At 38.1% G+C, this 144179-nt stretch overlaps 8 protein-coding genes and 1 long non-coding RNA gene across 9 annotated transcripts; 4 read left to right on the top strand and 5 right to left on the bottom strand.

Annotated features, from left to right (window-relative positions):
• The first annotated feature begins 6051 nt into the window (after nt 1-6051).
• LOC145099162 (glycerophosphodiester phosphodiesterase GDPD6-like) lies at nt 6052-8427 on the top strand. The gene is made up of 11 exons (XM_079036752.1): nt 6052-6120; nt 6174-6281; nt 6370-6507; nt 6590-6787; nt 6884-7067; nt 7204-7278; nt 7364-7473; nt 7585-7803; nt 7899-8054; nt 8153-8245; nt 8410-8427. Exons 1-11 carry the CDS (start codon nt 6052-6054, stop codon nt 8425-8427), a joined length of 1368 nt encoding a protein of 455 aa, XP_078892878.1.
• Nucleotides 8428-9955: 1528 nt separating this feature from the next.
• On the top strand, nt 9956-13699 carry LOC145103231 (raucaffricine-O-beta-D-glucosidase-like). The gene is made up of 12 exons (XM_079040790.1): nt 9956-10094; nt 10710-10779; nt 10899-10957; nt 11050-11125; nt 11288-11453; nt 11562-11880; nt 12092-12210; nt 12307-12521; nt 12762-12793; nt 12865-12967; nt 13068-13176; nt 13274-13699. Exons 1-12 carry the CDS (start codon nt 9987-9989, stop codon nt 13482-13484), a joined length of 1587 nt encoding a protein of 528 aa, XP_078896916.1. The 5' UTR covers nt 9956-9986; the 3' UTR covers nt 13485-13699.
• A 32315-nt stretch (nt 13700-46014) lies between these two features.
• Nucleotides 46015-46955, bottom strand: LOC145099163 (uncharacterized). Its single transcript, XM_079036753.1, has 2 exons — nt 46682-46955; nt 46015-46568 (listed from the first exon to the last, which is right to left on the bottom strand). The coding sequence occupies exons 1-2, from the start codon at nt 46953-46955 to the stop codon at nt 46015-46017; spliced, it is 828 nt and encodes a 275-aa protein (XP_078892879.1).
• A 5574-nt stretch (nt 46956-52529) lies between these two features.
• Nucleotides 52530-53950, top strand: LOC145100528 (uncharacterized). Its single transcript, XR_013705108.1, has 4 exons — nt 52530-52599; nt 52930-53014; nt 53394-53470; nt 53688-53950. It is a non-coding gene; the product is annotated as an uncharacterized LOC145100528 (long non-coding RNA).
• An 18635-nt stretch (nt 53951-72585) lies between these two features.
• Nucleotides 72586-74142, bottom strand: LOC145103232 (strictosidine synthase-like). The gene is made up of 3 exons (XM_079040791.1): nt 73833-74142; nt 73461-73715; nt 72586-73260 (listed from the first exon to the last, which is right to left on the bottom strand). Exons 1-3 carry the CDS (start codon nt 74087-74089, stop codon nt 72777-72779), a joined length of 996 nt encoding a protein of 331 aa, XP_078896917.1. The 5' UTR covers nt 74090-74142; the 3' UTR covers nt 72586-72776.
• A 955-nt stretch (nt 74143-75097) lies between these two features.
• On the bottom strand, nt 75098-76974 carry LOC145099164 (protein MIS12 homolog). The gene is made up of 6 exons (XM_079036754.1): nt 76772-76974; nt 76646-76703; nt 76374-76493; nt 75940-76041; nt 75668-75794; nt 75098-75549 (listed from the first exon to the last, which is right to left on the bottom strand). Exons 1-6 carry the CDS (start codon nt 76891-76893, stop codon nt 75491-75493), a joined length of 588 nt encoding a protein of 195 aa, XP_078892880.1. The 5' UTR covers nt 76894-76974; the 3' UTR covers nt 75098-75490.
• Nucleotides 76975-88327: 11353 nt separating this feature from the next.
• Nucleotides 88328-91352, bottom strand: ENO1 (enolase 1). Its single transcript, XM_079040792.1, has 7 exons — nt 90706-91352; nt 90182-90489; nt 89920-90074; nt 89526-89843; nt 89287-89433; nt 89148-89198; nt 88328-88628 (listed from the first exon to the last, which is right to left on the bottom strand). The coding sequence occupies exons 1-7, from the start codon at nt 91131-91133 to the stop codon at nt 88563-88565; spliced, it is 1473 nt and encodes a 490-aa protein (XP_078896918.1). The 5' UTR covers nt 91134-91352; the 3' UTR covers nt 88328-88562.
• Nucleotides 91353-99364: 8012 nt separating this feature from the next.
• LOC145100529 (tetraspanin-8-like) lies at nt 99365-100519 on the top strand. The gene is made up of 2 exons (XM_079037769.1): nt 99365-99928; nt 100037-100519. Exons 1-2 carry the CDS (start codon nt 99425-99427, stop codon nt 100337-100339), a joined length of 807 nt encoding a protein of 268 aa, XP_078893895.1. The 5' UTR covers nt 99365-99424; the 3' UTR covers nt 100340-100519.
• Nucleotides 100520-111614: 11095 nt separating this feature from the next.
• Nucleotides 111615-113751, bottom strand: CAS (calcium sensing receptor). The gene is made up of 6 exons (XM_079040794.1): nt 113399-113751; nt 113069-113314; nt 112783-112975; nt 112560-112701; nt 112357-112488; nt 111615-111909 (listed from the first exon to the last, which is right to left on the bottom strand). Exons 1-6 carry the CDS (start codon nt 113636-113638, stop codon nt 111684-111686), a joined length of 1179 nt encoding a protein of 392 aa, XP_078896920.1. The 5' UTR covers nt 113639-113751; the 3' UTR covers nt 111615-111683.
• Nucleotides 113752-144179: the final 30428 nt, after the last annotated feature.

A 144179-nucleotide genomic window follows, 5' to 3' on the forward strand; every position in this document is an offset into this window, starting at 1 on the left:
AAATTTGAGCATACTTTTTATATATTTAGTAATAGTATTCTGCCTGAATTTATGCCCCACAAATATTGATGCCCTGGGCCATAGCCCAAGCCGCCCAGGTATAGTACTTGGGCCGGCCTTACTGGTTTTAAAATCGGGTTCTATTTCTTTTTTTAAATAGGACTCATTGACTTTAAGTCCTAGTTCAAAACCGGGTTATTTAATTGATTTAACCGGGTCCTTTTTGCTTTTTTGTAGTAGTGACACTGGCGGCCACAACGTCTCTTTCCACGTCTTGCACTACAAGAAAATTTTGATTTAACTACAGAAAAATTCCATAGCAAAATGATGTACTTCCGTAGCTAAACTTAAATAACTATGGAAGTTGCTACGGAATTTGCCAATGAGATTCCATAATAAAATTTCTTGTAGCAAAATGTTTAACTGCGAAATTATAGTTCCGTAGCAATTTTGCTATGGTCATTGCTATGACATCTATCCGTAGCATTTCAACTACAACACACTTCCATCACAATTCCGTAATAATGAATTATGTAGCAAATTCCGTATCTATTTTGTTCCGTAGCAAATTCCGTAGCCATTTGGTCCATAGCAAATTCCGTAGCTAATTGTTTTGTAGCAAATTCCGTAGCCATTTGGTCCGTAGTAAATTCCATAGCCATTTGGTCCATAGCAAATTCCGTAGCTAATTGTTCCGTAACAAATTCCGTAGCCATTTGGTCCGTAGTAAATTCCGTAGCCATTTGGTCCGTAGCAAATTCCGTAGCTAATTGTTCCGTAGCAAATTTCGTAGCTATTCGTTCCGTAACAAATTCCGTAGCCATTCGTTCCGTAGCAAATTTTGTAACAACTTTTTTGTAGTCAATTCCATAACAATCGTTCCATACCATTTTTTCTATAAAATTCGGTTATTTAATTTGACTTATTATATCAATTTACAAATATACAATTAATATAAAATCAAAAATAACAAAGTATTTCTATAGAAATTAAAAGAAATATCCAATACATCAAAAGATACATATTTCAAAATCAAAAGTCGCTACAAATTTAACGTAAAACATTATTCAATACATAATATTCTATCATTGATTAATAAAATTTTTGACCTGTTCACTCAATGTGTTAATGACATTCATTGCTTGTGCGAGTTGTTGTTCAAACTTTGCTTGAACATCCACATTTTTCTGCTGAAACTCCACGTTCTTTTTCTGAGCATCCTCATATTTTTGTTGAACATCCTCATATTTTTGTTGAATATCCTCATATTGTTCGCGTTGCGTCTCAACTAACTTCTTCAAATTCTCAATCTCGACTTTTGTCTCAGCATTATTATCCTCGTATTGTTCGCGATGCATTTCAGAAGATCCTTTACTAGAACGAATGCGCTTTCCATATGAGCCAAATCCATATAATCTCTTTTTTTGATCATGTCCCCCAACAACATCATAAAATAGTTTGTCCTCATCAATTTCATCTCCTATTGCTTCCAACCGATCACATTGTTCCATAAAATCATCCTATAATTTTATAATTGTGTTGAGATAAAACTTATACAAAAAATCAAAATAAAACTTATATGAAATTATTAAAAATAAAACTTACATGAATTTTTTTAGCTTTGTCAACTAAAAAAGTCACTCCATTGTGATTGTTAGTGAAAAAATAGCAACTTACTTTTGGGCTAAACCCATTTAAAAATCAAAATGGAACTAGATTGTTATGATACAAAAGTAAATGAAAGTAGATTGCTATCATTTGCATTTAGACTCCACTCTTTAAAAATGAAAAATAAAATAACATACTTTTTAGGATTAGTCCTCTTAAAAATCAAAATGGAACTAGAAAAACTATAACATACAACTAAATGAAAGTACATTACTATTTTATGTATTTATGCTTAGTCCTTTTAAAAATAAAAATGGAACTAGAATGCTATAATATAAAACTAAAAGAAAGTAGATTGCTATTTTATGCATTTAGGCTTAGTCCTTCTAAAAATCAAAATAGAACTAAATAAAATTAAATGAAAGTAGATTGATATAATATAAAATTAAATGAGTACTTACTAAATCAGAAGCAATCTTGGAATGAGAAGCCGATCCACCGGTATGGGTAGAAAGGGCTTGTCCATCAGCTACACCTCTACGCCTATTTTTTTTGTTTTGTTCTGATTTCTTCTTGAAGTCTTCAGTATTCCATCTTGCAGTCCAGGATGTCCACACTTCTGATGTTATATTAACTGGTTTTTTTAGAGTCGACATTTTTCATTTTGAGCTTATATTGTAGATACATTGTCTATATCTTTCCTTTGCCTTATTTTCCCAACAAGCTTGGACTAACGGAGTTTTTGCATCATCCCAATGGCACTTTTTCTACAATACAAAATATATAGATGACTTTTTTAGTTAATGAGTACCTAATAATTGCATAAACGAGATACATACATGAAACTGGTCCCAATAAAGGAGTTTTGTCTCGTCACTTAAAGTTACCCAGCTATACCCGTTTAAATCAGCTCTTTCACCAAAGGATTCATAGATAATGGAAGAACATGGGCCCGAAGGAAATAACCTACAAACGAAAAATTAACAACATTGTAAAAATCATGAAGTTCAATGTTGATAAAAATGTAAGGTTTTAACTTACTCCTTATCTCGCACTCCTATATATAGACGCCCATCCAGTCCAGCAGATCCAAGTAAATACCCTTGATGTTGGATGCCAATATTTTCCTCAACCGATTCACTACCATTTGTTGTGGATCTAGGTATAGATGATGTAGTAGATGCAGGTGTAGATGATTGGACATATGTAGATACAGATGATTGGTTAGATGATGTAGGCAAGGATGATTGGGTGGATGATTCATGTGTTCATGATGTGGCACCTATAGTACCAACATGTGAAACAAATGTTGGGGCAGATACAATACCAACAGATGATAATGTGGTATGGGATGATGATGATATATTACCAACAAATTTTGCATCATCGGTACGTTTGTTTATGAAACGTACATTTGTATGTTGCTTACGTTTCAATGTTTCTCTTAATAAGAATTGTGACATCTTTCCTGAAATTTTAAAAACTTAGGAAGTTATAAATCTTTAGGTTCACAAATATTATTGAAATATCTTACTGAAAATTTAAGCATACTATTTTTTTATTATAAAATAACAATGTACTTTTGCATGCATTCATGTTCTGAATAATTCCCACAAGCCTGTTATTTTATCACTCTATATGTTGACTTGATTTTAACGGATTCCTATATACATTGATCATCTCTCCTATTTCTCCAACAAGCAAACTTTCTTCTTTCACAAAAAGCTCTACTCTCCCATTCTCACACAAAGATACACACAAGCTTAAGAAAATAGCTCGGATCACACACCAAATGCATATGAAAAAACTCTGGTAAACATAAAAAAGGACACATGTCAAAAGAAACTCTTTAAAAATTTTACCCCAAGGATTCATAGCATCCAACAAACTACTATGATAAACAACTTCGCAAAAGAAGATTACAAAATTAAAAACAAGTTTCACAATATCAGGCTGCATTTAACAAATTCTTACTAACAAAGATTGCAAGTAAGCCTCTCCACTGGACTTTGAGCCTTTTTGTTGTCTGCTTTGTGAAAAAAAAGGCAGGTTCAACAGGAAAGTCTATCACAAAAACATAAGACAACAATAAAAACTCAAAAGCTGACATAACTGAAAGTCTTGAGGTTTAATTTGATAATTTACCCATTTACTTACAACTATAGAGTAATCATTGATTTATTATCATCGTTCCAAAACATTGTGTAGTGTGTAACATGGCAAAAAGCAAGGATGGATATGCAAAGATTACTGAAAATATGAAATTTTTGAATGCGGTAACAAAATATATTATTGTATATTGTTATCCTATATTATATGTTATATTTAATATATAATATATGATTTAAGAATATGAATATGCACTGCAGATAGAAAACAAGTTTATTATAAGCACAAAGTTAACAGTTGAAGGGCCACTTAGAATAAAAGAAGAATATATAGAAGGAGTCCTTGAAACTCCAACAGTTGATGAAGGGACAATTCCAGAACAACTAAAAGGGGCTTTAACTCAAGCACTTAACACCATGCAACAACTTCCATCTCCAATTAAAGATGCTGTTTCTGGTGGATTAAGACTTCCCCTAAGTCAGTTTTCTTTCTTTTTCTTTTTATAAGTCTGAATGTGTTGTTGTCTTATTGAATGAATAAATGAATGAATGATTCAGATGGGGCTTTTCAGAGGATGTTTATGATTTCTTATCTTGATGAAGTGATTCTAGTAAGTTGTTTGCACGTATATACTTGCAATGTAATTATTATTACATTTGAAAGATTTTTATAATGGAGTTTGTGTTTGTTCAGATATTAAGAGACACAAGTGGGATACCGGAAGTTCTTATGAGATTGGATGTGGATCAATCTCCTATTGATCCTATTCAAGAGTACGAGAGTTGACCGAGTCAACATAAATAATGCAAGGATGAAGGATAATGATGCTTTACATATGTGGTATTGTAAACCAAATATTACTATTAGGTCATAAACTTTTTATGTTTAACAAAATGTATGTACAAGTCGTTGAGATGGAAATTTGTGCAAAATAGATATAAATTTGGTTGAAATTTACTTTTTTTTTCTTGTAAAAATAGCTTAAATTGCAACAAGTAATCACTAAATAAAAAGTTAAAAGCTATGATGTTTGACACAGCTATAGCCTATACTAGTAGGTCGTTGACATATTTCATTAGAATTGACTTATGTTGGAACATTTATGCAACTGAGCCATCAAAGATTTCTTCCATTTATGTAACTAAAAAGCCTAAAACTGAAGTGCTCTCATGGATTGGCAAATACAACAAGTACTTCCCAACAACTCCAAGCCTTGAGAGCAATTATAAGGATCATATCATTCACCAAAGCTAAGGTTATGCATTACAGTATTAGCAGAATATGTTCTACAACAACAACTTCAAAGGTTTTATTAAGAGACTAGAGTACATTACATTAGGAACCATTATGTTCATTGAGTTCTCTATTAAATTGTTCATTTTGCACAAGTCAAAAATACTTGAGCAAAACTGGGTGATAATTCACCTTAACTAAGGGTAATGATTATGAATTGTGCCTTTGTTTATGCATATCCATATTTTAAGCTCTTAATTCTTGCAATTTACATTTGTTTTTGGCATGCAGTTATGGGATATGAGGAACAAAACTTATTGGTAAGAACGGAAACGCATGATTTGTAGCTCTCTGTTCTTGTATCTTTTATCCTGTAGCACTTTCATTCTTTTGGCTGATTATTAAGAATTCAAAATGTAAACCCTAATTTAACTCTCAATCAAGCTTATATGTATATAGATATCATAGAATCAAGCAAAATAAAAGGATAATCAAAGCGAAACAAATTCATAAAAAAAGTGAAATTATCAGCTAATAAATACAGAAGAACAGAGAAGAATGTTACCTGGTAGGACAAAGACGATCGAGAAAAATCTACTTATAGAGCGATCGATAACAGCATAAGTGGAGATTGGGGGAAACTGAGGAATGAGGAATGCAGAATTAGGTCAAAATAATGAGTAAAGAGAAAAAGTCCAGCTAATTGAATACTGCACAATAGTACCTTCCAATTTTCCGAGATCGACAATTTTCCAATTTTCCGAGAGCAACGGCGACAGGTCACGATCGACTAAAAAAGCAGCAGGTCACGATCGACATTAACAGCAATAAAACGAACCTTCATTATTCAAATATGAACTTAGGAATGAGGAATGCAGAATTAGGTTAAAATTCGCCCATCATCATCATCATCACTTAGCTTAGTCACAGGCACAAGTATATCTTCATCACCCATCCAAATATGAACGGATCCTTCATTATTCGGAATCAAACCGGGTTTGTTCTACACACGGAGTGGTTTTCAACCAAGGAAACCGGGCTCATCAACCGCATATCACCAGCAGCTTGATGGATGACTTGTTGGACCGCTGAGTCATAAAAATGCCAAAGCTGGTTGTGGTCCCGTTTGGGCCTTTGGGCGGGGCAGATGCAACATGGGTCAGCATTGAGGTATGCTTTCTTTTTTGAATAGTCAAAGTTCATTTCTTTTTATGGAATGAAAGGATTATAACGCAATTTATGTAATTGGGTATGCTTTCTTTCTAGACTTTTACGTATATCTTGAAAAATATAAAAGGTGTTCAAACTTGTCTCAAGATTCAACCCATGCTGTTTGTCGATTTTTATGATTTTATACAACATTTGTAGATACTCTTTGTTCTAGCAATTAAGTGACATGGGTAGTTTGGTAATTTGTAGATACTCTTTGGATGTGCTTCTCAGTACACAATTATGCCAGCTTTTGGATTCATAATAAGCAGATTGTTGGGGCTCTCACCATCTCTTTTAGTTGGTCTAATATTGCTTTCTTGTTGTCCCGGAGGCACTGCCTCTAATGTACATTTTGTATAGATTCTTAAATTAAAGTTATTTATTAGATTTTGTAATTTCCTTTTTGTCTAAAAATATAGTTTAATAGAATAATTTGATCTGTACATGTACAGATCTCATCATTACTTTTCTGCTACTCTTTATCGGATGTTCTTCAAGGCCACTCTACCCGCTTCCAAGTCACGATGAAAAGACGAAAATGCCCCTACAAACTTTTCGTCCATTTAACGTTGCACATCGGGGTTCAAATGGAGAACTCCCAGAAGAAACTGCTCCTTCTTACTTGGTACATGTTTTATACCATACATCTTAAAAATATAGTTATAAGTTTTTAACTACAATTTTTATATTATAAGTTTTGGGTAATTTTTTTTTCCTACAGAGGGCAATTGAAGAAGGAACATACTTCATAGAAACGGATATTTTAGTTAGCAAAGATGGTGTTCTTATGTGTCACCATGATGTTATTCTTGATGACACAACCGATGTTTTAGAACATATACAGTTTGCAGATAGAAAAAGAACCTATGAAGTTGAAGGAGCTAACATGAATGGATTGTTCATGTATGTTTCCTTAAAACATCAATTTTTATCTTAAAATTAGCAACCTACTTTCATTGATTTTTTTAGTATAATAAAAAGAAATGAAAGTAGGATGCTATAACACATAAAGTAGGATGCTAATTATTTGAGTGTTTGCAGTTGATTTTACATTAGAAGAACTAAAAACATTGAGGGCAAAACAGAGGTTTTCATTTCGTGATCAGCAATATAATGGTTCGCTACCTTTATTTTTTTAATCAAAATTCTTTAAAAAGATAGTTTTTATTCTAACATATCATTGTGTTATGCCCATAAATAGGTAAGTTTCCCATTATAACCTTCGAAGAGTACATTCAAATTGCAATAAATGCACAGAGGGTTGTTGGAATATATCCTGAAATTAAAAACCCTGTATTGATGAACCAACATGTGAGTATATATATAAATTCTTAATTATTTTTTTAATTTTTATTTTCGTATTCTTAAAACAATACATTGGGTTCATGAAATTAAAGTTAATACTTTGATTTTTGTTAACAGGTGAAATGGCCAAAAGGGAAAAGATTTGAAGATGTTTTTGTGGAAATTCTTAAGAAGTATGGATATAAAGGTTCTTATATGTCAAAAGAATGGCTTAAACAACCTTGTTTTATTCAGTTGTTTGCCCCATCATCAATTGTTCATATCCACAACAAAACCGATCTACCAAAGATTTTTCTCATTGATGACGTGGACGTAAGAACCCAGGACACAAATCAAGTAAACTGATCCATGTTTGACCATTGACCCGACTCGGTCCTAGTGCATCTCTAGAATGAATAATGAACCCGGTTTTCTATCGTCTTCATTTTCAGACGTATCAGCAAATCACTTCCGATCGTTATTTCAACTATATCAGGGAATTTGTCGTCGGAATTGTCCCATGGAAGGATACAATTGTTCCCGTGAAAGATAACTACATCGAAACGCCGACTGATCTCGTGGATAGAGCACACGCATATAATCTACAGGTGCGTTGTTTTTAGGGTTTATGTTTGCAGAAAAAACGGACATTTTTGTTCGTTTGATTTCGAAAAAGTCAAAATTAACCTCTTCAATGTACTCACAGGTGCACCCATACACATTTCGCAACGAAAACAAGTACATGTCCGACAATTCCCCTAATTTGGACTCAGCAAAAATACCTCTAATTTGGGAGGAAGTAAATTAGGGTTACTGGATTTACTAATTTGCCCCTAATGAAAAGTTATTCAAACAAGCTAAAACATTATTGAAACAAATTTTATGCGGTAGTTCCCTTTGATAATTCTTTTTTAACTAAAAAATCAAAATAAACATTTTAATTCTTTTTTTTTAATAATGTAGAAATTGTGTTATAACTAAAATTTCAAAACAATTAAAAATAATATTTTATTTTTGTTGTTGAGTTTTCAAAGATAATTGTGAATTTTTAATATATATTTTTAAATAATCTTCTATATTTTGCTACGGAAACATATTTCGTAACTATTTGACTACGGAATTTTCCGTAGCCAAATACCTATGGATTTTGATTTCGTAGCTATTTTGTAAATTCATATTTTTGTAACAAATTCCATAATAGATTAGCTACAAAATTTTATTTTGTAGCAAATTTTCCTAGCAAAATAACTATGGATCCTAATTCCATAGCTAACTAGCTACGGATTTTTATTTGTAGCCAATTATGTAGCCAACTAGCTACATACATGGATTTTGTAACAGGTTTCATAGAGAACTAGCTACAACAAAAAAACTTGTAGCATTATTTGTAGTAAACTAGCTACGGATTTTAATTCCGTAGCAACTATCAAGATTTAGCTACGGAATGCAATTCCGTAGCCATTTTCGTAGCAAATTAGTTACAACAAACCATTTTGTAACATATTCCGTAGTAAAATGACTATGAATTTAGATTCCGTAACAACTTTACGTAGTTATTTAAGATTTAGCTACACAATGCAATTCCGTAACCATTTCTGTAGCAAAATAGCTACGACAAGTCATTCCGTAGTATATTCCATAGTAAAATAGCAACGGATTTTGATTGCATAGTAATTTTCCGTAGCTATTTAGGATTTTTCTTGTAGTGTTGGTGCGCATGAACAATGCACATTTCCTCTAGCTATGGCCACCACAAACTCAAGGAAATTGTTTACCTAGAACTCATGTTACACATAAATTTACCCTTTCAATTACTTTTTGTTTATAAGGCTACGGAGAACAATTGGTTACACAAAAGCAAAGGCTTTTAAAATCAATGAGGAACCTTATTATTAATGGTAAATTCCATTCCATTGCATGTTTCAAGCAAAATTACTAAGGGATCAAATCTTTAACCAATGGGTAAAATTAAAATCAAGTATGACTATGATATCAGATGTCTTATTGTGGGTCTATCCGCTATATGTATGCGGTAGAGGTATTTTAAAGATCAATATTCGTGAGCTTGTGTTCAAACCGCCCTATCACCTTTGTTTCATATTCAATCCGAGTTTATTGTATAAAGATGGTATCCCAAAGGTAATTATAAGCCGTGGAATCTGTATGTGGCTGTTTATACTTTTAATTGTGGTAGAGAGATCTTAAGTATGTTATCTGAATTAAAAAATTATTTTAGATATCTAATGAATTATTAATTTTTTCATTAAACTCCGTCACGTTGAGAAAAAATATAAAATTTCCCGTTATTCAAGAGCTAGGAATCTGGGTTATTTATAATGAAATCGTGGAACACGATTTGAAGAAAATATTATTAATAAACACTGTATTTAAATTTTGAATTAATTAAATCATTTTTTATAAAATCAATTGTTGGAGTTTGATAAAGATGCAGCGTTTTTTTTGTCTATAAATAAGATGGCAAATCCACAATCCACTTCACAGCTGAAAACATAAAAAACGTTCATCCAAAGACGAAAGATATGGCAGCAAGTCTACAGAAAGGAAGGAAGTACACTTTCCCCGATGACATAAGTAGTGCCGATTTCGAACCTGGTTTTGTTTGGGGCACTGCCACTTCTGCATACCAGGTATCATATATATATTGCTATATTTTTAAAAATATTATGTGGTGTTATTGTGATAATTGTGATAATTTCCTATGAATGAATCCTCCTAATTAATTTTAATATATAGGTGTGTGTAAGGGGTAAAAGGGTTAATATATAAATAGAAATCACGAATCAAGAGTGCATGGGGATCGAGAGGGAGAGATAGTCGAGAAAAAAGAGATCCGAAAAGTGATCACTCTTATACCATTTGATTGTGATAATTTTCTATGAAATAATGCAAACAGGTTTACAAAAATTAGTAGTACTGTTTGCCAACAGTTTCTACACTAGTAAATGACTCGTTGTAACAGACTTGAAATCAAGGGAGAATTCTTAGGCAAGTGTTGGTGTCCATGGACACCCTTGTTTATGGAATTATTATTTAAGATAATATACTACTATATGACAAGTTTTAATTAGTTGGACACCCTTTATATATATGAGATGAGCGTGGATAGTTTGAAGTGGCTTGTAACGTAAACTAAAATGTACTTATTGAATATGCCATGCATTTGCCATTTCATTTTCAGAGATATATATGGCCATGTCAAATTAAAACTTAACATTTGAGTATAATTTTCCTGTTTCGCATAGATTGAAGGTGCTGCACTTGAAGGTGGTAGACAACCAAGCGTCTGGGATACTTTCTGCCTCAAAAAAGCAGGTTTTACTCTTCTTATTAGTCTTCGTTTTTTTTTTTTTTTGAACATCAGGACAATGATCATTTTTGCATACACGACCTCTCATTTGAATTCATGAAATATTCTTAATATTATATTATAGGTGCCATCGAGAACGAAGATAATGGAAACAATGCTATTAATGCTTATTATAAAACAAAGGTATTGTTAACCTTTGTTTTGCTCAAATATTGGAGCTTCATAAATCTAATTAAGACTCTTTTCGTCTAACTATATTTCATGATCCTACACAGGAAGATGTGCAACTAATGAAGAAAATGGGTCTAACCGCCTATAGATTCTCACTTTCATGGAGTAGAATACTACCAGGTGAATTTACTTGGAAAATAAACAAAAATAATATATATATATATATATATATATATATATATATATATATATATATATATATATATATATATATATATATATATATATATATATATATATATATATATTCTTGTTTCACTTAGTTGCTGAAATTTTAATTAGGTGGAAAACTGAGACTGGGCATCAACCAGGAAGGTGTCGACTACTACAATAACCTAATCGATGAGCTTAAACGCAATGAAATTGAGCCATTTGTGACGTTGTGGCATTGGGATACACCCAATGCCCTGGAAGAAGACTACTTGGGTTTCTTGAATGAACAAATCATGTAAGCATAAAAGATAGATATGAATCGAGTTTTTAAGAGTTTAATTATATAATAACAAATATAATAATTTGAATAAAAAATATTGGGTTATGTATATTTGATTATCAGAGATGATTTCGCGGATTATGCGGAATTTTGTTTCTGGGAATTTGGTGATCGGGTTAAGCATTGGATCACACTGAATGAGCCCCATAGTTACGCTTCATCTGGTTACGGTTATGGTATTCACGCACCTGGTCGAGGAGGTCCGCGAATTGACCCAAAACTCTTGGGTGGAAATAACCTTGGCACTCGTAGCATTAATGTCGCTGAAAGAACTTTCGACAATAAAGATATTGGGAATGCTGCCACTGAGCCCTATATTGTAGCACACCACTTACTCCTGGCTCATGCAACTGCTGCCGATATATACAAGAAAGGATTTAAGGTAGTTAATTAATATCCCGATCGTATTAATTGTCATCTTCAATTTCATGGTTTGTGTGTCAGTTATTATATTATAGTTATTATACAGTGATGCAAGAATCAACAAACAAACACCCACAAATTAATAAAAACATATGAACAAGTAGAGGTATAATAATCAAGATTATAAAAGTTGTTAATAATTAATTATGAACTCGTCATCAAACCTTCAGGATAGCCAAGGTGGTGTGATAGGAATTACGTTGAACGCCCACTTTCTCGAGCCATTTAATCCAGATATTGTGGAAGACCAGAGGGCAGCCGACAGAGGCATGGACTTTATTTTCGGATGGTGAGTCCATATGCAATTCATGAAAAAGCAAACACACACAATGATAATCAACAAGTAGTGTATATACTGATTAAATTAACCTCAAACTTTTTTCAGGTACATGGAGCCATTGTTTAGTGGCCAGTACCCCGAGACAATGAGAAATCTAGTCAAGGACCGTTTGCCTGAATTCATAAATGATGAACCCGAACTACTGAGGAACTCTTACGATTTTATTGGCTTAAATTACTATACTGCCCGATATGCAACCGATGCGGAACCAAGTCCTGTGTCATCGTACTTGACAGATAGCAATGTGCACCAAAGTGAAGGTATATATATATATATATATATATATATATATATATATATATATATATATATATATATATTAAATGATTAATCCAAGTCTCGGTTGGTTATATGATGTGAATTTATAAGAATAATAAATGTACATACTTGCACATTGAACGTATGTTAAAAATAAATTAGAACGATTGTGAACACATGCATGTTGTGGTTAGATGTTGGAAATACGTCTTGATATGTTTAATTTCATTTGTTTTTATCAGTTGGCCTTGATGGGGAACTGATCGGTCCTGAGGTACGTATCATTGGTTTTGATATGAGTGTCGTGTTCTGAGTTTCTTAATTTACGTTAACTGATCAATGTAGGGAGGCGTTAATTGGCTGTTTTCCTATCCACCTGGAATTTACAAATCCCTGATGCAACTAAAGGTTAAGTACGGAAACCCATTGGTCTATATAACTGAAAATGGTAATTACTTTTGTTATTTTCACCTTCTATAATTAATTAGTGGTTTCTTTCGTCACATTTTAAATTGAAATAATACGGTGTTATTGTACCATTTCGGTAGGCTATGCTGATGCAATGGATAACAGACTGAAAATTGAAGAAGCTCGTATTGATAATGAACGTATTGTTTATTACAATACACATCTTCAAAATGTCCTAAAAGCAATTGGGTAAGGTTATACCATTTATAATGCATTTTATACAAGTCCCATGACTCTTTTCTTTACTTTGTCTGCATTCTAATCAAACCTTGTTACACTGTTCCAGGGAAGGCTGTAACGTGAAGGGGTACTTCGCATGGTCAATGATGGATAATTTTGAGTGGCACTTGGGATATTCTATTCGTTTTGGTCTATTTTATATTGATTATAATCATGGAAAATACACAAGGTACCCAAAGCACTCTGCCATATGGTTTAAGAAGTTTATTAATCCACCTGCACAAGAAGTGAAGCAAGGTGAAGGTGATGCAAATTAAGAAGTGTATTGCTTGGACACAAAGAAGTGAGTCGCAATCGGCACAGAAGAAAATAAATGCCCAACGTGGTTTCTAATTTCATGAATAATAAGTGCAGGCCGTGTATTATTTCTGTTTTTTTCTTCTTCGATTCCTTTCAAGAAATTATGTTTCCTGGGTTGGAAATGTCTATTGATCCTTTTTTATTTTAGGAAGTGAAATGAATGTTGTGCTAAGTAAGCTCTTACGTTAACAAATTATATATATATATATATATATATATATATATATATATATATATATATATATATATATATATATATATATATATATATATATATATATATATATATATATATATATATATATATATATATATATATATATATATATAATCAAGTTCAACAACGAACTCCAAGCGAACCAACAAACTTCAATTGACTTGTTCGATTGCATCCAAAATCTTACCGCAAAACCAACCTCCTATTTCTAAATAAACCAACAACATGCATACAACGATTAAAGTCCATATTCAAATACATGTAATAAAATTTAGTCAGTTTCCACTGAATGTTAAAAAATAGGAAAAAAAAACTATATATCTATAAAATGCATACTGTTTTTTAAAAATTTTACTTGAATATTATTATTCACTCCATGATATCCACCATCAGCATTGTAGATAAATCTCGTTATTGCAGTTGTTGCCGGTGGTTGAAAACCATAAATTAATTACATTGTTTTATCCCCTCAACATCACCGAAGCTTGTTCGTGTTGGTAAATTAAAAGTGTTGAAAAATTGGCTGCTAATGATGCAGAGGATGAAGGAAGCATAAGCCTATGGTGTTTATGATTCTACTGTTGATTTCCACTTTTTTTTATTAATTTGTCGCATCTTATTTTTTATGAGTTTTCTAATTATATTTAGTAGCATATCCTATACAATAACCTATTTACATACACAGATGAAATATCAAACCAAAATATACATCACTCCCTTGGAACTGATTAAAACCGGAAGAAAAAAGAAGTTAAAATGAGATGTGGGATTAAATGAAGGGTATGAAAATGTGATGCAACTAAATGCATAAGAAAGATGGTTTATGTGAAAAAAAAAAAAAAGTAGAAACAGATTTTCCCAACATTATCATCTATTATATCAATTTAGGACAAATAAACAGATGGTTTTCAGATAGTTACAAAAGAAACCTCACTACATAAACTCTAATCTACTTTCACAACGATCACACACAACCTAATCTACAAAGATTAAGAAGAACTGAAGAGCTAACAAGAGTATACGAACCCTAATTGTAACAGCCCGGATTCCCAGGTATTATTCATTTATTTATTTTTGTTAATTTTGAAGAGACTCGGCGAGTTGGAGCCTAGACTCGCTGAGTATGACCGCGAATTTGGATGCGGGTTCGCGCCTGGACTCGGCAAGTCCAAGGAATGGACTCGGCGAGTCCGCGCTGTTTAATGAAACCCTAATTTCTCGGGTTAGGGGCCTATTTAAAGGGCCTTATGGCCATCATTTGTGCTCACCAGTCCCCAGAGTGAAACCCTAGTGAGCTTGAGCGTTTGGAGTAAGTTAAGGAACCATTATTGACCTTGGACGTGTTATCTAGCAAGGGAAAGGAAGCAATAGCCAAGGGGGGAAACAAGAGGATCAACTTCCTGAAGAATTGAGGGCCAGAACATCACGTTTGAGGTACTATTTTCGAACCATTCTCTGTTATGTTGATGTTCATGTTGGTTTAGGGCTTATTGAGCCCTTTTATGGATAGATCTAGTGCTTCCTTAGTCCCTTAAGCGAGTTAGGTTCTGGATCTGGACCCTTGGAGGTCCAGAGTGTCCCTTTGTCCAAGCTTTTTTATGAATCCATGGAGGTTTTGGATTGGGGTCTTTGTGCTTGAGGTCAAAACACCATTTATGAGTCATTGGGTGTGTTATGAGCGCCAAGACATGAACTTTACGTGATGAATAAGCTTGGAAGGACTGGATCTATGAGTGAGTGAAGCAGATCTGACCTCAGAAGGTCGTTTGGGGTTGTGCATGAAATGCACTCTTCGAGTCCATTTCCAGACTCGACGAGTTGGTTCGGGTTGTTCTGCGATTTCGACTAGGGTTTGAGTAACCGAGTCGGGGGAGTGACTCGGTGAGTCGGAAGGGACTCAAAGGAATCGGGTCCCCGTAGAGACTCGGCGAGTCCATGCCAGACTCGGCGAGTTGAGTTGACCGTTGACCGTTGACCGTTGACCAGCATTGACTTGATAGGGGTAGTCAACCTTAGTGGTAAAAGTGTTAATTAGAGATATATGATGTTATAGGAGGATTATAGCTCGGGGGATCAGGCACGAGTGATTTCCAGGATTCACGAGTTATCGAGATATACGAGGTGAGTCTTCTCACTATACTATACCCGGAAGGGTTCGACTGTGTGACCGGAAGGTCGGATGTGATATGAGATATATGTATTATGTGTGATAAGTTAATCGTTATATGTGCCATGTATGATATGCTTGATATGGGCCGGAAGGCATTAGGTTATGGGTTGGAAGGCGAATATGTTATGGACCGGAAGGCGTCGTGATGTGGCCGTAAGGTTGACGTGGGTAGGACCGGAAGGTTTACCTAGTCGGGACGGAAGTCCCCTGAGACACATGGACCAGAAGGTCAGGGCCTGGAAAGGCGTATGTGCGTAGGTTGTATTTTGGGGAACTCACTAAGCATTTGTGCGTACCGTTGTTGTGTTATGTGTTTCAGGTACTAGCGAGGACCGTGGGAAGGCGCCGGCGTGATCGTACACATTATCGGGGAAAAACTATTTTTATGATCTTTGTGATGTATTCGGTTGTGACAATATTGTTTACGTTGAATTTAAAATATTAATCGAGGTTTTGATGTTTGCAAAAATGAAAAATTGGTTTTAAAATTTACGTCGTTACAAGTTGGTATCAGAGCCTTGGTTTGAGGGATTCTGGTACACCTTTGGGCGTAATTGAACTCAAACCGGGGATTTGAGAAAATTTTAATTAGTAAATCAATAAAATTTGATAAGTGGATTTTTGAAACAACCAAAGAAGAAGAAGTGTGTACGGTCAGCTAGCGCCCGAACGGTAAAATCCCCAAAATACTCTTACAATATGAGTTATGAGATATGATATGATATGATACGCATGCTAGTAGACTAGGTATTCATATTAGGACTAGAGTGGCCTGATTTGTGATGCCTTAGTCTAGGACAACCTGCTTCTATGAGGTGCTTTGAGAGCGAGTGGGTAGCTAGTGCATGGCAAGAATAGAGTACTCAAGATCCGGGGTTTCGGGAGGAGGACTTGTGGTGAATGCTGATGCGGTGTAGTCGGTAGTATTGGGCCCGTACTACTGAAGACACCGGGTCAGTGGGCAACCCAAGTAAGAATCCCTGGGTATCGGAGACTGAGTAGGGCTGCGCTGTCGAGTGCGATTATGCTCGGTAGAGTCTTTGATATTTCTATGTTGTATTTCAGAGGCATCATGGTTGGATCACGCCACAGACCTGGTACGAGCAGTGTGAGTGACAAGGAGCTTCGTCAGATGATTCATGAGGAGGTGGCTGCAGCAATCCGGGCTGAGATTCTGGAGATGTTTGGGTCTATTAAGACCACACTGATGGAGACATTTGAGGAGCGGTACGCCGCGTTGATTGAGGCCGCAGCCGCTGCAGCTACCGCAGCTGTGGCAGCTGCAGACCACAGGGAGGTGACTCGTTGCTGTTCTGGGAATTCAGCAACACGAAGCCACCTGAGTTTGACGGGACGCAGGATCCGATCGCTGCGATGAGATGGATTGCTGATATCAAGGGATGCTTCTACACTTGTTCATGTCTGGAGCATCTGAGGGTACAGTTCGCCTTGAACCAGCTCCGCCTGGGAGCAAAGGATTGGTGGAAGTTCGTGACGGCGAACTTCACTCTAGCAGAGGTTTCAGCTATGACTTGGGAGAGGTTTACTACTATGTTCAGAGACGAGTACGTTCCCCCGGTAGAGAGGGAACGGTTGGTTCAGGAGTTCTTGACCCTCAAGCAGGGTAATGATTCTGTCACAGTGATCACGCGGAAGTTTCATGAGAGGGCGATGTTCTGCCCCGAGCAGGTGTCCACGGAGCAGGCTCGGATGAGTCGGTATTTGGGTGTGCTAAGGAGGGATATTCGGGAGTTCGTATCGAACTCGTCATATCAGACTTTTGCTAAGCTTCAAGCGAATGCCAGGAAGCGTTAGATCGAGTTGGAGACCCAGGCCAGGGAGGAGGCCGAGTCTCAACGGGTGGATCGGCGGTCGGCTCAGTCTCAGCCGGCAGCCAAGCGGACTAAGTCCGCCGATTCGAGATCGGGAGGTCAGAAGGGCCGCACTTGCAGAAAGTGCGGCAAGGGTCACGAGGGGACATGTCGATCGGGTGCTTGCTACAAGTGTGGCAAGGAGGGGCACATTGCTAGGGATTGCCCCAAGGGATTCATGGTTTGCTTTCATTGCAACCAGACCGGCCATCGGAAGGCCGAGTGCCCCCAGCTTCGCCAGGGATCTACGCCTGCTGCCAGGGATACCAAGACTCGGCCAGTGAAGGCCGAGGCTCCGAAGGCTCGTGGAAGAGCTTTCCAGTTGACTGTGGAGGAGGTCCGCGCGGCACCTGATGTCGTAGCCGGTATGTATTCTTTCATGTATTTACTTTTATGCTATGATATTGTGCTTATATTATGATATACGTAGGTACTTTTCTTGTGAATTCTGTACCTGCTTTGGTATTATTTGACTCGGGTGCGAGTCGGTCTTTTGTATCGTTGGCTTTTAGCCAGCACATTGGTATTGATCGGGAGGTGATGAGTCGACCCCTGCGAGTTTCTATAGCAGATGAGAAAGCGGTATACGCCACTGATGTGATTCGAGGATGTGTGCTCGAGATTTTTGTGGTCGAGTTCCCTATAGACTTGGTTCCTATAGCTATGGGGGATGTCTGCGTCATCGTGGGCATGGACTGGTTGAGTAAGTTTGGGGCGGTCATTGACTGCGAGAGACAGCTGGTGACGATTCGAGACCCTAGTGGGGGAGTGCTTACGGTTTATGGCGAGGGGACCCGGTGTGGGTCGGCGTTTTGTTCGGCTGCCAGGGCGAGGTAGAGTTTGCAGCAGGGCTGCAATGGATTCATAGCCTACGTGATGGATACTCAAGTGGCCGCGGGGAGTCCCAATTCGGTTGATGATGTTCCTGTAGTATGCGAGTTTTCGGATGTGTTTCCCGAAGAGTTACCAAGTGTGCCTCCGGAAAGGCAAGTGGAGTTCCGTATCGATTTGGTTCCGGGAGCGGCGCCCATTGCCAAGGCGCCTTATCGTCTCGCTCCACCAGAAATGCAGGAGTTATCCTCGCAGCTTCAAGAGCTGTTGGGGAAGGGGTTTAATCGACCGAGTAGCTCACCTTGGGGAGCGCCGATTCTGTTCGTCAAGAAAAAGGATGGTTCACACCGGATGTGTATCGATTACTGGGAGTTGAACAAGTTGATGGTTAAGAACCGGTATCCGTTACCTAGGATCGATGATCTGTTCGATCAGTTGCAGGGGGCATCTTGGTTCTCCAAGATAGACTTGAGGTCGGGTTATCATCAGATGAGGGTTCGGGATGAAGATATCCAGAAGACTGCTTTCAGAACTCGTTATGGACATTATGAGTTTGTGGTGATGCCTTTTGGGCTCACCAATGCCTCGGTTGCGTTCATGGATCTTATGAACCGGGTGTGCGGGCCAATGTTGGATCGGTCGGTGATCGTATTCATTGATGATATTTTGGTATATTCGAGGTCTAGGGAGCAGCACGAGGAACATTTGAGGGAGATCCTTGGGGTATTGAGATCGGAGAGGCTGTATGCCAAATTCTCCAAGTGTGATTTCTGGTTACGAGAGGTCCAGTTCCTCGGGCATCTTGTTAACCTGAAAGGGATATTGATCGACCCAGCTAAGATTGAGGCGGTGTTGAGATGGGAGGTGCCGAGATCGCCCACTGAGATCAGGAGTTTTCTGGGTTTGGCTGGATATTATCGCAGGTTTATCAAGGATTTCTCCAAGATCGTCGTGCCACTTACCAGGATGACCCGGAAGGTTGTTGCATTTTCGTGGGGACCGGAGCAGCAGTCCTCATTCGAGACCCTTCGTCAGAAATTGTGCAAAGCCCCGGTGTTAGCCCTCCCGGATGGGATGGAGGACTTTGTCGTATACTGTGATGCATCTATATCGGGTTTGGGGGCGGTGCTTATGCAGAGGGGTCATGTGATAGCGTATGCTTCGAGGCAGTTGAAGCCTCATGAGTCGAGATATCCCACCCACGACCTGGAATTGGGGGCTGTGGTGTTTGCCCTCAAGATCTGGCGGCATTATCTTTATGGGGTTTTGTGTACCATCTACACGGACCACAAGAGTCTGAAGTACTTGATGGATTAGCCAAATCTGAATATGCGACAGAGGAGATGGTTGGATGTGGTGAAGGATTACAATTGTGAGATCTTGTACCACCCAGGAAAGGCTAATGTGGTAGCCGATGCATTGAGCCGCAGGGCGGAGAGCACCCTGCTGCAGGAGGTGTGTTTGAGATTGACCGTGATAGCTCCAGTGTTGGACGCCATTCGTGGGGCACATGCCGAGGCTGTGCAACCTGAGATGCAGAAGAGGGAACGGATTGTTGGTTTGGTTTCAGAGTTCGTTACCGATGGTCGGGGGCTTATGACGTTTCAGGGGCGTATCTGGGTGCCGTTTGTGGGAGGAACGCGTACCATTTTGATGGAGGAGGCTCATCGGTCGAAATTTTCGATCCATCCGGCGGCCACTAAGATGTTTTTGGACCTGAGAAAGGAGTATTGGTGGCCCTGTATGAAGAGGGATGTCGCATGGTTTGTTGAGAGGTGCTTAACCTGTCGTAGGGTTAAGGCCGAGCACCAGAGGCCGCATGGTAAGTTGCAGCCATTGAAGGTTCCCGAATGGAAGTGGGAACAGATCACTATGGATTTCATCACCAAATTGTCGAGGACTGCCAAAGGAGTTGATGCAATTTGGGTGATTGTGGACAGGTTGACGAAGAGCGCTCATTTCCTTGCTATCAGCGAGAGTTCTTCAGCAGAGAAATTAGCGGAGGTATCTGTGAGGGAAGTGGTATCTCGGTATGGGGTGCCGATCTCGATTGTTTCAGACTGTGATGTGCGCTTCACTTCCAGATTCTGGAAGAAGTTTGATGAGGAGTTGGGTACTAGACTGCATTTTAGTACCGCATATCATCCCCAGACAGACGGTCAAAGTGAGCGGACGATTCAGACGCTCGAGGACATGCTTTGGGCATGTGTGTTGGATTTCGGGGGTAGCTGGGATGCATATTTGCCCTTGGCAGAGTTTTGCTACAACAACAGCCATCATTCGAGCATTGGTATACCACCCTTTGAGCTGTTGTATGGGAGGAGATGTCGGACCCCCATTTGTTGGGGAGAGGTCGGTCAGCGGGTGATAGGCAGTATAGAGATCGTGCTTCAGACGACAGAGCAGATTCAGCAGGTCGGACAGAGGTTGTTGACCGCTTAGAGCCGACAAAAGAGTTATGCAGACAGACGCCGGTCCGAGCTTGAGTTTCAGGTCGGCGACCTTGTGCTCCTTAAGGTCTCTCCTTGGAAAGGAGTGATTCGATTCAGGAAGAGGGGCAAGTTGGGGCCCCGATATATTGGTCATTTTCGAGTGATCGCGAGGGTAGGCCGGGTAGCCTATCGTTTGGATTTGCCAGCAGAGTTGGGGCAGATTCACGACACTTTTCATGTGTCGCAGCTGAGGAAGTGTATAGCTGATGAGTCGGCAGTGGTTCCATTGGAGGATATTCAGGTGGATGCGAGCCTGAATTATGCTGAGAGACCCGTGGCCATCAGAGATCGGAAAATCAAGGTTCTGAGGAACAAGGAGGTACCCCTGGTTTTGGTTCAGTGGCAGCATCGGAAGGGGTCCGAGATGACTTGGGAACCGGAGCGTGAGATGCGTGAGCAGCATCCAGAGTTATTTGCAGAGCGAGACTTCGAGGGCGAAGTCTAGTTCTAGTGGGGGAGAATTGTAACAGCCCGGATTCCCAGGTATTATTCATTTATTTATTTTTGTTAATTTTGAAGAGACTCGGCGAGTTGGAGCCTAGACTCGCCGAGTATGACCGCGCATTTGGACGCGGGTTCGCGCCTGGACTCGGCGAGTCCAAGGAATGGACTCAGCGAGTCCGCGCTGTTTAATGAAACCCTAATTTCTCGGGTTTGGGGACTATTTAAAGGGCCTTATGGTCGTCATTTGTGCTCAACAGTCCCCAGAGTGAAACCCTAGTGAGCTTGAGAGTTTGAAGTAAGTTAAGGAACCATTATTGACCTTGGACGTGTTATCTAGCAAGGGAAAGGAAGCAATAGCCAAGGGGGGGAACAAGAGGATCAACTTCCTGAAGAATTAAGGTCCAGAACATCACGTTTGAGGTACTATTTTCAAACCATTCTCTGTTATGTTGATGTTCATGTTGGTTTAGGGCTTATTGAGCCCTTTTGTGGATAGATCTAGTGCTTCCTTAGTCCCTTAAGCGAGTTAGGTTCTGGATCTGGACCCTTGGAGGTCCAGAGTGTCCCTTTGTCCAGGCTTTTTATGAATCCATGGAGGTTTTGGATTGGGGTCTTTGTGCTTGAGGTCAAAACACCATTTATGAGTCATTGGGTGTGTTATGAGCGCCAAGACATGAACTTTACGTGATGAATAAGCTTGGAAGGACTGGATCTATGAGTGAGTGAAGCAGATCTGACCTCAGAAGGTCGTTTGGGGTTGTGCATGGAATGCACTCGCCGAGTCCATTTCTAGACTCGACGAGTTGGTTCGGGTTGTTCTGCGATTTTGACCAGGGTTTGAGTAACCGAGTCGGGGGAGTGACTCGGTGAGTCGGAAGGGACTCAGAGGAATCGGGTCCCCGTAGAGACTCGGCGAGTCCACGCCAGACTCGGCGAGTTGAGTTGACCGTTGACCGTTGACCAGCGTTGACTTGATAGGGGTAGTCAACCTTAGTGGTAAAAGTGTTAATTAGAGATATATGATGTTATAGGGGGATTATAGCTCAGGGGATCGGGCACGAGTGATTTCCATGATTCACGAGTTATCGAGATATACGAGGTGAGTCTTCTCACTATACTGTACCCGGAAGGGTTCAACTGTGTGACCGGAAGGTCGGATGTGATATGAGATATATGTATTATGTGTGATAAGTTAATCGTTATATGTACCATGTATGATATGCTTGATATGGGTCGGAAGGCAGTAGGTTATGGGCCGGAAGGCGAATATGTTATGGGCCGGAAGGCGTCGTGATGTGGACCGTAAGGTTGACGTGGGTAGGACCGGAAGGTTTACCTAGTCGGGACGGAAGTCCCCTGAGACACATGGACCGGAAGGTCAGGGCCTGGAAAGGCGTATGTGCGTAGGTTGTATTTTGGGGAACTCACTAAGCATTTGTGCTTACCGTTGTTGTGTTATGTGTTTCAGGTACTAGCGAGGACCGTGGGAAGGCGCCAGCGTGATCATACACATTATCGGGGAAAAACTATTTTTATGATCTTTGTGATGTATTCGGTTGTGACAATATTGTTTACATTGAATTTAAAATATTAATCGAGGTTTTGATGTTTGCAAAAATGAAAAATTGGTTTTAAAATTTACGTCGTTACACTAATCCTTCACTACAACAAGAAAGAGAAAACAGATTATTTGAAAAATATATAATGATGTAATGAAGGGATAACATAGCAGGTCCACAATATATACTCCAGTTAAACGGATTCTTTAACCCGCATGTTGACCCGACTACATTACACCCAATTAGGCACCGCAGTGCACAACTTCAAAACAATGTCACAACCAACCCAATTTACACAAATAAATATCATAATAAATCTAATACTTTCAACATAACCCCCTGCAATATTCCTGAAATGACAAGTTTGTAATATCCACAATATTTATAACCCTTCCTCAAACTTGACATTTAAGGAAGAACATCAACTTTTATTAAATGGATTGATTAAACCAATTTCATTTAACAAAAAATTATGTTGTGAAATACTTAAAAACTTTGTTAAAATATCAGCTATTTGTTTAGAAGAATTTATTTTTTCAACTTTTAAAACACCACATATTATCTTTTCTCTAACAAAGTGTAAATCAATTTCAAAATGCTTTTTTTCTCAAGAAAAAAAGGATTTAATGCAAGCTTAATAACAGACTCATTGTCACAAAAGACTTCTACATGTACCAAATTTTTATACCCAGATCAAACAATAGTTTTAAAATCCAAATAGTTTCACAAGTAACAGAACCCAAAGCCCTGTATTCAGACTCAGTTAAAGATCTGGATACAGTTGCTTGTTTTTTACGTTTCCAAGAAATTAATGAATTTCCAAAATAAACTAAATATCCAGTAACTGACTTTCTAGAATTAAGACACTTTGCCCGGTCAGCATCTACATAACCCATTAAGTCAAAATTTTCTGGCTTAACTACAGAAATACCTTTTCCAAGACTTCCCTTCAAATATCTGAGCAATCTCAATGTTCTATTTAAATGTGACGTATGAGGTTTATGCATAAACTAAATGAGAAGTTGAGCACAATAAGATATATTTGGTCTTGTAATAGTTAGATATATAAGTTTTCCAATTAATTTCTGAAATTCAATAACATTCTCAAGTAAAGGATCGTTATTAACACAACTTCTTTTCAGAACAAAATTTTCTTCTAAAGGAGTTGAAATAGGCTTACAACTTAACATTCCAAAATCATGTAAAACATCAAGACAGTATTTTCTTTGATTCAAACACACACCTTCACTTGTACTTAAAACTTCAATTCCAAGAAAGTAGCTTAATTTTCCCAGATCTTTTATTAAAAACTTCAAAATTTAGAAAAGATTTTACTTTCTGAAGTTCAATTTCATGTTTTCCTGTTAGAATAACATCATCAACATAAACTAACAAAACAATAATTGAATTATTATCCTTTTTAACAAATAAAGAGTAATCATTTATGCAATGTACTCCCACGATAGAGTTTAGTCGATCGTATGAGAGCCGATGACTTTGACCTTGTTGATGGAAGGTAAAGATTCCGGATTCATCATTAGTGGCAAAAGTGGACAAGAATTCTAGTGTAGGCTCTTCGTAGGTCCAGTCGCAGAGGTTAAGAAAATCACCCGAAGACATACCACGGAAGATACATTCCACACTGATGTGTACCCCAAGCTTATTCAGTGGCTCCTCATTGTTAAAACTTTGTGGGCCGGATTGGGCGTTCACGGAGGTTTAACCTATATGTCTTCATTTCCGCTTTTGTGAGGGAAGGACCGCTTCCCTCTTCTCCTCCCTTTTTTTCGTTTATCGATTGCTTTGCGTGGTGTACCACGGCATCCTTTTGCGGATTAGGATCAACGGATGATCCATGGGAGGGTGCCCGACTTGTAGTTTTGCCTATTGTCAAGACCTAAAATATCAAAAACAATCAACCAAAGTAATCCCTCCCTTAACACTCTCAAAATAATACAACTATATTTAAACCGAACACAAAAATTGTAATAAACAATTACGCCCAACTTTTGACAATTCAAAACAGTTTTAAACAACACCACCCGGTTCCATTTGACAAATCCAAAAAAATTCGGTAGCATTTCCAGTCAAAATAAACAAATCTCAACCAAACTTTAAACACTTTTTAATCATATTCCCAAGCAAATTAACTAATTTCAACCATTCTCAAACAAATTTTTCTAATTAAATCGGGCAATAACTAACAATCCTAGGCAATTTTCAAACCATAATTGGTAGCAATTATCGTATTAGAACAATGCAATGTAATGAAAGCAATGGAAAAAAGATACCCGATTCACTCGTTTTTGTCCCAAAAATTGAACTTGATCCCGAAACCCGCTACTGTGCAGCCCAAGCGTTGTCATTGTTCATGGGTGCCAAAATGCATGACTTGTTGTAACGACCCAATTTTCACGCCCAAAAATTTCATTTAAAATAAGTGGTTTGTAAAACATTTGTAGTAAAACATAATCCGATCATATCATTTCATAAAACATATCTCGTGTCTGAAACCTAAAACATTAAAATAATAATAATGTCAGAGTACAATCCCAGAACATCTCATAATGCGGAAAACCAATGTGTGTGTATGATGTGTCGCTACCGCGCCAGCTCCTTCCCCTTCGCTGAAGAGGTACCTGAAACCAAAACTGAAAACTGTAAGCACGAAGCTTAGTGAGTTCCCCCATCGTACCACATACCATACAATCATAACACATACATACTGCCAGGCATTTCTGGGGTGCCCGACCTACCCGGTACGGCCATTCTGAGGTGCCAACCTACCCGTACGGCCATTCTGGGGTGCCGACCTACCCATGCGGCCATTCTGGGGTGCCGTCCTTCTCATGTCAAGCCATTCTGGGGCACTAACCTACCCATGTCGAGCCATTCTGGGGTGCTGACTACCCTTCGGTCCTAACAACCGAACCTCGGGGACTATTTCACCCCTACTACTACTACCACATATAACATAATATAAACATATTATCAGACATATCTGGGGTGCCTGAACTACCATACGGTCCTAACAACCGAACTCGGGGATTGGTCCCCTCCTACTACCTCTATCACATATAACATAACAAGCCAACATGCAAACATATCATCACATACAGTCAGACGTATCTGGGGTGTCTGACTACCCTTCGGTCCTAACAACCGAACTCTACTACTATTACATACAACATATCATGCTAGCATATAACATATCATCTAGTAGCAAACCTAGATGATATCACAAAGACAATCATCTATCATACGTCTCCTACTGGTGGGTCGGCATTGTGGCCTTAGACCCACCGCTACTGGAAGGTAACTCACCTCGTAGTAGCTGCTGAATTGTGCGGGAATCCTCCGACTGCTGCTGCTGCTGCTCCGGAAATCCTCCGGCTAAAATTCCCACAAAACACTTAGTCAGAAACTGACATCTACTCTTAGGGCAAAATGACCATTTTACCCCTTGACCAAGTCAAAGTCAAAGTCAACATCTAGTTGACCTGACTCGCCGAGTTGGCTCGACAACTCGCCGAGTCCCTATCCTTCCATTAGACCTCATACCCGTCTCTACTCGTCGAGTTAGGCGATGATTCGACGAGTTTTCCTTCTAAATGAACACCGACTGAATCCTCATTTGACTCGCCGAGTTGTATGAACAACTCATCGAGTTCATCATCAACTGATACTCATGTCCTGCCTCTGACTCGCCGAGTTATATGAACAACTCGTCGAGTTACTCTTCATCCTATGAACACGTTCTATCCTCAACTCTCCGAGTTGATGAACAACTCGTCGAGTTCTATGAAGATCGCCTTGGACTCGTTGGGTCCGTTCATGCACTCGCCGAGTACCATGAATTTCCAGAATAATTTGCTTAGTTCAGAACATTGGCTCACTCCCCGGGACTCCCTAAAACCTTTCCACACTTATCTAGTCCTTTTGACCCTCACTGATATGGGACATAATCCTTGGACTCACCGAGTCCAGGAATGGACTCGTCGAGTCGGTCACATCCCTTCCTTAAAACTTCGATTTCTGATGTACAACACTTGACCAAAAGATAGATCCAGGCCCCTAAACTCAATCTAGCATGTAAAGTTACAAACTTTACGTGCATGCATGGGACTTTTGAGCTTAAAAGGCTTTAAAATGGTTCTTTTGTTGCATGGGGCCTTCCTTGAGTGCAAAAGCAACCCAAATATTTCTTATGACTCCAATAATGACATGATCCAGAAGCTCAAACCCCCAACCATGTTTGCAAACATGGTTGGCCACCAAAAATGGCTTATAAAATCCCTAAATCACCCCAAAGAGGGATCTAACAAATGAATGAGCAAGGTTCAGACTTTATACCTTCTGTAGACTGCAAATGGTGAACCAAACTCGAATCCTTCAGTCTCCTCTTGATCCTTCTATGCTCTTCCTTCTTCCTTGAGGTCAAAACTCACAAGAATCAGCCAAAAGCCTTGGATTTTCTCAAAAACGGATAGAGTTTGCTATGAGAAGTGTTTGGGAGCATAAAGGGGGAAAGGAAGTTGCATAAGGTCGTTTAAATAGGGTGCAAACCCCTGGATTAGGGTTTTTGTCCAGACAGCGGCTACTCGCCGAGTCCGCAACTTAAACTTTGTGCCTCATCCCGCTTCTACTCAGCGAGTCAGTCCTTCGACTCGCCGAGTCCAAGGCTAAAAATGCAAAAATAAATGAAGATTTAATAACAGAATACGTACCAAGAACCAGGTGCTACACTTGTTCTATAAAATAATATTTTCAACTTGATTTTTGTGAAAAATCCGGCGGCGGCTCGTGGTGGCTCAAAACTTCTGACGGAATTTTTGCTGAGATTTTGAGGTTTTGTTCGATGGGATGTATAGAGCTTGGAAAAAGAAACAATTTGGTGGTGTCGGAATTGCGACAGGTAGCCGGAGTTGGTCGGAAAATAGAGAGATGGTGGTGGTGGCACCCATAACTCTAGCAGCGGATCGGAGGAAATTTTGGGTGGGGTTTGTAGAGGATGAAAAATGGTGATGAATGGTGGTAGTCTCGCCGGATTCCGACCAGTAGAACTCTAGGAAATCGAAATTTTGTGAGAAGTGGGTGTTTGTGTTTGAGAGTTTGAGAGAGAAAGGTGGGAGTTTGATAGGGTTAATTGAAGAAGATGAATTGTTGGAAGTTTTAATCTATGGCCAAGTATGGCCAATACCAGGTCAATGTTAGTCAACTCATTAAACTGCTTGGTTAACGAAAGTCAAAGCTGGTCAACAAAATAAGGCTTAGTCGGCGGCATCTGTGTGGGTCGCGCATGGAGGGCACGTAGCCACATGTATGTTGCAATCTACATTTTTTTCATGAAATTGTTCCAAACGATCAGGTCTACCCGCGTTGAGGTCCGCGGCCATGCAGGGTGGTCGCGCAGTTGGGGTGCGTAGTGCTACGCGGGCGCGTGCTGGTTGTAGTCTCCGGTTTCGTTTCGGTTTGACTTGTTGGGGTTCTTGGCTCGTATTTGAAGGCTTAAACACTTGGAAAACTTATTTTCTTTATATATAACTTCAAAATAAACATCAAAACATCTTCAACACTTATTTATTCGAATTCAATGACATGAAAGACAATGCTTTCCAAAAATGTCCTTCTTTAACGTCTCGGATGAGACGTCCTTCTAGCTTGATTCAACACATCGGGACATCCAAATGGATGATTTCAAGATCATTAGCATTGAAACCTTCATAGAATGGCTTCAAACGGTTCCCATTGACTTTAAAATTTTGTCCCGTTTCTTCACTTTGAATTTCGACCGCTCCATGATCAAAAGTTTTTATGACAACAAAAGTCCCTATCCACCTTGATCATAACTTGCCCGGAAATAACTTCAATTGGAAATGGTAAAGTAAGACCCTATGTCCAGGTTCACTTTCGGGCGATGGGCTTTTCATGAATAAGCTTCGTTTTCTCCTTGTAAAATCTCGAGTTTTGATAGGAGTCATTTCTTAATTCTTCTAACTCTTGAAGTTAAGGCTTCCTATGTCTTCCCGTGTCATCAATATTTAAATTGCATTGCTTAATCGCCCAAAATGCGTGGTGCTCTAATTCCACGGGAAGATGACATGGCTTTCTAAAAACCAGCCTAAACGGAGACATGCCTAACGGGGTCTTGTAAGCAGTCCAGTAGGCCCGTAAGGCATCATCAAGCCTTAAGCACCGATCTTTTCTTGTAGAATTCATTATTTTCTCGAGGATATACTTCACTTCACGATTTGAAACCTCCGCTTGACCATTTGTTTGAGGGTGGTAAGAGGTAGAGACGTGATGGGTTACATTGTACTTCTTTAATGAAGCCTCCATCTTCTTATTGCAAAAATGTGTCCCTCTATCACTAATCAAAGCCCTAGGTACACCAAATCTCACAAAAACATTAGACTTTAAAAACTCAATAACCATTTTGGCATCATCCGATCTTGTGGATTTGGCCTCAACCCATTTAGAGACATAGTCAACCGCGAGTAAGATGTAAACGTTGCCAAATGAGATGGGAATGGGCCCATAAAATCAATCCCCCATACGTCAAAAACTTCACAAACAAGGATTGGATTTTGTGGCATTTGGTTCTTTTGTGAAATGTTCCCTGTCCTTTGGCACCATTCACAAGTTTTACAAAACAAATAACAATCGTGTGACATGGTTGGCCAAAATAGTCCACACTCAAGAACCTTTCTCAAAGTTCGGTTAGGTCCGAAGTTTCCCCCACAAGCAACTTCATGACAAAATTGCAAATTGGATTGATGCTCTTGTTGGGGTACACATCGCCTAATAATTTGATTGGGACAATGTTTCCACGAATAAGGTTCATCCCACACGTAATATTTTGCATCACTTTTCAATTTATCTTTTTGAGCACGTGTAAATATGTCGGGATACCTTTTTATTGGAATAATATTCCTTAATGATCGATAGATTCAAGCAGAAAAGCAATAAATGAAACAAATAAAGAACACAAGAATGGTTTAAACGATGTCGAATGATTAAACTTTAACACCCCAGAAGAGCTCGATGAAGAACTTAGAATGTAGAGGTGTTTAGGGTTACAATTCAAAAGATAATCAAATTTCTACCATATTTAAGGCATACATGCATGCACTATTTATAATACTACATATCCCTAATCACGGTTGGACAGGCCCAAACCGGATATATAAAATACTAGCCCATGACGTAACACATAATACCCAACAATCTCCCCCTTTGCATCAATGGAGCTGAGAGCTCAGTTCGGTTGAGCTATCACTGACTTCTTCACAGTCTTGAACACACCCGGTATAATGGCCAAAAGAGTTTGTCTGAAAGTAATACACCACCGGAGTATGTCTGTGAAGTTCTTCTTATCTAACTCGGAATTCACCTTGCACTGATAAATGATATTTATGATGTGCTCTAGGCAGTCAGTAGAGAACAAATGTTTGTCCACCAGAGCAAATAAGAACTTTTCCCCTCTGGCCCTTGTAAACATGACTGTCAGGTGAGCATAATCTATTTGACCGAGATTCATTTTGTTGACATGTCCTGGATTTGCAGTTGGCTTCACCGTCGGTTTCTTTCTCAAGACATTAGCCAATTCCTGATCCATTTTCACAACTTCGTGGATATAACAAGCTATCATTCGTTTTAGATGTTCCAAAATTGGTCCATATTCCTTTGCATTAGTAAGCAAAATGTTGAAGAGCAGGATCCAATCATGAGGATTCAGGTTGGGAAGGTCTTCTAGGGAAATGACAAAAACCAAGTTATCCGAACCTCGATTTATCTTGAAAGAGACATTGATAAACTTCCCTGCAGGCGACGGCTTCAGCACCTTGACAATAGTAATCTTCTGAGGACTCCAGGTTAGATACTGAGGTTGACCGAACTTGAGGTAAAAATCAATCAGTTCACGGTCTACCTGAGGATGAGGAGAAGGAACTTCAATAGTTGAATCAAAGCAGTGAAAAACGAATGCCTTTCGTGTTATAGGCATATCGAACTGTGAATCCCTTGTATTATCACAGTTAAACGAAGTCACAGGTTCTAACCAGAGTGAGCTTGGAGACTCTATGGCTTCTTTAAAAAGTGTCTCCTTAGTCCAAGGAGGGAACAACATTTTCTTGCAACTTAATGCATCATCCTCTTCTTTCTTCTTCTTTTCTCTTTCCTCAGCTTCCTTAGAAACCCGAAGATTTTCATCTATCTCCTCATCCCTCTTCTTTCGTTTTCAGGATCTCAGAGATAGTTTCTTGATCCTCGTCACTATCATCATCTTCTCCAATAACATGCTTTTTCTTTTCTTTGATACCAGAACCCGAAGCTAAATTATCCTTCGGTTCGGTTTTGACCTTCGGTTTAATTGGAATAGCTTGTGGCTTCTCTTCTTCTCCCCCTTGTTGCGAAGGAACAATTCTCTCCGAAACACCCTTCATTTCTCGTAAGAGTTCAAGTTTGGAGGTCAAATGATGGCGAATTGTAAGCGTTAGATTGGGATCATGAGCCTGAAGCACGTTATGTAGCTAAGAAAGAACATCCCCAGCACAGCTGCGAAAAACAGCTCGTTCTGTTTTTAACAAGGAAATCTCATGTTCTGCTTTGGCCAGTTCGGCTTTCTGTACCGCATTGATAGCTGTCTGTTGAGCAAGATCGTCTCTGAGTTTCCTTTCCATGAGAAGATCAGCAGTGAGCTTTTCGAACCGAGTGTCAATAGAAGACAGGAAGGTCTTGTTGTCAGTAGAGATGTCGGAACGGACAGTCTCAAACTTGGTCTGCTCGGCTTGAAGGGATTGAGAAAGCGAAGCAATGGACTCTGTGACCTTGGCAGCATTTGAATCAGCATGACCCTTGAAAGAATCAAGAAAAATCTGGGAGTCACGGATAAGACCTTTAACATCAGAGGTGGCTCGTTTGCACATAGACGTATATATTGGTGCAGGGCTGTATCCATGAATGCTTTGAGAACAACATCATTATACTTCTTTGTTGAATCGAGCAGTTTATCAAGCTTTTCGTGAACACTGTCGATTTGTTGCTTGGTTGTAGGAGCAGATTCATCTTCCTCACTGGAGATTCGGTAGGGACTGTATTAAGTAGAATCGAACTCAAAATTAGCTCCTCCAAGAACTGGATTAGAATCATCAGAAAGAGCTGGGGAAATTGGTTTGATTGTGATTTTAGAGGGTTCATCAGTCTTCACCCCCACATCAGATGTGTTGACGTTGACAGAAGAATTTGTGGTAGAGGTGATGATAGGTGTAGTGGTGAAGGTTGCTTTGGAGAAAATAGGAGTTGGTATTGAAGCAGTGATGACAGGAGGAGAACTTACAGGCGGTGGTGGAGCAATTATAGAAGCAGGGGTGATGAGGATGTGGGTGGAGGAGCAACGGTAACTTGAACTGTTGTCTTGGGTGGAGATGAAGGGGGTGTAGGAACAGAATCATCGACAACTTCCACCGAAGTTGGAGGTTGAGGAGGTGTATTACCCCTGGGTGAACCTTCATGTTGCTCTTCCTCTTCTTCACCTGCAGACTACTCATGTTTCTGTTCTGAATAGGAAGGTGAAGGAGTTTGTTTCCTATGAGCCATTTTCTTGACTTTCTTTGGTGCAGAGGAATCACCCCTTTCAGCTTTCCATTTCTTTGCCTTAGTTGGTTTGGAAGAGGGCTCTTCGGTTGCTTCTTTCTTGACAACAGCTTTCTTCCCTCATTTAGCAGGTTTCTCCACCTCGTCTAATGCAGCTTGCATCTCTCGAGTTAATTGGCAAGGACTCTTGGGAGGAAGTTGTGTGTAATCAGAGATGAGTTTACTGTCCTGAGAGACAGACCGGTGCATGGTTTCCGGAATAGAGTCGTTGTGCAAAAACTTGGTTGGATCAGCCACAATGATCTTTTTGGTATGAAAGGAGGAAATAGAGGAGAGCGTAGAATCCTTCATAACCGGTACATTGAGGGAGGTTATAGCCCTTTGAGCGACGATGGTCCAAAAGCGACCACAAGAAATTTCAGAATGCTTGGTCGAGGAGGACAGACTCTGTACCATTTGGGACCAGATCAGTGACCTGTAGTCCAAGTTGATTCCATTGTAGATACCGTACAGGATCGTCATGAAGCATTTGTTTGACCCATCAGATCCACCAACACTGTAACGCCCGTAGATCCGGGCTAGTCAATTTAGAGATAATAGGGGTTGAAAATGACTTTTCGACAAAAGATTATGTAGAATAAATAATCTTAACCAAGTTTTAGAATATGTCTCAAGGGTTCCGTTCATATAAAGAACGCCGAAATCCGAGTTATAACGAACAAGTTATGGTCCGTCGAAGTTTTTCGGCAAAACCGGCACGGCACCGGGAGATGTAAATAGTGAATTTACAATGGAGGACTTTTTAGCCTTAGTGATCTGAACCAAAGTTTTAGTATACGTTAAACCGAGAACATCCATAAAAAAAACGCCCAAATCCAACTTCGTATGAGGAAGTTATGATTTTTCTAAGATTCGGCTTAGTAGTGCACGAACCGAATATCGAATTGTAGTTCGAGCGGTTTTTGGATTACGTGACCTAAATGAGAGTTGAATATCTCATTAATAGGAACTCAACGGTAAAAATACAGACGAAAACGGAGTCCGTATGAAGGAATTACGAATTCTTCGCGGTCATTTAACAGTCTAAACTCCTCCTACTGTTAAATTTAAGATTGGTCGAGAATTAGCCGACGGAGTCTAAATGAAAGTTGTAGATCTTTTTTTTACCTACGCGTGGATATAAAGAACGTCAAAAACGGAGCTCGTATGCAAAAGTTACGGGGTTTAGAAGTCGGCAGGGTGCTGCTGTAAAAGGAGTGATGTGGCTGGATATGGGCCAAGGCTTTCTCCCCAAGAAAAGCCATCAGGTGATGACACGTGGCACAGACTCGGCGAGTCCGTGAACCGACTCGGTGAGTCCATCAGGATTTCACCCTATAAATAGAGGTGCCGGTTTTCCTCATTTCCGCACCCCTCAACCCTCTTCTTTCTCTCTCTAAACTCTCTCTCTCTCTCTCTAAGCCTCCCTAACCCCCCAAAGCCTAGGGTAACTCCCTAGCACGAGGCGAAAGCCCCGGAGCACCCGATGGCTCCGTGAAAAGAGCCTTTCAGATCGGGAACGCTGCTCCAGCGAAGCCCAGTTTTGCGAAAAACCTGTTGTAATTGAGCTACGCCTACGCTAGTTTTAATATAGCTTCTAATTAATTATAGTAACATTATTAGGACCTTAAAATAATTATTTGGGCTATTATTATGAGTTATATTGAGTGTTATTTAACGCTTATATAATATTAATAATATAATAGCTAGACTATTAATTAGTCACGGTTAACGTCAGACTAAACCCTAGTCATATTGATACTAGGTTTTGTCAAGGAAATTGTTTTAAGAGTAACGAAGTGTTGTCTGAGTGCCGAGTCACGACCTAATCAGGTGAGTGCATGGTCCCTTTCATCTTACACATAGATATGAAGTATTTTATATAAACTACGTGCTATGTGTGCATATTATCTGTATGCTTGCTATCTATGCTGGATGAACGATTTTATACAAATTTTAAATGATTTAAACTGTATACGTATTTTATATCTACAAATATGTTGGGTATAACATGGGTAGATGAATGATGAGAGATAAAAGATGATATGAATGATCATTAGCAGCTATGGACTTAGTGCCTATTGAATAAATGTTGGTAGCTATGGACTTAGTACCTGATAGATAAACGTTGGTAGCTATGGACTTAGTACCTAGACACTGGTAGCTATGGATTTAGTACCCAATGAATGAACTTTAGCAGATATGGAATTAGTGCTTTACGAATGAGCATTGGTAGCTATGGACTTAGTGTCAGTCCTATAACCCTGGAAGTGAAGGACTTCATAATGAACGAATGCAGGATAGATGACTCTTAGGGTAGACTCTTAAGAGTAAGGAAGATAATGGGGATGGGTAATTGGGTTGATTGTTTGATTGTTTAAACATAATAATTATGTTATTGTGGGTTGAAAACCCTATGTACTCACCAGGTTTCCCAACCTGACCCACTCAGTTTATTTATATCACAAGTGTTGATATGAAGTCACATTACACTGAGAGATTAAGGAGATATAAATCACTAGTGATAATGAATGTAAGTTCTGTTTATGCTTTTGTTTATGTATTGACGATGACATCCCAAATGTTTTAAAATGAATAAAAATACTTTTCCTCGGAAATTCTTTGATAACGTATTTATCATGTTTTACTGGGAACAAATTCCGCAACGTTTTTATTAAAAGAAATACTTTGATTTTTATAAAGCATAAACAAAATCGGTCTTTTCTGGCCGTGAAAATGGGGATGTCACAAACACGTTCAGCCAATCCTTTGTGAAGAAGGGTGAGCAACCCATTCCATTGAGGAGGTAGGCAAGACTTCTTGAACTTGGTGAAGGTGGTAAGGACCTCTGTTTATCCCATCTTGTAGAACATCGAGAACAATTGAGTTGTGGTGATGAAGTCTAGTGAGATGACGGAGGCGTCGACTGCAAGCCCTAGAAGAGAGCAAAATTGTCCTTTTGAAATCGAAGCTTTGTGAGAATGAATCTGAAAGTAGATGCGCTCTTTGATTTTGTCGTAAGTTGCTGTGGAGTATACTTAAGACAGGAGTGACATGGGAACAGATTCTACTTGAGTTAGAGCGATTACGAGAGGGGAATACTTGAGACATTCTACTACTTGAAGGATGTAATGATCATACAAGAATGGAGTCATCTAATTGATCATATTCTGTTTGGGCTTGATCGAAAGCAGGGATGACGATGCAGTTTGATCCTGAAGAGCTGAAGAATTCGCCATTGTTGAGCGTTGTGAAGAAGATGAACAGTTGTTATAAAGCGTCGGTGTGTTTGAGAGAAGTGGAGTGTGGTAAAAGTTACAGTAGAGCGAGAACTCCTTTATATACGATTGCCATGAGAGAGAAAGAATCAGCCATAATGATGAAACGATCTATGAAAAGGTGCCTGTAAAAGCGGGATTTGACAGCTTGGTTTTCCCCAGATACACATCATACGGCGAAGGTTTAGGAGCCGTTTCAACTTCACTCGCCCAATTTTGAACTTATCCACAGACACGTTGGAACGTCATATCCATTCAATTTCTTCAATCCAATACTAATTCAGGATACAGAATCCCTTATCACTTCCATAAGACTGTTTAATTTTTAGAGCCGAAAGTAAAAACCACTCTTAAGTGTCATGAACCAGAGTTTTGGAAAATCAGAAAGATTTTTGTGCATTAGTGTGCCAACAGATAAGAAATAAAGCAAACAAGTGTATGGGATGTGAGTGATGTCAAATATGACATAAAGCTGAGGATCCCGGGCACAAATCTCTTCCTTCAAAGTCAAGAGAGACTTGAAGTGCTTGTGTGGTTTCCCGTGAGAATACGATTAAATGTTTGTTAAGAAACATTGAAAAGATTCTTTTTAATCATAGGCTTTAGAGTGTGGCTAAACTTCAACCGAACCTCGATGCTTAACATAAGACCGAACGTTGGAAGAAGTACTTATGAGACCGATGTGGTCTGTTGAACAAGTAGGTTGGATAGGTTGGAAGTAACAGAATTTAGAATAGAAATCTCAAAAAAAAATTAAAAAAAAAAAAACAAAAACTAAACTAGATCTTTTGGGAAGAAATGTCTTGGTGTAAGACAATTTCATAAAGATCACGCAAGAAAAATAAAATGAGACTTCTTTAGGTAATAAGTTAAAGCTTGAATATTAAAATTCACCGTCAATTCGATATAGGTGTTGGATTTTGGGTTTCACTTAGCACGTGGTCTACGCATCCAAGATCATAAACACAGATTTTGTGTAACCATAAACCTCAGTGGTAATTCCTGAGAGTGTCAAGGGTTACATTGATGAACCGAAAGTAGATGGAGAATATATATGAGGTGGTTAAAGAGCTGAATGTACCCCTGCTTTTAAAAGAGTGACATAGCAGAAAACTCTTGACTCATTTGAGAAGAGTGGGGTAGCTCAGGACTTGAGTGAATGGTACAACCTAATTGGAAAGAAACGATAGGTACAAATCGAATCATTAAGGCCTCACTCAAAGTTTTAAGAGGCTTTAGTCTACATATAGTAGCATGCTTCTAGGGACACCTAGCTAGTTCATAGTTAAAGTTGACATACCTGCCCCTCCACGAGTTCATAAGATGTATTGGCACTTGATACCTATAAAGGAAGAAGAGAGAAATAAACCACACACACACAAAAATAATAATAAAACAAAATCTTTTTGAAATTTTGTATTTTATGAAAAATAACGAAAATAATAAAAATAGAAAAAAAAAACTTTAAAACATCTTAGAAATAAAATAATAATAAAAATAATAAAAAATGACGGACGAAAAGGAAAAAGATAGAGTATAAAAAGATACAGTCGAACCTACACCTTAAATAATTTAAGCTAAATAAACCGAGTGATCAATTCATTTCAGTTCCCAAAAATTAAGGAATCGAAATAAGCAGAGCGTTCGGTTCATTTCGGTTCCTTAAAATTCCAGATCCGAAATAGACCGAGCAATCGGTTCATTTTGGTTCCCAAAAATTAAGGAGTCAAAATAAGCAGAGCGTTCGGTTCATTTAGGTTCCCTAAAATTAAGGACCCGAAACAGACCGAGTGATCAGTTAATTTCGCTTGCCTATTTTTTCAGAAAGAGGTTTGAGGATTTGGTACCGACTCTGTTCTATAATTCCCAAACCTTGAAAAATTCTATTGAAGCTTGCTTCTGGTAGCGCTTTAGTGAAAATGTCTGCAAGTTGATCTGAGGACCTTACGAAATGGACTTCCACATTGCCATCTTCAACATGGTCCTTGATGAAGTGGTACATGAGTGCAATATGCTTAGTTTTTGAGTGTTGCACCGGATTGTGACGAATTCTTATCGCGCTTTCAGAGTCACAGTAAAGGGGAATCTCCTTCATACTCAGTCCATAGTCTCTAAGTTGACTTTGTATCCAGACTACTTGTGAAGTACACGAAGCAGCAGCTATATATTCTATTTCGGCTATTGAGAGAGACACACAGGTTTGCTTCTTGGACTGCCAGCTACCTAGTTTGCCATCAAGGAACTGGCATCCTCCAATTGTGCTCTTTCTATCTAGACCACATCCACCCAGATCAGCATCAGAACAGGCTTGAACAAAGAATTCAGATTTTGCTGGATACCAGAGACCGATCGACGAGGTTCGCTTCAAATATCGAAAATTATTTTTCATTGCGACCATGTGAGGTTCTCTAGGATTAGCTTGAAACTTGGCACAATAACAGACAGAAAACATAATGTCCGGTCTACTTGCAGTTAGATACATGAGAGATCCTATCATTTGACGATAGATAGTCATGTCTACAGCAGGCTTTTCCAGAGATGGTTTTAACTTGGTGCCAAACGCCATAGGAACCTTCACCTTCGAGTCACCCTTCTTTCCAAATTTTTCTAATAGATTCTTCGTGTAAGCCTCCTGGTTAATAAAAATGTCTTCCGGTCCCTGTCTTATATCCAACCCAAGAAAAAAGTTAATTGGACCCATTGCGCTCATTTCAAATTTAGTCTCCATCAGCTTCCTGAATTCAGCTGTTAAGCTGGGATTCGTGGAGCTGAAGATGATATCATCGACATAAATTTGAACTATCATTAGATGTTCGCCATCTTTCTTGTTAAAGAATGTTAGGTCAACCGAACCTTGCTTAAATTTAGATAATTTTAGAAAGCGAGTTAGTGTTTCATACCAGGCCCTTGGTGCTTGTTTCAGTCCATACACAGCTTTATCTAACACATAGCAATGATCATGGAATTTCTCATTCACGAACCCAAGTGGTTGCTCAACATACACCATTTCTTCTAGTTCTCCATTCAGGAAGGCACATTTCACATCCATTTGAAAAACTTCGAAGTTTTTATGAGCAGCATATGCTAGAAAGATTCGAACCGATTCCAATCTGGCTACAGGAGCGAAGGTCTCCTCATAGTCTATTCCTTCTTCTTGGCAATATCCCTTTACCACCAGCCGGGCCTTATTCCTAATGACATTGCCTTATTTATCCATCTTGTTCCTGAAGACCACTTCAATCCAACCACATAAGCATCCTTTGGAGTGGGTATTAGTCTCCAAACTCGATTGCGTTCAAAACTCATGAAGTTCATCTTGCTTTCAACTGAGACCGTGTGAGAACCTGTTCGGATGATTCACCAATTATTTGTGTTTGAGAATGATCCTTAATCCATTTTGTGAGAGGAGGGTATTTCGGGTCATAAACAGGATCCAACTCTGCATTAATCTCTTCTTCAAATTCTGATTGATCGTCTTCGTCATTTGTATTTGCATTCTCCCCCTCAAATGGCAAAGTGTGTTCCTTGTCAGGTTCAGGATCCTCCCCCTCGGCTGGAGTTGGATTCTCTTGCTCGGTTGGAGTTGGATACTCTCCTTCAGTTGTACGAGACACAGATGATCCCTCCCCCTCGAATATTGTGTTGTTATTTGGAGGTTCATTTGAGGGTTGATCATCAGCTTGGTTTGAAGGATCCTTTGCCATGTCTTTCGCAACATCTTCGATGATCCTTTCAGATGGTCGATTTTGTTGTTTGTTGCATTCGCCTCTGAGTGTATAGCTTTTTCTGGTTCATCAAATCAGCTCATATATTCTTCAAACAAATTTGAAATAGGAACCGATACTTGTCCTGATTCAGGAAATATTTCACCCATGGCGCTTTCTTTTGCTTGAGCTTTCTTTATGTAGCAATCATCAAAGGTTACATAATAGGTTTCTTCAATATGTTTGGAGTGTTTATTTAAAACCTTATAAGCCTTTGAAGTGAGTGAATATCCTAGAAAGATTCCCTCATCCGCTTTAACATCGAACTTGTTTCGATTCTCTTTAGAGTTGAAAATGAAGCACCTGGAACCGAACATGTGAAAGAACTTGACATTGGGTTTTTAGTTGTTCAGAATCTCATACGGAGTGATTGAGAATCTCTTGTTAAGTAAGGATCTGTTTTGAGTATAACAGGCTATAGCAACAGCATCAGCCTAGAAGTATAATGGGAGAGAAGCGAAGCTCAGCATGGTTCTAGCAGCTTCACACTAGGAATGGTTCCGTCTTTCAACGATTCCATTATGTTGTGGAGTATAGGGAGCATAGAAGTTATGAGATACTCCCTTGTCGGCCAGAAAGTCTTCAAACTCTTTATTTTTGAATTCAATCCTATTGTCGCTTCTGATGTTCCTTACCACTTTTCGTAGCTGCAGTTCTACTTGCTTGATGAACATCTTTAACTTGGGAGTAGATTTTGATTTCTGTTTAAGAAAGAATACCTAGGTGAAACGTGAAAAATCATCTACTATAACAAGAATGAACTTACTGCCACCGATGCTTTCAATAGCTGAAGGTCCACATAAGTCAATATGTAGAAGTTCAAGTGCTTCACTGATCTTGGTATTGATACGTGATGGATGGCTCTTTCTGCCATGTTTACCCATCTCACATGCTTCACACAGGTGTTCCTTATCAAACTTGAGAACCGGAAGACCTCGAACATGATCACCAAGCACCAACTTATTGATATCTTTAAAGTTTAGGTGCGAGAGACGTCGGTGCCATAGCCAGCTTTCATCATAATTTTCCTTAGATAGTAGGCAAATAGCTGGTTTTCCTTAGATAGTCGGCAAATAGTGTACACTTTTATTTTATTTTTATCTTGTTTAAATTGCAATGTATTACATGGTGTTATGACAGTTGGAGTCCTCCTTGGATCCCTAGGGTTACCTTCCTTTTTATTATTATTGACATCTGCTTTAGAATCAATTTTTCCTTTCCATATAACATCCTTTATTGAGTTAGTGTTGGGACCGAACCATGAAGTTCGGTTATGAACTCTGTTATTGAGACCGAAACCGGATGTTCAGTTATGTCCTTTGGAGTCAGAACAGAGACTGGACTTTTGGTTTTGAGATTTGGAATAGTAAGAGCTGGGACTAAATTTTTTCTTTCTTTTGATCTCTGATTTGTCATTTTCTACAACATTTGCTTCTTTCTTCGAAGGAACATAGTTGGGGTTTTGAGATTGCCAAAACCTTTTTCGCTCATTCAGATTCTTCATGTACCTCTGATTTCTTTGGCATTTCTATTCAGCCAACTCCTTTTGTGATTTATGAATGTTGAAGCTTGATTTCTGCTTCTCCTTTTGAGCTTCTGTTGAATTGGAAGATATATTCGAAGTCTTCATTGATTTTTCTGGTTTCTTTCCTGGCTCTTCCGGTATCTCTTTGGTTCCACTTGAGCTTGGTTTGTTAAAGCTTGAGGGTTTGTTGATTGGTTCGGCAACATATCTGCCCTTTACCCTCCATGAGGTTTGCTCTAACAGACCCACTATCTCGTCTGCATTATCGATAGGAGCAGACCAAAAATAGTTATCACACCCTTCAGCATTGTCTTTGTCAACCATGATTTTTAGTTCAGCTGTTTGTTTTCCAGTGACCCCTGTGACAGCGTAAACCTGATTTGGCACAGTTTGAACCTTCTGGTAAACCACTACTTTCTCTTTGAGTTTCTTTGACTTATCCTCTGACAAACGTGCATATTCAACTGAATTTTCAGATATAAAGGGTTTCTCGTTTTCACTTTTCAAGAACTCAGAGCAATCAACTTCATCTTCTACTGAAATTTCACTCATCTCACTCTCCTCATCAATTTCAGAAGTATTTTCTACATTCATTTTATGTTTGGGCATTAATTTTGAGTTTGAAGAGTCAAATGATTGTAAGGTCTCTGTCTTAATTTTCAGCTTATCATTTTCGTCTAAGAGCCTTTTAAGCATGCATTTGTGTTCTTTTGTGTCAATGAAAGACTCAATTTTGTCCAGACCGATGTTATAAGTGACAGAATTCTCTTCTGAGGACATTATGGATTCACATTCAACAATGACCTCATCCTTCTTAAACTCAAGTAAGGGCAAGATCATCTTATGAATCTTTTTCCCTATTTCACAATCTAAATGCAATTGAGTAATATTTGTATATAAGCGTTTAGTAACTAAACAAAAAATGTTTCTTTGTTTTAAAAACTTCAAATTGTCTCTCTGCAAATAGATAATCTCATCCCTAGCCCTAGTTAACTTCGTCTCCTTCATCTCAATCCACATGTGTCTCTCCTCACTCTTCGATGACTCCCTGCTAAGTTGGTCAGTTAGGTTAGAGTTCGTTAAGCGAGTTTGCATGAGACTACTACTGAGATTAGCGAATTTAAATTTAAGTTCGTTTAATTCTTCTTCGTAATTTGTGACGGGAACTTTAAGAGATTCGAGGATGGATTGTACCTTTTTGATCAACCGATCGCAGTCGTTAATCTTTTCACTCATGGGCTTTGCTGCGAAACACTTGTCCTCCTTCAAGTTTGGCTCCTTACGCTCATCTTCTGTTGATACACCTGCAGTCACCATCAAGCACTTCTCAGCCGAACCGTTAACTTTCTCTCTTGCCACATATGCTCTGCTATGTGTAGGCTTCCTCACTTCTTCATCCTCAGATTCTGTTGACCAGACTTCAACGCCTCCAAAATCATCATCGACCATATTCTCCTGCACAATCAAGACATTCATAGAATTGTTAGTTGAATTCCTTTTCTTTAGCTCTTCCAGCTTTCGCTCATGATAAGCCTCATCATCTTCACCATCCCTTTTCTCTGCCATCTTTCGTAACATGCAATCTTTGGCAAAGTGATTCTTGTCGTGACAATAATTGCAGTCGTATCCAGAATCTCCCACTAACTTGATTTCCTTCTTATCATCATCCTTTTATGAGATGTTCTTTGATTCTTCTCTCACCTTCTCGGATCTGTAACTTCCTTGCCAGTTTCGGTTTTTATTGGTAGGAAATTTCCTTCTTGCAAACTTCTTAGGATTGGAGACCATCATTGCATATTCTTCACCTGTCAGGTCACAATCAGACAGATTTGAGTCATCTTCTTCTTCCGTCGCATTCTTCCCTTTTGAGATAAGGGCTAAAGAGACCATGCCAGACACCACCTTTGCTTCTTTTGTAACTGTGCTTTCATGGGATTTTAAAATTCCCATCAGTTTTGCCAGCGAGTAAGACTTGAATTGTTCATGAGCCTTTACAGTTGAGACCACTGCCATCCACTAAGGTCTCAGGCCATTCATAAACGTGACCTTCTGCTCAATTTCCTTTCTTTCAATACCATGCTTCATCATCTTGTTGAGCAGATGATTGTAGCGATCAAATGTCTGAAGAAGAGTCTCATCAGGTTTTTGGGCAAAAGCACTGAACTCAGAGAGTAGCAAGGTTTTTATTGAGTGCTCCAGATCTTCATCAGTCGAATACAATTCTTTCAGCCTGTCCCATATTTCCTTTGCGGTAGCGCATCAACTCACCAGACGAAAGGTATTAGCTTGTAGGGCAAATCTGATCATCCTCAAGGCTTTAAGATTGCACTGCTGCTTTTCTTTTTCATCTTGTGTAATCTTCTCTACGTCCACTAAAAGCTTATTGTACTCCTTTTGAGTCTTCACTGTCCTACTTGTTCCAGCATGAAAAAACGGACCGATTGTAATTGCTTCCCAGATAAGATACCCATTGTCTTCAGATCCGACCACGTAATCTTCAAAGTGATGCGCCCACACTTCATAGTCTTGAGTGTAAATAATGGGAACTCTTGTGGATGATCCAATGCTATTCGAGATGTTGATGGGATTGCTCTGAGAGTCTCCGTGCGACATGATGATCTTGTGTTCTGGATCTGCTAGAATCAGACTTGTAAACTTGAGATTAGGGTTTTTATCAAACACTAAAGTTACCGTCGACAGGTAGAAGATGGCCTTTATATATTAGATAAAATCGAAAACCCTAATGAATTCTTCACACAGAAGGAATACGTATGAGTAACACAGTCTCCTGCTCTGATACTAATTGTTGGAATAATATTCCTTAATGATCGATAGATTCAAGCAGAAAAGCAATAAATGAAACAAATAAAGAACACAAGAATGGTTTAAACGATGTCGAATGATTAAACTTTAACACCCCAGAAGAGCTCGATAAAGAACTTCAACTGTAGAGGTGTTTAGGGTTACAATTCAAAAGATAATCAAATTTCTACCGAATTTAAGGCATACATGCATGCACTATTTATAATACTACATAACCCTAATCACGGTTGGACAGGCCCAAACCGTATATACAAAATACTAGCCCATGACGCAACACATAATACCCAACACTTTTCATGACCAAAAAGTTAACAATATCGGCATACCAAGGAGTAGATTGAGTAAGGGAAAAGATATGCTCTTCCGGAAACTCGTCCCGCAATGGGAGAGGAATCTCATTTGAAGTGATTGGGCTTAGATGATTGGCAACAAGATTCTTGCATCCACTCTTGTCCCGAATCTTCAAATCAAATTCTTGTAATAGTAAGATCCACCAGATGAGTCTTAGCTTTACATCTTTGTTTGTCATTAAGTACTTGAGAGTCGCATGATCCGAATACTCTATAACTTTGGTGCTAAGTAGATATTGGCTAAACTTCTCCAAAGCAAACACTATGGCCAATAGCTCCTTCTCTGTGGTAGAGTAGTTGCTTTGAGCATTGTCTAGCGTCCTTGATGCATAGTAGATCACATGGGAGGCTCTTCCATTCTTTTGAACCAAAATGGCACCTATAGCATAGTTGCTTGCATCACACATGATCTCAAACGGGAGATCCTAATTTGGAGCTTGTATGATAGGAGCGGATGTAAGCAACTCTTTGAGCTTGTCGAAAGCTTCTTTGCATGCCTCATTGAACTCGAAATCAACCTCCTTTTGCAAGAGTTGGCACATTGGTCTTTTATCTTTGAAAATCCTTGATGAACCTTCGGTAGAATCCGGCATGACCTAAAAAAGAACGAACTTCCCAAACACAAGTCGGGTAAGGTAAGCTTTGGATAACATCAAGTTTGGCCTTATCTACCTAGATTCCTTTCTTGGACACAATGTAGCCCAAAATAAGACCTTGACTCACCATAAAATGACATTTTTCAAAATTTAAAACCAAATTCGTTTCAATTCATCCTTTCAAAATTTTAGTGAGATTGGTCAAACATTCTTGAAATAAGTTTCCATATACCATAAAGTCATCCAAAAAAATTTTAATTATGTTTTCAACATATTCTAAGAAAATGCTAACCATACAACGTTGGAAAGTATTAGGGGAGTTACACAATCCAAATGGCATTGTACGGTATGCAAAAGTTCCGAATGGACATGTGAAGGTTGTCTTTTCTTGGTCTTCCAGTGCCACTGGGATTCGGTGAAAACCGTAATACCCGTCTAGATAACAATAGTGAGATTTCTCGGCCAACTATTCTAACATTTGGTCAATGAAAGGAAATGGAAAATGATCTTTTCTTGTGATTGCATTGATTTTACGGTAATCAATACATACTCTCCACCCATTTTGCACACGGGTGGGCACCATCATACATTTGTTGTTCTCGACCACCGTGATTCCCGTCTTCTTTGGCACAACTTGCACTGGGCTCACCCACTTGCTATCCGAGATTGGATAAATCATCCCTGCATCAAGAAGCTTCAATATCTCTTTCTTCACAACTTCCATCATAGTCGGATATAATCTTCTTTGCGCATCTCGGCTTGGATTGCATTCATCCTCCATCAAGATCTTGTGCATACAAGTGGAGGGGCCCAATCCTTCAATATTCGCAATCGTCCAACCCATGGCTTCTTGGTGTTCCTTCCACACTTTGAGGAGTTTCTCTTCTTCAAATTCGGTCAAATGAGTTGCAATCATAACCGGAAGAGTCTCGTTCTATCCCAAGTAGGCATACTTCAAGTGTTGAGGTAGGACTTTCAATTCTAATTTTGGTGGTTGAACAAGGGATGGAGGCAATTTTGTATGAGTTGTGGGAAACTCAATTTGCTTAACATCAATTCTTGAGGGTTTCTTTACCTCTGAATTATTTACCAACTTCTTAACTTCCGAGTCTAAAGAATAAAGCTTCAATTGCTTAGCTAGTTTCCCACAAACAATCCCCTTCCTTAGGATCATCTCCAACATATCACTATTGGACAACTCGAACAATTCTTGGGTTAGTGACTCAACAATATCAACAAAATACAAGGATGAAACATTACTAGGATATCTCATGGCATCATAAATATTAAAACTTATTGTTTCACCATCAAACTCTATTGTCAAAATTCTCGCATACACATCGATTTTTGTCCTAGCCATCTTCAAAAATGGTCTCCCAAGTAAAATTAGAGCCAACTTGGAGGACACTTGTTCTTCTAGATCAATCACATAGAAATGCATCAGGAATATCAATTGGTTCACTTGCACCAAAAAATCTTCTAAAACACCTTTAGGAAAGACACTTGATTTGTCAGAAAGAGAAATTATGACACCGGTTTCACTTAAAGGTCCACATTCAATGATTCATATACCTAATAGGGCATGACATTGATAGAAGCACCAAGATCGAGCATAGCACTGCTAAAAGTGACATCCACAATCTTGCAAGGAACCATAAACATTCCCGGATCTTTACACCTGGGTGGAAGTTTCCTTTGTAAAACTGCGGATACATTTTCATTCATTGAAATTTTCTCATTTCCCTTCATATTTATCTTGTTGGTGCAAAGTTCTTTCAAGAATTTTGCATATCTAGGGATTTGTTTGATTGCATCAAGTAGTGGGATATTTACTTCCACCTTTTGAAAGGTGTCCAAGATCGCTTTCTCCTTCATATTCTTCTTTGAAGTTGCAAGTCAGGAGGGGAATGGCGGTTGAGTAGCTATTGGTGTTACTAGAGGAATAGTCTTCTTTGGAACTCTTGCTTGTGCATCCTTCTCGACAATAGGATCCTCAATGGGGGTGATCTCTATTTCTTCCTTGACTTCTTATTTGAGTTACTTTCTCTGGTTGGTTTACCACTTCTCAATGTCACCACATTGACATTTGGGTTCTTTTCGGTTTGAGAATGTAGTTTTCCATGGGACTCCAACTTGCTTATAGATGTAACTATATCTCCCATTTATGCTTCAAGGTTGGAGATACTAGTCCTTGTCTCTTTTTGGAATTGTTGGGTGCTACTAGCTAAGGATTTGACAATGTCTTCAAGAGACATTCCGGAGCTACTCGGATGGGATTGAGGACGTTGTTGGTGATATGGAGGGTATGGTTTGGGTTGATAATGTGGTTGTGGGTGTTGGTAGTGAGGTTGTTGCGCTGGGTAGGAGGGCCTAACTAAAGCATTTTGAGGCAATGGTCTTGGGTTGTAGCTCATATTGGGATTTGTCTATCAACTTGAATTATATGCATTTTGGTAACCGGATGGTTTGTTGTGGTATCTTTGGAATTCTCCCGTGGCATTCACGTGTTCCGCATCTTCTTGGATAATGGTGATGGGTTTTGGTCATAACAACATCCTATGTGCTCATGCAAACCCTAAAGCTTGGATCTAGGTTTCTCTATTGTACATGCAAGTTATCCAAGACTATAAACCCTAATTCTAGCATTTAAATAATCATATTAACATGAGAATAAGTTTATAATGTTACCTTGATTGTTATGTAGCAATAACAATCCCAATTCCTCCTTGAATTGACTTTGGAAAGCTGAGAGTCACAAGTGTCACTCCTCTAATGGTTCACAAACACCATAAGCAAGAGGATGGAGAGGAGAGAGGAAAGAGGCTGCCCAAAACCGTCTACAAACCTTAGAGAAGTCTTAGCCACGTTTTTGGGTCATAAGGGATCTCTATATATAGGAGTTATCATGGTTATCTAACTAGGAAACCCTAAACTTGTTGCTTAAGCCCTAAGCAACCCATGGACTCCTTTAATCAAGCCCTTGGACGATTTCCTTATGGGTTTCCCATTAGAATTCGTCCACCCCTTGATTTAAGACAATCCATGGCCCAAATTGCAATTATCTTATAATTACAATTCCAGTCCCTTAAATTTAATTAATCTCTTTTAGTCACAAAACTAATTACCAATTAATTATTGACTAATATTAATTAAACAATATGATTTCTCCTTTAATATATTATTTCCATAATATATTAATAAATCACATTTAATCCTTTCTCTCCATAATTCATCCTATCAAGTTGCATTGGTGAAGGCAACCCAAAAGGACCATGCACCATCGGGTCAAGTACATACCAAAATAGTTATGGACTTAGACACTAATCCAACAGTCTTCCACTTGGATAAGTCTAATAACTATTATGCGTATGACTTCAGATCCTGATCTGCAATCGTAGCTTTCCAAAGCCGCTGTCAGCTCTGATCCTATCAGATACGTGTGTCCTTTAGATAAGGGATCATATATTCCTCCATTCTAGATATCATATGAGATATGATTTCAAATCATTCTCTTTGTACTATATCTCGATTCCCGATTTATGACGACTGACGAACTGAACAAATCAAATTAGCCCTAGCCCGGCCGAGCATTTACGTTTGTCATCACTAAATCATCGAGGGGCCCAAAGATATCGCTTTTATCCTACTTTGGATAAAAGGAACGGATAAACTTTGATACAATGCTTGCTTGCACTCACTCACCGAATCACACACAACAATATGTTTTATAACACCAAGTTACTAGTGCGTTTACATATTATCAATGTGCAACCGAATTGCAAGATACAACTCACATATCTCGGTTTCAAGAATATAAGATGTTATCGTCTCACCAATCACTCGTGATACAATCCATGGAGTGATCCAAGTGAGCGTAGGTTTAATCCAATGCTCAAATCATATTCATAAGCACTCATGAACGTTGCAGCAAACATTTGCTTATGTCTAATGCTCTTTAGACAATCCACACACCAATTCATGATAGTCTTCATTCATACCTACTTCCAACATATGAACGATTGTGGCCCTGTTCGAATAATTTGACTGTTCTCAACCAATTAAATTATTCAGGAAGTCAAAACATGCAAATGTGAAACACAAGAATAATACTAATCCCATATGGCCTCAACCCTTTGAGCATAAATAAAACACCTTTTATTTATCACCATGTCGATTACTCATTATTTGTCATTTCGGGTAATCAACTTCTTACTTGAATTATTACACTTGTCCCATGCTCCTAGCATGCACACAATGTTTACCTATGGTTCTTACTTTGTGAAATAGACCAAATTGAGCACATTCCCAATCATTCTCATTTCACAACTCCAAATCCTTTTTCATAACTGTAAGAATATCAAATTCTTGCCACTTATAGAATATGTTAGATTCTACCATTTTATGCAATGATCCTTTCGTAATATCACTGCACCAAAGTCACAAAGACTATTGTCAATGCTATTACAAAGTCCTCTATCAAATATTGTTACAAGACAATTCCTTAGATATGATGTCTTTCACTCAAAGTACATTCCTTTGAACATCCTTTTGCATAAAAGTTTCTAATCTAGACATAGATTTTTCAATATTCAATTCCCAATATGGATACATTTCCATATTTTCCATATGACAACTTATTTTTAATAGAATCTTATCTATTCATAATAATGTCAATATGGTCCATTCAATACCATGCTTCCAACTACACACAAGCAACCAATCCTCGTCGAACTTTGAATTGTCCTTTGATAGTTGTTTAATTATCTTAGTCAAAACCGATTCTAGTCCTTTTTCCCTCTAAATGCGCTAGACATTTGGAAAATTTTAGAATGTTCAAACATTAAAGCATTTGCAATCGATCCTATACCCGAAGCATACGGGACACGACGCATAATGTTTTATTTGCTATGTTCTCAAAATTCGAGTTGTGAAGAGGAATGTCGTAATCATAATCAAAATTTTAAGAACACACTATGTACCTTTGACTAAATTTATTAACATTTCTCAACCTAAGCTTTTAGATTTGAAATGAAGCATAATATTCTCTCCCTTAATTATAGCAAAACAACCTTTCAACTCTTACAACTTTGCAAAGTATGAATCTTGTTTTCTATAATTAATATTGCTAATTTTGCAATACTTGCCTTAATCATCATACAATCATAACATTTATGCTCCCACTATCATGATGATTATTATAAAACATAACACTTATGCTCCCACTAGCTTCGACATGTATTCATAAACATCTTAACTTTCAGAAAAATAATACTTATTGAATTTCTTAAGTTCATGTTTCTAATACTTAGTGCTTTGATAAACCTTTATCAAGGCTTCTTGAACTTATACACCTTTGCCTTCATATGTGTGTCTAAACAATTAAGACTACTTGCCAAACCTCACAATTCAAATTATGGAAAGGGATACCGTAACCATGATTGAATTCGAGAATGCAATTTTACTATCTTCTTAAAATCTTTCTTAGTGAAAGCATTTCCTCACAGTCATTTTCATGAAGTAGGAAATCTTATGACACTTAGATTTAAACGGTGTATTTGTTCCTATCCATGTGAATTTGTTAAAACCAAGGTTTACGACAAATTCAAACTCATATGGACCGAACTTTCATAATCTAGATTTCTTGCCCTATGGTAGCACAGCTGCCCACCATGTCTTCCAAGTAGTTAAGCATCTCACCTTTTCCTATCAATGTACCTTTCATTGATTAAGGTGCTTTGCCTTTTATGCATTCAAAATGAGAACTCATAGAACTCACTTGCATAATTAACTCCATTAGAACAGCACATAAACAAAATAATGTCAACACGATAGGTTGTAAACCCCAACTCGTGTGCTAGTGATGATCAATAAGGTTTGTTTGATTTGTTCTTGAAACCTTTCAAGACCATTAAGGCTCCCACTGACTCCTTGACATATAAGATTCTCTTGTCAATAACACTACAAGAAAAAGACCCTTTTACGACGCGCAAACCACGACACTCGTTGATTTATGTTACGCAAAAGAGAGTGACATTAAAAAAGTGTCATCTCTTCAAAAAATTTAACAATAGAGGACACGCATTATTGCGTGCCCTTAAGTTAGTGTCTAAACAAAAAAACAAAAAAAACACGGAGGGCACCTATAATAAAACGCGCGTCGTCTAAGGATGTCGCTTTATAATTTTTAATGGAACGCGCGTTCCATCCTTTAACAGTGGGGGGAAATGAAATTCTGAAAAAATTAAAAACCCCGCCTTCCTTTTTTTCTCCTTTCCCTCTTGCCCAAATTATGGATGCTCCTTCCTTCCCCCTCCCGACATTGACTGCTGCCTAGTGTTTCCCTCACTCACTTCTACCTACTGGAACCACCATATCTCCCACTCGATGTTGAAATTGTTAGAAAAAGCCCTAATTATACTCTCAAGTCTAAATATTAGGAATGCAAATCTTGATTCTCGTTTGTTTCAGATTCCCCAAAGATTAATTGAAAAACACACAGACGAAGAACTGTAACTTTGCTCCATTAACTTCCCTATTACATCTTGTCATCACCTTTGAAACTTCTGCGTTAGAGACCTAGGTAATGCTTTTATTTTTTTGTTTCTTCACATATCTTTTTCTAGTTTTGAATGATTTGGTGGCTCCTATGTAAAAATTTGGACCGTATCCAGCAAAAAAATTGGACATTTTGAATAGAAAGCGAATCTGAATCTAGCACTCTCGATATGATTATCAGGCTCAAAGGAGTGGGCGTCGTTAGGAAGGTCGTCATGGATAGCTAAGGGCGCTAAACACCTCCCGCTATCTTCCGCCAAAGGGGTCGCCAACCAAGTCTCGCTAGCAGCTTAACGAGAAGAGAGAGAGAGAGAGAGAGAGAGAGAGAGAGAGAGAGAAAGGAGTAAACATGTTCAGGCCTTCATAGTGGTAACTTCCATCCCTAAATCGATTTATGTTCATCTGTTTTTTTTACTTCTCGATTTATTATGTTAATCCATTGTGCATCTCTATTGTTTCTGTTTTTGTTCATATTTCAACGAATTATCAACTCCTATACTCCATTTTTTTTTATTTATGTGTTTGATTTCTGCAATTTACCTTTGTCTTTCCATGGTTTTTAGACGAACACCAAGTGTTCGATGAAATTCCCCAGATATTATTAAGTCTTTAGCACCTCTTACATATGTTTTATGAAGTGAGAAATGCTTCATTTGATTATATTCACATGTATCTTTATGTTTTCAATATTTATCCCTTTAATTTCTCCTTTTTCTTTATATCGTGACTTCTAATTTGATAAGGGTTACCAAATATTGATGCATGTGAGGATCAATTCGATAATTTACAATTTATCTTCTAGGCCTTTGAGTTTCAGTAATACAAGCCCTAGAGTGCAACTAGCTCCTGTAAGAATATAACCTGGAAATTACCAAGGTACAGAAGATGAAAAAAATACAGATTAACAGGGGAGAACGGAAGTAGAACAGGGGACAAATGACTTTCTGGGAAAATTTCTTTGTTGGTACGCCTTATTAATAAAAACGAGAACGTGATGCCTTTCCTTTTGTTCCATGTTTGATGAGTTAGAAGAAATAAACTTGTAGGTATGGTCTGATTAGGATCCCAGACCCATGTTTGCTGAAATCTTCTAATATTATTTGTTGGTCTGGTTTTTTTAGCCCCTGTAATACAGTTTCTTTTTTACTACATGACATGGATTTCACGATTGTTGGTCTGATTTTTTTAGTGTTGTATTACTATTTGCTGTTAGTGTTGTATTACTATTTGTTGAGGATATTTTTGTCATTTTCTTTTATTTCATGATTGTTTTTAACTATTACTATTGTTGCAGGTGGTCACTAGGTGCAATAATGTATGAGATGCTTGTTGGATAACCTCCATTTTATTCAGATGATCCGATAACTGCATGTAAAAAGGTATACCAAGCTGCAACTGATTATTATTTTTATTTGCTGTATATTTATTATTTTGTTGGGTTCACAAAAAAGATCTAGGAAATGCGAAAACAACTATCTATTGGGTGACTGGTTATCTTCCAAAGGATATGCTTCAAGTGGTCATCATTTATGTTCAGGTAAATCTATATAAAGACGATGCATTACATCATTTACAAGATCTTTGTCTATCTTCCATGGTTTTGACTAAAGTGATTTCTTTTAATAAGCACAATGTTAGACATGCTGGCTAGCATTTTTTTCAGTCTCTGCTTTGTGATTTTGCCTCACACTCTCACCGTATGAAAGTATAAATGAAGTTTTTTTTGTTTTTTTTGCCACTAACTTGAATGCAAAACAGGTGTTGGTTTAGATAAGCCAAACGAATGGGGATTTGATACTACACAGGTTGATAATATTCTCAAAAAGTTGAAAGTGGTAAGTTCTTCAATATTCTTCACCTGAGCCTATTCTCTCTCTTTTTTTTTTAAGTTTATTAACATAAATTATCTTATTAATCAAAATTTCATGTATATTTTGACAGCAAGCAACACAAACAAAACATGATGAACGTATATATGCTTAAGTAACTAATTTGTAATCGTGATGAAGCTTTAGTATTTGGTAACTCATGATCCTTGTTTTCTTATCTCAGAGGATGATGATGAAGAAACAGGCTTACCAAAGGACAATAGTGAAAAAACTACACGTCCCCAAGGAAGGTCATTTTCTTGCTCAAAATCGAATTTAATTCTAAATTGTTCATTATATCCAAATTATTAATACATAGGTATATATTAATATATTATTAGATACAAGAAATGAAAAAGAAACATCCATTTACATACTATATATATTATTAGATTAAGGGGTTGTTTTTTTTACTTAATGGGCTTAATGGGTTAAGAACTTAATCTTGATTTATTCTACACAAAATGATTTGATGGGTTAAGCCAAAAAAAGTTCATGTTCGGTTCAGCCACCCCGGCACCACCACAAGCGGCGGCTCCTTTCCAGTTTGGTGGCCAGCCAAACCAAGTGCTACCTCAGAATCCTTTCCAGTCATCTAGTGTAGAGTTCAATGCTGGTGGAGGAAGCTTTTCGTTAGGGTCTGGTGGTGGTGATAAATCTGGAAGAAGGATGGTGAGAGCTACTAAAACCAAGAACAAGAGGAAATGAGGCCATTTTTTTTTATAAAGGTATCATTGTTTTGATGTAATACATATGCACCACCTTCTTTTTTGGTTTCTTTGTGTCTTGTTATTGTGAAGTATTGTTGTAGTTAGAATGTTGTTAGATCACAATTTTGGAGCAAAGTGTTGGTAGTGTGAAGTTTTAGATTCATATAATATTGTTGTAGATTTCACTGTCGTACTCTTTTATGTAGAAAATACATAAGCCAAGGGTGTTGAATTTTTACCACAGGTATCATGTTGTCGTTTCTTGTTTCTAATAATAAGCTTAAGCCACCAGCAACTTAAGAATGTTGTTTTTGTTCCTTGTTAAAGGATTTCTAGTTTGGGCTTTGCCTTAGAATTGCAATATTGCATCTGTTATACAATCAACTCCAAGTTACTCACTCTTTGCCTTGATGTTTGTTTGTATATGCATACTTTCTGTCTTGAGGAATTTGAGTATGGATTGTTTTTCTAAGTAAAAATTAGATGTAGTTAAAAATATTGTGGAAGTGATTCCAATAATATCTTAAGGCAATCTTTTGGATACATCTACTTATGACCCCTTACAAATCCATCTCACAAAGGAACCCTTGGTGGAGGAATACAGGTCTGGAAGTTGAGTTCATGTGATCTTTGTGAGATAGCACGCTATTCCATTTACCAATCAGGTTTCTCCCACGTTCTCAAGGTAAAAAATTGTTTCAAGTTTATAAATATGGGCAATGAAATTTATTTAAGTTTTTGCATTTCTTTACCCGTTATAGCAATGTACTCAGTACTCACATTTATTTACAGATAATTAGCAACTTATAAGTAGGTTGGTTGGTGTTATGTGAAAGTGAAAGGGGTAAGTGACATTTGAGAGTGATTTGTGTTTTTTTAGTCACATTGCATCGGACTCAATTCCAGCTTGGAAATGGTGGTTTGTTTGGTGCTAGTTATATTCAGGTAAAAGATTTCCCATCTCTTATATTAATGTTTGGTTTTAATGTTTGGCTTATTACATTACTTTTGTCTCCTTTGTTGTATTGATGAGGCTTGAGCATGCTGGGCTGTTAATGTTCCTGTTTGTTTTCATTTATGCAGGTAACAATCTTGTTGAAAGGACTTATGAATCAGATATTAATGGTAACAAGTTTAACACTCGAGTCCATACAATTAGATGTTAATGGTAACAAGTTTAACACATGTGTCTTTGTTATACATACAAATTAAATGCAATGGATTGTATTTTTTGTATATGGTATTTTATTTTATATTATGCAATGGATTGTATTTTTTGTATATGGTATTTTATTTTTATTATGAGAGATTAAATGCAAATTTAATTTATAAATTAATAAATATATAAATATATATTTTATTTAAAAAAAATTAAAATTACGATACGCAAAAATGTGTGTCGTCTTCATTTATGACATGGCCTTTCTTGACTGGTGCTTCCTTGATACGCATTGCGTGTCATAAACACGCGCGTCGTAAGGTTACGACACGCAAATGTGTGTCGTCTTCCTTTATGACAGGGCCTTCCTTGATACGCAATGCGTGTCATAACCGCGCGTCGTAAATGCGCGTCATAAATGCGCGTCGTAAATGCGCGTCGTCTATAGACGACGCGCAAAAGCGCGTCATCTCTCTTTATGACATGGCCTTCCTTGACGCGCATTTGCGCGTCGTCTGAGCGTTTTACGACGCGCAATGAGCGTCGTAAAAGGCCTTTTTTCTAGTAGTGTAACCATGTCTTAACAAACAAATATTCAAGAGTTAGTGTAGCTTTTATCAAAACACTTCATAAATTGGTCCTCATTGGTCTTTGTCTTATCCAAGACATCACAACTTTCCACATTTGATGAATGTTATAAACCTTCTTAATACTTATCACTCAATGTTACAATCTTAACTCTAAGACTTGTTTTGGAACGAAGTATGATTGACTTCTTGATTTAACCATTTCTTCAATTCTTGATTCCTCTTCTTAGACATACAATTGTACTAAGACTCACTTAGAGGATCAATTGAGATATGGTTCTTAATCATTAAGACCTATCATAAAGCATAAAAGCTACTCTCCCTTCTTCTTAGAACGGAGAAACTTCTATCTTTCTGCCTACTTGATTCTTCTTATTCGTTCTGCTATTGATTTAAACATTTTCAATCAATTCAGAATTACACTTAATCTTGTAAGTATAATCATATTTACTAGACTTTTAGTAAATCATGACGAATATCTTTGTTACTCTTATGGTGGACTTTGATCAACACACAACTTTGTGTACTCGATCTCCTAGTTCTTCACTTGACACTTTGTCAATGAATTAGTCTAGTTTCCAAATATGAAATTTCTCATTCATCGTGCAACCAAGTTGCATGATTCCAAGTTTCGGTCCAATTGAAACTTGGGCGATGAGAAACTTTCCTTATTCGGTAAATTCTTTGACTTTCCATAAGAACCAAATCCATTATTGCTAATAATAGAAACATTCAAACATCAATTTTTCATATATGCCATTGCAAGGATAAATAAATAATATAAAATCAAAATTTATTTTATTGCGGAAAAATTTGTCCTTACAATGCAATTCATTGAAAAACTATGCTAATACATCTATCTAATTCTAACTCTAAGTAGTATCTCAAGAATCTAATCTTCGAGAAATGCGATCGAAATTCATTCCTTCACGGTTAGATTTTGCTCACTTCTTCCCTTAAGCTTCCTTTCTTTTCTTCGATCCTACAAAACATCAATTGTAATCTTATCACATTATGTATTAAGAATCTAGAATAGAAGCTTAAAAGAGTTAGTTAATGGATTTTACCTATATTAGAGCCATACGTTTCGACTCTCCCATCTCTTAGATCTCTTAGGTAAATGGGGAAGCTTCGTCTCCAATGCCCTTTCTCTTGGCAATAAAAGCAAATTGACTCTTTTGGAACATGACATGGAACTACTTCAGACATTGCCTTTCTCTTATGATCAACATTTTCGATCAAAGCATGTCTTTCGTTGCCATTGTCTATATCCATAGAGGTCTTGAAGAACCCAATCAACAATCAACTTTGCGCCAAACCATTGCTGATTCAGCAGCAATAAGCATATAGGTGAGATCTATAAGGGTCACGTCCCGGTTCATCATATAGTACTCTCTTACGAACTCACTATATGAGTTAGGAAGTGACTGAAGAACCCAATCAACAACCATTTCCTCACAGACAGCGGATCCCAACATTCTTAACCTATCAATGTGTGACTTCATCCCTAGGACGTGTGCACACACCGACTTTCCTTCTTTATGTTTACTTGCCAAAAGGGCTTGAGTGATCTTGAACTTTTCAAGACTTTGAACTTGTGGGTTAGGGAGAATAATTGGAGGAGGAGGAGGAAGTGAAGCATGATTTCTTGTTCCTCGATCGAATCGTGGAATACCATCTTCATGTGGAATGCTTGTTCCACGGGATTTGGGAAGACCATAGTTGTTGAACTTTGACATCTACAAAACGGGAGAAACCAAATTCAAGTTAGTTGATAGATTAAGTCCTTAGTAAATCACCCAAATGAAATACTAAGGCTAGGACCCAACACAATATTCTACAACTCGGGAGAGGGATGCTGTAACCCTAATTGTAGAACATTTGAAGGTAAGTGAATGACGATTCACTAATTTCCACCATCAAAAAAAAAAGAAATTTAAGTTTTAAATCTATGAAAACTCCTAGATCCTTTGAGATTCATTGAACTTTCAACGGCATGTTTAAATCTCGATATTCCCCTCTAGTTTGTGACTGGGATGCCGAGGATCACAAAGCGGGTGTGAATAACCATGAAAACTTACATGGTGCCCTCACATGTTACAGTCACCTATTCGATGTGCCGATAAACTACACACGCTCCACCGAACTATGACAAATATTGAGTCACCCTTTGCTACCTTTGCTTAGAACCATTTAGTGTGCCGGTAAACCACACACGCTCCACTAACGTCTTCGCAAGGGCACAAAGTGTAATTTCATGGAATTGCATCAATTCACTTTTGCCTAAGTAACTAAGATTGGGAATTTTATGAAAACATTTAGTTACTTTTATATTTCATTATACTTATAATGGAAGGTTTTTGTCCTATCCTACCCGTTCGGCTAACGACCCTCCACTAGTCAAGAGTGCGGTGGGTAAGAGTGGATACCCATTCAATCGCCATTTTATAGGCAATTTCCTTAAACACCCCTTATAGACCAGCTTCGTGAATGAGGCCTACTAATGGTAAGATTGACTTTACTCATATATAATGTTAGACTTTTAATGTTATATATAGTATAGGGTGTATTTCACACTTTAAAAATACTAGGTGGTCTAATTTAACAATTATACTTTTAATTCAATTAAATTATAAACCAAAACTATTATGGATTTATTAAACCTCTTTTAATTATACTCCTTAATTAATTAATAAAACCATAAGGGTGTGATTTGAACTTTTTCAAAACAATACTAGGGTTTTAGAATTTAACATTCCTAATTAAACTTTTAATCAACTTTTAAATTCCAAAACTTGAGGGCAAGTTTTGAAACATTTCAAAACATTAGGGTTTAGAATTTAAATATACATCAAAATTAAACTATTAATCAAAATTTAAATTCCAAAACTTGAGGGCAAGCTTTGAAACCTTTTTCAAAACATTAGGGTTTCAACTATTTAAATTTCAAAACAACAAAACTTTTGGGTTCAAATTTAAACTATAAAACCTAAAGGGGAAAATATGAAACTTTTCATAACAATAAGGATCAAACAACAAATAATCTAAAATTAACAATTAATCACATAATTATCTATATTTGATTTATTTAATGATTTCTTGCAAAACAATTTACCAATTTAATCAAAATAATAAAACAATTATCATGTAAGGAAATAAATATTTTATTAATTGATAAATATCTTTAATTAGATCAATAATATAGTCAAATATATCATAAAATGGGATTTATATTGATCTAATATGATAAGGTAACTATCCTTAAGCAAAAACAGCAAGAAATCCTGGTTTTCCCTCCTTCTGACGAGCCGACTCGCCGAGTCAGGAATGGACTCGTCGAGTCACCATGGACTCGGCGAGTTCATCTATGGACTCGGCGAGTTCATTTATGGACTCGGTGAATCCAGCCTCCAGAAACACAAAAATCGAATTTTTTTAATCATTCAATGCATCAATACAATAGAAACCAGTCGTCTCTGATACCATTGATGGGTTTTGGTCATAACAATATCCTATGTGCTCATGCAAACCCTAAAGCTTGGATCTAGGTTTCTCTATTGTACATGCAAGTTATCCAAGACTATAAACCCTAATTCTAGCATTTAAATAATCATATTAACATGAGAATAATTTTATAATGTTACCTTGATTGTTATGTAGCAATAACAATCCCAATTCCTCCTTGAATTGACTTTGGAAAGCTGAGAGTCACAAGTGTCACTCCTTTAATGGTTCACAAACACCATAAGCAAGAGGATGAAGAGGAGAGAGGATAGAGGCTGCCCAAAACCGTCTACAAACCTTAGAGAAGTCTTAGCCACGTTTTTGGGTCATAAGGGATCTCTATATATAGGAGTTATCAGGGTTATCTAACTAGGAAACCCTAAACTTGTTGCCTAAGCCCTAAGCAACCCATGGACTCCTTTAATCAAGCCCTTGGACGATTTCCTTATGGGTTTCCCATTAGAATTCGTCCACCCCTTGATTTAAGACAATCCATGGCCCAAATTGCAATTATCTTATAATTACAATTCCAGTCCCTTAAGTTTAATTAATCTCTTTTAGTCACAAAACTAATTACCAATTAATTATTGACTAATATTAATTAAACAATATGATTTCTCCTTTAATATATTATTTCCATAATATATTAATGAATCACATTTAATCCTTTCTCTCCATAATTCATCAGATCAAGTTGCTTTGGTGAAGGCAACCCAAAAGGACCATGCACCATCGGGTCAAGTACATACCAAAATAGTTATGGACTTAGACACTAATCCAACAAATGGGACACATGTTCGTACGATGTCCTATTGTTGCATATATTCCACAAACCATCACTTATTGAGTTTGTCCCATGGCTAACTTTTGAACAATGGATGTTAAATCTTTGATTTAAGACTCTCGATTCGATGTCCCCACTTCATTGACTTTGTGTTGTATGTCTCTCTTCATGTCTTGGCGTTGGCCAAAGTGTTGGGCATTAGCGGCTATTATGTTGAAAAGTTGTCTTGTTTGTTGTGGACTTTTGCTAAAGACATCTCTACCACTTGAGGCATCAACTAGTCTTCTCCCCATTGGCAACAATCCCTCACAGAAGTGTTGAATGAGGAGTTGTTTTGGAATTTGATGTTGTAGACAAATATAGAATATGTTGTTGAACCCCTCCCAATAATCATGGAATGTCTCATTTTGACCTTGGCAGATTCCACAAATCTCATTTCTATGACTTGATACTCTTGAAGCGGGATAAAACTTTACGTGTATTATGGACCCTAGGAGGTCAGATCTATGTTTTAAATGCATCAAGACCTACTGAAATTGAGTGTATAGTTTTGGACATAGAGGGAATCGGCGAGTCACTCATGTGACTTGGCGAGTCAGGTCGAATTTCCCACCAAATCCCTTCTGATAAAGGACCATGAGGTGAGTTAGAAGAACACGCAGTTTGTTGGACTCATTGAGGACCTGTAAATCATGGGACTCGGCAGGTGTATGAACTAACTCGGTGAGTTTAAGGCTAGGTACCAAGAATATGAAGACGAACTCGGCGAGTCGAGGAAGAACTCGACGAGTCCAGCACTAAGAGCATTACCTTGCATGAAGATGAACTCGACGAGTTCATGAGGAACTCGACGAGTCAAGGAATAAACGTCCCAGCTAGCATGAAGATGGGCTCGGCGATTCAAAGGATGAACTCGCCGAGTCACATGCAAAGGGTCCCAACTTTGTATCATGGAACTCAGAGAGTTGGTGGACCAACTCGACAAGTTGACCAAAAGTTGACTTTGACCATGGTGTTGACTTTGACTTTGACATTGACCTAAGTTGACCATGAAATGATAATTAAGGAAAATGATTATGTGTAGGGTTGAGAGGAGTTTATCCCAGCGGCGAGGACAGTTCCGACACATAGCTTTACGAGGTGAGTTACCTTCCAGTAGAAGTGGGTCAAAGGCACCAAGGCCGGCCCACTAGTAAGTGTTATAGTAAAGGTGATTGTCTTTGTGATAATTGTATGGTACCAAGCCCCCCCCCCCCCCCCCGGTTGTCATCTCTTATTTTAGTGATTAAGTTTCTAATTTATTAATATTGATTATACACAATGTAACACAAAAAAATTATTTATATGAAATTTACCAAACGGTTTTTAAGTTATATAAAATATACTCAAATTGTTTATAATATTTTTTTTATAATACTATTAAAATAAACATGTTGAAAAGAATTAAAACAAATTTATGTTGAATTATATTGTAACGACCGAAAAATACAACCAATTTTAAACTTTTCAAAAACAGCTCGATTCCATTAAATCTTTACAAAAAGGTTTTCAATACAAAACGTTTAACGTATTCCCAGAATCACATTACTACAAATCATGAGGAGCGGTACGATCACGCCTTCGCCTTGCCACGATCTCCTGAAGAACCTGAAAAACATAAAACCACAACTGTAAGCCCGAAAGCTTAGTGAGATATCCCCAAAATACCAACCACATATACCATACACGCATAACATGCCATAACATATCCGATCACAGAACAGCCATGCACTTCGGGTCTACTGTGTGACTGGTCCGCCGCACCGGCCTACAGTCCACCTGGTCCACCCTCTGAGTCTAGCCATAAACCTCGAGTCTACAGTGTGATTGGTCCGACCGCACCGGGCCTTCAATCCACCTGGTCCACTCTCTGAGTCTACAGTATGACTGGTCCGCCCACACCGGGCCTTCAGTCTGTCTGGTCCAATCTCCGAGCCTTCGGCACGTCTGGTCCGCCCTCTTGGGGCCTACAGCCTATCCGGACCGCTCGTTGGGCCTTCGGAACAACCGGTCCGCCCTGGGTATCTTGGCCTACAGCACAAAGCAGGACACGCCTTAACCCAACTCCAGTCCAAACAACCATGTGCACATATACATACAATCATATAGCAATTCACAGTCAACAAGCAGATCAAACAGATCACATAACATATCATCATCCTAACCAGGATACCGACCTAACAGGTCACTAGCATAGCATCTCCCTATCTCTCAGGATACCGATCTTAATCAGGTCTCTAACATATACCATCCTAGCTCTCAGGATGCAAGCATATCACAGCAACAAAATAACAACAACTACCCGGATCTCAATCCGATAAGGGTCGGCCTTGGTGCCTTAGACCCTGTTGATATAGTGAGGATAACTCACCTCGAAACTGCCGGCTGAAAGGATAAGATCCCACTGCTCCAAGCTCCGACACGAACTCCTCCATTGAACATCAACACACTCAACTCAATAAATACCCTTAATTACCAAAATACCCCTGAAAGACAACTGGTAAATCCTTGGACAAGGTCAAAGTCAACCCCTGACTGACTCTACTCGCCGAGTCAACCCGATGACTCACCGAGTCCCCATACTCAGAACTTCCCTCAATCCGCAACCTAACTCGCCGAGTCACCCCGAGACTCGTCGAGTCCAACAACTCTGAGTCCACTCGCCCACAACTCACCGAGTCATCCCTTGACTCGCCGATTCCCGACTCAACCAGAAAATATTGGGACTCTTCGACAAGACTCGCCGAGTCCAAGAACAGACTCGCCGAGTCTAAGGTTATCTTCAACCTACTCGCCGAGTTGTTCATACAACTCGCCGAGTTCCAGGCCATCTTCATCCAACTCGCCGAGTTATTCTTCCAACTCGTCGAGTCCCAGCTCATCTTCAAGCAACTCGTCGAGTCCACCCATGTGACTCGCCGAGTACCACCGGTCTGAATCCATACAGAAGCATTCTAGGCCATGCAATTGATCCAAAACATAGATCTAGCCTCCTACAACTCATCCATCATGTAAAGTGGCAAACTTTACGTGAATCCAAAGAGATCTATGCATTTTGCACGTTAGGGATAAGGTTTGGGACATGGTAGCTTCACTACACACTCAAACACAGGGACTTTCAGGCATTCCAACCCTTCTCCATTCCATATCTGAGGTAGCAACCTCAGATCTAACCTCTAAACTCCAAAACACCAAAAGATATGATCTCTAACACCCCCAAAATGAAGAATCTAGACAAAAGCAGCTCAAATAATGGAATGATACCTCAAAAGGAAGCTCCAAGAGAAGATTATCCCGAATCCTTGCAAAGCCCTTTGATCCAATCCTCTTCTTCTCTAAGATCTCTTCAACAACCACCTCTCCAAGCTCCAATTTGCTCAACAATGGGGTTTCTCCACGAAATTAGGGTTTCTGGAACTCAAGGGATGATAAGGTGGCTGGGGAGGAAACATAATGTTCTTTATATAGGGTCAACCCCGAGAATTAGGGTTTTCTCCACTCAGCGCCTACTCGCCGAGTCCATCTTACTGACTCGCCGAGTCGGCTACTTAACACGCGACCAAGTCGCGACTCTACTCGCCGAGTCCACCCATGGACTCGCCGAGTCGTTCTTACCCAATTTACTCTTTTAGCCCTTCAACTCTACTCTTGATATTTCAGGATGTTACAATTCTCCCCCACTTAAATTAGGCTTCGTCCTCGAAGCCTACGGCAAGTCAACTCCAAAAATACTCCCACAACACGCCACCTGGCCTTAACCAGACCAGGTCCCCCAAGGCATACCCATCGAAACTCAAACTCGCTTTCTCTTTCCTTGCGGTGTCCTGACCACCGTCTCGAGCCGGGCACCGGTTGTACCCTCTGATAATCACACTCAACAACCGAGAATTACCCATGATGCATCACTGCTCCAAATCTCAACAATCACTCGACCCATATGGGCTAGAAAACCATGAACCATCGGATCCCCGATCCGAATCCCACTCTATCCATTCCATGATGACGAAAAGACCCATTCTTCAACCTCAGAGCAACTCCCACGAGTTCTCCTCTTGCAATCACATACACATGCTGAACTAGCTCTAGCACCCTCAAATTAGGAAAACCCGATACACTGATGATATCCTCAAACATCCCCCCAGGATGAACCACTAATACATATCCAATACCCTGATCAGAATCACACTGAGAGCCCAAGACTCTCTCCCTGCATCACTTCCGAGCCTCTTGGCTCTACACCTGCGGAATTCCCTCCGCGACCTCAGCAGACATCCCAAACCGGATGAGCTTCTATCCCACTGCCACAAACACGCTGCTCAATAACCATACTCGAATTACTCTAATCATAACTCTGCTCTGCTGCTTTCACTTCCGTGAACTTGCACTCCCTCTCGGAGTTACACACCTCTCTCTCTTCCTTTACCAAGGAATCTACTTGGCCACATTGTCACTCCGACAAGTGTCACGGTGCTCGCCCAACGCTACACCACCCTTTTATAGCGTATCGGCTATCCATCCAACACACATACTCTGACTCTCATCGCAGGGACTCTCAAGCCCATGCACTATCTCAACTAATCAAGATCACTATCCGGGGCTAGACCTTCTAATGCAATCACACTGCAACATACACAATCCATATCCTCGGACCGATCCAACAATACCTGCAGAGTCTTCAGCATGACTGAACCGCCTCACTAGGCCTTCAGCCCATCTGGACCACTCTCAGAACCTTCAGCCAATCTGGACCGCTCTCATTGCCTTCAGTTTGGCTGGACCGTTCTCCGAGCCTTCGGCCTGACTGGTACGCCTACCGGCCTTTAGTCTATCCGGACCGCTCAACTAGCATTCATCATTCGGAGCTATCACTCCCGGAAATCCTCCTATGCGTATTGTTCTAGCCCTTTAAGGGTTCCGAACTCTATCTCAATCGCACATGCTCGATCCCGGCCTGCTCCCAGGCCTTCCATAATCAAATGCCCTAGGTCTTTATCCCGCCCCGCATGCCTGACACTTGCTCCTATCAGCCTATACTCTGGGCTGACAGAACACTGCTGAATCCCAACAGCTAAGCACCCTCAAATACTCATCGATCTCCCGGAGAATTCTCCAATTCTCCCCCACTTGTAGCACTGATTAACAACCACCAGTCGCCATCACCGACCTCCCAGAACAACTCTGCACAAAGAAAACACTTACACGCGGACTGCTTCCCACAAGCATAAACAACCTTAACGAGATCTCACATCAACACCGATTAACCCGCTCGAAAGAAACTCAATCTGCATCTAACCACTCCTCAGAAAGTAGATGCTACCCGACCTTCAAACCAATGCTAGGTTCCCACTAATAACTCTCATGGATGATAACCAACGGAATTCCCAAAACAATAACCCATAACCAAACCACAACCTGCAAAACGACGAATACCGCATCGAAAACCACACAAAGATACCAGCACCAAAAACAATACACCACAATAATCACAAGATAACAAGATATCAAGAAAGAAACATACCCGCAGCTGCATCTGGCACTGCCCTGACCTCCTCTGCTACAAGCTGAAAAGCACGACCCTGAGCCCTTAGGGGCTCCGCTCCACCCTGACCTCCACCTGTAATCCTCAAAGTGGCCGGTGCTGGAGCCTGCACTGGTCCTGCAGCAAGCTGTGGACATTTGACCCTCAAATGTCCAATCTGATGACAATGATAACAAATCCTCAAATCCCGAACCGGCGCTGACTGCCGACAATCCCTCGCATAGTGCCCCTCCTTTCCGCACTTGCGGCATGCACCACCGGACCTACAAACTCCGGTGTGACCCCTCCCACACTTCCCACAAGTGTGGCTGCTCAGATCTCCCACTCTAGAATCAACGGTCTTGGACCGTTTCGGCGCCGGCTGCGACTGCACCGGAGCCAGCCTCAGCTCACGCAACTGCAACTCAATCTCTAACTCGCGCCGCCTGGCGGCCTCCTGCAACTCCAACAATGTCCCGCACCTCTGCGTAGACACAAACTGTCTGATGTCCCTCTTGAGCATACTCAAATATCAGGACATCTGAGCCTGCTCCGAAGCGAACTCAGGGAAAAACATCGCCCTCTCGGTGAACATCCTGGTGATCTCAGTCACCGACTCCGAACCCTGCTTCAGCTCAAGGAACTCCTGAGCCAATCTCTCCCTCTCAACTTGTGGAACATAACGAGTGTTGAACATTTCTCTGAACTGATCCCATGAAACCGCAGCCCTCTGCGCATCCGAATATGACCCCATGGTCAATCTCCACCAATCCTTCGCCCCGAGCCTCAACAGGTTCAGAGCACACCTCACCCTCTAATCAGCAGGGCATGAACACGTGAAGAAACACCCCTCCACGTCTGATAACCATCTCATAGCGACGATCGGGTCCTGAACTCCATCGAAGGTGGGAGGCTTCGTATTATCGAAGTCCCGATACTGAAAGCCCCGACCAGCTCCTCCCCCTGCCGCCGCTGTAGCCGCCGCAGCAGCCGTCTCTGCGAGAGCCGCATAGCGCTCATCAAAATACTCAACCATGGCGGTCTTGATCGACCCAAACATCTCTGGCAACTCAGCCCGGAACAACTCAGCAATCTCATCACGCATGATCTCATGAATCCTCGCATCCAACTCGCATGTGCTCATCTGACCGATAACCTCGGGCGGTACCGATCCGCCCGAAACTCTCTCTCCTGCTCTCGATCCTGATCCGGATCCACTCTCATCATGCCTCGTAATCTCCATACTGAAAAAAAACACCACACAAAATCTCAGACTCTTCCCACTATCCTGGGATCCAAATCTCTCAACCCAACCCTAGAGATCATGGTTTCCCTGATACGCGTATGGGTCCTGTGCTTTCAGTAGTACAGGCCCATACTACCTTCCACACCTACCCATATTTGTATGAAGTACTACCACAACACCCTAGAGAAACATGCATAACAACGCTCAACCCTCACCACTAGAGGAACACTGAAAATCTCCCATAAGGAACCCTAGGCTACAGGCATCACAAATCAGCCAACATTATCATGAAATCCTGAAGATCCCTAGCCTATCACTAGCATGTTGTTCTAACAAAGCTCAAAAAAAACAAATCTCATGTATGGTATTTTGGGGTTACTTACTGGCTCCGGCTGATCGTACCTCCGCGTCCTCCCTTACTCATTTTGAAAACCATTTTAAATACTCTTTTGAAAACTTTCCTCGATTTGTGACTGGAGTCACACGAATGTTCCTCCAATTCACTCAAACCAAGGCTCTGATACCAACTCATAACAACCGAAAAATACAACCAATTTTAAATTTTTCAAAAACAGCTCGATTCCATTAAATCTTTACAAAAAGGTTTTCAATACAAAACATTTAACGTATTCCCAGAATCACATTACTACAAATCATGAGGAGCGGTACGATCACACCTTCGCCTTGCCACGATCTCCTGAAGAACCTGAAAAACATAAAACCACAACTGTAAGCCCGAAATCTTAGTGAGATATCCCCAAAATACCAACCACATATACCATACATGCATAACATGCCATAACATATCCGATCACAGAACAGCCATGCACTTCAGTTCTACTGTGTGACTGGTCCGCCGCACCGGCCTACAGTCCACCTGGTCCACCATCTGAGTCTAGCCATAAACCTTGAGTCTACAGTGTGATTGGTCCGCCCGCACCGGGCCTTCAATCCACCTGGTCCACTCTCTGAGTCTACAGTATGACTGGTCCGCCCACACCGGGCCTTCAGTTTGTCTGGTCCACTCTCCGAGCCTTCGGCACGTCTGGTCCGCCCTCATGGGGCCTACAGCCTATCCGGACCGCTCGCTGGGCCTTCGGAACAACCGGTCCGCCCTGGGTATCTTGGCCTACAGCACAAAGCAGGACCCGCCTCAACCCAACTCCAGTCCAAACAACCATGTGCACATATACATACAATCATATAGCAATTCACAGTTAACAAGCAGATCAAACAGATCACATAACATATCATCATCCTAACCAGGATACCGACCTAACAGGTCACTAGCATAGCATCTCCCTATCTCTTAGGATACCGATCTTAATCAGGTCTCTAACATATACCATCCTAGCTCTCAGGATGCAAGCATATCGCAGCAACAAAATAACAACAACTACCCGGATCTCAATCCGATAAGGGTCAGCCTTGGTGCCTTAGACCCTGTTGATATAGTGAGGATAACTCACCTCGAAACTGCCGGCTGAAAGGATAAGATCCCGCTGCTCCAAGCTCCAACACGAACTCCTCCACTGAACATCAACACACTCAACTCAATAAATACCCTTAATTACCAAAATACCCATGAAAGACAACTGGTAAATCCTTGGACAAGGTCAAAGTCAACCCCTGACTGACTCTACTCGCCGAGTAAACCCGATGACTCACCGAGTCCCCATACTCAGAACTTCCCTCAATCCGCAACCTAACTCGCCGAGTCACCCCGAGACTCGTCAAGTCCAACAACTCTGAGTCCACTCGCCCACAACTCACCGAGTCATCCCTTGACTCGCCGATTTCCGACTCAACCAGAAAATATTGGGACTCTTCGACAAGACTCGCCGAGTCCAAGAACAGACTCGCCGAGTCTAAGGTTATCTTCAACCTACTCGCCGAGTTGTTCATACAACTCGCCGAGTTCCAGGCCATCTTCATCCAACTCGCCGAGTTGTTCTTCCAACTCGTCGAGTCCCAGCTCAACTTCAAGCAACTCGTCGAGTCCACCCATGTGACTCGCCGAGTACCACCGGTCTGAATCCATACAGAAGCATTCCAGGCCATGCAATTGATCCAAAACATAGATCTAGCCTCCTACAACTCATCCATCACGTAAAGTGGCAAACTTTACGTGACTCCAAAGAGATCTATGCATTTTGCACGTTAGGGCTAAGGTTTGGGACATGGTAGCTTCACTACACACTCAAACACAGGGACTTTCAGGCATTCCAACCCTTCTCCATTCCAGATCTGAGGTAGCAACCTCAGATCTAACCTCTAAACTCCAAAACACCAAAAGATATGATCTCTAACACCCCCAAAATGAAGAATCTAGACAAAAGCAGCTCAAACAATGGAATGATACCTCAAAAGGAAGCTCCAAGAGAAGATTATCCCGAATCCTTGCAAAGCCCTTTGATCCAAGCCTCTTCTTCTCTAAGATCTCTTCAACAACCACCTCTCCAAGCTCCAATTTGCTCAACAATGGGGTTTCTCCACGAAATTAGGGTTTCTGGAACTCAAGGGATGATAAGGAGGCTGGGGAGGAAACATAATGTTCTTTATATAGGGCTCAACCCCGAGAATTAGGGTTTTCTCCACTCAGCGCCTACTCGCCGAGTCCATCTTACTGACTCGCCGAGTCGGCTACTTAACACGCGACCAAGTCGCGACTCTACTCGCCGAGTCCACCCATGGACTCGCCGAGTCGTTCTTACCCAATTTACTCTTTTAGCCCTTCAACTCTACTCTTGATATTTCAGGATGTTACATATATAACTTAAATTAATGTTAGAAGTAGTTTGAAGAGAAGAGTGCAGTGCTCCGACACGCAACACACGCACAACAGTTTTTAAGTCTAAAGTCTTAATAACAAACAGTTGCAAAAGCCCAAGTGCGGTACAGCCAGAGAAGTGGTTTTCCGTAAAAAAAAACAAAAAACAAACAAAAAACAAAAACAAACAGCCCTTAGAGCTTGCTCTAAATATGGTCAAAGGCCGGGAAGTCACAAGTTCTAATCCAAGGAGGAACAAAAACCCTTTTTGGCCACGGAGTTCACTCACGATAACTTCGGGCTACTCGCAAAGCGGGTAATTGTCAGATATTAGTCGGCTCGCAAAACGTATTGAAAACCTCGGCTCCTAGGAGGCCCAAAAAAAGTCACATCAGGAAAAATCAATGTTTTTTTTAATGAATTGTAAAATGAAATTAACAGTATCTCTAATACTCTTATTCTTCTTGTTAGGATCAGATGTAACGTTTCTGCCATAAACAATGACTGTAAATTCATTTGTAGTCTTTAACATTTTCAATGAAATGTTTGACAAAAGCAAAGGTTGATTCAAGAATTTTATTGCCAACAATGATTTTGTCAATTCTTCTTGCATTAACATGAGGTTACTGAGTTGTAAAGAAATTAAATGAAGATTACCTTCTAATGAATCAAATCTGGATTCGAATTTTTCTTGTATGGATGTCAATCTTCTTTGCAACTTTCGTAAGCATTGGAGTTCAGATCTTGTCCCCATTGTTCGAACTTACTCTGATACCAATTGATAAAGACAAAATTGCAAGAATGGTCCCTGTGGTATGTTAAAACTAGCAAGTTTGGTTCAAAAGCGTTTGGGCTTGCAATGGTCCAATAGTTTGGTTTTATTGCAAGTTTGGTCCAATTTGATTTGAACTTTTTTGTATTGACGATATTACCCTTTATTATTTTATTTTTCATTTTTGTTTTATTACAACAATTAAAAAACTAATAAAAATAAAATAACTCTCTTTCTCTCTGTCTCTCTCTCTCTCTCCTCTTCCACTGGACCACCAGCAGCCGTTGGAGCACCACCGCTAGAGGAGGCAGCAACAACAAACTTACCGAATCCGCAACAAGGGTATTGATCCACACTACCTTTGTTAATCCTGGTGGGAATGTTGAGAATCTGGAATAAAGTGGTATGAGATGGATCGAGACCAGTGTTGTCTGGTGGAACAACCACAATCCATCGGAGCCACAAGTCCATCACGCGTAGGAGCTCCAAACTTGTACTTGACAACTTCTTCATTGGATTCCTTCAAGTCTCCCTTTATGAAAATCAGGATGGCATTCCCAGCAATATACAATTTTCAAGACATTATGTACAACTCATTTAAGCATCATTTAGGAAAACACGAGAGCCACAATGCTCTTACAGCTAGAAATCTCTGCCTCACGAACATCATCATCTTCTTCTTATTCATATTCCAGCCAACACCACCACCACCTCGATGTTTTCCTTTTCCTCTTTCTATCCTACCAAATGTAGATCCCCACGAAACAAGACATTACTACAACAACAACAAGTGCTCCAACCGATCCATATATCAGAGAAGAACGAATATTTTTATGGGATTTGGGTAAGAAGTTAATCCAGAACGAATATTTTTATGGGATTTGGGTAAGAAGTTAATCCTTAAATTACAAGGTACAACACTATGGGGTCAAAAGAAAAGGAAGCGAGGTCATTGGATAGGGAAAGAGAGTTGAGCTTCATTTGAAAATCGGAGAGAAAAGATGAGGATGTTGCAAGATCTGGGAGGTTAAAGATGTAGGATCTGATACCGCTGGTTGTGGTGGTGGCGGATAGATGATTTAAAGATGGGGCTTTTAGGGCAGATGTCTTTGGATGAAAATGGAGATGCAGATGGGTTAGCGTCGGATCTGAAAAGCATGGATGATGTTAGATGAAAAATTTTGTTCTGCCACATATTTCGATTTAATTTTAGATTTTTGAGATCTATTAGTGAAGGTGATGAGAGAGAGAGAGAGAGAGAGAGAGAGAGAGAGGTATTTTATTTTTGTTTTATTTTTAATAGTTTTTTAATTTTTGTAATAAAACAAAATTGAAAAATAAAATAATAAAGGGTAAAATCGTCAATACCAAAAACTTCTAATCAAATTGGATCAAACTTACAACAAAACCAAATTATTGGACCATCTTTGCAAGTCCAAACGCTTTTGGACCAAGTTTGTTAGTTTTGACATTCCACAGGGACCATTCTTGCAATTTTGTCATTGATAAACAATTTGGATACATTTTGCTTGTTTTAATGATGTTACTAGCTTTGAGTAGTATCTCTCCCAAAATAATAATAATAATAATAATAATAATAATAATAATAATAATAATAAAATAACTAAAATTGTTTACAACTCCAAAATGCCCTTCTCTACTATACCTAACCTCTATTTATACTAGACTTAACCTTCACTCTAGCTAACATCAGTAACATGCACCTAAAAACCTTCCAGTCTCTCCAGCCCATGTATATAGAACTTCCCTCAAATCGTCCACCTGACCTTCAACTGGTTATCTTAATTAGTTTACTTAATCTTTTTTGACCCTTTGCCTATTTTAGTTTGATATAGGAAGCTTATCATATTCTAAGCAATAACAAGATCATATTAGACGATCTAAAAGAATATTTTGAATACTTCCAACATAACAAACTCCAAAAGTTGCATCGTTTATATTTATCATTATAAATCTACAAACGTAGATAGAATTCTAAAAATTTTAAAATTTCATTGTAAGCAAAAAAAAAAGTCCATTCGTGCACCTCTAATTCTAGGAGTTGCATAATGGATAATTTAACATGAGTAAACATTGGGATAAGATTAAATCAACCTTTATATTACGTTGCATTTTTATTTTAATATCATTTCACCTTTATTTCATAATACAAGACACACGTGTCTAGTTAGAGTAGACACCAATGAAATTGGTGAAACGAGACCCCACATACAGTTTCCCATCCCGTTCTTGAACCAAACTAACCGGCACATTAACATATTCTTTAGCAAACGACACCGTTTGCAACACCACCCCATTTGAATTGAACCGCATCCCTTCAGGTAGAATGACAGCCATTCTTGGAATATATCCAACCGAAATTCCAACCCAAAACTCTCCTAATCTTTCTGCTCGCTTTATTTTATTAGGATTCCCGGTGGTATGTATCAAAACTTCCACCGTATTTGCTTTGGGCCCCACCAACCAATATTTAGAAATCCGATTAGCATTAATCTCAGGTACTAGAACAAATGTACCATCCGCACTCACGGCAGGACCACCACTGCCAGAGAGACCACTCAACAAAACTGACATCTGTCTGGTAAGTAGATTGTAACGCAATAACCTTCCGGTTGAATCTGGCTGAAATCCTGGTTTGGTAATATCTCTGCACCATGTAACATTTGCTCATATTCCATTACAATATCATATTTTCATTTAATCTACAACATTTTAATGTTAAAATTTTACTTAATTATAGCATTTTTGTGTTTGGATTAAAAAAAAAGGGACTAGAATGCTATAATAAACAAATAAATGAGTATACATTGTTAATTTTTACAACAAGATTAAAGTTAAATTGGTTACCTAATATCATAAGTCAAACTACCATCACTGAAATAAACATTTCCTGTTAATAAGTCAATGTCTATGCCATTAGCATACTTAAATCCCCCCTCAAGTTGAGTTGCGAGCCCGCCGGTGGGGCCCACAACTAGAAGTCCCTTAAATGCATCAGCTATGTAAAGAAGGCCGGTTATAGGGTGATAGCTAAGTGCAATTGGTCGTCCACATACTGGCCCTTTCTCTGGATCTGTTGTACCATCACAAAATTGTTTTGTCCTGAAAAAAAAAATCCATAAAATATTAACAAAAAAATCATCACATACAGAATGACCTTGTGTTATGCCTCAAGTGTCATAAATTTAATAAATTGTAAAATAATAATTTGAAAAATACCTTGTTGGTGAAGTGTATGCGAAGTCTACAAAACCGGTGGTAGGGCCTGCCCATCTCAAAATCCTACCATCAGTGACGGTTGTGAAGGGCCCGTTGGCTAGAAGTCCACCAAATGTGACTGAGCCAGGGCCGGTGACACCCGGAGGTAACACTAACTTATTAAAGTTAGTAAATTGACTAGAAACATAGGTTTTAAAAACACAAAGAAATATGACCAAAATGGAAAGCATGTGGGATTGCATTCGTGGAGAAGCCATATTTGGATATATGAAGGGAGCAATGAAAGAGTATTGGACAAAGCTTCTATTTATATACGAAAGGTATGCATAAATAGCCGTCGTGTTCATTGGGAATGGGTGTCATAACGGCCATCATGTGATGTATTCGCTAGTCGCCACCATATTGAGAATAAAATACTTTCTAATTTAAGGAAAATACCAAAAAAATTATCTTATAAAATTTACTTATGGGTTCATATTTAAAATAAGTTTTTTATATAAAGATTAGAAGTCGTGAAACAAACGGATGTGTTCCATAAAACCTTAAGGTTGACTTTGACATTTATAAGCTAGCTTATTACAATTTAATGTTTGGTGAGACCATAAAAAGAGTTAAAAATAACTTATAAACTAACATATAGACTAGTTTTTTCATAAATTAATTGATATAACTCGTTAACATATAAACTAAATGTTAGTTTTTCAGCTTATAAATCAAACTCAGACTTAAGTCTCACTAAGCCCAAGCTTCAACTTGTAGTGTTTTTAAAGTTTTTTCTCTTTCAAATTATGTATAATGTACAACGTAAATTATGAAAATCTTAAAGTTACTTAAATAATGCACTAAAAGATATAACATGAATTCTAAAGTTAATTATATATAATAAAAAGAAATTTTTACAAAAAATCACTACATTTACACAAAAATACGATTTTGACACTGTGTTACTATATTAACTAGGAGTGTTCGTGTCGCGGTTTGGACTCAAAACCACTAACCGCACCGCATCTGTTGTTTGAGCTTTTCGGAAACCGCAAACCATACCGTGAAGGTTTTAAACCGCATTATACAGTTTGATTAACACTAATATCGTGTGACTTGCATATAAACTTCTACGTGATTAAATTAATTAATTAGCACCATTAGAATTAGTTTGACCATTAAATATGTAAAACTACATAGCAATTATTGGATTGTTGTTACTCTTATCAAATGACCGGTGTATCTTGCTTATCTTTGCTATAGCATGTAAAATATAATTCTACTAAAGAAAAAATCATTGTTATCTTTAGATATAAACTCATATTAAAACTGTTAAACAGGAAGCATTACTATTGACCATTTTACTAGAGATGATATAATGACATCAAACCAAGCCTTACAACTCATAAACAATAAACAATGGAACTTGAATTGGAGTGATGAATGGTTAGTTTCAGTTTGTTTCCATTAAGAACTTTAAGATCAGAATTCACATCTTCTACTTCAGCCTCTAAAGCAATATTCGCATTTTACCTATTTTCGAATCAAATTGGATCCATAACCGATTATATATAGTTTCAACTTTTTAGGTCTAAAATCGGTTTTAATGGGTAATTTTACATAAAAAGTTGAATTTCTTGTTTAAAGAGAAGATAGCTTACCATATTATACTCGCATCAAGTGTTGAAACCTTGAAGAAAACCTTCAATTTCTTCTGAGTTTGTATTCGAGACGCCTACAATTATTATTATGATTATTATTATTAATATTATTATATAATAGAAGTCAGAAGACCATTTCCATTTCCATTTCCATTTCACTACCTAAAAAGCATATAATAGAATTTACATTACCATTTCCACCAATTATCCTTAACAAATCCTCATTCCATAAACGCACTTTCTGATGTTCACTTTCATCTTCCTTTTCTGTCTTTAGCTTCTCCACTTTCGTGCGTAATTCTATTGCAAGTTTTTGTAGCTCTGCAACAACCAATAAATATATTTAATGATTTGTAATGTTGTTGCATTTTATTTTAAATCTTCCTTATTATTTATCAAAAATATAAGGAACAATATAGATTAACATAAGTAATTGCATACTACCATGGTTTTAATTGTATTACCAAATTAAGTTTTGTTCTCAAGGAATCCAAGTGTGCATCAAGATCAGGGTTACTAACAGCATCCACATCCATTACATTTACATCACTACCAGATTCCTCATCCTGAAGACATAAAACAGATCAGATATTATACTGAACTTTAAAAAAATGTGTAAAATGGATCGGATTTTTGGAATATATTGCTCCAATTACATAATATAACGTAAATCCTATCCATATAAATGTTCCCAAGATACCCATACCTATACAAATTGTAAATAGTTTTTCTCCTAAGTGGAAGCAGGAAATGTTTTCAAAATAAGTTTCCTCACCATGCTGATAATAATATTCACAAAGACAGGGGGTATAGAAATTCATGTAATTGTTTAGACAAACCACATGAGTTATTAAATGCAACGTAGCAATGATTTAGAAGAACGAGTCAAGAGACGTACATCTTTTGGCAGTGAAAATCCTTCTGGAACCACAAACAAACGAAGGAAACAGTACTTCTCCCACATAGTCAAGCGCTTGTCAATGGAAGATTGAATTGTGTTTCGGATATAATCCAAACCCTAATTGACAATCAGAATGGAAAAACAAAACCGTTTAGCCAAATAATCAACAGTCTGTGATCTTAAATTCATATGCACCAACAGTTTGCGGAGGCGATTTGAAACAAAACCGAAGACAAAAGGGAGTTGGAAAACAGAAACAAATGGTAGACCTTGGTTAAATCTTCCGCCATATCTGAACCATCGACCTTGAGTTGAATTGACGCCTCCCTGTAAGAACACCGTTAGCCTTTTGCATAGTGAATAGTTACTATCAGGAAATGATGATAGAAACTGACTGGTGAAGATGATCGAAGGCGCTATCAATCAATTCGTCGACGATGTTTAGAGCGGCGTTGATGAAAAGCTGCGGTTTGAGGTTCAACGAATCAAAAATCGCCTCGCTCTCACTACGCTCCATCTCCGGTCTCTCTTCTCTTTCTCTGGATCTGCAAGAAAACCAGGTTTCGAATTTCCCGCCTGATAAAATCAAATTTTTTGAGGTTTTCTCTGCTATGTTAATCTAGAACAAAACCAATTTTGAAGGGACCGAAATGGAAATTTGATTTTGATGAATAAATAAATCATTGTATTAAGATTTACTAGTATTTTTAGTTATATCATTTCTATTTATATAAAAAATCTTGTTACATTCGTTGTTTCATTATAATTTTTTATTTGTAATTGAATTATTTTATCTATTTTAAATTAATAAAAAAAAATATCTCTAAATATTATTAAAAGAGAACCTTTAATTCTAAACTTAAAAAATCAGGATCATTGATTGCATTTCAATCATATATTTTCCACATTTGGATTATTTGATGACATCATCTTTGTCAACCCATTTATTTTTGTCAATAGATTTTATAAAAAGTATATTACATTTTAAATTAGAATTTCATTAATGACACTTAAATCTCACCAAAAATAAAATAAATTAAATTAGGAATTCTATTAATAACAATTAAATATCACCAAAAATAAAATGAATTAAATTTGAAATTCTATTAATGACAATTAAATCTTACAAAAAATAAAATACAAAAATACCCCGTCTCCCTCAATTCTTTACGTAATATATTTAACCTAAGTTTTGTAGTGGAGAAGAAAATGGGGAAAAACATGTTGTTTTGATTTTTACTTAACGATTTAGATTTGTAGTCGAACGACTGGAATTATAAATACATCAGATAAAGGTAAGAAAACAAGTAAATCAAATTCCACTTGACAACTTTTTAGTCATCTCATATATGCTTGTTTATTTATAACTAATATTTGTACTATTTATCGATATTTGTGCTAAAGTTGTGACAATATGAAAATGATTGTTACTCAAGTTGCTTGATTTGTTTAGATTTCTTGTAGGTCGAAACTGGAGTTGATGAACAATAGAAATGGTTGAATTCATTTGGGTTCTTGTGAACGTAAGTAAAATATATTTTGATTTTTATGTTATGAGGGTGTCAAATTTTGTGGTTTGAAAATTAATTGTCACAGTTGTGTTATTTAGAAATTTGAATCGGATCTTTTATGGGATTCCCTATTTTTTCATACTTTTGACGAATTGTTCAATAAGTTGAGCAATCAAATTATAAACGATAGACTCATACACAATGTATGTCATATCCTTTGCTTTTGGTTGTTAAATCACAAATTTGTTTTTTTTTTCGGTTTTTTTTATGTGTTAGGATTTGAGACCTTGATTTGGATACTTGAAAATTTTGTTTGGTCTATCTGTCTACTACCTGTTCGATGAAATGCTTAAGGGAACAATATTGGGATAAACCTATGGACCGGTTTAAATTACTTTAAAAATATATTGGTTTAAATTACTTAAAAAAATATACTTATCGATTTTTGTTATCTTTTACGATTTAAATTTGTATGTTTCTCCTTAAAGTTTCATGTTTCAACCCTAATAGCTCTTTGTTTTTGTTTTAGTTATAATGCCTTCTTTGACCCTTGATCATATTGGTTAGTTTCTCATATTAAGTTTTATTTGAAAATTATATTTAGTTGCAAGTTATTACACTATCTAACACCCCAATAATCTCTAATATCTGTATAAGATGGTGACAATTATTATTTTTTATTGTAGCTTCTCTTCATATTGATTATCGGATGTGGGGCGTTGGAATTCATTACAGAAGGAGACATAATTTATATACCTTATTGGGTATTGATGGAAACGTTTAATTCTTGCTCGTGTAGATCGATAAATATTTTACAGTATGTTCTTTTAACCTTATATTATGACCTTTTTTGGAAAAAAAAAAGTTGCTTTTAATATTAGACTTTGAAAAAAAAAGTTCATATATAGCATCATACTCTTAAAAAATGACTTTTTTGGATTATTTTTAGTTGATATGGAAAGTTCTATTTTTTGTATATTGAAGCGCATTTAAACGATTGTTTTCTGGAAAAAAAATCATTAATAACATTAAACTTTGCAAAAAAGTTTATTAATAGCATTGTAGTTTCAAAAAATGACTTTTCCGTATTCTTTTTGGCTAATCTAGAAAAAAAACTTAATTTTTTTCTACATTTTTGAAAACATTTTATTAATGGAAAGTACATTTTCATTTTCTTTCGCGTAATAAACCATTTATGTAAGAAAAACATTTCATATATGGACCATTTGTGTACTTTTGTTCACAAGTGAACCATTTATGTAGTATATAAATTTAATTGTTAATTAGTAGGTCATTAATATGACAGTTTTCTAGGGAAAATTTGTTTTTAGTATTGAAATTTGCAAAAAAAAAAAAAAAAAAAAAAAAGTAGAATGATAACAATATATTAATTTATTTTGTATTTATCATATATATATATATATATATATATATATATATATATATATATATATATATATAAAAGTTATATTATAATATAAATTTTTAAATAAGACATAACGAGATTATCACCTTATAAAAATAAAAATAAGATAGCAACCAATTAATTGATTCTTTATTTCAATGTTTCATTATTATCTTTAAATGATTGATTATATTCTAAAGTTTTGTTATATGAAAATTTTGTCAGATATATAAACGTATTCATGTTTTAATTTTTCAAATTATAAAAGTAATCATGGTTTATGTTTTTCATATATGAAAATCATATTACGAAAAAGAGTGTTAGCATCTACCCATTTTAAAATAAACTTCACATATTATTTTAGTTTTTTGAACAGATATTTTGACAAAATAACTATTTTTTTAGGATTAATGTATACTTATATATGAATAAGAGATGATACAAGAACAATATATTACGTGTTCTTCAAAGTATAGCATGTTCCTGCTAAGAACATATTAAAATTTGCATTCATAAATATGTCTCATTTTTAACCAATTTGCTAATATTTATTGCAACACACCCTCCTTCTAAACCTTAAGCCCCTAAATAGTCGTCTGAAACTTATCATCAAAAGAAACTATTTGGTACCGTTGCATCGCTAATAGTCAAAATAAACTATCTAGAGATTTGGTCCAAGGTTTCCTCTATGTTTGCATGAAGATGACATGTTACCATTCAAGCTGATAAGAAAACAATTTCTAATCAAATTTTATCCCTCTAGAGGCATTGTCTAGAGGGATATCACGTGCCAATACAAAAGTATTAGTGAACTCTGACGAACATTTCAACGATAATGAAGTTTATACATCAAATATGGTCAACAAAGAGGATATCATCGCTTTGTAGGTATTTATCTTTAAGAATCGTTTGGAGGCAAGACCATTTTATATGGAGATGACTTTAGACAAATTCTTGTAGCAATACAAAGAGGCAATTGTTCGGATACTGTGCATGCATCATATTCGTCCAAATTACAATGTGATGTACAGTTTTACGTTTAACCGTAAACATGAGATTTATTTTGGTTGTCTAACTAAGATTTGGATGAGACAAAAGCATTTGACGAGTGGATTGTTAAAATTCGTGATGGTAATATTGGCGGCCCTAATGATGGTGAAGCTGAAATTGAATTTCCAGAAGACGTTGTTGTTCGCTCTATAGGTGACCATATTCATTCAATTGTATCTATCATTTATCTATCCTTTGAAAATCATCTTAATGATCAATCAGATTTTCAAGATAAAACTATTTTGGTCCCTACAAATCAAGAATTTGATGCTACCAATAACTACATTTTAGGATTGATGAAAGATGAAGGGAAAACATATGAGTTCAAATTCTTTACGTGATACAAAGTTACCAGTTTTTTTGAGGAATCAATTTACTCTTCAGTTGTGTTGAATGATTTTAAGGCATCTAGAATTTCCAACCATAAACTTACACTAAAAATAGGTGTTCCAGTCATATTACTTTGTAATATCGACCAAACCAAAGGACTATGCAATTGTACTAGATTATAGATTGTTAGGCTTGGAAGAAACGTCATTGAAGCCTGAATCATATATGATAGATTCTTTATGGAGACTACTTATATACCTTGCATGAATTTAACTCCGTCTAATGAAAAAATCTCATTATGTTTTCAGCGGAGGCAATTCCCTATAGTAGTTTATTTTGTTATGGCCATTAACAAAAGTCAATGACACTAATTATCAAATGTTGGATTATACGTGCATAAGCTTGTCTTCGAAAAGGGATTTAAGGTACTCATATATTACGATGAAGATTGTCCAACTAATAAAACAAAAATGTTATGTTTACAAAGAGGCCCTTCAACTATTATAGATATTCAAGTGTTTCTTTGTTTTTTTTTTCAAACATTTAAATGTTAGAAATAATGCTAAATCTGTTTATGTTACTTTATTTTTTTATAGTGCAACTTTGTTATACATTTACATATACATTTTTATATGTTCCCCGCGTTTTACGCGGGGTCATAATCTAGTTATGTATTAAATTACAACATTAAAAGATAAGCACACAATGCTCATAAAAATTGAATCGGGGCAAGATTGAACCAAACTGAAACTAATTGTATTCGGATCAGTTCTTCGTTTCTGTAGTTTATAAATAAATAAATAAACTATTTTCGTTATGGTTCTTGTTTTAAGACAATCTTTTTTTATATTCGATTAAACTAGTATTAATATTTGGTTACTATTCAGTTTGGGACTCTATGCAAGTTTGTATCACTTAATGTCGGAAACTAAGATTTATCACGTTTTGAAATTTAAATCTTTAATGAAATCATTGTATAATTAGGGGCTGTTTCATAGTGTTTATTTAAAACAATTTTTTTTTAAGTATTTACTAATTACATATGTTTAAATTATCGGTACCCTAATAGTGTTTGATAAAATCATGTTTAATTAAAAAGGAAATTATCAAAAACTCTTTATTCAAATCAATAATATAAGTAACTAACTTACCAAAAATAACTTTAAGTAACTAACTTACTAAAAATAATTTCTTACATAAGCAATAAATATGTTTAATGTTATTTTTATTCAAACACTTAAAATAGTTTTCTGTAAGCAATAGCAATAAATATGTTTAATGTTATTTTTATTCAAACACTTAAAAAACCAATGAAGCTCAACCCAGTTGGGAAAGAGGTGTTGGGTTTGTAACTATTGAGGGGAGGGGGCAGTTTGACTCCCATTGGTGGCCACTCATGGGAATTTTCCTTTGGAATCCCATTAAAAATGGTGAGGGTTTGTCCTGTAAATAAGCTTGAACCCGGGTTTCAGCTATAAGAGGTGCGTTCCAAAAAAAAATCAAACCAAAATAAGTCAATAAACATTTTTAACAAAAAATCACAAATCACAATAATTCAATAAACACTTTAAATAAAAAATCAAAAAACACCCTTTAGCACAACTACAAAAGAAACAAGATGCTCACATTAATTAGAAGATGCTCACATTAATTAGAATATTTCAAAATGAAACCCGATCCAGATAATTGATAGCACAAACTAGAAAACGATAAAGAAATCACACAATTATAGAGGTGGGTGCTCTCCCAAGTTCCAAAGAACTATTTCATTAATTTTTCACATAAAGAAGAAACAAGACTCACCCTCCTTATAAGAAGGAGAGCAGGGGACAAAAAAGGGCAGGCGACCAATACAGCCTAACAACCCAGACACTCCTACCCCACTACTAACAATTGTGGGTGGAACAAAAAGAAAATAACAGACTCTCAAAACGTAAAGACGGGATAAAAAACGTCAACCAATAAGAAAATATATTAAAGGATCCAAAATGATCAAGTTGGGCTAGATGGAGTGGGCTTGTTTTTCTTCCTGCTATAGATCAATAAGTCCTTGGGCCTATCAATACCCGCCTCCCAAACTTTAACCTTGCCCTTAAGGTTAAATTCTGGAAACTAGGTGTTCACTCGAACATAGTCTTCCCAGGTAGCTTCCTCTTGTGAAAATCCCTTCCATTGGATCAAGACCTCCTGGCCTTATTCTGGCCCTTTTTTGCACGTATTCCTTTCAGCAGCATGGGTTGCATGATCAGCTCTAAGTCTTCAGTGAGTTGGGGTGGTAACTCATTGGTGGTGAAGGGACTTCCGTGAGCTGCACGAAGCTGCGACACGTGGAAGACGGGATGGATGCTGGCAGTCGAGGGAAGGTCGAGTTTATATGCCACCTTGCCAATCTTGTTCAAGATACGGTAGGGCCCATAGTAGCGAGGCGAGAGTTTTTCATATTTTCGTTTTGCGAGACTTTGCTGCCTGTATGGTCTTAATTTTAGGAAGACCATGTCCCCTTCCTCAAACGCTATGTCGCGTCTGTGCTTGTTGGATTGTAGTGCCATTTTTTGTTGGGCCCTGATGAGGTTCATGCGCAAATCATCCAAACTGGCATCTCTATTTGTCAACAGTTGATCAATAGCATCCAGGTTTGTTTGCTACCCCTCGTATCTGGCGATGGGGGGTAGGTCTCGACCATAGAGGGCCTTGAAAGGGGTACAGTTAGTGGACGAATGGTGAGTGGTGTTGTACCACAATTCAGCCCAAGCGAGCCAAGAGGACCAATTCTTGGGTTTTTCCGAACAGAAACACCTTAGATATGTTTCTAAACAACGGTTTACCACCTCCGACTGCCCGTCCGTTTGGGGGGTAGGCCGTACTTCGCTTCAGCTGCACCCCATGGAGTTGGAGAAGTTCCTTCCATAGTTGACTGAGGAAGATTTTGTCCCTGTCACTAATGATGGACGAAGGGAAGCCGTGTAGTCTTACAATTTGCTTGATAAACTCCCCTGCAACCTTGGATGCTGTAAACGGGTGTTTGAGAGGGATGAAGTGGGCGTATTTCGTTAAGCGGTCCACGACCACCCATATGGTATCCCACCCTCTGGATTTTGGGAGCCCTTCGATGAAGTCCATGGTGATTTCATCCCAAGTCTGCGAGGGAATGGGTATGGGCTGTAAGAGTCCAACTAGGGATGTGTTGAGTGCCTTATGTGTTTGGCACACTTGACAAATTCTGACATATTTCCCTATAGATGTTCTCATCCCCTGCCAATACAGCTCAACTTCCATTCTTAAGTATGTTTTCTTTTCTCCCCCATGTCCGCCAATGGGTGAGTCATGAAAAGCAGCCATAATTTCTGGGAGTAAGGGAGACGTGGTAGGGATGACTAACCTACCCTTATACAGGAGGTTCCCTTGGTAGATTGTGAAACCTTTGTGTGAGTCCGCTTCTTTTTCCACCTCTGACTTGATTCTTTGGATAAATTTGTCCCTGGAGATTTCATCCTTCAGCTTGTCCCAGAATTGCCAAACCCCCATTTGAAGGCTGTTGCACTGTACAGGAGATTCCTTTCTAGACAGGGCATCTGCGACTCAATTGCTGGCCCCGGGTCGATATTGAATCTCGAAGTCAAACCCCATAAGCTTAGAGACCACCTTTGGTAATCACTCCCGATCACCCTTTGCTCAAGGATGTATTTGAGACTCAGTTGATCCGTGCGAACAACAAACCTTCTCCCCACAAGGTAAGGTCGCCATTTGATGACCGCCATTACAATGGCCATCTTTTCGTAGATTGATTTCAATTGCGCTTGGGGTCCCAAAGTGGTGCTATAGTATGCGACCGGTCGTTGTTCCTGCATCAAAACGGACCCTAGCCCATGCCTTGATGCATCCGCTTCTATAATGAAGGTCTTTTTGAAATCCGGCATGGCTAAGACTGGGACCTTAGTCATGGGTTGTTTGAGGAACACAAATGCCCTTTCCGCTTCTTCGTTCCACCCGAACCTGTCCTTCTTAAGTTGTTCAGTGAGAGGCTTCGCTATGTTTGCATAACCCTTTACGAATTTCCTGTAGTATCCGGTAAGCCCCAAAAACCCCCTGAGTCCCTTAATGTTTTTTGGGGTGGGCTGGTCTTGCATGGCCTGTATTTTGTTCTTCTCTGCTGATACACCCTCATACGACACTTCATGCCCTAGGTACGTGAGGCGTTTCTTCCCAAACTCGCACTTCTTGTAATTCACAAATAGTTGATGCTCCTTTAGGGTGTTAAAGGCAGTTAACACGTGCTCACGATGTAGCTCCTCGCTTGGGCTGTATATAAGGATGTCATAAAAAAAACAAGGATGAACTTCCGAAGGTAGGGGCGGAATACATCATTCATCAGGGCTTGGAAGGTGGCTGGCGCGTTGGTGAGACCGAAGGGCATTACCTTGAACTCGTAATGCCTGTCGTGTGTCCAGAACGCGGTCTTAGGGACATCTTCTACTCGAACGCGTATTTGGTGGTAGCCGGATTTCAAATCCAACTTGGTGAAGACGACCGAACCATGCAACTCATCCAGTAATTCATCGATCACCGGAATTGGGAACTTGTCCGGTACCGTCGCCCTGTTCAAAGCCCTATAGTCCACGCAAAACCGCCATGATCCATCCTTTTTCTTGACAAGGATTACTGGGCTAGAGTAGGGACTGTTGCTTGGTTGAATTATATCCGCCTTCAGCATCTCTGTAACCATTTTTTCTATTTCATTCTTTTGGTAGTGAGGATACCTGTAGGGTCTGACGCTGATTGGGGCTGCTCCTTCCTTGATGACAATCTGATGCTCCAATTTCCTTGGAGGAGGTAACCTTGTTGGGTCTTGGAAGATACACCCAAAAGCTTGAATCACATCTTGCAAAAAAGCTGGGACAGGTGTAAGGTTTTCAGCTCCCACTTCTGTATTGCTGAGTTCGATTAACAGCCCACTGCCTTCTTTCCCTACAGTACGAGTCATTGCCCTCAAGGAGATTAGAGATTTTCCCAGGGATTTGTCTCCTTCGATTCTTGCCCTCCTTCCCCCCACATCAAATTCCATAGTTTGTTCCTCGTCTTCGTTTCTCCAAGAGTCTCCAACCATTGCATACCTAGAATGACATCGGAACTTCCTAACCTCAAGGGAAGGAAGTCCTCAGTGATGTCGATCCCTTTAAGATGGAGCACGATCCCCTTGCATATCCCTGTTCCTCTCTCATTGTCTCCAGTACCCATCCTCACCCCATATGGCTCGGTTTCTTCTACGGGAATTTCTAGTGTGGTTATTAAATGGGAAGAGATGAAGTTATGGGTGGCCCCTGGATCAATTAGGGTCACCACCGGCTGGTTCCCAATAGCACCTCTCACTTTCATCGTTTTTGGGGAGGATAGGCCGGCGACGGAGTTAAGGGACACCTCCACTTCTGGGTTGACTTCAGTGCATACCAAAATAGCAGGATTCACGTCATCTACTCCCTCTTCCGTGTTATGGTCTTCGTCAATTAGTATCACGTTAATTTGAGATTTACAGACATGCCCCTTGAACCACCGCTCGTCACAGCGGAAACACACGCCTCGACTCTTTTTTTCTTGGATTTGAGCCTCCGTCAGTGTTCGATGGGGACTGTTGAACTCACTTGCTTTATCCGATTGCGTGATGGCGATTCCATGTGTGGGTTTTCCCCCAATTTGCCTTTTACCCGGTTGGGTGCTCCGGTTTCCCGACGCCCCGAATCCACTAGCGAACAGGGACCGATTCCTCTCCTCTATTTGTTGGGCTAAATCGATTGCACGACCCAAATCCATGGGAGCCCACAATCTCAGTTCGGTTTTGATTTGCTCCGATAACCCATCCATGAAGTTTCCCAAATCAACCCGTTCTATCACTCCCTCTAAAGGAGCCGATAACTCAATGAATCGGCGTACATACTCCTCCGTCGTACCAGTCTGAGTTAGGGCGGACCACTGTTCGTACAAATCGCCTCCGTGAATCGGTCGGAATTTGTTTAAGAACACCTCCTTCAGTTGATCCCACGTGGTTATCATCGATCGTTGGCTCATCCATCGATACCACGCCAAAGCATCGCCACTTAAACTGAGAACTGCCGTCGTTATTTTCTCTTCATCCAACAACTGATAGATAGCGAAGTATCGCTCCGCTTGTAGAATCCATCCATCCGGCTCTACCCCATCAAACGACGGCATATCGATCTTCCGATGTCTAAACTTATATCTTCCTCCACCGGTGTTGTTTGGACTCTGGTAGAGGGTTCCAAACACGATTCCATTGCCGCCGGACCCTCCTTGTCCCGAGCCTCCCGATATTGAGTTAACCGGTCCAGACCCGACGGTCACAGAGCTGGTCGGCCCTTTGCTTCTATTCAACGGCAGATTAGAGGGAGTAGTGTTACCTGAAGGTAGGATGGGTGGATTGTTGCGACCATTCTGTGCTCCCGCTATCATATCCAGCCTCTCCAGAACCTTATCCAGGCTCATCTGCAGTTCATCTTGACGTTGGTTCGTTTGGTCCTGGCCCTGGAGAAGACTGTCCATTCTTAACTTCATCTCTTGGATATCGATTCCATGAGATTGAAGATGAACCTGCATGACTCCTACTTGCTCTTCGACCTTCTTCACAGCCGCCGCCTCTTTGGAAGCTCCTCCCATTGAATCTTGAGTGCTCTAATACCAGTTGATAGCTCAAACTGGAAAACGATAAAGAAATCCCACAATTATAGAGGTGGGTGCTGTCCCAAGTTCCAAAGAACTGTTTCATTAATTTTTCACATAAAGAAGAAACAAGACTCACCCTCCCTGTAAGAAGGAAAACAGGGGACAAAAAAGGGCAGGCGACCAATACAGCCTAACAACCCAGACACTCATACCCCACTACTAACAATCGTGGGTGGAACAAAAAGAAAATAACAGACTCTCAAAACATAAAGACAGCCTAACAACCCAGACACTCCTACCCCACTACTAACAATCATGGGTGAAACAAAAAGAAAATAACAGACTCTCAAAACATAAAGACAGGATAAAAAACATCAACCAATAAAAAAATATAATGATCAAGCTGGGCTAGATGGAGTGGGCCTGTTTTTCTTCCTGCTATAGATCAATAAGTCCTTGGGCCTATCAATACGATCTCATCTCAATGTTTGACAACTTTGACTATTTTATAAATACATATATCTCAAGCTTCTTATGTTGTTTAAGATTTGTTCTTATGAAATACTACCTCCGTCCCAAATTAATAGTCCACTTTTGAATTTTGAAGTCTTTTTTCTTCAATTTTGACCTTAAATATTTTTGTTTTTTTATAGATAATACTTAATGCAAAATATATGAATGAATTTTATTTTAAATGTTTTTTCATTCTTATAAGTTTTATTAAGTAATATATAACACAAATAAAATTATTTTAGGTCAAAGTTAAAAAAAAAAAAAAAAATTTAAAAGTCAAAAGTGGACTATCAATTTAGGACGGAGGGAGTAGTATTTTGTCTTTAATTATCAATTTATCTTCATACACGCGTCTAACTAATTTCTATATATCACAAACAACATACTTGAATTACTTGAAACCAAAACGTATCAAAACAAAAATTACACTGGTGTAAGTTTCCATATTCATATTTTTCAGATCCAATTCATTTCAAACAATAACCAAATGTGCATTTTTTTTCCACCTCAAAAGGGACCATTTATTGTTTTACTCAAAAAAAAAAATCCCCTTTTCAGACATTACATAAACATTCCCAAAACACCAACAAAATAGAAAAGAAAAAGATAATCTTTATTCAAAACACAACAATCGCTTCTTATTAGTTTCTCAGAAATGGTGTACCTAAGCAACAAAAAAGAAACAAAATAACCATTCTTCCTTCTCTATGGTGATCTGAATGCTTCTCCTGCATATCGCACATTTCCAAGCTCCTCCTCAATGCGCAAAAGCTGCATCATTTCATAACAAGTTATAAAAAATAAAAAATACCTAATCTAATAAGCTATATACAAGTGTTTACTTAGCTAAAAAGGCTGAATAAAAGTTTGAGTAAATTACACGAATGGTCCCTATGGTTTGGGGGAATTTGTACGCTTGGTCCCTAACTTATTTTTTTAACTCGGAAAGTCCCTACTATTTGTTTTTGTTACACGTTTGGTCCCTTTATTACCTAAACAGGCTATTATTTAAATAGGAAAAAATGGTAGGGCAGGTAAGGTAAGGTGAGGGGGTGTGGTTGGGGGTCTGTTTATTTAAATAAATTAAAAAATCAATAGCAAAATTGTTTTTTTAGGTAAGACATGAACCAAGCGCATAACAAAAACAAATAGTAGGGACCTTTCAAGTTAAAACAAATAAGTTAGGGACCAAACGTGCAAATTACCCTAACCATAGGGACCATTCGTGTAATTTACTCTAAAAGTTACAAAATTGGTAAGCAATTCAACTTGTAAAAAAACTGTTGTCACCTGATTATACTTGGCCAATCGCTCGCTTCTGCAAGGAGCTCCAGTTTTGATCTAAAACAAGTGCAATGAGTACACAATATTAGGTGAAAAAAAAGTCATAGCACACTTAAATAACATATGGTTAGAAATAAAGTGACACCTGTCCACTAGCTAAGCCAACTGAAAGATCTGCAATAAAGTTATCCTCTGTTTCACCACTACGGTGGCTAACCATGACACCCCACCCTGCAGCTTTCGAGTCAAGAGCAGCTTGGATTGACTCAGTCACACTTCCTATTTGATTCACCTGAAATGAATGTTCAATTTTTCAAAACTCACACTTGATAATGTAAACTCAAGAACTATAAAGGGTAGAGTGTGAACATTACATGTGATTACCTTTAATAGCAAAGCATTGCAGGCTTTTTTCTGAATGCCTTCGACTATTCTTTTAGGATTTGTGACCAATAAATCATCACCAACAATTTGGATGTCAACTGAAGATTGTAGTGCAGTCCATGAGCTCCAATCATCTTGGTCAAAAGGGTCTTCGATTGATACAATTGGGAAATCTCTTACAAATTCTCTGTATAAATCACCAAGGCTTGGAGCTGACAAAACATGAGCTCCATCGTTTGGTTGTTTCTTGAAATTCAAATCATATTTCCCATCTTTTGTTAAAAACTCTGATGCTGCAACATCCATTCCTATCTTTATCTGAAAAGTTTCTTCTTTTAATGTCAGATCAGGTTGTACTGTGTTTGATATACATTGGTCAGAGACAGATATGTACCTTGCCAGTGTATCCGGCTTTTTCAATTGCATCAATGAGCAACACGAGCCCTTCCCTATTGTCCTGAACATTGGGAGCAAATCCTCCTTCATCTCCAACATTGCATGCATCTTGTCCATATTTTGCTTGGATGATTCCCTTAAGTTTGTGATAAACTGTAGTGAGAAAAAGGTTAGAAAGCTAGTTATTAACAGTGTTCATCGACTATTAGAAAAGATTGGAATGTTAATTGTAGAGATGAAAAGATATGCTTATTGCTAACCTTCACTGCCCATTTGCAGAGCCTCGGCAAAAGAAGATGCACCTACAGGAAGGATCATGAATTCTTGCATGGCTAAGTTATTTCCGGCATGGCTGCCTCCATTGATGACATTGAAAGCTGGAACTGGCATAACGAGTTCTTTTGTTCCTGATATCTCTTGAATGTGTTTGTAGAGGGGAATGCCTTTGGCTCCTGCACCAGCTCTGCATACACTTAGGGATACTCCAAGTATGGCATTAGCTCCAAGCTTGGATTTGTTTGGAGTTCCATCGATCTCTAGCATAATGGCGTCAAAATCAGCTTGATTCCTATGTGTGAACGGAAGGATCAAGTGTCAGCAATGCAGATCTATTGCCAGTAATGAATCTAACTATTCAATCACAGAATACGAATATAATGAACTCAAGTGGAAAGCTAACACAGCTATGGTTAATTAGTAGATTAACAGCAATACTGATAACAAATGTATAGATTTGAATATTAACGATGAAGTACATGTAAAATGTATATGAGAAATATCTGACCTGACATCAACACCGATGATCTTCGGACCTAAAATTTCATTGATGTTCTTAACAGCGTTAAGAACTCCTTTCCCACCATAGACACTCTTATCACCGTCTCTGAGCTCTAACGCCTCGTAAATCCCAGTGGATGCACCACTCGGGACGGCCGATCGGTAAAGATCGTCGGTTACGAGATCAACCTCCACCGTCGGATTCCCTCTGCTGTCGATGATTTGTCTCGCCTTCACCGATTTCACAGTTGACGATTTCGTCGAGGCAGTAGCCGGCGACTGAGCAACCGAAATGGAGTTCCGAACAACCAACGGCCTCGAAGATTTTCGGGAGGAGGTTGGTAGGGAAAGCACAGGAATTATTGCTGAGGATGATGGAAGTTTAGAGGAGAAGAAGGGTTTTGAGAGCGAGGTGGTAGGAGCTGCTAATGCCATTGTAATTCAGGAAACAACCTAGAGAGCAATGGAATTGGAGAAATGAGTTAAAAAAAGATGTGTATATAAATGGAAGGTTTTATTGGAATGTCCGCCGTAGGTAGCGGCGAAAGCAGAGACGTTTTGGTGTTTGGTGGTGGTTGGTGGAAGCGACGACGTAAAATACCAGAAGTAATTTGGAAAGACAACTGCTACTGTGTTCGAGCAGACCGAAAGCTGACCAAACTGCTGAGTTGGGGATCTTAGGGCTTTGGGTGGGGCCATGAACAAGACTGGGGCATGGGCCTCCATTTAGTTGGGCTTTCTATGTTACTCTTATAGCTTATTAAGTTTTACTACAATTAAAGCCTTAAAGGCCATAATATTTTTATGCAATAAAAAGCCCGTAAAAAACATAATCATACATACTTATAAAGTTAGCATTTTTTTTGAACCTCATGCATTTGAAACCCCTATAAAAATTTGCAAACTCCTCATGCATTTGAAACCTCCTATTTTAATGAATATCACTCAAAAATCTCTTAATAATGATTAATAATTCAAAGGTTTTATAACTTATATAATATATTTAGTAAAAAATTAATGGATACTCTACTATAAAAATGTTAATCTTTTTTAGTAGACACACAAATACAAATCACATACAAAATTCACAAATAAAACAAGTTTAAAGTTTTTTGTGTTGGTCTGAGGGATTTGAACAATTTCGAGCCATGTTATTATGTTGAAGTTTTTAATTTTTAAGTTTGTTATATATACTAATTTTTTTTTGTATTTTTTTGATTTAAGTATTCTTTTAAGAATATCATTGTATGTTGTGGTTGAATTTTTAATGTAAATTAGATTAGATTCATGTTATCGATCATATGTTATGGAAAATGATATATATATATATATATATATATATATATATATATATATAATATTTAATTAACTATTGTATACATGTTTGTATGTTCATGTTGCTTCAAAACAATAATTAATTAAAAATCATGGATATGTCATATTATCCATATTGTCCATGCAAGTCTCTTTTGAAATGTTAATTGCCTATCTTATCACTTTATTACTTAATGTATGTTTCACATTTTAATAATAATATTAAGTGTTTCTTAAAAGTCTTTTTTAACTTATTATTGATAATAAGTGGTTTAAAACTAATGAATAACAATTTTAAATGATAATAACATCAAATTATAAATTACATTTAGTCATAAATAAATTGTATTTTAAATGAACATCATTATTGAAATTAGAAAATGATCGTATAAGTAAAAATATAGTTAATCAATAATAATAATTGTCAAAAATAATACTAAATAGATAATTATATTTAATTCTATTAATGAGGAATGTAGGTTGATGTCGATGAATATTATAGTTCAAAATAATAGAAATTATATATATATATATATATATATATATATATATATTAGTGTAAAAATATTATTTCAAAGTTAATGTTAATAACATGACCATTTTAAACATATATTTTTCAATATTTTAACAATATATTTTTAATTTTCGTTGCGCAACGCGCGGGAATTCGTCTAGTATTTTTATATGTAATTGAGAAAAATCTTATTATTTTTTTTATTGATTCTGGTCACAACTCACAAGTGGGACGTAGAGTTATCACTCTAACTCATTTAACGATTTTCATGGTTAACTTTGTTAATGTTTTTGCAAAATCAATCCTAAAAATTTAAATTTAATCCATGTAGCTTGCAAAAAATTACACCATATATCCAAAACTCGGTTTTATGTTTTTTAACTTCTTTATTTTTATTTATTTTTTATTTTTTAGTAAAAACTAAACTTGTTTTTACATTTTTTTTTGTTTTTTTATATTTTTTGTTTTTGTTTTCTTGATATTTCATTTTATTTTTTAGTTTTTTTTTTTTGACTTTTTATATTCATTTATTTTTTATATTTTTTGTTTTTTCTTTATTTTCATTGTTTCGTTTTTTCAGAAAACCAAAACAAACTCAGACACCAAAAATGTAATATAAACTTTAATATATTCATACATTTTACACTTTTTTAAAAAATATCAAAAGAAATTATCAAATTGACGAAAAATAAAACGTAACAAAAATACCAAAAAAAAAGCGAAACAAATATGAAAAATATAAAAAATACACTTTTTGAAAAATATCAAAAGAAGTTATCAAATTGACAAAAAAATAAAACGTAAAAAGACGGAATATATATATATATATATATATATATATATATATATATATAATGATAAAAATATAAAAACAAGTTTACTTTTGGCTAAAAAATAAAAATAAATGAAAATAAAGAAGTTAAAAAACATAAAAACCGAGTTTTGGACATGTGGTGCGATTTTTGCAAACTATAAGGATCAAATTTGAACTTTTATGACTGATTTTGCAAAAAAAATTAACAGAGTTAACCAAGCAAATCGTTAAATAGGCTAGAATGATAACTCTATGTTTCATTTGTGGTGAGAGCTAACCAAAAAAATAATAGGACTTTTCTCAATTACACGTGAAAATGTTGTGGCTTTTATGATATTTGTCATTTGGGTAATCTACAGAAAGTCTCAAACTTTTGGGAAAAGTTTCAAAAAAGTCATATTTTTTTTTAATAGAAAAGTCTCATTATTTTGAGAAAATTACATAATCTGTCATTTGTTGTTTAAATAAAAAAATATTTTTTTCGTTAATTTGTGCAAAATGTTAAATAATCGGAACTTTTATGTTTAAAAAAACCTTAGGAATTTATTAAAAAATCTCCAAAATAATGGGATTTTTTCTGCATTAATCTCTTGCCCTTTTTAGAAAGTCAAACATTGTTTGATAAAACCGTATAACTAGAGATATATAGGGTCTGTTTTGCAAAAATAACAGAAAATTAGTAGAGTAGTTGAAACTTGAAAGTTGAAAGATATTTTTTTTATTTATATAAAAGTATTTGATACAAATAATTGGAAGCTTTTGAAATATATAAAGCTACGTAAAGGTATATGGATATAAACTAAAGTTGAAAATAGTAATGATAAATTAAATTTTCTAAACTATAAAATTCAAAAGCAAAATATCATTCAAACTAGAAAGGTTACCCCCGCTACGCGGGGGTCAGAAGCTTTCAATGTTGTTTCCGAATTGATAAATATGACAGACATAGAAAGTGCAATGATGAAAAGCTCGGGCTTTGCCACGGACCTTTTTTTTTCATGTTTTTATGAAAAAATGTAAAAGTTTTGACTGCAAGGACCAGAAGTGTCAAAATGGCTAAATAATTAAAAGGTAGGAATTAGCAACTTTTTTAGAAAATGGATCAAAGTTGTCAAACCGTTAAAGTTTTGTGGTCAAACTTTAAATATTAAAATGTTCCAAAAAAGTGTAAAAATATTGATTGCAAGGACCAAAAGTGTCAAAATGAGTAAAGAATGAGGAGCAAAGTTGCCAAAAAAACATCCAAATTTATTATTCCTAACTTTGAAGCCCAACAATAATACAGGGACCAATTCTGCCAAAAAAATAGCAAGTTCACTATTCATTTTCTTCATAACTTTAATATATATATATATATATATATATATATATATATATAATAATAATAATAATAATAATTTTAATATCAAGTGAACTAGTTAAGCTTTTCGGTTAATACTATTATATGATGTTATCTATTTAATCCTAACATAAAATAGAATCATATTTGGTTCGCATGTAGCACAATATATACTTATATTAACATATAATCCATGCAAACATATAATCCATGCAATAAGCATATAATTCATGTATGACTTCTAGTAGATATTTAATACTTTAATTATACCTGTATTAAATCATGTTCCTGAAAGAGATTATGCACTCACTTGACTTAGGTGAATGATTGGCGATTTCGACAAAACTTCACCTAACACTTTAAGCTTTTCCTATGGCGTGACCTAAGTACGAACATTACTAAATCTTAGGTTTATATTCCTGGCGACTAATAATAGCTAATATTCCTCACTAATCTCATTGTCCACATCAATATCTATCAAGTAAGGATCAGTCAGGCAGAACACTTCAGAGGCAGGATCATTTCAGCGTATAGCCTTTCTGAAATCCAACAACCAAGCCAACGTAACCATTCTAGACACCTTTCCCTTAAGTAGATCAATCAATATAACAACACATAATTACTGATAAATCTTATTTATAGATTCATAACAATGGCTTATGACTATAAATATAAGTTACACTGAAAGTGACAGAGTGTAACTTAACATACAAGGCTTTTAAGCAAAAACTGGGAAAGCGAGCAGACAGAATTCCGAAACCAAAAGCTCTATGATGTTGGGCTCCAAGCTCCTGCCACGTGTCGTGATTAGAATGAGCCACCCATTCCCCTTCTAGAACATGCCATATGTCGTCTTCTTGTGGCGTCATGTTATTATGGTGCCACGTCACCTTGTCGATGATGGAAGGGGCTGCCAACCATGCCACGTGGCGCCCTCTCGTGGTGCCACATCATCGGTGCACGCGGCGCCTTTCGCGCATGCGGATTTTCAGATTTTTAAAATGTCGTAACTTCTTCATACGAGCTCCATTTTCGACGTTCTTTATATCTTCGGAAAGCTCTTGATGAGATCAACAACTTTCATTTAGACTTTGTCGCATAATTTTGACTTTATGTTAAAATTTGTATTTTTAACAGACTTAGGCCTTGTTTGGTAGCCACTTAATTGGAAAATTAATAGGAAGTCTCTTAAATTTTAAGATCCAGACTGTTTGGTAACATCTCAATTTATGGCTCTTAATTTTTAAAATGCCTCTTAACTTTTCAGATTTTTGGATGTGTCTGAATTAAAAAAAAAGAAGGCGCGTTCCTCTTTTTCCCTGGTACGTCAACCCTTTCCCTTTTCTCTTTCTTTCACAAACGCCGACCCCTCCTTCCCCTCCATCTCTAATCACACGTTTGCAACCCTCCGACATCAGCCATATGCCGTCGGTCGGATTCGCCGCCGCCTCCGACTGCTTCGTTTAGGCCGCCTTCGTCTCCGGGTCCTTCTGCTTCGCCCTCGTCATCTTCTACTGGCAAAGTTTTAGTTTTCCCTAATATCTCACTTCTTTCCGTATTCTCTTTCTTTCACAGACATCGACGCTCCTTCCCACTGCATCTCCGATTGACACACACCCTTTTCGATTCCGATTGCATCATTCCTCCTCTGCATCTCCCTTGGTTCTTGGTTGCAGGTCTAAAAATGGTGGCATCATGAAGTGGAAAGGATGATGAACAGGGGAATCACAAGTGAGGGAGTAAGTTAATGGACAATTTTTTTTTTGTTTTTTTTTCTTGGGTGATTTCGTTTTGTCGGTATAGGTTGTGGTGATGGTGGTAAAATGTAGGAATGGTGTTTGTGTGGGTGGTGTTCTGTGGTTCAGGAAAGAGTGAAGGGGGGTAATGTTGGATTTGGATTAACGGCTATGGTGGTTGTGTTGGTTATGATGGCTGGATAGTGGTTGATGGTGGGTTATATACAATATTTGCATACAGGTTGACTTGTGGTTTGATACCAAAAACAATGGAGTAAACAAATAAGCAATATTAATCAATGAATTGATTATTAAAGCAGTTGAAGAAACAAGTATTGAACTACTTAACACTTGGCTAGGAAAGAAGGATGCAGTGTCTTTAGATGTATCAACTTCTGTTGTGAAATGTCTTTAGATGTTTTTTGCTTGGTTTGTTGCACAATTCTGGAAAATTTATGCTACTTTTCGTGTGGTTTATTATTAATAAATGACATCAGAGGATGTATAAGTTATGGTAGTTTGTAAATTTGTTTATAAATCCTTGTTTATGTCGTAGTTTTAGAAGAGTTAAATGCATAATGTAAGAACAAATAGTTGAATTCAATAAAAAATAAAACAGAAGGGTAAAGTGGTCATTTTAATAATTCAACACAGCAATTCAGAGGTCTCAACCAAACAACATGTTAAACATTCAGCTCTTAAAATTTCAGACCCTCTTAGAAATTCAGATCTCTTAAAAATTTAGATCTTAAAAATTCAGATCCTACCAAACAGCCTCTTAGATTGTTAAAGTACATTAAAAATTCATCTCTCTCATATGATATCCGTCTCGACCGTCTTTATATCGAAAAAAACCATATGAACGAGATCTTTAACTCTTGTTTGGATTGCTTTTCCTAACAATCAACCGATATCTACTTCGGTTTTTGAGTCGTGTACTGCTGCGCTGAAATTCAAAAAATCATAACTTACTTATATGAAGTCAGATTTGGACGTTCGCTATATGCACACTCTCATTTTAATGACTACTACGACTTTCGTATATATCACTTAGGCTAAAAAGTAATCTATCGAAAAATTCACTTTTTACGATACGTAAAGTCGTATCGGTTTAATTGCGAACCTTCGAAGAAACATAACTTCTTCATACGAAGTCGGATTTGGGTGTTTTTTATATGTACGAAATCTATGTCGCATATACTATAACTTGGTTAGAATTATTTATCCTAAAAAGATCTTCTATCAAAAGTTAATTTTAATGCTTATTATCTATAAATTGATTAGCCTGAATCTACGGGCGTTATACTCATGACCTTCATCTGTCTCATTCGGTTTCTAGTTTTTCACAAACTTTGGTTTATCAGGATTGATTATTTGTTGTTCTTTCTCGATCTCTTTTCTTTCAGAGGTTTTCCAATCACAATCGTCATCTTCCGATATGTATTTAAGAAACCCCAAGTTTTTGTCGTCGAATTCCTGAAACGATAGGCCACAGATCGGAGATGGTAACTTGTGAAGCTTATCGAATTTTGAGGAAGAAGATAATCTAGGTTGTTGGGTTTTTTTATGTCCTGGATGAGAGAGAGAGAGAGAGAGAGAGTATTTTTTTAATTTCTGTAATAAAATAAAATTAAAAAAAAGAAAATAAAAAGGGCACTTGTCATTTTATAAAAAAATCAAACCACAATGGATCAAATTGGAAACAAAATGAAAACATTTGGACCATGAGTACTAGTCTAAATCTTTTTGGTCCAAAGTGATTATTTCCACCTGACAACAATGACTATTCTTGCAATTTGTCTATAATTAATTATACATAATTTATGTATAACAATTATACATTGTGAGTTACAAGGTGATGATGTATATTTTTAGTTTTACTTTCAGTTTATTTAATGTTTAAAAGTTATTTAATTTGATGATGTATATTTTTAATCTAATGTGTTATTATATAAATGATCATTTTATATATTTATTATTTATAACAATTATTAAAGAAATGATAATTTGTTATTTTTAAATAGGGTAAAATAATCGTTTATTTAGATTCAGTACATTCAATTCGAAAAAAAAACAACATTTATATCGTCAATACTTTATAAGTTCAGATATTATTATCAATTCAATAAACTTTATAAATTAATGACTTAACAAAGAAAAAAAACGATGCCTTAATATTATTAGGTAAATGATGTTGAAATTACATTTGAAAGTAATGTATGAACGATAATTAAGAGGTGCAATTAGAAACAAGGATTTAGGGTGTAAACAGAACATTTATGCAATGTTAGTATTATTATCTCGTAATGAATTAATGTTTTATTAACTAATATATTTTTTATATATTTAAAAAACTAAAATACATATAATCATAACCTATGTGTATATATTTTATTCATTAAGATTTATAATAATTTTCAAACATACTTCACCGTACGTCTTGTTATAGTTCTCACTTATTGACCTTTATTCTCTTTAAATACAAATCGCTGAAACATTTATATTGTAGCTAATTAGAAGCTTTTAGTTTATGTATTAATGTAAACTGATTTTCGTTTTAAAATATATCTTATCTTTTAAATAAAAAATATTATGTTATTTTTGTATAACATTTTAAAGTTAGTATTACAAAGATCAAAATAAATGCTTAAAAAAAGCAGGGAATAAATCAAGAAGAAAAAAGAAACTGCCGTTTCTAGATAACAGCCCACGAAATCTGGAGCCCACGTCCTTCTGAACTAACTAACTGTAGATCATAATGGTAGTTTCGTAATTCTTCCAGATAACGTGGCTTAAGGGACATGATGGCATGCAACGTAATTTCTCCGAACATGGGGGGTAAAATTTGACACGGAAGTGCAGGTTACTCCCAACCGTTTTGCTTCCTCCTCCACAAAATCAGATTAAACGCAGTTTTTCTCCCATATCTTCATTTTCATTCTCCCATTTTCTCTCTACTACGCACACAGATCAAACCCTAGTGGTTACTCACCTTTTTCGAAACCAAAAATGGCAAAAACAAGCAACGTGTTGACCACAATCCTGAACGTATTGACCTTACTCTTAGGAGTCCTCCTCATCTTCGGCGCAATATGGACCACCGTCCACCCCGGCGGCGAGACCTTATGTGAGAAAACATTCGCGAAGCCCTACTTGTTCACCGGAATATTCCTCGTGGTTCTCGCCGTTCTTGGAATCGTAGGCGCCACTTTCAAAATAAACGCCATATTATACATTTACTCCGCCGTGTTGCTCATCATAATCCTGGGCTTACTCGCCTTCGCAATCTTCGCTCTGGTGGTGACAAACAAAGGGATCGGGAAGGCGGTTTCCGGTCAGGGGTTTCAGGATTATCGGATTGGAGATTATTCAAAGTGGTTGAAGAAGCATGTCGTGAATGAGAACAACTGGGCGAAGATCAAGAGTTGTTTATCGGATTCACGTATTTGCATGGCCCTCGCTCAATCCAAAAACAGTGGTGATTTCTATCGGCGTAATCTCAACCCTCTAGAGGTATGCATTCATCATTAATTTAAACCATTAATCCAATTCAAAATGAATATAAAGTTTCTATACATATCAATGATGTAAATTTGTGTTCTTATCACATTTTTTGGGTAGTCCGGTTGCTGCAAACCTCCGGGAGACTGCAAGTTCCTGTTCGTGAATGCGACTTACTGGCAGGCACCAAAATCAGGCCCTGGATCGAATGATCCCGACTGCGCAACTTGGAGCAATAACCAGAAGAAGCTGTGCTACAACTGCGGATCTTGTAAAGTTGGAGTGTTGACTAACATGAGGCATTTGTGGAGGGGATTTGCTGTTCTTAATTTCAGTATTCTTATCTTTGTTATCGTCATCTACTCAGTTAGTTGCTGTGCAATCCGAAACAATCAAGCGATACCAGAACCATGTCATATCTAGATATTTAGGGCCATGGTAGATCGAGGCTGCTTATTTATGTTCTAACTTATGTAGTAGACTTTTTTACTTTGGTTTGTTTTGATGATATTAGGGTATGTAAGATAGGAGTGCGTACTTTCTTAACCTTAATTAAGACTTTTGTATTTTCGTAGTTGTTGGTGTTTTAGTATAATGATCAGTTTGCGTGTCATGCGTGATGCATATGTATACATCATAGATTGTTATCATCCACTGTTTCTTGACACAGTAAGTAACCCGATGTCGTGAGACTTTTGGTCATTAATTGATATTTATGAATATAGTTACTAAATAACTATTCAATATTTATAAAATTAAACCTTAACAGAAAACATTCAAATCCTTGTAAATATTATCCAACTTTCATATACTATTATGAAAATCGTATATATGACTTTTATATATTGGTAGTGTTACACTTTATTTATTTTAATTTTTTGCCAAAATATCCAAACTAATAAGTTGTTATTTTGACAAGTATATTTTAATAAATATTTTAACTACAGTATTAATTTCGGTGACAAATCCAGCAATTTAGATAGATTAATATTGTAGAATTGTGACATTGACCTTATTTCATATATTTCTTTTATAAATAGTCATCTCCATGTAATTCAAATTTAACATGAAAATATAGATTTACTATAAATCTTTTTTACAGCTTAGTACTGTTCAGCAAGCTTAGTACTGTTCTATCAACAATTTAAATGTATCATAAGCAACCTGCAAACTATAAGGGTAACCAAGTATTAAAATTGCTCAAAAAACACCATTGAAGTTTGATAAATACAAAAAATATCAATCTATTTTATACACATAATACCATTCAAGTACACCATTTGTTCAAATTACATCTTATAGTAACTAGTACTTCATGTTAGTAGCTGACTTTGCATATTTATTGCCGACTTTGAAGTAAACTAATTTGAAAGAAGCCTTCAAAAGCAGACTCTTTTGCTGTCCTCAAGAAAAAAACATATCCACTCATGAGAGTTCCCAAAAACGTTGTTTCATGAACCCAACCGTATGAATCTAGTAAAAGGTAATTCCATTTTGGAAAAGAATTAGACCAAGCACTACTCTTTGATCTTGAAGAACTAACGACCTTTACAAGATACTGTTTGCGATTATAATTACAATGAATGATGAAAAAGAAATCATTTTTTTTCTATTTCGAACAAGATTTTAGTTGCCATGTTCTGGGACAAGAAAAAAGTTTGAAATTTTCTGGGGGTGGGATAGTGAGGATGATGGATCAAAACAGTCTCTAGGTTAGTCTTCACCTCAAACAAACGTGAGAGACTACATGGTTTTAGCTAGATATGGTTTGTCAGTCTTCCTTGTGGAGAAACAAAATCACACAATATTACAAAGAACCCATTAGATTTCTGTCTATCTTTGATGAAATAATCCAAATATGTGTGTAAACCCTATAAAAACACTAGATGCCTTAGCATTTCGATTATGTAAAACCGAAATGATAAGAATAAAAGCAACAATTTCTAAGGATTTTATATGAATAGATAATGTAATTAAAGTGAAAAGAGGAGACAACTTGTTCAATCTTGAGGAAAACAATGTTTCCTAATACGATGAGAGAACCAAAATCATCAAAGGCTTTCACCAGATCTAACCCCTGATCTATGTTCGAACATCCTTCCATAGAGATCTCAACGTACTCGTCATTATACGAGACTTGATTTCCACTGGAGCTTCTGAACTTCAATTGCAAAATTTAGATTTGCGAAACCCTAAGGATGTTCTTAGCGTACGCCACCATCAACTCCTCCTCTGAGGAATTCTCCACCGGAGGAGAGACCACATCGAGACAAATTCGGCCGCCGCTGGATAAACTTCCAAAAAACCATCTCGTCTCCCGGATCTGGTGCCACCCTGTCGGGATTAGGTATTTACTTGTCATCAAAACTAGACCATGTCAAGCATTTCCTTCATTTTAGGGAAATTGTCATAAAAGCCCTTAAGTTTTCCAAAAACTGACGGTTTTACCCTTGGATGAGTTTTGGGGGCACTAAAGCCGGATACTTTCATTAAACCTATCAAATATCTCATTTAACAACTTGGACCCTTTGTAGCTGGTTACCATGTGCTGATTTGGCACTTAATTGACATGTCAAACAACATGGGCCCCAACCCTCTCCCCACATAACCCTTCCCCACCCCCTGTTTCATGCATCCTCTCGCACCGCAATATCCCACGCAAAATATTCTCCCACGCAAAATGCCAACATCTTCTGCAAAATCAAGCTCGAATTCACATTCACGATTCAAGAAGAAGATCGAAGTGAAGTGTTGGTGTGAAGATTTATGCCCTATGTTTGTTTCACGCACACCAGAAAATCCAGGCAAGAAATTTTGGGGGTGCCCTAATTATAAGGTAAAAATCATTTCTCCTTTTCTTTAGTAGGATTGCAGTAAGGGTATTATGCACTAACCTAATTATGTAGGGAGAAGGAGGTTGTGGGTTTTTCAGAGGGGTTGATGATGAAGGAATTCAAAAGCAAGACATGATGCCAGAGTCAAATTGCATTACAGAGCAGCGACAAATGATGGCATTAATGTAGATGGTTGTTGTTTTGTTAGGGGCTTTATTGTTCATCCTTATTCTAGTGTTATGCAAGATTTAATGGCAATAAAGGGTGTTTTCTAAAGGGAGTCGTAAAGGGTGGCTTTTCTGAAGGGAGCAGTATTGTGATCTTGAAATATGTAGCTTTTGAGCTTTTGATGGTATTTGATAGTTTTTTAGGTATATGTAATGTTAGGATTGTAATTTGTAATGTGTGGATGCTAATTGCAATGTATGGATGTTAATTTCTAATGTATGGATGTTAATTTCTAATGTATGGATGTTAACTGGAATTCAAGTTGGTTTGCAATGTATGGATGTTAATTTCTAATGTATGGATGTTAATTGGAATACAAGTTGGTTTGTTTTGTAAGTATATTGAATTAACAATTGGTAATTGGTATAAATTTCTGAACGGTAACAACTGGTGAATGGTAACATTTGGTTTGTTTTGTTTTAGATTGAATTAAAATGGTAATTGGTATAAATTTGTAGTACAAGTTGTTGAATGGTAACATTTGGTGAATGGTAACAATTCTAAAAGACTAAACATTTGGTGTGTATTTGCAAGTTTGAATGGTAACAATTGGTGTGTATTTGCAAGTTTTAATAACATTGCATAAAATGGTATATTGCGGAAATAATTAGTGAATGGTAACAATTCTAAAAGATTGAACATACTATAGAAGGGGGTGTATCCATTACATATAGTTTAATTACATACTACCAATATGTAGCAGCCATCCATTTGTACCAAAATGCCTAAACAATGCACAAAAAAGGCAACCTAAATGGTAAGGAAATTAACAATTGGATGCATGCTACAATCAAAATGCCAAAAAACAAAGTTTACAAAAGTGGAAACCTATACCATTCCCCCTACACCCCATCCCCCTTCTTGCTAACAAACTACTCCAAGTTGATTGGTTTTACAGAAGAAGAACCACCACCATCTTTGTCATAGACACCCTTCCTTAGCTTTATCTTGGTAATCCTCTCAGAAGTTTTCCTTGTTCTCCTCCTAACCATTGGGACAACTTGATGTCCTTCATCATCGCCCTGGTTTTCCTCACCATCATCAACATCTCCACCACCATGACCTTCTTCATCACCATCATTAACATATCCACCACTAGGACCTTCTTCATCACCATCACCAGCAGCTTCACATCCAGCACCATTATCAGTTCCAACATCCAGACCACCATCACCAGCAGCTTTATCTCCAGCACCTTCAGCCCTACCATCCAGACCAACATCGTCATCAGAATGATGACCATCAATGAAATCATTTACATCCTAGTGTAAAAAGATATAATTAGGTCACAAGAATCACCACAAAAATTGTTAATTAATAAAAGATAACAGGTCTTATCAGTTCAACTGGTAGGGAATCATCCAATTCCACTTGTACCCCTAGCGTAGCTTCTATTTCTGCTATGCTATAACCAGCTTCTAGCATACTAGCAATTTCTTCAGGTCCTAATTGTATCTTCTCTGGGAGAATATCATCCTCTTTGCCCTCAATAAATTGATTATCTTCCACCTCATTGTCACCATTTAGTGGACTAGACTTTGTTTTGTTTGTGACGTTAACCCCTTCTAAAATTGCATCAATACCTTGTTTAATTTCATCATTTATTGATTTAAGCTTCCTACCAATATTGGATCCTACTTGCCCAAAAGTGTCACTACCTTCCATCACACTTGCTTGACTACTTTCTCCTTCTTGCATCATATGACTATCTTGAATATGACTTACTGGAACTTCCTGCACAACACCTTCTTCCTGCACCACACCTTCTTCTACAACTGGAACTTGTTGAACCACACTTTGACCCACATTATCACCCATCAAATTTTCACCCTCATCAACAACTGGAACTTGTTGAACCGCACTCTTTTGAGTACCTATAGTTGCAGAATCAGTCCTCCCACCACCTCTCCTTGTGCACCACTTCTTTCTTGTTACATCAATACTATTTCTCCTAAATCTTTTAGAACCTGCCTGTTGTTGATGTTTTCTGGGACTCATCCTCAATGTGTTATGTTTTTTTGGACTTCTCCTCATTGTGTTAGAGCATGAAGGTTGACTTGGGACATTTGGTTGACCAGGGCTGGTAGACACATGAGGGATGAGATGTTTTCTTGGCCTTCCTATCTTCTTTGGTGGGGGAGACACATATTGTTTTCTCTCATTCTTACATACCCTCTTGTTATGAATATATTCCAAACAATTACCACATCTGGTAGTTCTTGCAACCTTCACTTTTTTTGTTGAAAACTTGCTCCCCTTCTCATCGGCATGCCTCTTTCTTTTGGTAGTAGGCCTACCAGGCATCCTCCTAGACATTGGAGGCAATGACTTAATGTATTCAGTTTGGGCCCAAAGATTGTTGCCATTAACAAGTTCAATGTTTGTTGAGTAAGATTGCTTAAATTTCTCTTTAGAGAAGTATGTATTGATGTATGCATCTGGTGTTTGATGGATAAAATTAATTGCTGCATTTGCATGCACACAAGGGATGCCAGCCAAATCCCACAGTCTACATGAACATGTCATATTATCTAAGTCCACCCTATAACTGTCACACCCTCTTCTGGCCTTAAATACATGCCCTTGACTATGAATTATTCCCCAGAACCTACAATCAGGTATCTAGTTAGTAACAATAAATAATGATTAAGATAAGTTTTAGAAAGCATAAAATAGTACCTTATATTTTTCCCAAATCTATTCATTTTTTTCAAAATTTTTGGACAAACATTTGAATTCCACTTTTCACTTTCCACATTCATGTAAGCAAACCTGTCCATGATATAAATTCGTATCTCTTCAAGCATAGTGATCAAAGGTTTTTTCCTAGCATCCAATATTATTGAGTTGAAGTACTCTGAGATCCCATTCTCAACTGCTTCACATGCATAACCTGATCCAAAATAGGCTCTACAACATGTTTCTGGTTGCTTTGACATCAAGTATTCATATGTAGAAGGGCTCAGTTTCTTGATGCTTTCTATATGCCTCTTGAAGCCACCTTCTGTGCAACTCATAGAGGCAGCCCAAAACAACTTCTTATACTCCACACCTGTGAAAGCCTTTGTAAAGTTGGCATAAATGTGCCTAGCATAATTCTTGTGTTCAACATGAGGCAGTATATCTTTCACAGATTCAAGAAGACCCTACCAGACAACCATTTAATTAGTTTAATAGAGGACAAATATGTAATAAGATAATTATGTAATTAAGTAGAGGACAAGTATGTTAAATTTTACCTTGCGTTGATCTGATATCACTACCAAACCTCTTCCACTATCAAGATCTAAATCATCCCTTAGAAGCTCAAGGAACCATGTCCAGTTAGCCTTATTCTCAACATCGACAACAGCCCAAGCAATTGGGTAGACCTGATTATTGGCATCTCTACCTATGGCTGTCAACAGCTCACCCTTTACTGCTCCCTTCAGAAAGCACCCATCCAAACCAATAACTCTTCTACACCCTCTTTTCCAACCTTCACATATAGCTTTGAAACCAATATAAAACCTATGAAAATAGTTTATCCCATCTGGATTGACAGTTACACACACCTTACATGTAGAACCTGGATTGGATCTTAACAACTCTTGTGCATAATCCCATATTCTGGCATAATGTTCAGTCAATTTACCTTCAATTACCTCCTTGACCCATTTCTTTGCCCTACGACATTGGCCTATAGACACAACACACCTAAACCTTTTTCTGATGTCAGTAATCATCTCTTTAAGCTTCACCTTAGGTTTATTTGCAATTTCAATTATGTAGTGTCTACTTATCCATTCAAGAGTAACCATAGAGCCAAGTTTGAACTTCCTACCACAAACATGAGTAGCTTCTAAAGTCTTGATTTGAATAGATCGTTCATTGAACATCCATGAGGCTTATAGTCTAAAAGGGCAACAATTATCCTCATTTCTTTTCCCACATCTTACAAGTATTCTTGTACTGTCACACTTCTCAAAGTAGAGTTGATACCCATTGTGGACTGTGTAGTTTTGGATACAAAACTTCAGTTGTGTAACATTCTCAAAAATGTCACCATGTTTTGGTTCCATTTTGTCCCATCTTGTTTTTAGATCATGTAATATGTACTTTTTTATCACTTATTCTTGCTCTTCTTCATCTTCATCACTTTTCAAGTCACCACGATGATACACTTGTGCTCTTACATCATTAGTCAAACTAGAGTTTCTAATATTTTCATCAGTTAGTAACACATTAAGAAATGCATCCTTACACTTGTCTAGCGGAGTAATGAACCCTTCGTCTAGTTCATGATCCATGTAGATGCCATGAAGCTCAAAATCCATCTCATTAAGAACAGAGAAAGGCTCGCGTAAACCAAAAAATGGGTCTGTGTTACCTTCGTGTTCTGGATCCCAATCCATCATAACAACCTGAAAAAAACACAAACATATATTGTCGTTATTCGTTAAACTTTGAAGAAAAAAGAAGTGTAATAACACAATCTTCAAAGAAATTACAAATACCCTGTGAAATCGACTCTCCAATAACCTAATCTTCTTCAAAAACCATAAGCCCTAATTTTGCGATGAATGATGTCGACTTTCTGAAGGATTCTGAGAAAGTGTACGTATATGTGCAAAAGGGTAAGATTATGTGGTGGGTAAACGGACGTCACGGAGTAACGTCTGTGCCAACATGTCAATTAAGTGCCAAATCAGCACATGGGAACCGGCTACAAAGGGCCCAACTTGTTAAATGAGATATTTGATAGGTTTAATGAAAGTATCCGACTTTATTGCCCCCAAAACTCATCCAAGGGTAAAACCGTCACTTTTTGGAAAACTTAAGGGCTTTTATGATAATTTCCCTTCATTTTAAAGACTTGTTGATGAAAAGTGCTCGTTAATCTGTTTGTCCAAAACAAACAACTACATTAATGGTAACACAGTGGATGATTTTTCATTTTACCACACACTACCATTGGTGAATGTGTTTCAATAACTGGATTAGAAATTTCTTAGGGATTTTCTAATATATGCCCTAAGGGCACATATAAGAAGTATTGATTATGAAAAATATTACCATAATTAAATTCAAAATACATTTATTATGGAGATTATTAATGCATTTCACATTTAATTATGGTAATATTCGTTATAATTAATGTATTTTACATTTAATTATGGTAATATTTGTCATTAATTAATACCTCTTATATGTGCCCTTAGGGCACATATTAGAAAAGGGAGATGATTTGTACACAACAAATTTTCTCCATACACAACAATTGATGCTTTAAAATGTTATACTGTACAACTCTATAATGCATAAATTGTTATGTATGGCAAAAAAATGTTGTGTACGAATCACTTCCCATTAGAAAATCCCAATTTCTTATGCATACAACAAGGTTTCTCGGTTTTTTAAGACACCTACAAATTGTTTCAATAACTGGATTAGCGTAGTTAGCTACCTTAAGTATAGACAAAATTGCAAAAATGATCATCTATTAAAATTATGGTTTTTGTCTAAAAAGGTTTGGTGATGCATAAGTGTCAAATTTCGGGTTTTAGTCCGTATAATTGTCATTTTTTTTTGTGGTTTTGGTCCACCACAATATAAAGTTACTAATATGCCCCTTTAGTAATTCTTTTTTGATTTCATTTATTATTATTTCTAATACATTTTAATTAAAAAAACTCAAAAATAAAATTACACCCATCACCTCCCCCTATCTCTATTTTCGTATCTCTCCCAAGGATATAATCCCACCCATCGTCAGCTCATCCCGAAGCTTTAGTTGTTGCTGATACTTCATCTGTCACCACCACAAGAAAACCAGAGCACATCTATTTCAGTCTGTCTACTCCATCTGGCCTCAACAATGATATGAACACGCACATATGAATTTTAGAAATCGAGTGTTGGATCTCCATCCTCACCCACCATTATAGGACTTCCATCAGGCCTCATCTACACTTTGTCTCCATCAACCCCTGTAACTATTGTTGGCTTTTGAGCATAACAACATCTTATGGTCTACATGCAACCCTAATTGCTTTAGATGTAGGTTTTTCTAATTTGAACATACAACTATAAATGTCAAAGCAATAACCCTATGACTAACATACATATTTCAAAATTGACATATGATTAGGGTTAGAAAATTTACCTCTCTTGTTATGTAGCAATAACAAGTCTATCCTTCTTGATATTGACTTCTGAAAGCCTAGTGCCCCAAGTGTTGCACCTCTAATGAAGTCACAAACACCCAATGCAACAAGATGACTTAAGAGAGATGAAGAATTCGACTAGAGCAACTCCAAGAAGACTTAGAGCCGAATTTTCATGCTAAGGGGTTAATTTATAGTTGAGGCTATTAGGGTTTTAAGGTGGAAACCCTAATTTCCTTGCTTAGGCCTTAAGCAATCCATGGAGCCCTTCTAGAAGGCCCCTTAGACGAAATCCTTATAGGCTTCTCATAGATTTCGTCTAATCTCTTCTATCAGAGGTTTATAGCCCAACTAGCAACTAAGAGTTAATTGAAATATCATTCCCCTTTATTTAATCAGTCTCTTTTGATAGCCAAATTAATTCCAAATTAATTTCTGATCAATACCAATTAAATAATATGATTTCCAAATAATATATTAATAAAACCATTTTCAGTACTAATTTATTATTCATATAATAAATTCTACTCTCTCTCTCTTTCTCTTTCTCTCTCTCTCTCTCTCTCTCTCTCTCTCTCTCTCCTTTTGTCATTCTATCAAGTTACATGAGTGAAGACAACCCAAAAGGATCATGCTCATAATCGGGTCAAGTATATACCAATAATAGTTATGGGCTTAGACACATAATCCAATAACTACTTCTCCATCAATCTCATCTCTCTTTTACATGTCTACTCGGATCTGTCAACCTACCTTCATCATCGCTACCTCTACTTTAATGTAATCCTATCGGCTGAATGTCAAAGTTTTAGAGGGAGAAAGAAACAAGAAAGGGACATATATAGGTAGAGGAGATGAGAGGCGGTGTTTGGGTGTTTTCGGAAGTGCATATGTGTGGGGGTGGATAAAGAGGGAGATCTAGTGGAGATGAGAGGTAACATATTCGTTGGTGGAGAGACTTTGTGTGTGTGCGAAAGAAAGAGAAATTGGCTTAAAGGAGAGCAATGGTGGTATAGGTGGTCGCCATTTTCATCTCCTAACCACTAAAGGCTTCATCTCTGGTGGGTGATTCGATTTGGGCTTAAAGTCCCCCGCGGTCTCTGTTGACCTAACCGTCGCTCCTTCCTCGATATACAAACATATTGGTGGCGTCTAAAGGTTTCCGAGCGGCATATGGCAGCGGACGGTGCATGCGGATGGTGGTAGAATTTCGGGTGTTCTTGAGTGTGTATTTTCCTCAGAGAGTGAAAAAGAGATGAGAGGGGTGGAGGATGGGAGAGGTACCACCGGTGAGATTATGTGTATGTATGTGAGAGAGAAAGAGAGACTTGGTCATTCTATAATTTTTAGTTACTTAAAATTATTAAATTAATAAAATAAAAACAAATAAGAGGGTATAATCGCCTTTTTAAGTGGATATAGACCAAAACCAATAAAAAAAAAAAAATCCTATTTTACACCATTGGTGAACCATTAAAACTTAAAATCACAGAATTTAAACAATTTTGTCTAAGTATATTAACACAATGCTTATTAGTTATTCGCAAGTCGATAGATTTTTTTATATATGGCTACTTCGATGTTGACATGCAAGTTGAGCATTGTATAAAAGGTCACGGTGGTTATTGTTGTTTTCTTTGATGGGAATCTTGCCAGCTGGAGCTCCAAGAAAGTACATATTGTCGCTCGTACAAAAAGTACCAAGCCCAATCATGACAGCAAAACTTTTGAGCCAAGTATTTTTCATCTATTAAAACGAATAGCAATAGGTAAAACAACGAAACGGCTCTAGGTCGGAGCTTGTAACTGAAAAGCTTTTGAAAAAAGTTACGTCTACAATAACTTATTTGACTTCGTTGTGTTTACTTAATAAAAAAAAATTGAAAAAACTCATCTTGTGCATGGATGCTCTTATTTATTCTACAACCAACTAGTTTTTGGCTTACATCTCTTCTATGTGAGTTTAAGATGCATTAAGCTCAGTCCCTTAACTATTTGGTGTGACAATATCTGTGCCACATATCTAGCATTCAATTCTATGTTTTATCAATTCTCAATATACGATTGACATACATTTTAATTGAGATATTATCTCACTCTTTTGTGGTGGATATATATATATATATATATATATATATATATATATATATATATATATATATATATATATATATATATATATATATATATATATATATATGCCTACTTTCACTTCCCTTTTAACATTTTTCGTGTGCTTTATTCATTAAGATGTGAGATTGATGGTGCTAATAGGTCTAAGTCAAGTTGGTTCGAGTCGCCTTTTGACCTTTTCCACATCTCTACATCATTGTATGTCATGGTAGGGTTGAGTTGAAATACTAGAACCACATAACCATATAGAGACAAGCCACTAGTTTGATTTCAAAACGTATCTTGGATCCGATTTAAAAGATATACCAACCAATAGATATATGGCTTCACATTTTCGAGCCAATAACACACAAAAAATGATCATCAAGCACATTAAGAACACCATTATAAACATATAACTACATGAAACAATTTTGAAAGAGTTAATTAATCGGAAAGCAACTTGGTTGCACTCGTGGTACCGAAGCTTCTAACAGCAGGGATTACCCGAGATGGTGATAGAACACGAGAAAATGATACATTATATGAATCGGTTCCTAATCGGCTTTGTAACCATCCTTTGCCTCCCGAGAACCCATCAGCCACAATCCAACAATTTTGGAACCCGAGCTCGGTTAAGCATCTAGCAACTATCTTGGCTGAATCCGTGTACCTAATGAATACATCACATGTAAATCTTGTTAGAGCGATTAGACGCAGTCTGTTATGGAAGACAGGACAAAATAAGTTATGCTGCGTTTGACATGCATTAAACTTGAACTATAACCAATATGACCGATGTGAATGAGACCAAAAAAGTGGAACAATGTGGGTTAGCAACTAGATTTAGATCATACTGTGTTTGACATACATTTGACTCATACTGAGTTTAAACTGTGTTTGAGATATATTGGACTATCAAGTGTCACTCATGTGAGACAAAATATGTTATTTTTAGTGACAAAATATGTTATTTTTAGTACCACAAAAAAAGTGGAACAAGATTAGCTCGGATCTCTACTTAAATGTCCTTCTCCTATATGCAAAAAGACATGAATGCCCTTGTACTACATCCAAAATAGTCTAGTATTTAAAGTAATGAGGAAAGTGGAAAACTAACGTGTCGAGGATCACAATTTTGGAGCCTTTGTTGATTTTCTTGAGGTAAGATATCTTCAACGCTGCAATTTCGGCTTCTAATTTCTTTGTGTTTCTAACGAGGCCTTTCAATTTGCTTGGTACTTCTTCCAATCTGAAGATTTTGAATCGCGAAATGAGTTCACAATCGATTGTATGTTGTTTTTGGAAGCAATTGGTACTTACGGAATGGCGATCATTTTGTTCTTGGCGCTAGAAGGAAGGCGGGGAACACCGGATTTATCCTTGTCCTTTTCTGATCGGATATCAATCAAAGTGTAGTTCTGTGAAGATACAAGATCAAGAACTTGAGCAGCAGTGAGATCACCTGGATTGGAAATTGTGGTTCCAAATCAGAATCGTTTCGTGAGTAGCAGCAAATTTGATCATATATAGGGTTTTAATTTACCTTTGTATCCACGAAAGTTGAAAGATAGGGCGGAGAAGACAGGTGGCAGTAGGAGATAAGCTAGGACTAAAGCTCCGCCGGTGACGGCAATGGTGGTGGGATCCGCCGATGAGATGGTCTGCATCGTGTTTGATGCAATCGGTTGAGCCTCTTGGATCACTTTCCCAGTTTGCCCCGCTGCATCTGCTACAGTCTGCAATATCAACAACAAGAACGAAAATCTGCATCAACTCTAATAGGATTAATCAAACTGTAAACACAAAAACTGGGAATTTGAATTGAGTACCTTAGCAGCGGTGTATACAGGCTCAGTATCGAAACCAGAGCTTTGAATCGCTTCTTGAGCTTTCTTTGATGCCTCTGAAAACACAGGCGTAGCCATCCTCACTGCTTCCCCTCCGGCCTGCTTTAGCACCGGCATTGCCACATCCGCCGCGGGTTTTAGGAAATCCACCACCGTTTTTATTGCATTCGCTGTGAAATCATACACATCATAGCTCACCTTTTGAACCTGGTCGATTTTCTCTTCCACCTAGAAATTGGCCACGAAACAAACAAATTTAATGAACTGGGTATTAGCTAAAATCGAAGAAAAATCTAAGATGAGATGAATTACTTGAGTTAGAGATGAGAAGATTTCATCTTTGGATATTGTGAAAGCATTGGCTTCAATCGGAGCTGTGAATAGAGCTACGAGGGATAAAGTCGTGGATGTGGAGAGCGAGAGAGAAGAATCGGGACGGGGTTGTGTTCTGGGTGTGGATTTAAAAGGGTGGGGGGTTTTGGGTGAGGAGGGGGAAGGTGGTGGAGGCTGGTGGTGGTGGAGTCTAGCGGTGGCTGAAGCTCTGAGTGCCATCACCACCGCTGGCTGATGAGTGGAAGTGGAGGGGGAGAGGGTGTAGGTGAAAGGAAGAACGAATTTGGTAAAGAGATATAGAAACAGCTCAAGTTGTGTAATTGGTGGTTGAAGTCCAAGTCTTTATGAGGCCACAAATACCATTCGTTTTTCATCCTAAACGAGGATGAAAATTCGATCCATTATTTATTTATGACAAATTGAAGAAGTTGTCCTTATGTTTATTCAAAAGTTTCTTTTGTTAAGTTTCTAAAACTTGTATGGTTGGTCCATCAACCATATGAAATAGCTTTTTTATTTTTTATTTTTTTTTATTTTTTTATTTTTTTTATTTTTAGTAAATTACTGAAATCGTTCTTATGGTTTAGTCAAAATTGTATTTTGGTCCCAAACCTTTTTTTGCATTCAGATCGTCCCTATGGTTCGATTTTGTTGCATTTTTTGTCCCTATGGTTTGGTCAAAATTGCACATTTGGTCCATACCTTTATGTATGTAAGGGACGAAAAACGCAACAAAATCAAACCACAGGGACGATCCGAGTGCAAAAAAAAGTTAGGGATCGAAAGTGCATTTTTGACCAAACCATAGGGACGATTTCAGTAATTTACTCTTTATTCTTTTAAATTGGACTGATGACTTAAAAGGATAATATATTTTACAATTTGTACATATTTGGTCACTGGATTTCTTTTTCGTCCATATTTATCTCTTCAACCTGTTAAACTGTACACATTCGGGTCTTATGACCGATTACTTTAAGTTAGCCGGGAAAAATGACTTAATATGGTAATATATTACTCATTTTGTATACATTTAGTCCTTAATATTTTTGTATATATTTAATCATTAATATTTTTTTATTGCAAAATAAGTTATTTTTGTTTTTGTACTCATTCAGTCACAACATCTTACATGAGACAATTATTGATGAGGTGTTTGAGGTTGTCGATAATTATGTACATCGCGATCTCGCCTGTTTGGTTGTGTAGGTTTTATGGTTTGGCTTAGGTCTTGTGTTCTGAACGTCGTAACTTTTTCGTATGATATCAGATTTTAACGATCTTTATATCAACATGTTCGTTTTTTGAGTCTACTACGACTTTCGTTAAGATTAGTCCGTTAAAATACAATATATTTTTACTTACGGTTTTATTAAAAAAAAAACAGCCATACATACATTCATAAAAATGTATAGATATAAAGATCGTAAGTAAAAATATATTACTTTTTAACAATAGTAATCTAAATGAAAGTTGTAGTAGACTAAAATACAAATGTATAGATATAAAGAACGTTAAAATCCGAGATCGTATGAAAAATTTATAACGTTCAGAACACATGACCTAAGCAACCAAGTAGTCGAGATCGCGATGAACATAAGATTCAAAAACCCCAAACACCTCATTAATGATTGTCCCACGTATGATGTCATGAAAAAAACCTAAAATAATCAATCATAAGTATTGAACGAGTAAAAGAACAAAAATGACTTATTTTGTAACTATATATATATATATATATATATATATATATATATATATATATATATATATATATATATATATATATATATATATACATATATATTAAGGACTAGCTTATTTAGGTGAGATGCCTAAATTGCTTTTATGTGCTAAATGATTTATGCTATAATATGCCTTATATGCTTTATGATGCTATCAGATCTATGGTCTATTGTCGACCGCATCTGGAAATTTTATGTGTTCAGATTTCCAAACGCTTATTTACGGTATTAGAATTGGCATGTAACTTTTCGGACTGATAAGGAGATTTATACGTCTATCGTAAATAAAGATTTCCATATCTTAATTCTCGTCATTGTACACTGAACACCTGCTAGAGTGTATAGATCGAAATGGAGAGAACTCGCAGGGGCTTAGGGAATGTGATGTGAATATTTAATGCATTAGTTTTTTATTTATAAGTCCTAATTTATCGCATCTAAACCACACCTTACAGGCAGTGAACCCGATCGAGTATAGTATAGCTTTGATAAGCAAGGGTGTCGAACACAAGGGGAACGATGGTAAATTAATTCAGAATATTTGATTATAGGTTACAAAACACACGAAAGGAATAAAGAAATAGTTTAATAAATCTCAAACGAACAATTAATTGACAAATCTCGATAAACTAATAGGAGAACAAATCTCTTCAGGTACTTTGGTTTAGATAAATTACACCTTAAAAGCATAGACAATTGCATACACAAGTTCATTTATTCATGTTCACCGATTCCTAAAATGATTAGATTCGTGTTCACTATTACTAATCCTTTAGCAAACAAGTCAATTCAAACAGTGATCAGTTGATTAAACTAACATGTTTCCTAGTGTTCAGTTCGTATCAAGCAAGACTTGCAATAATAGTTAATCAAATTGGTCGTTCAATTAACCTCTTGTTGATGGTCATCAAACAAGGCTCACACGTTAACTTACTTATTTCCAAGTTTATCCTAGTTTCACATTCGTTATTCCTAGACTTATAATCTTGATGGTCATCAAAGTCATAAGATGCAAGCAATCAAGCAGATGTTCATACAACTCAATTTACCTGACAATTAACAGCAAATAATTATCATTAACACGTAAGGATCTTTTAACAAGCTTGTCAAGATAAATTAAACAAGAATAAAACAATCCAAATATCTATTAATCCATAAATCAAGGTTTCATCTAATCATAAACACAAAGTAAAAGGTTTTTTTACACCTAAATTAGAAAGTAAACACATAATGGAATCACAATGGAATGCTAAACATGGTCACGATAACAAACCACATGATTACCGACATGAATCCGCTCTCCAGTCCCTTAGATCTTTGCTCCATATCAGCTTAACGGCCCTCTGACCGCCTTCTAGACCCTCAAAACGGCAGCTATGAAGTTTTCTTGTTGCACAAGTCGAAGTGGAATATCATAGATTATCAAACTGGTGGAATGATATGGGGTATTTATAGTTTATGGAGATGGAATTAATATGGAATATTAGAGTTGGATTGGAATAAGGAAACTAATGGTGGCTTAGGGATTAAGCAAATAAAAATAAGATAAGTGGTGCTTGGGGAATAAGTAACTTGGAGGGAATTTCCGTCCAGCTTTTATGCTTCATCTTCAAGGCCGATTTTGGATAAGATAAGTGTCGAATTAGCCAAAAGTCCCTCTCACATAATTCGTAGGAAATTTCGTCTAGTTTTCAGAAAATTTTGAATCTCGTCAATTGGACTTATGAGTCATCAGATATATCCGAAACACTGAAGAGGGGTCAATCTGCCAGCAATATCCTTTTTGCATCTTTTCAGCTCCATTCTCTTTCTTTTGCATTCCATCTCCCATTTTAACTGTAATTAAATATTTCAAAGCATATTAAGTATATTTTAGTTCTAAATAATAATAATAAATGCTAAAATATTAAGATATGTTATACATAAATATATATAAAAATACACATATCAGAATGCTAATGGAAACCATCAGCCTGAGCCACAAGTGATTGAGCATGCACCAGCTGCTGCACTGATCCAATCATGATGGTAGGAGTCAAGCAATGATTCGTGATATGATGGCCGAACAAAGGTAGGAGATGAGGCAAATATTGCTTAACAATAGGGATGAACCTACTGTACCCATCGTACAACCTGAACTGAACATTGAACAGTCAGAGGAAGGAAACTTTAGTCAGACTGTCAGTCAAGTTGAGCCACGCATGGTTAGAAGAAAACAACAAAATGGAGGAAATGATGGACATGGATGTAAGTACAAAGGATTTCATGGAATCCAAGCCACCAAGTCTTTCTAGAAGCCCAACACTTGAGGAAGTCATGGATTGGATCTCCGAGATGGAGATGATGTTTGAAAGTTGCGACTGCAGCAATAAACAGAAGACTGCTCTCGTGGTTACACTGTTGAAGACTGGGTATTAAGCTAGTGGAAGCTACTAGCTGATACCATGCCCAAGGGAGAAGATAGTAAGATGTCTTGGGAAGACTTTTTGGTACAACTGAAAATGCAGTACTGCTCTAAGCATGATCTTCTGGAGATTAACAACAAGTTTCAGAATATGAAGAAGGGAAGGATGAGTGTCACCGAGTATGCTGCAAGTTTTACGGAGAAAATGAAGCTTGTTCCTTATTTGGTTCCAACTAAACTCTCCAAGGTCAACAAGTTTGCCAATGGATTACAAGCAGACCTTGGTCCAATGGTCAAACAAGCAACCACCTTGAAAGTCTCCATCTGGGCAGCTAAAAATATAGAGACCCAAGTTAGAGAAAAGGGTCTAGAAAAAAATAATGTAGGAGAAAAGAGGAAGCTTGAAGGATCCTCAAGATCTGATAAGAAAGGAAGATTCTCGAAGTCTAACCTGGATCACCAAAAGTATGGAGCCAAGTGGTATGAAAAGTGCAAGAAGAAGCATTAAGGGAGATGCAATGGAGAAGTGACTTGCTATAAGTGTGGTAGGACCGATCACTATTCCAGAGATTGTACATTTGACAACAAGAAGTGTTAGGAATGTGGAGATTGTGGGCAGATTTCGAAGAACTGCCTAAAGAAAAACGAAGCTGCAAGGCAAAATGCGTCGCCAAAGCCAAAGGAAATAGAATTTCAGATGATCCTTGATGAAGCAGGTGACGACGCAAGGGAATAGGAGTAAGTAAGGATCTATAGTGTAGCCACATACATAGTATCATGTGGTGTAGCCTAATATAAGACACATAGTGTAGGGTGAACTTGAATATCATGTAATCGTTTCAAGAAATAATATAAACCTTAGTTATATTATCCGATGTGTTAAATGACTATGTGAAATTCTTGTGTGGTGACTTAGAGAACTGTGAGATAATACTTGGGACGAGTATGAGTATGTGTGAAAGGTAGTAGAGGCCTATACTACCAGAAGCACAAGACTCACACTTGGATCAGGGAAAGTCACAAGGTTACCAAGGCACTAGTAATTGATTCCGTTTTGTTCATGTTTTTCGTTATGTCACACCCCCAAACCAAGGATGGCGGAAACGTCCAGGGGTGGTGGACTTCATGTATAGTATCACAACAATGTGTATAATAGTGCTCAAAGTAAATACAACCATCATAAATATAATTGAAAAAGTTACACCAAAGTATATGTTTACATGATTCAAATCAATTATATTATGATACAAAATGAACTGTTTGACGATTTATCATCCCATCCTCAAAACGCTGTTGATTTCCTGTTTCACTGAATTCCTGAGAATACAAGTAGTTTTGAAAAAATGTCAACACAAAGGTTGGTGAGTTCATAAGCTTTTGATAGTAAGAGTTTTAAATCTATCTTTGTAAGGAGTTGTATGTTACCAACAAAAATCCAATATTTTCCTTATGAAAGTTATGTGGTTCTAAATACCAAGACCGAAAATGAACAAATATTTGTCATACTTAAAGATATAAAAGTGGTTTCAAATTGGCGTAAAAACCCTTTCTGATTTGGGAAAACTCCCGTAATGAATGGTGTGTAGTCTTAAATACCAAGACTGAAAATATACAATAATATCTGTACTTATTGATATAAAAAGTGATTTTAAATCGACATAAAACCCTTTTTGATATGAAGGCGTACAAGTATTTTTCCATACTTAAAGTAATTTCAGTGAGCTAAATCGACATAACTCGCTAATTTAAAGTTAGAACCCGTAAATCTTATGATTTGTTAATACCACATGTGAGCTATCATAACCATATTTGACTTGGACGGCCTCGTAATACGACGTTCTTCAGGCGTTGTCGTTAAATGACACTTGTCACTACAGACTTGCCGGTCTAGCTGTTGCAAGCAGCTCAAGTGTGGGTTTGTCAAAACCAATATAGATCTATACACAACTATCACGTTCTCCTTACAAGAGACTCTGGTTACAATTTACAGGACTTTTTGACTTGGTTACTTTGGAAGTAACCCGAAGAGAATGACTCACAAATTTATTCATTAACAGATTTACATGAACTAAACTGAAAACCTTTGATAACTAGTTTTGAAAAGTAAATGATACATAAACTATACCTATTATAGTTTATCCAAAACATTTGTAATGTATAAGAACTCTTTCATGAAAATGCATTAGTGTTATGACTTATGAATCCATAAACTATGCTTATTCCAGCTTAATATATGTGTTCTAAATGAATGAATAATCTTATCATGAATGACTAAGTTTCAGTTTCTGATGATAAACTAACAAGGAAACACATTCAATATTTAGAACTTATTGTTATATACTTTGCTCAACATAATACAAAGTGTTATGAAAGTTAAGCTGTTAACTAATTTTTCACCTTTCTGCGTTGTTTTAGAAAAGTCATAGAAAAATCATACGATGTCGAAAACTAAATCCTTAAATTCTGAGAGTTCCCAAAATGTGTCTAGTTTACTCATAATTTTTATCATGATTTTTAATTGTCACACCCCGAAACCGGAACGGCGGAAACGTTCGGGGCGGATGACTTCATGTGGTAGCGTAACAAATGAATACATAGTAAAGAAAGCAATACAACCATCATATATATAATTGAAAGTTTACATTGTTAAAAGGTACATGTTCAAAACCAATTACAATATGATGCCAAAATATGAATTTAACCTGGCGCCGCAGCGTCCCTTCTTCAAAAGCTGTTTGATACCTGTAATTACTGAATCCCTGGGACATACAATTAGTTTTGAAAGAGTAGATCAGCATTTAAGCTGGCGAGTTTCATAAGTATTTAATGACAATGTTTGTATGAAATGAAATGTTTTGTTTTTGTTTGTTTGTTCCTAGAAAATCCCATATTTTCTACTAGCATAAATGTAGCCTTCTATCAAGACCAATGTTTATTTCTAGAAAATGTATGTACGTATAAAATTTCCACTACGTCTGGAAAACCTCGTAAATCAATGTGTTTTTAATACTCCATGTGAGTTTCATAACCATGCTATTGACTAGAAATGCCTATACACAACGTTCTTCAGGCGTTGGAATGTTCTGACGTTTGTCACCCCAAATGGTGTATTGTAGCTAACAGTCAGGGCGCGGGGTTGTCAAGCCCGTATAGATCTATACACAAACACCATGCCCCCCCTCCAAGGGATTCTGGTATATAATACAGGACTTGAAGTGTGTACTCGAACGTACGTGAAGTTAATGTCTCACAAAAACTTAGTATAAAAACAGATTTACTTGTGAAAATGTTCGTTTGTTCTTGTAGGTGAAAGTAAACTTCTTGAAATAGTGTTTCTAGTATGTAATAGTTCATGATGTTCTCGTAAAACTATACCTATTATAGTTCTCTAAAAGTGTGTCTCGTTTGTTTAGAAATCCCTAGAAAAATGAATCACTTATTATGAAAGTATAAATATTTATATTGCCTAAGCTGGACACATATACATGTAGTCTAAGCAGAGTGTTTGATTTATACTTATATAACTACATTTTTTATTTCAAAAGATATGATGTTATCGTGATACATTTTACATACGAAAGTTTCCCTATAAAGGTTATAAATCACATATGATTATGTTGATAAGACGTGTATAATGAAACTTTATGTAACACACGATAATAATCGTGTGTTTTACTTGAATTCCCCCCCTTGAAAGCATATAAAAGCATTTATAGAAAATTTAAAAGGTTAATTAAGGGGTATGAACTCACTTGAAAAATCGGAAAAAGGCGAGATGAAAACCCAGCAGAACTTCGACTCGAGAAAGCGGATTTTCTCGGGATTCTCGGGAATATCGGGAGCACAAACGACCTTCGGGACTTGAGCAAGGTAACCGGGGCTTCAGGTTAGCACGGGCACGGAAAACGAGGCAAGAACGCAAGAAAGTTGGGAGAAATTGAGCCCTTTCTTCGGAACCCTCGCATCCCTTTTATAGGGTGTGGGAACCGCCTCGGTATGCTGGGCGTACTCGTGCGTCACGCATGAGCACATCCTCGACTGCTTCGGACTCTGGATGGGACGGCCTAGCTTCGCATAGGGCGCGACGTGGACGATCCAAGGACTAGGCCTCGAGTACGCTGGGCGTAACTCGGCCCGACCTGGTGACTCCTCCTTCGGATAATACCAAGACTAAATATTAAAATTTATATTTTTAATATTTAATAAACTTCAAAAATTCATATCTTCTTCATACGAACTCCGTTTTCGACGTTCTTTATATCCACGCGTAGGTGAGACTACACTCTACAACTTTCGTTTAGATTCCGTCGGCAAATTTTGAAATTATTTTTATTATTTATTTTTAAAAGGTCGCGGTAAGGAATTTTCGTTAGAAATTCATAACTTCTTTATCTAAAGTCTGTTTTTGCCAGACTTTTTACCGATGAAATACCATTGTCGAGACATTCGATTCTCGTTTAGATCATTCCGGCCAAAAGTCGCTCGATCTCCGATTCGAGTTTTTAGCTGTCTGTCGCTAAGCCGAAATTGGGAAAATCATAACTTCATTATACGAAGTCAGATTTGGGCGTTCTTTTTACGTACGATCACAGTTTAATGACGTCAAACATAGTAGGTAATCATTTAGAGACTTTTTGGACTTTTTATTTTCGAAGTTAATTTCATTATCTCAAAAGTGGTTACAATACTTGACTTTTTAGGTCATTACATAGAGTTGAAATATCGGGTTGTCACATCATCCCCCCGTTAGAGGGAATTTCGTACCGAAATTTAAATTAAGAAAGATACTTGTGAATAAGAGAAAAAGATGAGGGTACTTTTGTTTCATCTGATCTTCGCGTTCCCATGTGAATTCAGGTCCTCGATTGGCGTTCCTGCGAACCTTCACGATGGGTATGCGACTTTGTTTCGTTTGTTTGACCTCTCGGTCCATGACTTCTACCGGTTCTTCCACAAAGTTGTGGCTTTCGTTTATCTCGATCTCGTCGAGTGGAATAACAAGAGTCTCATCGGACATATACTTTTTCAAGTTCGAGACATGGAAGGTTGGATGTATGTTACTAAGTTCACGTGGTAGATTAAGCTTGTAAGCTACAGGGCCGATTCTAGCGAGAATCTCGAAAGGCCCTACATATGTTGGATTTAGCTTTCCACGCTTTCCAAAGCGTATTAAGCCCTTCCACAATGAGACCTTCAATAGAACGTGGTCTCCTACCTGGAATTCCAAAGGTTTCCTCCTTTGGTCAGCGTAGCTTTTCTGTCGGTCTCTAGAGGCTTTCAATCGTTCACGAATCTGAACGATCTTCTCGGTCGTTTCTTGTATTATTTACGGACCAGTGAGAGTGCTTTCAGGAACTCGTCCTTTAGCTAACTGTGTGTCGCCAACTTCAGCCAGCACAGAGGGGAACTGCACTTACGACCATAGAGGGCTTCAAATGGAGCAGCCTTTATGCTCGTATGATAGCTATTGTTGTATGAAAATTCGACAAGGGGTAAATGGATGTCCCATGCCTTTCCAAAGTCAATCACACAGGCTCTCAGCATATCTTCCAAAGTTTGTATCGTTCTCTCACTTTGCCCATCTGTTTGTGGATGGTAGGCTGTACTCATGTCTAGCCTAGTCCCCAGGGAACTTTGTAGTGACTGCCAGAATCTTGTAGTGAATCTACTATCTCTATCGGAGATAATGGATACTGGAACCCCATGCAGTCGCACTATTTCCCTTATGTATATTCTTGTAAGTCTTTCCATCTTGTCAGTCTCCTTGATTGGTAGGAAATGTGCGGATTTGGTCAATCTATCGACGATGACCCATATGGTATCGAGTCCACCCGTCGTCTTGGGCAACTTGGTTATGAAGTCCATAGTAATCCGTTCCCATTTCCATTCCGGTATATCCGACTGTTTTAGTAATCTTGACGGTTTCTAATACTCGACCTTAACCTTAGCGTAAGTAAGGCATTTACTTACGAAGGTAGCAATTTCTGCTTTCATGTTAGGCCACCAGTACAGTTTCTTAAGATCCAGATACATTTTATCTGAACCTGGGTGGACGGAATATCTCGTGTTGTGTGCTTCGGCCATGACCACGTCTCTGAAACCACCATGTTTAGGTGTCCAGATACAGTCCATGAGATAATATGCTCCGCCACCCTTGATTTCTAGGTTCTTTTCCATTCCTCTCAGGGATTCACCTGCCACATTTTCAGGTTGCAAAGCTTCCAGTTGAGCCTCCTTAATTTGGGTGGATAAGTGGGAATGGATAGTCATAGTCAGAGATTTGACTCTCCGACCAATGTATTCTTTTCAACTGAGGGCATTAGCTACCACATTGGCCTTGCCAGGATGATAACGAATTTCACATTCGTAGTCATTGAGTAACTCGACCCATCGTCGTTATCGCATGTTGAGCTCCTTCTAATCGAAAATGTGTTGAAGGCTCTTGTGATCGGTGAAAATAGTACTCTTTGTTCCGTACAAGTAGTGTCTCCAGATCTTTAGAGCAAATACTACTGCTCCTAACTCAAGATCGTGTGTTGTATAGTTTACTTCGTGTGTCTTAAGGTGACGGGAGGCATAAGCAATAACCTTCCCTCTTTGCATAAGAACACAACCAAGTCCTTGGTTTGATGCATCGCAATACACTACAAAATCTTCTATCCCTTCGGGGAGGGATAGTATCGGCGCGGTGCACAAAGCCTGTTTCAGTGTTTGGAACGCCTTCTCTTGTTTTGCTTCCCAGTCAAAGGCCACGCCTTTCTGGGTTAATGTAGTGAGAGGTTTCGCAATGCTAGAAAAGTTCTTTATGAATCTGCGATAATAGCCAGCGAGACCTAGAAATTGACGAATCTCTGTAGGTGTCTTTGGTGCCGACCAGTTCTCAATGGCCTTAATTTTGGAGGGGTCCACGTGTATTCCCTTCTCGCTAACAACGTGGCCTAAAAATTCGACTCTTCGAATCCAAAATTCACATTTAGAGAACTTCGCATAGATCTTCTCCAATCGTAATGTTTCTAAGACTTTTCGTAGGTGCTGACTATGCTCTTCCTTACTTCAGGAGTAGATAAGTATATCATCGATGAAAACGATGACGAACTGATCCAAGTAAGGATGACACACCCTATTCATTAGGTCCATGTATACTGCTGGTGCGTTGGTTAATCCGAACGGCATCACTACAAATTCGTAGTGTCCATAATGGGTTCGGAAGGCTGTCTTTGGAATATCCCCCTCTAGTACTCATAGTTGGTGATATCTGGATCGTAGATCTATCTTCGAGAAGTAGTTTGCTCCTTGGAGTTGATCAAATAGGTCGTCAATGCGGGGTAGAGGATAACAATTTTTGACTGTAAGTTTGTTCAGTTCTCTGTAGTCGATGCACATGCGGAACGATCCGTCTTTCTTCTTTACAAACAAGACCGATGCTCCCCAAGGTGAGAAAATTAGTCTAATGAATCCTTTTTGATGGAGTTTGTTAAGTTGACTGGAAAGTTCTTGCATCTCCACTGGTGCCAGGCGATAAGGGGATTTCGCTACCGGGGTAGCCCCTGGAACTAAGTCGATTCTGAATTTGACTTGGCGTTGTGGTGGTAATCCCGGTGGTTCTTCTGGAAAGATATCGGGAAAGTCACGTACTTCTGGAATGCTCTTGATGTCTTTTAATTCCTGACTCGTATCGACGATGTGCGCAAGAAATGAATGACAATCCTTCCGCAAACACTTTCGATCTTGGATGTACGAAATGATGCGAAGGTTTGTACTTGATTTGTCGCCGTAAATCACTAATGTTTCGTCGTTAGGGAGATTAAGACGAACTGCTTTCTCAAAGCACATGGTATCGGCGCGAAGAAGACTTAACCAATCCATGCCGACTATGACATCGAAACTTTTAATTTGGACCGGCATGAGGTCGATTGGGAAAGAATGACCGTCTAAAGTTAATTTACAACCCATGTATATGCAGTTAGTGTTTTCCGTTTTTCTGTTTGCCATTTCTATAGTAAATGATTTTTCTAACATGGTAGGTTTATGTTTAAGTAAGCGACTAAAGTTTTGGCTCACGAAGCTTCTCTCCGCTCCACTATCGAATAGGATGCATGCAAATGAATTATCGAGAAGGAACGTACCAACAACTACTATAGGAACAGCTACGGCTTCTTCGTGGCCCATAGTTAACACTCGTCCCACCCCGCCGGTATTTGCTGCCTTAGGGCAGTTTCTCTTGTAGTGGCCCACCTCGCCACACTCGTAGCAAGCTCGTCCTACACCAGCGTTGGGAACTTGAGTGATTGGCTTTACGGTTTATCTGCAGAAACGGACAGTGTGTTCCTTTCTGTTCTAGTTGGAGAAATGCGTTTCCCGACAAGGTCCATGGTGGTGGTAAGTGCATTTGGCGCACTTTGGAAAGTTACCCGCATAAGGCTTTGCCGGGTAGGGATTCGTAGGAACGGTAGTAGGTATAGTAGCAGCATTCACTGTAACTAGTTGTTGTTTCTTCGAGGATTCTTGGGAGTACCCACCCTTCCCTTTACTCCATCCTCTCTTCTTGTTATTGTTGCTGTTGTTTCCCTTTGGTGGTTCTGGTGCAGAATTGGTTGAGTGCTGATGACTTCCGTGATCAATAAGAGATTGTGCTAGTTCTTTGGCACTTTCAAAAGTGTCAGGTTTTGAAGCTAACACGCTTGAATGAATTTGGGGAGATAGTCCCCAAATGTACCTCTCTATTTTCTTGCTCTTAGGAGCAATCATATCCGGGCAAAGGATTGCCAGATCACAGAATCTGTTGGTATAAGTTGTTATGTCGGTACCAATCATTCCGAGAGTCCAGAGTTCGTGCTCGAGTTTTTGAATCTCTCCTCGTGGACAGTACTCTCTCATCATCATGATTTTTAAGCTCTCCCAGCTTATTGAATTTGCCACTATCAGAGTAAGTACCTTAACGTGGCCATTCCACCAAGTTAAAGCTCTATCAATAAGGGTGAAAGTTGCAAACTTGACTTTGCTATGTTCGGGACAAGAGCAGATTTCGAAGACTAATTCTGTCCTTTCGATCCACTGTCTCAACATCATCACACCTCCAGACCCATTAAACATCTGGGGTTTAGCATTCGTGAAGTCTTTATAGGTGCACTCCCGGGGTTGCTATAACAACCCGAAGTTGTTCATCGCCAAAAACCCATTCTACCCGTATAACTCGTTGGAAATCGAAATGTCCCGATATCGTTTTTGGGTTTAGTTAACTAAAGTTATATGTTTATTATCATTCATTGAGGGTCCAAATCATTTAGGAACTCATGAATTTAGCCCAAAACATTTATTTCATAAGTTTTAGAAATATCCTCGTCGGGTGACGGAAACTCAATCGGGTGCGACCTAAAGCTTCGTTTAAGGCCGGTATCGGGTAGAATTCCACCATGTCCAAGTTCTAGGAACTATATAAACGTGTTTAAACTTTCATTTGAAGCTTTTTCCTTCTCTCTCTACTCTCTCTCTAACCTCTCTCCTAAATCCAAAGATTAAGGGTCCAAAACTCAATTTCAAGGCCTCAAATCCCTAAGGTATCTTCCTAGCCTTAATCTATAGCATATTTGGCTTCCAAATTCGACATTTAATCATGAAATAGGACAACATATGTGAGTTTACAGCCCAGGAGGCTGCCTAGGCCGTAAACACCAATTTGAAGGGTTTTAAGCCCTTAAACTCCTTCCTAAACTCATTTGGACTTTAGATATGGCTAAGGGACTTCAAGATATGGACTTAGAACATTTAAAACATGAATTTTGAAGACTTTGAAGGATCTTATGGCCAAGGCACAAGCTTGGGCCGTAAACTCATATTTAAGGGGTTTTCTTGACCTTAAACCCTTCCAAATCACTAGTATGACTTAGATATGAATTATAGAACATTGGTTTTAGCATTTGGACACTTGAAACATGATTTTTGGGGGACTTATATGAGTTTACGGCCAAGGCATGTGCTTGGGCCGTAAACTCCTCAAAACATGGCATAAATTCAATTCTAAGGTGTTAGAAAGCCATCCAACACCACCAAAAGCCTTGGAATAAATCATAGGACCAACCAAAAATAGTTTAAGGACCTTAAACACATTATTTGTGGGATTTCTAAGAGTTTACGGCCAAGGCTTGTTCTTGGGCCGTAAACTCCTTGATTCATGGTGTTAGAATGCTAACTAAACACCCCTAAAGCCTTTAGATGAATTTTAGAAGCCCTTCCATGCAAGTTTTAGGCCTTAAAACACTTTGTATCACCCTATAGAAGAGTTTACGGCCACGAGGGGGGTCTCATGGGCCGTAAACTCCATAAACCCCTCAAATGTCCCTTGCAAACTCATGTTAGGCCTTGGAATAATTCTACCAATCACATGTGATTTGTTTTGGAACCATTTAACACCATTTTCATGAGAAAATAGGAGTTTACGGCCATGAAGCCATGCTAGGCCGTAAACTCCCATAAGTGGGTCTATTTTATGTTTTAAAATCATTTCAAGTCCTTAAAACAAGTCTAGAAATTATCCCCTAAGTGTTTGAAGTCATTTAGCACCATAAACCACCCCCACCATGAGTTTACGGCCGTAAACTCATGGGGAATGGGTGTTTTAGACCAAAAACTCTTATATTAGTTTACTCATGGGGAGCAAACTCAAGTCCCAAGTCCCTAGTGTCATTTCACGTCCTTAAACGCCACCCGGGTCCCTCCAAACACTTGTATCGGAGTGTTTTCGCGACTTGAAGCAAGTGTCCCTAACATATAAATAAACTAAGTCCTAATTAGATACAAATGTGTATATTTACATTATAATTAGGAACCTCGTGTATTTACAAGCCCCGGATCAACTCTTAGCATCCAAATCGTCATATTTCTCGTCCGGTGAGTTCATACCCCTACGCCTTTTTCCGTGTTTTTCAATGTTTTCAGGGGGGGGGGGGGAATACAAGCAAAACTATAACTATTTTCGAATTATAACATTAATATGTTTCAAATATTATCTGACAAATTTATAAACTCTTTTACTCCTTATGTAGTATGTTGAGCATAAGGAATGATTTATCGATTACAACTAAATGGATTTTAGTTAAGAAAATAATCAAACTAATCAAATTATTATGGGAATAATTTGGGGTTCTATGTTTCTCTTTATATCATGTAGTGATATCTGTTTAAAGTTATTAGATAAACTATGTCTGATTCAGTTTATCTCCGTATCATTTGAATGTTTTGCCAGATAGTTTCATTGTATGTATCTATTTTTACTGTATCATGTCTTAAAATCTTTGTATGTTTGGTATCGTGTTGGAATTCTGTGAATAGTTTAATACTAGCTTGTGAGATAGTCACTACCCTTTATGGATGATCAAGTAAATCCTCCCCGGAAGTGTAACCAGAGTCTCCTGGAGGGAGAGCGAGGAATTTGTGAATAGATCTATTCGGGACTGACAATCCCACACCTTAACTGCTAGCTACAGTTAGGCGGGCACGCCTGGGGTGACAAATTCTGTATATCGTCCGACGTCTGACTAACGTCAAGGAGGTCTCGTTGTCGTATCAGTATGGTTACCCGACTCACAATACGTATTAATATAAACTTATTCACAACTATGAGTTTGTTTAGAATCTATATCTTGTTCGGGATGATAATCCCATGGTCTTGTATCTATATCTCGTTCGGGATGATAATCCCATGGTTTTATGTCTATATCTTGTTCGGGATGATAATCCCATGGTTGTATGTCTATATCTTGTTCGGGATGATAATCCCATGATCTTGTGTCTATATCTCTTTCGGGATGGTATTCCTATGGTTTTGAAACTAACTCTTATACGGGATGATAATCCCATGATTTTATCAATCTATCTTATATCTAGTTTTGGGATAGTGATCCCATGGTTTTTATCGAACTATCTTATAACTGGTTCGGGATGTTAGTCCCAAGGTTTTCAAAATACCTTCTATTTACAGTTCGTCTAATTTATAGTTTTGTATATTAAACTATACTCTGTGTTATTAAACAATCTTGCATTTAGGAAAATATGGGATTTTTCCTGGGGTTAACTTATAACTTATGACAGAACTGTAACGAATGATAACTTAACTACTTACATAAGAAAATATGGGATTTTCTTGGATCACAAACCTTTTCGGAAAACTAAAGGAAACCGATACATTTTCACAAAACAAAACCGCTTATGAACTCACCAGCTTTATGCTAATTTTCAAACTGCTTGTATTCTCAGGTCCAAGTTAGACAGGTACCCGGCGATATCTTTTGGTGAAGACGGAGTGCTCCGAAGACTCGTCTCGTTTTGTTCATATGATATATGTATAACTTTTGTACAATTCACTTTTGAACCAAATGTAAACTTTCATATATATATATATATATATATATATATATATATATATATATATATATATATATATATATATGTAATGTAATGGTTGTTTACTGTGATTACTATGTACATTGGATTTGATACTCAACGTGGAGTCAACCCCGGGAACGTTTCCGCCTTTGGTTTTCGGGGTGTGACAGTTGCCCATGACTCTCGCCATGGTTGGATGGATGTGTGCCAGTTCCCGAGCCAGTAGTATCCGGGTTATTGATCTGTGACATGGCAGCTGCTACAGCTGCGGTGACTGCTGCTTGGAACATGACAGCATCAAATTGAGGAGGTGGAGGTGGTGGTGGTAGAGGTGCTTCCCCACCATTGTTTCGTCTCGGGTTTCTACGCGGAGGCATCCTTCAACTATAGGTTGAAAAGATAAAGATAAGAATACCATAGCATAGAAAATGAATGTGTCTCATGAACTAAATTGCTATAGTTCAACAATAGATGATAGTATGAGTCTCAAAGATAGAAGAATGAAAGTTATTTGTAAGACTGGAATATGAAACAAGCATATGGTTTTTCCATAACATATTAAGGATCGAACGAAGTACTCAACATAGTAAGAATAGAGCCACTTATATTAATATAATAGTTGATACAACGATCACGAAAATTTGACCCCTATAAGGGTCTCTGGTTACAAAGTTTAAGGAAAATAAAAACTTTTAGCCGAGTTCCTAACTTATAACAAAATTTGAGATTTTTGGCAAGCACTACTTGCAACATAGGTTGCGCTTGGAGCTTGACTCTGCATCCGATTGCTTCGATTCCATAAGACTCCTATCGAAGGCAACTTGTTGTTCCCTCAATTCGGCGAGGGCTGCAATCATTTGCGCTTGGAACGCCTCAGTTTGGAGCTGGGCATTGTCCTGAGCTCTGTCCAACCTATGGATGTCGGAAGTGTGAACCTGTACTTCCACGTTGACTTCCCAAATCCGGCTAGCTTGAACTCCGGATTGGTAGGACTGGTTGGATAGTTTACCCACCATGACTGGGAGTGCCTGATCGGCTGAACCTCCACCGCGGACATCGTAAAAGTCTCGGCACATGCCGTAGGGAGGGTGTTGTCACACCCCCAAACCTGAACGGCGGAAACGTTCGGGGGCGGATGACTTCATGTGGTAACGTAACAAATGAATACATAGTAAAGAAAGCAATACAACCATCATATATATAATTGAAAGTTTACATTTGTCAAAAGTTACATGTTCAAAACTCAATTACAATATGATGTCAAAATACGAGATTAAACTGGCGCCGCAGCATCCCTTCATCAAAAGCGAAATGAATACCTGAAATTACTGATTCCCTGGGACATACAAGAAATTTTGAAAGAGTAGATCAGCATTTAAGCTGGTGAATTTCATAAGTATTTAAGTGACAATGTTTGAATGAACTGAAATGTTTTATCTTCGTTTGTTTGTGGTTAGAAAATCCAATATTTTCTACTAGTATAAAAGTAGCCTTCACTCAAGACCAATGTTTGTTTCTAAAATATATGTAAATGTAAAAGAACCAATGAATTTGAAAACCTTGTAAATCAATGCATTTTAATACCCCTTGTGAGTTTTATAACCATACTATTGACTCTGAATGCCTATACACAACGTTCTTCAGGCGTTGGAATGTTATGACGTTTGTCACCCCAAACGGTGGACTGCAGCTAACAGTCAGGGCGCGGGTTTGTCAAGCCCGTATAGATCTATACACAAACACCATGCTCCCCCTCCAAGGGATTCTGGTATATAATACAGGACTTGAAATGTGTACTCGAACGTACATGAAGTTAGTGTCTCACAAATTCGTGGTATAAAAACAGATCTACTTGTTAAAATGTTACGTTTGTTCTTGTACACGAAAGTGAACTTCTTGAAATATGTGATTCTACTACATAAGAGTTAGAAATTTGTTTCGTAAAACCATACCTATTATAGTTTCCAAAAAGCGTGTCTTGTTTGTTTAAAAATATTGAGAAAAGAAATCACTTGTTTATGAAAGTATAGATTTTTGGTGTAGAGTCTAGGATAGACAAGAAAAATCTAAGAACAGTTTAGTTTATACATGTATTACAACAACATTATATTTTAAAAGGTAAGATGCTATTGTGACATATGTTATATATATATAAAAGTTCCTTTAAATGTTTATAAATCGCATGATATTTGAATATATAACAGTATATAAAAGAGTTTCCTTATGAAACACACGATAATACTCGTGTGTTTTACTTGTAAACCCCCCCCTTGAAAACATATAAAAGTATTTAGGAAAATTAAAACGGTTGATTAAGGGGTATGAAACTCACCTGAAAGTTTTGGAGATAGCGAGATGGAAAACCGGGCAGAGTTTCGTCTCGGGAAACGGATTTTCCTCGGGGTTCTCGGGAATCTCGGGAGTAAAATCGACCTTCGGGACTTGAGCCAAAAAGACCAGAGCTTCGGGTTTGAACGGACACGGAAAACGAGGAAATGTTGAGAGAGAGAGAAGAGAAATGAACCCTTTCTTTGGAAACCCTCGCATTCTATTTATAGGAAGGCTGGTCTGCCTCGGTACGCGGGGCGTACGCTCGTACGCGCTGCGTACGCGTACGTCATGCATGACCGAAGCCTCGACTGCCTCGGTTCGGATGGGACGGGTTGTTGGGTTCTCGGGTCGGATGGGACGGGTTGCTGGGGAGGTGGGTCGGATGGGACGCCGGGTCGGACGGGTCGGGCGGTTCGGATGGGTCGGGCGGGTCGGATGGATCGGATTCCTCGGATATGGCGACGTGGACGATCCGAGGCCAATCCTCTCGGTTACGCGGGGCGTACAGGAGTACGCAGTGCGTACTTCGGAGGAGGATGCTGACTCCCCTTCGGATAATATCCGAATTTTGAATTAAATAAATAATTAATTTATTTAATAAACTTCAAAAATCCATATCTTCTTCATACGAACTCCGTTTTCGACGGTCTTTATATCCTCGCGTAGGTGAGACTACGCTCTACAACTTTCGTTTAGACTCCGTCGGCAAATTCCAAAATTATATTTTTATTATTTATTAAAAATCCATCGTGTTTAAGGAATTTCTTAGAAAATTCATAACTTCTTTATCTGATGTCGGTTTTTGCCAGACTTTTTACCGCTGGAATACCATTGTCGAGACCTTCGATTCTCGTTTAGGTCATTCCGGCCAAAAGTCGCTCGATCTCCGATTCGAGTTTTTAGCTGTCTGTTGCTAATCCGAACTTGGAAAAATCACGTCTTCGCTATAGGAAGTCGGATTTGGGCGTTCTTTTCACGTACGATTATGTTTCAAAGACATTTAATCATAGAAGGAAATTAAGTAGAACTTATTTATGCATGTTATTATGAAGGTAACTTTTTATTATTCAGAAGTGGTTACAATACTTGACCCATTTTGGTCGTTACAAAGAGTTGAAATATCGGGTTGTCACATCATCCCCCCGTTAGAGAGAATTTCGTCCCGAAATTTAAAGTAGCAAAGATACTAGTGAACATGAAAGAGATGAGGGTACTTTTGTTTCATCTGATCTTCGCGTTCCCATGTGAATTCAGGTCCCCGCTTGGCGTTCCAGCGAACCTTCACGATGGGTATGCGACTTTGTTTTGTTTGTTTGACCTCTCGGTCCATGACTTCTACTGGTTCTTCCACAAAGTTGAGGCTCTCGTTGATCTCGATCTCGTCGAGTGGAATAACAAGAGTCTCGTCGGAAAGGCACTTTTTCAAGTTTGAGACGTGGAAGGTTGGATGGATGTTACTAAGTTCGCGCGGTAGGTTTAGCTTGTAAGCCACTGGGCCGATTCTGGCAAGAATCTCGAAAGGCCCTATATATCTTGGATTTAGTTTCCCACGCTTTCCAAATCGTATTAAACCCTTCCATGGTGAGACCTTTAATAAGACGTGGTCTCCTACCTGGAATTCCAAAGGTTTCCTCCTTTGGTCAGCGTAGCTTTTCTGTCGGTCTCTTGAGGCTTTCAATCGTTCACGAATCTGAACGATTTTCTCTGTTGTTTCACGTATGATCTCCGGACCTGTGAGAGTGCTTTCAGGAATTCTTCCTCTAGCTAACTGGGTATCGCCAACTTCAGTCCAACACAGAGGGGATCTGCACTTTCGACCATAGAGGGCTTCAAACGGAGCAGCCTTTATGCTTGTATGATAACTATTGTTGTATGAAAATTCGACAAGGGGTAAATGAATATCCCATGCCTTTCCAAAGTCAATCACACAGGCTCTCAGCATGTCTTCTAAAGTTTGTATTGTTCTCTCACTTTGTCCGTCTGTCTGTGGGTGGTAGGCTGTACTCATGTCTAGCCTAGTCCCCAGGGAACTTTGTAGTGACTGCCAGAATCTTGAAGTGAATCTACTATCTCGATCGGAGATAATGGATATCGGAACACCATGCAGTCGTACTACTTCCCTTAAGTAAGTTCTTGTAAGCTTCTCCATTTTGTCAGACTCCTTGATGGGTAGGAAATGTACGGATTTGGTCAACCTGTCGACAATGACCCATATGGTATCGAGTCCACTTGTCGTCTTGGGTAACTTGGTTATGAAGTCCATAGCAATCCGCTCCCATTTCCATTCCGGTATCTCTGGTTGTTGTAGTAGTCCTGACGGTTTCTGATACTCGACCTTAACCTTAGCGCAAGTAAGACATTTACTCACGAAGGTAGCAATTTCTGCTTTCATGTTAGGCCACCAGTATAGTTTCTTAAGATCCAGATACATTTTATCTGAACCCGGGTGAACGGAATATCTTGAATTGTGAGCCTCGGTCATGACTACGTTTCTGAAACCACCATGATTTGGGGTCCAGATTCGGTCCATGAGATAGTAGGCTCCGCCACCCTTGATTTCTAGGTTCTTTTCCATTCCTCGCAGGGATTCACCCGCCACATTTTCAGGTTGCAAAGCTTCCATTTGTGCTTCCTTAATTTGTGTGGATAGGTGGGAATGGATAGTCATGGTCAGAGATTTGACCCTCCGACCAGTGTATTCTTTTCGACTGAGGGCGTCGGCTACTACGTTGGCCTTGCCAGGATGATAACGAATTTCGCATTCGTAGTCATTCAGTAATTCAACCCATCGTCGTTGTCGCATGTTGAGTTCCTTCTGATCGAAAATGTGTTGAAGGCTTTTGTGATCGGTGAATATAGTACTCTTTGTTCCGTATAAGTAGTGCCTCCAGATCTTCAGAGCAAATACCACTGCTCCTAACTCGAGGTCGTGTGTCGTATAGTTCACTTCGTGTGTCTTAAGCTGTCGGGAGGCATAAGCGATAACCTTCCCTCTTTGCATAAGAACACAACCAAGTCCTTGATTTGAAGCATCGCAATATACTACGAAGTCTTCTATCCCTTCGGGGAGGGATAGTATCGGTGCGGTGCACAAGGCCTGTTTTAGTGTCTGGAATGCCTTCTCTTGTTTTGCTTCCCAGTCAAAGGCCACTCCTTTCTGGGTTAATGAAGTAAGAGGTTTCGCAATGCTCGAAAAGTTCTTTATGAATCTGCGATAGTAGCCAGCTAGACCTAGAAATTGACGAATTTCTGTAGGTGTCTTTGGTGCCGACCAGTTCTCAATAGCCTTAATTTTGGAAGGGTCCACGTGTATACCTTTCTCGCTAACAACGTGACCTAAAAATTCGACTCTTCGAATCCAAAATTCGCATTTAGAGAACTTCGCATATAGTTTCTCCGTTCGCAGTGTTTCTAGGACTTTTCGTAGGTGTTGACTATGCTCTTCCTCACTTCGAGAGTAGATAAGTATATCATCGATAAAGACGATGACGAACTGATCCAAGTAAGGGCGGCATACCCTATTCATTAGGTCCATAAATACTGCTGGTGCATTGGTTAATCCGAACGGCATCACCACGAATTCGTAGTGTCCATAACGAGTTCGGAAGGCTGTCTTTGGAATGTCCCCCTCTAGAACTCGTAATTGGTGATATCCGGATCGCAGGTCTATTTTGGAGAAGTAGTTCGCCCCTTGAAGTTGATCGAATAGGTCGTCGATACGGGGTAGAGGATAGCGGTTCTTGATAGTAAGTTTGTTCAGCTCTCTGTAGTCGATGCACATACGGAACGATCCGTCTTTCTTCTTTACAAACAAGACCGGTGCTCCCCAAGGTGAGAAACTTGGTCTTATGAATCCTTTATGAAGGAGTTCATTAAGTTGGCTGGAAAGTTCCTGCATCTCTGCTGGTGCAAGACGATAAGGCGACTTCGCTACTGGGGTAGCTCCTGGAATTAAGTCGATTCTAAACTCGACTTGGCGTTGCGGTGGTAATCCTGGCAGTTCTTCTGGAAAGATATCGGGAAAGTCGCGTACTACCGAGATGCTCTTGATGTCCTTCAGTTCTTGACTTGTATCGACGATGTGCGCTAGGAATGCTCGACAATCCTTCCGCAAGCACTTTCGAGCTTGGATGCACGAAATGATGCGAAGGTTTGCACTAGATTTGTCGCCGTAGATAACTAATGTTTCGTTGTTTGGGAGGTTAAGACGGACTGCTTTCTCAAAGCACATGATGTCGGCGCGAAGAAGGCTCAACCAATCCATGCCGACTATGACGTCGAAACTTTTAATTTGAACCGGCATGAGATTGATTGGGAAAGAATGGCCGTCTAATGTTAACGTACAGCCCATGTATATGCAATTTGTGTTTTCGGTTTTTCCATTGGCCATCTCTATAGTGAATGAATTTTCTAACTTGCTAGGTTTAGGTTTAAGTAAATGAATAAAGTTTTGACTCACGAAACTTCTCTCCGCTCCACTATCGAATAAAATGCATGCGTATGAATTATCGAGAAGGAACGTACCAGCAACAATAGTTGGGTCAGCTACAGCTTCGTTATGGCCTATTGCCAAAACTCGTCTAACACCTCCGGTGCCTGCTGCCTTAGGACAGTTTCTCTGGTAGTGGCCCACCTCGCCACAACCGTAGCAAGCCTGCCCTACACCCGTACCGGTAACTTGAGTGATCGGCTTCGCGGGTTCCTTGCAGAAACGGGCTGTATGCCCTTTCTGGCTGCAGTTAGTGCACTGCATAGTTCGACAAGGCCCATGGTGGTGGTAATTGCATTTGGTGCATTTTGGGAGGTTGCCTATATAAGGCTTTGTTGGGTAGGTATTTGTAGGGGCTGTAGCAGGTACAGTGGCAGCATTTACTGACACCAGTTGTTTCTTTGCGGATTCTTGGGAAGATCCACCCTTCCCTTTAATCCATGCCCTCTTCCTGCCATTGTTGTTGTTGTAGTTGTTGTAGTTGTTGTTTGCTTTCTGTGGGGCTGGTGCAGGAGTGGTTGAGTTCTGATGACCTCCGTAGTCGATCAGAGATTGTGCCAGTTCCTTAGCACTTTCAAAGGTGTCAGGTTTAGAAGCTAACACGCTTGATCGCATTTGGGGCGTCAGTCCCCAGATGTACCTTTCTATCTTCTTGCTCTCGGGAGCAATCATATCTGGACAAAGGATTGCCAGCTCGCAGAATCTGTTGGTATAAGTAGCGATGTCGGTACCAACCATTCCGAGAGTCCATAGCTCGTGTTCAAGCTTTTGAATCTCTCCCCGTGGGCAGTATTCTCTCATCATCATGGCCTTCAAGTTCTCCCAGCTTATGGAGTTTGCCACGATTAGGGTGAGTACTTTAACGTGGCCATTCCACCAAGTTAAAGCTTTATCGAGAAGGGTGAAAGTTGCAAATTTGACCTTGCTGTGCTCGGGGCAGGAGCATATTTCAAAGACTGCCTCCGTCCTTTCGATCCACTGCCTCAGGGCCATCACACCACCAGTACCATAAAACATCCGGGGCTTGGCATTAGTGAAGTCCTTATAGGTGCATTCTCGAGGTGGTCCATGGCTCTCGCCATGGTTGGATGGGTGTGTGCCAGATCCCGAGCCATTAGTATTCGAGTTATTGATCTGTGACATGGCAGCTGCCACTGCCGCGGTGACTGCTGCTTGAAACATAACAGCATCAAATTGAGGTGGTGGAGGTGGTGGTGGTATAGGTGCTTCCTCACCATTGTTTCGCCTTGGATTCCTACGCGGAGGCATCCTTAAACTATAGATTGAAAAGACAAGGATAAGAATTTCATAGAATGGAAAAAAAAATGTATGTGTCTCATGAACTAAATCGCTATAGTTCAACAACAGATGAAAGTATAAGTCTTAAAATAGAAAAATGAAAGTTATTTGTAAGACTGAAGGTATGAAACGAGTGTTTGGGTTCACAAAGACCATTCAATGTTCGAATGAAATACTCTACATAGTAGTAATAGTGCCACTTATATTAATATAAAAGTTGTTACAACGATCATGAAAATTTGACCCCCATAAGGGTCTCCGATTACAAAGTTCGAGAAATTTAAAGACTTTTAGCCGAGGTCCTAAGCTATAACAAAATTTGAGTCCTAGACAAGCACTACTTGCGTCGAAGGTTGCGCTTGGAGCTTGACTCCGTATCTGATTGCTTTGACTCCGACGCCTATCGAAAGCGGCTTGTTGTTCCCTTAGTTCGGCGAGGGCTGCAATCATTTGCGCTTGAAACGCTTCGGTTTGGAATTGAGCGTTGTCTTGCATCTTGTCCAGCCTACGGATGTCAGAAGTGTGAACCTGCACTTCCACGTTGATATCCCGGAGTCGACTAGCTTGTACTCCAGACTGATAGGACTGATTGGCTAACTTACCCACCATTACCGGGAGTGCTCGATCAGCCGAACCTCCGCCGCGGACATCATAGAAGTCCCGGCACATGCCGTAGGGAGGGCGTAGGTTTTGCTGTTGGCTCCAATGGTGGAGGTGACTTCCCCAGACGGGAGTCGGTCCTTGAAAGTTCCTTACGAAGACGGGAGGTTGAATGGGTGGTGGATCGATAACTTCCGGCTCTGAGTCGGTACCGGAGTCATCACCCACTTCTATGGGTTCCTCGTCCTCTTCGGGATCATCTTCGATCCATCCTCCGTTGCCTTGGTTGGGAAAGTAGGGGTCGCCAGGGTGGTGAAATCCAGCCATTTGACTATACGAGAAAAAGGGGTTATAAGAATTGAGTAAAGCCGGAACATGTAAAACATGTAAGTTAAACTAGTTTAGATAGCAAATACTCCTATAGTAATTAAGTGCTTGTGTTTGATTCTGGTAATGGTTTGGTAAGTTTTGACTTGTTGCTTACTACGATCATTCCTTGATATACGTTGGTCCAATCTTGGGCAAATATAGTTGATCACGCTATATTTGTCCAGAATCTGGTTTACATATATCGAGTCCCAATCGTAGTGTCCACTTGTCTAAATACTTGTATAGTTGTATAACATGAAAATAGTTCGTGGTATGCATGTATTTGTACTTAAATGAACTACCAATTTAAGTTGAACGAAATGCTGCTTAAGTGTAAAAAGAAAATTTGTTTTGTCAGAGAGTATCAGTCCCTTAGGCATTTATAGTTTGTATATCTTATGTGGTTCGATATACTTAGTTCACTATAAACATTGCTCTGATACCAATCTGTCACACCCCCAAACCTGAACGGCGGAAACGTTCGGGGGCGGATGACTTCATGTGGTAACGTAACAAATGAATACATAGTAAAGAAAGCAATACAACCATCATATATATAATTGAAAGTTTACATTTGTCAAAAGTTACATGTTCAAAACTCAATTACAATATGATGTCAAAATACGAGATTAAACTGGCGCCGCAGCATCCCTTCATCAAAAGCGAAATGAATACCTGAAATTACTGATTCCCTGGGACATACAAGAAATTTTGAAAGAGTAGATCAGCATTTAAGCTGGTGAATTTCATAAGTATTTAAGTGACAATGTTTGAATGAACTGAAATGTTTTATCTTCGTTTGTTTGTGGTTAGAAAATCCAATATTTTCTACTAGTATAAAAGTAGCCTTCACTCAAGACCAATGTTTGTTTCTAAAATATATGTAAATGTAAAAGAACCAATGAATTTGAAAACCTTGTAAATCAATGCATTTTAATACCCCTTGTGAGTTTTATAACCATACTATTGACTCTGAATGCCTATACACAACGTTCTTCAGGCGTTGGAATGTTATGACGTTTGTCACCCCAAACGGTGGACTGCAGCTAACAGTCAGGGCGCGGGTTTGTCAAGCCCGTATAGATCTATACACAAACACCATGCTCCCCCTCCAAGGGATTCTGGTATATAATACAGGACTTGAAATGTGTACTCGAACGTACATGAAGTTAGTGTCTCACAAATTCGTGGTATAAAAACAGATCTACTTGTTAAAATGTTACGTTTGTTCTTGTACACGAAAGTGAACTTCTTGAAATATGTGATTCTACTACATAAGAGTTAGAAATTTGTTTCGTAAAACCATACCTATTATAGTTTCCAAAAAGCGTGTCTTGTTTGTTTAAAAATATTGAGAAAAGAAATCACTTGTTTATGAAAGTATAGATTTTTGGTGTAGAGTCTAGGATAGACAAGAAAAATCTAAGAACAGTTTAGTTTATACATGTATTACAACAACATTATATTTTAAAAGGTAAGATGCTATTGTGACATATGTTATATATATATAAAAGTTCCTTTAAATGTTTATAAATCGCATGATATTTGAATATATAACAGTATATAAAAGAGTTTCCTTATGAAACACACGATAATACTCGTGTGTTTTACTTGTAAACCCCCCCCTTGAAAACATATAAAAGTATTTAGGAAAATTAAAACGGTTGATTAAGGGGTATGAAACTCACCTGAAAGTTTTGGAGATAGCGAGATGGAAAACCGGGCAGAGTTTCGTCTCGGGAAACGGATTTTCCTCGGGGTTCTCGGGAATCTCGGGAGTAAAATCGACCTTCGGGACTTGAGCCAAAAAGACCAGAGCTTCGGGTTTGAACGGACACGGAAAACGAGGAAATGTTGAGAGAGAGAGAAGAGAAATGAACCCTTTCTTTGGAAACCCTCGCATTCTATTTATAGGAAGGCTGGTCTGCCTCGGTACGCGGGGCGTACGCTCGTACGCGCTGCGTACGCGTACGTCATGCATGACCGAAGCCTCGACTGCCTCGGTTCGGATGGGACGGGTTGTTGGGTTCTCGGGTCGGATGGGACGGGTTGCTGGGGAGGTGGGTCGGATGGGACGCCGGGTCGGACGGGTCGGGCGGTTCGGATGGGTCGGGCGGGTCGGATGGATCGGATTCCTCGGATATGGCGACGTGGACGATCCGAGGCCAATCCTCTCGGTTACGCGGGGCGTACAGGAGTACGCAGTGCGTACTTCGGAGGAGGATGCTGACTCCCCTTTGGATAATATCCGAATTTTGAATTAAATAAATAATTAATTTATTTAATAAACTTCAAAAATCCATATCTTCTTCATACGAACTCCGTTTTCGACGGTCTTTATATCCTCGCGTAGGTGAGACTACGCTCTACAACTTTCGTTTAGACTCCGTCGGCAAATTCCAAAATTATATTTTTATTATTTATTAAAAATCCATCGTGTTTAAGGAATTTCTTAGAAAATTCATAACTTCTTTATCTGATGTCGGTTTTTGCCAGACTTTTTACCGCTGGAATACCATTGTCGAGACCTTCGATTCTCGTTTAGGTCATTCCGGCCAAAAGTCGCTCGATCTCCGATTCGAGTTTTTAGCTGTCTGTTGCTAATCCGAACTTGGAAAAATCACGTCTTCGCTATAGGAAGTCGGATTTGGGCGTTCTTTTCACGTACGATTATGTTTCAAAGACATTTAATCATAGAAGGAAATTAAGTAGAACTTATTTATGCATGTTATTATGAAGGTAACTTTTTATTATTCAGAAGTGGTTACAATACTTGACCCATTTTGGTCGTTACAAAGAGTTGAAATATCGGGTTGTCACAGGTGTAGACTTTGCTGTTGGCTCCAATGGTGGAGGTGACTTCCCCAAATGGGAGTCGGTCCTTGAAAGTTCCTTACGAAGGCGGGAGGTTGTGTGGGTGGTGGGTTGATCACTTCCGGCTCTGAGTTGGTACAAGAGTCATCATCTTCGTCCAATTCTATGGGTTCTTCGTCCTCCTCGGGATCCTCTTCGATCCATCCCCTGTTGCCTTGGTTGGGATAGTAGGGGTCGCCGGGGTGGTGAAATCCAGCCATTTGACTGTACGAGAATAGGGTTATAAGAATTGAATAATGTTTGGAACATGTAAGACTAAACATGTATTATAAGCTATTCTATGTAATAAATACTCCTATAGTATTTAAATTCATGTGTTTGATTCTCGTGATGTTTTGGTAAGTTTTGACTTGTTGCTCACTACGAGCATTCCTCGATATACATTGGTCCGATCTCGGACAAATATAGTTGATGATGCTATATTTGTCCCAAAGCTGATTACATATATCGAGTCTTAATCGTAGTGTCCAACTTGTCTAAATACTTCTTGTATAGTTATAATCATGAAAATAAGTTGTTGTATGCATGTATTTGTACTTAATTGAACTAACAATTTAGGTTAAACGAAACCCGACTCAGGCGTAAAACAAAAAAAATGTTTTATCAGAGAGTATTAGTCCCTTAAGCATTTATAGTTTGTATATGTTATGTGGTTCGATATACTTAGTTCACTATAAACATTGCTCTGATACCAATCTGTCACACCCCCAAACCGGAACGGCGGAAACGTTCGGGGGCGGATGACTTCATGTGGTAGCGTAACAAATGAATACATAGTAAAGAAGCAATACAACCATCATATATATAATTGAGAGTTTACATTGTTAAAAGGTACATGTTCAAAACCAATTACAATATGATGCCAAAATATGAATTTAACCTGGCGCCGCAGCGTCCCTTCTTCAAAAGCTGTTTGATACCTGTAATTACGGAATCCCTGGGACATACAATTAGTTTTGAAAGAGTAGATCAGCATTTAAGCTGGCGAGTTTCATAAGTATTTAATGACAATGTTTGTATGAAATGAAATGTTTTGTTTTTGTTTGTTTGTTCCTAGAAAATCCCATATTTTCTACTAGCATAAATGTAGCCTTCTATCAAGACCAATGTTTATTTCTAAAAAATGTATGTACGTATAAAATTTCCACTACGTCTGGAAAACCTCGTAAATCAATGTGTTTTTAATACTCCATGTGAGTTTCATAACCATGCTATTGACTAGAAATGCCTATACACAACGTTCTTCAGGCGTTGGAATGTTCTGACGTTTGTCACCCCAAATGGTGTACTGTAGCTAACAGTCAGGGCGCGGGGTTGTCAAGCCCGTATAGATCTATACACAAACACCATGCCCCCCCTCCAAGGGATTCTGGTATATAATACAGGACTTGAAGTGTGTACTCGAACGTACGTGAAGTTAATGTCTCACAAAAACTTAGTATAAAAACAGATTTACTTGTGAAAATGTTCGTTTGTTCTTGTAGGTGAAAGTAAACTTCTTGAAATAGTGTTTCTAGTATGTAATAGTTCATGATGTTCTCGTAAAACTATACCTATTATAGTTCTCTAAAAGTGTGTCTCGTTTGTTTAGAAATCCCTAGAAAAATGAATCACTTATTATGAAAGTATAAATATTTATATTGCCTAAGCTGGACACATATACATGCAGTCTAAGCAGAGTGTTTGATTTATACTTATATAACTACATTTTTTATTTCAAAAGATATGATGTTATCGTGATACATTTTGCATACGAAAGTTTCCCTATAAAGGTTATAAATCACATATGATTCTGTTGATAAGACGTGTTATGAAACTTTATGTAACACACGATAATAATCGTGTGTTTTACTTGTATTCCCCCCCTTGGAAGCATATAAAAGCATTTATAGAACATTTAAAAGGTTAATTAAGGGGTATGAACTCACTTGAAAAATTGGAAAAAGGCGAAATGAAAACCGAGCAGAACTTCGACTCGAGAAAGCGGATTTTCTCGGGATTCTCGGGAATCTCGGGAGCACAAACGACCTTCGGGACTTGAGCAAGGTAACCGGGGCTTCGGGTTAGCACGGGCACCAAAAATGAGGCAAGAACGCAAGAAAGTTGGGAGAAATTGAGCCCTTTCTTCGGAACCCTCGCATCCTTTTTATAGGGTGTGGGAACCGCCTCGGTACGCTGGGCGTACTCGTGCGTCACGCATGAGCACATCCTCGACTGCTTCGGACTCCGGATGGGACGGCCTAGCTTCGCATAGGGCGCGACGTGGAC

This window comes from Lactuca serriola, chromosome 4, assembly GCF_051521515.1.
Source record: "Lactuca serriola cultivar US96UC23 chromosome 4, Lser_US96UC23_V15, whole genome shotgun sequence".
In the NCBI taxonomy this organism is placed as follows: Eukaryota; Viridiplantae; Streptophyta; class Magnoliopsida; order Asterales; family Asteraceae; genus Lactuca; species Lactuca serriola.

Coding starts and splice junctions, on each gene's coding strand:
- LOC145099162 (XM_079036752.1), top strand. CDS start 6,052: ATGCCAAAGCTGGTTGTGGTCCCGTTTGGGCCTTTGGGCGGGGCAGAT. Junction 6,282..6,369: donor CTCAAGATTCAACCCATGCT/GTTTGTCGATTT, acceptor GGTAATTTGTAG/ATACTCTTTGGATGTGCTTC. Junction 7,279..7,363: donor TCGTGATCAGCAATATAATG/GTTCGCTACCTT, acceptor GCCCATAAATAG/GTAAGTTTCCCATTATAACC.
- LOC145103231 (XM_079040790.1), top strand. CDS start 9,987: ATGGCAGCAAGTCTACAGAAAGGAAGGAAGTACACTTTCCCCGATGAC. Junction 11,126..11,287: donor ATGGAGTAGAATACTACCAG/GTGAATTTACTT, acceptor AATTTTAATTAG/GTGGAAAACTGAGACTGGGC. Junction 13,177..13,273: donor AATGTCCTAAAAGCAATTGG/GTAAGGTTATAC, acceptor ACACTGTTCCAG/GGAAGGCTGTAACGTGAAGG.
- LOC145099163 (XM_079036753.1), bottom strand. CDS start 46,955: ATGAAGGAGAAAGCGATCTTGGACACCTTTCAAAAGGTGGAAGTAAAT. Junction 46,569..46,681: donor CAGTGCTATGCTCGATCTTG/GTGCTTCTATCA, acceptor TCTTTCCTAAAG/GTGTTTTAGAAGATTTTTTG.
- LOC145103232 (XM_079040791.1), bottom strand. CDS start 74,089: ATGGCTTCTCCACGAATGCAATCCCACATGCTTTCCATTTTGGTCATA. Junction 73,716..73,832: donor GCATACACTTCACCAACAAG/GTATTTTTCAAA, acceptor TTTTTTTTTCAG/GACAAAACAATTTTGTGATG. Junction 73,261..73,460: donor AGTTTGACTTATGATATTAG/GTAACCAATTTA, acceptor TACATGGTGCAG/AGATATTACCAAACCAGGAT.
- LOC145099164 (XM_079036754.1), bottom strand. CDS start 76,893: ATGGAGCGTAGTGAGAGCGAGGCGATTTTTGATTCGTTGAACCTCAAA. Junction 76,042..76,373: donor GATTTTCACTGCCAAAAGAT/GTACGTCTCTTG, acceptor TTATGTCTTCAG/GATGAGGAATCTGGTAGTGA. Junction 75,795..75,939: donor TGAGAACAAAACTTAATTTG/GTAATACAATTA, acceptor GTTGTTGCAGAG/CTACAAAAACTTGCAATAGA.
- ENO1 (XM_079040792.1), bottom strand. CDS start 91,133: ATGGCATTAGCAGCTCCTACCACCTCGCTCTCAAAACCCTTCTTCTCC. Junction 89,434..89,525: donor GCAATGCTTTGCTATTAAAG/GTAATCACATGT, acceptor CATTCATTTCAG/GTGAATCAAATAGGAAGTGT. Junction 89,199..89,286: donor TTGGCTTAGCTAGTGGACAG/GTGTCACTTTAT, acceptor CACTTGTTTTAG/ATCAAAACTGGAGCTCCTTG.
- LOC145100529 (XM_079037769.1), top strand. CDS start 99,425: ATGGCAAAAACAAGCAACGTGTTGACCACAATCCTGAACGTATTGACC. Junction 99,929..100,036: donor GTAATCTCAACCCTCTAGAG/GTATGCATTCAT, acceptor TTTTTTGGGTAG/TCCGGTTGCTGCAAACCTCC.
- CAS (XM_079040794.1), bottom strand. CDS start 113,638: ATGGCACTCAGAGCTTCAGCCACCGCTAGACTCCACCACCACCAGCCT. Junction 113,315..113,398: donor TCTTCTCATCTCTAACTCAA/GTAATTCATCTC, acceptor GCCAATTTCTAG/GTGGAAGAGAAAATCGACCA. Junction 112,976..113,068: donor CTGTATACACCGCTGCTAAG/GTACTCAATTCA, acceptor TTGATATTGCAG/ACTGTAGCAGATGCAGCGGG.